The sequence below is a fragment of the Notolepis coatsorum genome (assembly GCF_963971535.1).
Source record: "Notolepis coatsorum genome assembly, chromosome: 1".
NCBI lineage: Eukaryota > Metazoa > Chordata > Actinopteri > Aulopiformes > Paralepididae > Notolepis > Notolepis coatsorum.
The window spans coordinates 244,949,771-245,075,449 of NC_140165.1; the positions used below are offsets into that span (position 1 = coordinate 244,949,771).

The following is a 125,679-nucleotide window of genomic DNA, read 5'->3' on the forward strand; positions in this document are numbered from 1 at the left end:
AATCTTATAGGTCGTTTTTCAATTAAGAGTGCATTGTTCCGGGGTTGTCACCAGCTTGGCTGGCCGTCTGCACTGGTACAATTGGCTGTATCAGAGGGTGGGAGAAGCTGGCGGGGTGGGTCCGGGTCGTTGTAAACAGCGACTCCTACAGTTCGGTCGGGGCGCCTGCTAAGCGCGGATTGGACGTGAGGGGGATAGTGTGGTCCTCCCACACGCTACGCCCTCTCAATGAGAATCCGCGCTGCCAGGTGAAAAGAAGCGGTGATTGGCTGGACGTGTGTCGGAGGAAGCACGTGGTAGCCTCCACTCTCCCAAATGATCTGACTGTGGGGGGTAAAGCGCAGCGACCAGGAAGGGACTGGGAATTGGCATACGACTAACATTGGGATGGGAGAAAATCGGAGGAAAATGGAGGGGGAAAAAGACCAATAATAATAAAAAAAAAAAAAAGAGTGCATTGTTATTGAATAAGGGAGTATGATTGTGCCATTTATGTGGGTTAGGATATTTTTTTTGTGATTCACGCCATATCCGGATCGCATGAGTAATTATGGGGCCAAATTTTCGTTCACAGTGCTTGATTGGTAGTTCAGTGTATGCTATGTCCTTCAGTCTATGTGGGGCTACTATGTTTTCTTCTAATTTTCTCCAGGATACTAATGCTTGGGGGTCAAACCATGTTGTCAATGGTCTTAATGTGTACGCCTTAAAATATTGGAAAAAATCTGGAAATGCCATGCCACCATCTGCTTTATTTCTCTGTGCGGTGGATCTTTTTATACGTGGTGGTTTGTTATTCCAAATAAATTTGTATGTGGAGGAGTGTAATCTTTTCCAGTAACCCTCTGGAGGGGGTAACGGTAGCATTGAACTGAAGAAGTTGATTCTAGGTAGTACATCCATCTTAACTATTGATATCCGTGCTTGTACTGTGTTTTTAAGTTTTGCCCATCTATCAAGGTCGTCTTTGATTTTGTTTTGGATTTTTGTGTAATTGTGCTTCACCGTTTGTCTTATGGTGGGGAATATTTCCACTCCCAAGCATCTGAAATGTGTTACCATCGGTATCTCTCCTGGGAGGGTTATATCTTTTTTTGCAGGGGTGTTAAGTGGAAGGAAAGCCGACTTCGGCCAATTTATCTTAAATCCCGATAAATCACCAAAGTCCTCAATCAACTTGAGCAGATGAGGCAATGTGGTGTTGGGGTTTTGCATGAACAATATTACGTTGTCCGCATATAAACTAATTTTTTGTTGTGTGCCCTTGATTACGATTGGTTCTATGGATTGGGATTGTCTTATATATTGTGCTAAAGGCTCTAATGATAGATTGAATAGTCCGGGACTAAGAGGACAACCCTGTCTGGCAGAGCGTGATACCGGAAAGATTTTGGAGATGATTGTGCCTGTTGTAATCATGGCCGATGGGTCTTTGTATAATACTTTAATCATATCAATGAATCCTTTTCCTAACCCCATCCTTTCTAGTACTGCCCATAGATACGACCATTCCAGCCTGTCAAAGGCTTTCATAGCATCCAGGGACAGCATCGCCTTAGGTATGGTGTCATCCTTGTCGGCATCTAGTACGTGCAGTATTCGTCTTATGTTATCAGTGATCAGGCGGCCTGTTATGAAGCCAGTTTGGTCCGGGTGAACTAAAGACGTCATATGCTTTTGTAATCTGATGGCTAATACCTTAGAGTACAGTTTGATATCGGTTCCGAGGAGGCTTAAAGGTCTATAACTACCGCACTTGTTGGGGTCTTTGTCTTTTTTAAGGAGAACTGTTATGAGTGCAATATTGTCATTCTTATGGAAGTTCCCCTCCTTGACTGAGTATAAGATCATATTTAGTAATAAGGGACCAATTATGTCCCAACAAGAAAGGTACATTTCTGATGGGAAACCGTCTCTTCCAGGAGCCTTACCACTTTGCATTGCGGTTATGGCCTTCTTGAGTTCCTCTAGTGTGATCGGTGTTTCTAACTGTTTAGCGTCATCCTCTGAAAGTTTAGGGAGAATAATTTGATTAAGAAATGTGTCCATTTTGTTTTGATCGAAGGTCGTTTCTGATTTATATAAGTCAGAGTAGAATTCTTTGAATGTATCGTTTATTTTTACAGGATCTGTTACAAGTACTTGTTGTGCTCTAATGGTAGTTATATCTGCAAATTTTGCATTAATTCTTAATCGCATGGCTAATAGATGACTAGGTTTGGAACCATGGGAGTACTGCTGTTGTCTTGTGCTGCGTATTTGTATTTCCGATTGTTGTCTGTATATGGCATTGATCTCTATTTTTAGTACGTTAACTTGATTCTCTAGTCGAGTTGAGTTGTTGTATTTTAGAGAATTAAATAACGTTGAGTAAAGCGTTTCCAGCTCAGCCAGTTTTGTGCATTTATTCTAGCGCATTTTGGAGGAAAAGCTATCCGTGAAATCTTTGATCATTCCCTTTACCGACATCCATATTATTCTGGGGTCTTGCACCGAGTTTGCATTCTCCCGTTGGAATACTATAAGAGCTTCTTTGAGTTGTGTAATGAATTCCTTGTTATTAAGCAGCAACGAGTTAAATCGCCATCTTGGGGCTCGGGAGGATAGTATACCAAATGTACCTTTAAGGAGTAAATAACAGTGATCTGATAGTGCGTTGGGTATCATTTCCACTTCATAATTATCAAATAGTCTCTGTGATGCAAAGACATAATCTATTCTGGATAGTGTATTATGTCTCGCAGATCGACAAGAGTACTTTCGGGTCGTGGGATTAAGTAACCGCCATAAGTCATTTACACCTGTAATCTTCGACCAATCCTTTAATGCCTTCGATTAATTCTTTTGTTCGCTGGAAAAGGCGAGGTAAGATTTGTCCATCCTTGGGTTCCAGATGGCATTAAAATCCGCACCTATTATAAATGAGTAATCGGGAATGTCTAACATTGCATTGGTTAGTGTAGTGAAGAAATCTTCTTCGTACAAATTTGGGGCGTATACCGCTACCAACGCTATTTTCCTGTTCTTATGTTCAATCTTAGCTATAGTTATCCGACCTTCTACATCAGACCATACTCCCTTTAGTACAATATTCAACTTACGTTTAACGACTATGGCTACACCCCGAGTTCTCGTACCAATAGAAGAGTGACTAATATTATGGTATGTGTTGTCCGCTAATTTATCTATGTCTTTCTCTAGAATGTGCGTTTCGCTTAGCAGAGCAATGTCCACATGTTCTTTTTTCATCAGTGTGAGCACGCTTTTGCGTTTGAGTTGGTTATTTATTACCCCGATGTTCCATATTCAAACTAGCCATAATCTATACATGTTGTATTGTAATTTTTGGTAATGCTTCTGGAGTGCGAGGCAATAATAGATATACATCCCACTAGTGAGGTCCCGTTGAGAGCCGAGCTTAAAAACATACATATATACAAATAAAAATCCCCTACCCTTCCCTCCCACCGAGAGTCGTACAGGATTGTGTTCCATGAACACAACCTTTGCGTATGACTCCCTCCCTTGCACCACCGGATATCCCAGAATGATCCAATTATCCTTAACATTCCTATGTATACCATAGGATCTAACACTCTAAATTCTACCATAAGTAGAATGTCGACTGTGGCTTGGCCACTTTCCCGTAAAATAAAAATTTAAATAAGATAAAAATAAAGACCAAAAATAAGCTTCAATTATCATGCCCTAATCACTTACATTTTATATGAACTTGTGTAATTTATAGTAACCCATGAATAATATGGAGGTATTGAACTGAAGAGAGAGCCTCAATAAATCAGAGAAAACGGATGAAAAAAACAAGTAAAAGGAAGAGAACATTAACTTAGATCTTAAAAGAGCTTTGCTATGCTTAAACATCTAAAGTATAAATTGGAGAAGTAGTGGAAATATTTCCAATTAATAAAAAACTGTTTTTAAATACGTATATGCAGCATTTCCCTGACCGGGGTGGGCGATGATCCGTTGTGTAGAATGATCTTTCAGCCGGCCGCTGCTATGATGGTTCTGTGGTTCTGCAGCTAGATGCTGTTGATTATTCCCCCGAGGGGCTTCTGGTAGAATGACTGACCACGTATTGCTGTTATTCCAGAATGTTCCCTATATCAAAGAATGCTTTAGATGTTCTAGATTATTCCAATATGTCGTTTTTACATTGTTCGAATGTTCCAGTATGTTCTGGAGTGTTCCAATCTTGAATCCAATATGTCCGCAATAATAGAATCCCGACGGGGAAAGCATTCAATAACTCTGAGCACGTATGTCTCTCTGTCCCAAATCCTCGGTTCATTAAAGATTATACTATATGGTGACCTTGCATAACAGAGATTAAAAGGCCATTTATACACTATCCTGCGTGTTGTGCAGACAAGTATTTGGCTGCATCTTCAGGCGAGTTGAGGAAAACCCTTGCTCCTTTTTTATCGACAATGCGAAGTATTGCAGGGTATGTTAATAGGGGTCTGTATTTCTCCAGATAGAGTTGAGACATCACCGTCTTGAACTTGGCACGCAGGTCCACTACATCACGACAATAATCTTCAAAGCAGTGTATTGGTACATCCATGTATTTCAGATTGCCTTTCATCCTGCGAGTTTCACGAATAATCATTTCTTTTATTCTGACTTGGCGCAGGATAACCAATATCACTCTGGGCTTAGCGTTATTGCCAATGGATCGAGGCCCCAATCTGTAGCACTGTTCCACCTCTGGTACTTTAGGAAGGATCTCTGTTCCCAAGATTTTCTGTAATTCTGTGGCAAACTCTTCAGGGTGAGCACATCTCACTGACTTGTCCAGACCGACTATACGAATATTCAGCTTGCGTTTTTGATATTCCATCTCGAATATTTTGGCTTTCTGTTCTTCATTGATTCGCTTAAGCTCCATCGTTATATCGCTGAGCTCCGTATTGATTTATTTGTAGTTTCCCTTCATCTCAGCAGTTAGGTTAACGTTGATAACCTCTACTTCTTTGTAGATTCGAGCTAAATTTTTTCCGTGGGCTTCCATTCCTGTTTCCAGAGCCTCGGTGCGTTTAATATGTGCGTCGGCGTCCGCTCTCAGCGCATCTAGGTACGAGGTACTTAAAGCTGTTGACTCTCTCAACCGGTGCCCCGTCGATGCTGAGGGGGCTGTAGTCCTTGACCCCCGACCTCCTGAAGTCCACAATCATCTCCTTTGTTTTGCTGACGTTCAGGGAGAGGCTGTTTTCCTGGCACCATCCCGCCAGGACCTTGACCTCTTCCAGGTAGGCCCTCTCGTCGTTGGCAGAGATCAGGCCCACCACCACTGTGTCGTCAGCAAATTTGATGATTGTATTGCTACTCCGCTGAGCCACACAGTCGTGTGTGTACAGGGAGTAGAGGAGGGGACTCAGAACACAGCCCTGGGGGGCCCCTATGTTGAGGGTGATGGATGAGGAGGTGCAGTTGCCTGCTCTCACCACCTGGGGTCTGCCCGTCAGGAAGTCCAAGACCCACTGGCAGAGGTCATAGTTCAAGCCCAGGTCCCTGAGCTTGGCTATGAGTATGGAGGGGACTATGGTATTGAATGCCGAGCTGTAGTCGATGAATAGCATTCTCACATAGTTCCCCTGCCTCTTGTCCAGGTGTGATGCTGCTGTGTGCAGCACATGGGCTATGGCGTCCTCCGTGGACCTGTTGGGGCGGTATGCAAATTGCAGGGGGTCCATGTTGATGGGGAGGGAGGAGCAGATGTAGCCCTTTACTAGCTTCTCAAAGCACTTCATGGCTATGGAGGTGAGAGCTACAGGGCGGTAGTCGTTGAGGCAAGCAGGCTTGGATTTTTTGGGTACAGGGATAATAGTGGACTTCTTCAGGCAGGTGGGGATGACAGCCTGTTCTAAGGTTAAATATGTCAGTGAATACCGGGGCCAGTTGGTCGGCACAGACTTTTAGGACGCGGCCGGGGATGCCGTCCGGACCTGCTGCCTTCCTGATATTCACTTTTTTAAAGGTCCGCCTCACCTCATGCTCTGTTACCCTGAACACTGAGTCTCCATCAGCAGCAGACCCCCCCCCCCCCCCCATTGCCGTGGCTTGTGGGCTGGTGTTGTTATTACCAGCATCAAACCTCGCATAGAAGGTATTGAGGTAATTTGCTAAGGAGATGTCACTGTTCAGTTTGAGGGAGGCGCCTTTGTAGTCTGTCATCGTTTTGAGCCCCTGCCACATAGCTCTAGAGTCAGCCTGTTCAAACTGGAGTTCAATTTTATCCTTGTAGCGCCGTTTGGCCTCTGTCACTGTCCTCCTTACGTTGTATCGCGCCACCTTGTGGTCATTCATGTTGCCTGCCACTAGGCCGTCGTTGTATGCTTTGGTGCGCGCTCTCAGAGCTTCACGGACGGATTTGTCTACCCAGGGTTTTTGATTTGGGTAAACTCTCATTGTGGTAGTGGGGATTGTTTCTTCCACCAAAGTACAAACATAGTCCAGCACTGTCTCCGTGTAGACATGAATGTTATCTGTGTCGCGGAACACGCTCCAGTCTGTGCAGTCAAACGCAGCCTGGAGCGTCTCCTCTGACGTCAAATCCCATTTCTGCACCTCTCGCGAGACTACAGGAGTGCTTTTGATTCTCTGTTTGTACTTTGGTGAAAGGAAAATGGACGCGTGATCTGACTTACCAAAGCCACTAGCAGAATGAGCCTTGTAGCCACCCTTGAATTGCGTGTAACAGTGGTCTAGGATGTTACCGCCTCTGGTGTTACAAGTCACATGCTGATAGAAGTCAGGTAAGACCTTTCTCAGATTGGCGCTATTGAAATCACCCACCACTATAATGGCGGCGTTAACGTTCGCCGATTGGATTCTATTTACCTCGTCGTGGAGTCTGGAGAGCGCGACATTATTGCTGGCTTGCGGTGGAATATACACTCCGACCAGGACGATCGCCGTTAACTCCCTCGGGAGGAAGAAAGGACGACACTTGATGGTTATATATTCCAGGTCTGGGCAGCAGTGGTTCGATAATTCCTTCACGTTAGCTGGATCGCTCCAATTGTTGTTAAACATGAAGGCAATACCTCCTCCACGCTGTTTGCCGGACAATGCTGATCTGTCCTTGCGATGGATGAAGAAGTGATCGGCCGGTTGTATGGCGTGGTCTGGGACGTCCGGCGTCAACCACGTCTCGGTGAAGCAGAGAACGTTACAGTCTCTAACGTCTCTTTGGTATTGAATCCTTGCTCGGATGTCGTCCAGTTTATTGTCAATTGATTGTACATTGGCTAGCAATATACTGGGTAGTGGCGTTCGGTGTCGTCTGGATCTCAGCCTGTTACGGATCCCAGCTCTCTTCCCACGCCGTCGGGTGGTTCCTTTGTTCCTGGGGTCAGGATCTGGTCCCATTGTTCTGAGAATTTCCACAGGCCATTGCTGCAGAGGATGACACGAACAGACGACTGGAACAAAGAATAACAAAACAAAAGGAGCTGACATGAATACACAGGGAAATCAGGGTAAAGGGGCAACAGCAGAGTAGGAAGGGGCAATAATGAACAGATGATGAACAGCTGGGGCAGACGAGACATGGGACTGCATGTGGGGAAACACTGGGGACATCTGCTGGATCTGTGAGAGAACACGGACAGACACAGACAGACAGAGACACGGACAGACACAGACAGACAGACACAGACAGACACGGACAGACACAGATAGACAGACACAGACAGACACGGACAGACACAGACAGACACGGACAGACGCAGACAGACGCAGACAGACACGGACAGACGCAGACAGACGCAGACAGACACGGACAGACGCAGACAGACACAGACGGACACGGACAGACACAGACACAGACAGACACAGACCGACACAGACAGACAGACAGACACGGACACAGACAGACACAGACAGACACAGACAGACACAGACAGACACGGACAGACAGACACAGACAGACACGGACAGACACGGACAGACAGACACAGACAGATACAGACACAGACACGGACAGACAGACACAGATAGATACAGACAGACACGGACAGACAGACAGACACGGACAGACAGACACAGACAGATACGGACACAGACACGGACAGACAGACAGACACAGACACCGACAGACACAGACACCGACAGACACAGACACCGACAGACACAGACAGACAGACAGGCACAGACAGACACAGACAGACAGACAGGCACAGACAGACACAGACAGACAGACAGACACGGACAGACACGGACACAGACAGACACAGACAGACAGACAGACACAGACAGACAGACAGACACAGACACCGACAGACACAGACAGACAGACAGGCACAGACAGACACAGACAGACAGACAGACACAGACACGGACAGACACAGACACAGACAGACACGGACACAGACAGACACAGACAGACAGACACAGACCGACACAGACACCGACAGACACAGACAGACAGACACAGACACCGACAGACACAGACAGACAGACACAGACAGACACAGACACGGACAGACACAGACACCGACAGACACAGACAGACAGACACAGACAGACACAGACACGGACAGACAGACACAGACAGACAGACACAGACAGACACAGACAGACACAGACAGACACAGACAGACACAGACAGACAGACACAGACAGACACAGACAGACACAGACAGACAGACACAGACCGACACAGACACGGACAGAACAGGAAACAGGCTGAAGTCACAACCGTGACAGAAATTGAACCAGTTTTGAATGATTCAGTGATGAATGTATTGAGATAGACATTGTAGTATACAAAAGACAAATGTATTTATAATCAAATGATGGACGAATCAAAGTAGCCTAACTATTAGTGAGTCATCAACATCATCAGACACAAGACATTCCTTTGAGATATTCAGTCCTAGATTCAGTCTCTTGCAGCTAAAAATAGGCCAAAAGCAAGTGAACCAGCCTCCCCTCCACAATTCCTCAAGTAAAATTCAGTAGTATAGAGTTCATTAAAAGACACTAACAAACTGAACAAGCTGGTGAGGAAGTGGGAGTCGAACTGGTCAAACTGGAGGTGGTGGTCGAGAGGAGCAGCACGTTCAGACATAGACATATCCTCCCACGACACCAGAAACGGCCTCGGCCAGTCCATTAGACTACACAACCGTGGTCACAGACTGCTGGAGAACTAACGGCTGGTGAACTTAAGAACTGTTAGGACTATCTGACTATTAATAATAAACACTGTTAGGACTATCTGACTCTTAATAATAAACACTGTACGGACTCTGGTGTTACTACGGTTTGGACCGTGTGTATACCATCATCACTATTACTACTGTGTGATTTAATCCTGCCACCCACTACTGTTCACTGCTACTACTGTTATCGCCATTTTCATTATTACTTGCACTTTGTTCTATTTTCTATTATTCTATTACCTATGTACCTACCCTACCTGTACCCCCCATGCGGCTATGACACCTGCATTTCCCCAAGGGGATTAGTAAAGGAACACTTGACTTGAATGCCAAAACAGCTGTAACCCAATTGACCTATATCAAGCGCTGCCCTCTTTTCTTGATCCTCCAATCACAACTGTTGCTTCCCTCGTCCAAGGAAAGCAACAGTTGTGATTGGAGGATTAAGAAAAGAGGGCAGGGTTTGAAATACTGTAGGTCAAGTTCACTAACTGGCAATAAAAAAAACATTTGGTGTACGTGTCACAGGTTGACAGGACAGTGCTCCCCAGACTGACATTTCTCCCTCCCTTCCTGCATAATAAAAACCTATGACCTGTGTGCCTTGCATATACCGTGTGGAATATAACCTGTGGAATTTATGCATATGGTTGGATATTAAACTGTGAACAACAAGCCACTGATTGGGTTTCCCTCCATCAGGTGGACTAACCGTTGTTTTCGACAGAGCACAGTTTTTATGACCCAGTGTGTTTTATCTGGGCCAGACTGTGTTGGCCGAGTTATTCACTCCAGGGCATTTTCCTAGTTTTTTGTTTATTTCCCCTCCCCGGCCATTAGACTGTCTCCCCGTGTTTGTATCTTTCCCACGCCTGATTCCCATTTGTTGTGTTTTTGTTCCCAGTGTGTTTCCCCGCTCCCCGTTACCGTGACAGCAGCACCCTGTACCTTGTTCTAATCAGTCACCAAGCAGAGCTCCATTTCTGCATGTCATTGTCATTATTTATGAGGGTGCACGTTTAGCCTCTTGCTCTAAGTCAGCGGTTCTCAAACTACGGGTCGTGACCCAAAGTGGGGTCGTGGATAGGTGACAGTGGGGTCGCGCATTTGCAAGTAAATTATATATATTTTTTGTTCTGGGTCATAGTTTCCTAGGAGTTAAATCACCATGGTTCATAGTGTCCTAGGAGTTAAATCACCACGGTTCATATTGTCCTAGGAGTTAAATCACCACGGTTCATATTGTCCTAGGAGTTAAATCACCACAGGTCATAGTGTCCTAGGAGTTAAATCACCCTCTTAGTGTCCTAGGAGTTAAATCACCACGGTTCATATTGTCCTAGGAGTTAAATCACCACAGGTCATAGTGTCCTAGGAGTTAAATCACCCTCTTAGTGTCCTAGGAGTTAAATCACCACGGTTCATATTGTCCTAGGAGTTAAATCACCACAGGTCATAGTGTCCTAGGAGTTAAATCACCCTCTTAGTGTCCTAGGAGTTAAATCACCACGGCTCTTAGTGTCCTAGGAGTTAAATCACCCTCATATTGTCCTAGGAGTTAAATCACCCTCTTAGTGTCCTAGGAGTTAAATCACCCTCTTAGTGTCCTAGGAGTTAAATCACCCTCTTAGTGTCCTAGGAGTTAAATCACCCTCTTAGTGTCCTAGGAGTTAAATCACCCTCTTAGTGTCCTAGGAGTTAAATCACCCTCTTAGTGTCCTAGGAGTTAAATCACCCTCTTAGTGTCCTAGGAGTTAAATCACCACAGGTCATAGTGTCCTTAATGACATCATCACCAGAGTCTGGTCTCTCTGGTGTTCAGCTTAAAAAGAGAGACTTGTTCATATTCACACATCAAAACTGAGCTGTACAGTATTAAATAAATAACATATATGAATTGTATTTTAGGGTGAATTTTCCCTATAAGATAAGATGACATAAGACCCTGGGGGGGGGGGGGGGGGGGGGGGGGGGGGGGAACTGGATTGTTGTCAGCAATGCAGAGATGCACCACAGGCACACAACTAACAGCACACCTTTATGTATACTGTATACAGCATAGTCTTCTATCTGCAAAATGACCGATAGTCATTCCATAATGCAACCACTCTCACCGGCGAGCCTGTACAGTATATCATCCTCTGCATAATTACATCGCTGGCTACTGCAGCCACCAAGTAGATACAAGACAGAGGACAAACCAAAGAGGTTAACCGATCAATACTTGATACTTTATGATCTTATCGTATAACACATGCTGTATACCGAATAGCGTCTGAAAACGGAGCTTGGAAATCCAATAGTTCTATGGGGGGGGGGGGGGGGGGGGGCGTTCCAGGAGGGAGCTGAACATTAGCAACAGTTGGCAGGAATTTAATTGAGAAGTGCAGAATAACAGGCTTGTTAGACGTCCAGGCTGGTGCCCTCCCGGCGTGGTGTGTTCCGCTTGAGACGGACTCCTTCCTCCAGGGAGGGAGAGGCCTGCGGGCCACGTTGTAATGACTCGTGCCGCATGCTGCCTGTTGATTAAAAGTGCTTTCCTATAATGTTTACCATAGAGTTTACTTTTAGAGAGTTTTCTTTCCGTTTGTCCTCTAGGAAATATACAACCTCTGCCAAGGAACCTCTGCCCCACCAGCTGCTCTGTTGCACACTGCTGGCAGTCAGACTGGACATGAATAACTCTCTAACACTGCTGTGGAGGAAGGGGGCGGGTGAGGAGTCAATGTTTCATATATCAGAGCATGTGACCTGGAGGCGCTATACACATTATGGTACATTATATATTTTATATACAGTATCAGAAGCTTGTGACTTGGGGGCGGCTGATTGGCGCAGTGGGCAAGGCGCTCGCCACTGACGCAGGAGATGCTGGGTTCGAGCCCAGCTCTCTGCGTTGCTACCGGCTTGGCCGGTCGTTCATACTAACACAATTGGCAAGTGTTAAGAGGGTGGGAAAGCCGGTGGGTGGGGGTTGGACGTTGTGGACAGCGACTCCTACAGGTCGGTTTGGTGACGCCGGTGCGGCGGAAGCAGGAAGTATCGGGGGCAGCGTGAGCCTCCCACGCGTTACTCCTCGCCACTGAGAGATTGCGCTGCTGCGGTGAAAAGATGCGACAGCTGCCTCCTCGTGTACCGGAGGGGACACGTGATGCAAGGCTTCTGTCCTCACTACAACCGACCAGTGGGGGGCATAGTCTAGCAACGTTCAAGACAGGGGAGGGAAGAATTGGATAATACGAAATTGGGATAGGAGAAAAATAGAAAATGGAGAGAAAAAGTGAAAAAAAAAAAAAAAAAGCTTGTGACTTGGAGGTGCTATACATTATGGTACATCATATGTTTCTTATACAGTATCAGAGGATGTGACTTGGAGGCGGTAAACATATGGTACATCATATACAGTATCAGAACGTGACTTGACACGCTACACATCATATATTTTATATACAGTATCATTTACATTACATTTACATTTAGTCATTTAGCTGACGCTTTTATCAAAATCAACTTACAAGTTCTGTACGACAAGTCATCAGGAAGGGCACAACTCTATCAGTAACAATGTTCATCAAAGTGTTGAGTGCTACAGTGTAGGTTAGTATATTAGGACAAACAAGTGCATGACAGTAAGGTTAGTTAGGGTTAGAATTTGTATTGCATTTTTTTTTCATTTCAGATAATGGTTGAAGAAGTGGGTCTTTAGTCGACGGCGAAAGATTGGACGTGATTCGGCTGTCCTAACTGTGGTGGGCAGTTCGTTCCACCATTGTGGGGCAAGGACTGAGAATAGGCGGCTTCTCCTTGATGACCCTCCCGGAGCTCGGATAGGAGTGGGTCTGAGACGGCCAGAAGATGCAGAGCGTAGGGGTCTTGAGGATGTGTAGTTAGAGACCATTGACCGGAGGTATCAGAGCATGTGACTTGGAGGTGCTACACATATGGTACATCATATATTTCATATACTGTACAGTACCAGAGCATGTGACTTTGATGTGCTACACATATGGTACATCATATGTTTCATACAGTATCAGAGGATGCGACTTGGATGCGCTACACATTATTTTTAAAGCAAACTACAAAAAAATGCTCATCCAAAAGTAGTAGATAGATAAATAGGTCATACATGTAGGTATGCATTTGGTTATGTGGGTGGGTATAGGTTTGTAGGCAGGTGCGTGGGTGGTTATTTATTATTATGTACACAGTATATGCATGTATGTACTGTGTATGTATGTTTGTGTTAACACATATCTTTTGAATGTATTACTGGTATTTTTTTAAATAATATACATATTTTTGTATGTTTTGATTTTACAAAACAGTGGAAGTTCTCGATAAACCTATAGGCTTCTAAACTTCTCCTACACAATATGGTTATTATGTATTTTTATATTATTTTTTTTACTTTTGTTTAAAATACAAAATACAATACATCATATACAGTATCTGAGCATGTGACTTGGACGCTCTATACATATGGTACATAATTTCTCACGTCGCCTCGTCTCTTACACTCTTCAGTGAGCATCGTTGAAAATTACATTTACAGTATGGAATCTTTCCATCTTACTCAATTATTATGTTCCAAGAGCAGGTTACTGTGTATGTCTGCGCGCCGCACGTGTGTAGGTATGTGGAAGTGTGTGTGTATGTACAGTACATGCGTGCGTGTGAGTGTGTATGTACAGTACACGCGTGCGTGCCTGTGAGTGTGTGTGCGTACGTTGCATGTGACTATGGGTTGTGTACATCCTGGCCGGCCTACAGCACAGTGACGAGGTGATTGGCCAGGAGCCGGTCCTGAGGAACCTGCTGGGTGGATCCAGCTGAGATGAGAGCGGATTCCGAGGAAACAGGAGGTTCCAGGCCTGGAGACAGGAGACAAGGCTGCTGGACAGTTTATTACTGGTCTGTGGTCTCACTCAGAAAGAACCGTTTGAAAACCACACATCGATCCATTATGATGAACAATTGGTATGACTACAGTAATGTTACTGTATTCATTTCAAAGTCCCGATTTTGTTAATGTAAACATCTGGTTATCCACTGTAGCTAACTTCTGGAATTTGGGGGAGAGGCAGCAGTCGAGACCGCAGTGGAATACTAGTATACTGCTCAATGTAGTATACTAGTAGTGTTCTATAGTACATTTTCATAGACCGTAAACAGAACAATAATGCAATATCACTCACGCTTTAGCTGCCAGTAGGAAGTGACCTCTTGTGACCTAGTTAATACGCAGTGATTATCTACAACACAGACCAGTTAATACACAGTGATTGTTGTGAAGGGCCAGATTAAACTGAGAATCTACCTTTATTGTTTGATATACTTTGTATATTATTTATATATATACACGGAATATCCCTTTACCTGCGTTCAAACCAGAGTAATATTCGCTCTCCTATTGGACGGCGCCCCCAGGCGCCAGCGCGCAAGCCCCCAACGGCAGGTTCAAAGACAAGTGCAGGCATGTCGGAACATGCCCGGAGTCAGCATAGTGATACCAGACAAGGACTGAGGTTGGGACTAGATATTCACTTAAGTATAAATACAGCGCAAGGTGCGCACACCGTGCTTAGCTTCGTGTCTTCGTTCAGTACCTTACCCACCTTCACCACGAGTCAACGTGCAGTGAAGTGAGCAACCTTGCGTCTAACAGAGCATTGAGAACCGCGTGCGAATATAATGGTAAAAGTGTCAGAGTTTAATGAAGTAACGTTGAGTTCGACTTAATCTAATGTGAAGTGAATAGTCGTTCATTTATTGTATATCGTGCGGCCACAGTTCGTTTGTGTGTAGCATTACCCAGCGGTTCGTCGTGTCTTTAGCTAGTGTACTTAGCCATTGTGTGTGGCCTAAATACGTCGCCCACACCCGAGGAGTCCTAGGCGGAGAACCGTTGGACATGTACACAGGAGAATCGGCGTCGGCGATTGCAGAACCATTACTGGTTGGATTATATTGATTTGGAACGTGGTACCCGGAGAAGAGCATCGTTGATTTCCACTATCGTTTGGGATTCAACCTCGTGAGGATTACAACTCGGGCCGGCCTCGTGGACGGAGGCTGGCTAGCTGTCATCAATGCTGTCGAGCATTTGGATTACATTTATTACTTTGCTACATGCTCCACAGAGCGTACACGCACCTGGAAAAGCCGCGCAGCTCAGTGAGGATCATGTTCTTTGATTTTTCCAGCGCCTTCAACACCATCCAGCCGTCACTGCTAGCGGAGAAGCTCTCTGCGATGCAGCTGGAGCACGGCTTGGTGGCCTGGATCAAGGACTACCTCACTGAGAGGCCACAGTACGTCAGACTAAAGGACAGTCAGTCTGACGTACTGGTGAGCAACACCGGCGCCCCCCAGGGAACTGTGCTGTCACCCTTCCTCTTCACCCTCTACACCTCAGACTTCTGCCGCAACTCCAGCGGGTGCCACCTGCAGAAGTTCTCAGACGACTCCTCCATCGTAAGCTACATCACCGACGATGATGAGGAGGAGTACAGAGCCCTGGTGGAGAGCTTCGTGGGGTGGAGCGACAGCAACCACCTCCAACTCAACACCAGTAAGACCAAGGAGCTGGTGGTGGACTTCCGGAGGGGCAAGAAGAGGCCCCCCCCGATTCCCATCTCCATCCGAGGGGTGGATGTGGAGATGGTGGACTCATACAAGTTCCTTGGGGTACACCTGAACAATAAACTGGACTGGTCGGACAACACAGAGGCCATCTACAGGAAGGGACAGAGCAGGCTGTTCTTCCTGAGGAGACTCAGGTCCTTCAATGTGTGCAACAAACTGCTGCAGTCTTTTTACCAGTCTGTTGTGGCCAGCATCCTCTTCTATGCTGTGGCATGCTGGGGAGGCTACATCAACTCAAGGGACACCAACAAGCTCAACAAGCTGGTGAGGAAGGCTAGCTCTGTGGTGGGAGTCGAGCTACCTAGACTTGAGGTGATGGTAGAGAGGGGGATGATAAGGAAGCTGGATGCCATCATGGAGAACCCCTACCACCCCCTCTACGACGAGCTAGTCAAGATGAGAAGCTCGTTCAGCCACAGACTCATCCCCCCCCGACACTCAACTAACCGCCTCGGACAGTCCTTCATACCAGCGGCCATCAGGCTCCACAACAGTGGGCAGCGACTAGCAGCCTCCAGGCCCCACAACAGGGGGCAGCGACAGCGACTGCTACCAGACATTGACCTGGGACTTATAGGAACCCAAGGGGGACAAAGTAGACTACCCTGGTACTTTGATTAATGTATACTCAGTAGATAGTAAATTATTATAACACTACCTCTTGCATACTGCACCTCATGTGACACTGTGAATAATGTGAATATTCCTCAGCTAGTCAGATAGTAAATTATATTGACCATATTGATCAAATTGTTTACACTGCCTGTGTTGTCTTTTACTACCTGTATACTGTGTTGTTTTACTACCTGTACCCCTCCCCCCCTCCCCCCCATGCTGCTATGATGCCTGAATTTCCCCAAGGGGATCAATAAAGGAATATCTTATCTTATCTTATCTTATCAAGGGATTTACAAGGACCGACTCCTGTACCTGGAGTCTCTTTATTCCTCATTGAATCAGACAGAGTACCCGAACATTCCTCTACCCTCCAGGCCTTACACCCCCGGAGGGAACCCATTGTCTCCAGGCGGTACCAGTGTTGCCCTATCTAGTTGCTACTATACGACAGGTGGTGTCAACTTAGACCAATCGTAGGATTCCTGCTATTCTTAGTGACTCATGCTATTGACTGACTTTACGTATATTCTTCGCCATACAAGCGCGACCCTAATTCTCATTCTGTAACCTAATGTTGCCTAATAATAATAAATTACCCTCAAATACTATTTCTTTGTCAATGCCGTGTTCTTGTGGGTGTTCACCATCTATATTTGATGTACTGTCTGGCCAGTAATTAAAGTACATAACTAGCAGTGGTTTAATCTATCACAATCTTTAATACAGTCAGGGTTTTGTAACCCCTCAGTTACAATTGGTCCTTCGAGCCGGATGGTATCAGTGTAATATTTAATATAATATTAATATTGACATGGCCAGCGGTGAACACTCCCCAAGCGGCTCCCCTAAGCTAGAACGCCCGCAGCGCAAACGTCAGCTACCTCCATATCTGGAGGAATTCGCTTTCGTTCTACCCCCTAGCTTATCTAAACAGACGTTAAATACGGATAAATCGGATAGTCTAAGCATGTCCAATCCTATCGACTTGGCGACCCTGCCAGTAGAGACCCCAGTGGGTTCAAACGAAACTGACTCAGCTCACGGGGGGGACCAGGTGGGACATGACGTGACTATACCTCCAGACAGCGTCACCGGGATAGACCCCGGAGCGCTCCAGGATAAAGAACGCGCTCCAGGGATAGAACCCGACACACAACCAAGAGAAGAGAACCGCGCCCAGGAGATAGACCTCGGAGCGCGCCAGGAGAACAGATCTCCAACAAGCCCTGTCAGCACCCGATCACCTCCGTCAGTGTCATCCCCCAGCGAGGCGGACCAGAGACTGGCGCAAGCCTTGATCGCCACGCTGACAGCCTCAACCGAAAGAGACCGACTCCAGGGTGAGCGCGACCGGCTTCAAGCAAAGACGCTTAGTGAGTGCGAACACTCTGCCACGGAAAGAGAGCGCCTCCACACGCAACTCCAAGCGCAAGCCCTTAGTGAGCGCGAACACTCTGCCGTGGAACGAGAGCGCCTCCGGGCGCAACAATTAAGTGAGCGCGAACACTCTGCCGTGGAACGAGAGCGCCTCCAGGCTCAACAGATGAGCGAGCGCGAACAACGAGAGCGCCTCCAGGCGCAACAATTAAGCGAGCGCGAACACTCTGCAGTGGAACGAGAGCGCCTTCACGCGCAACTCCAAGCGCAAGCCCTTAGTGAGCGTGAACACTCTGCAACTGAACGAGAGCGCCTCCAGGCGCAACAAAGGAGTGAGGACGACCGCATAAGACTGGAGGAGAGGCGCCTTCAGACGGAAGAGAACATCGAACGAGACCGCGCCAATGCACAGCGCGACACCGCCAATGCACAGCGCGAAGCAGAGCGCGACCGGCTGCAGGCGCAGATGATAGAACAATTGATCGCCAGGGCGACACCCCCTCTCTCCGCACGGAGCTCCCGGAGATCATCACGACAAGGGTCTAGGGCACCTTCCCCTACCCGACAAAGCGACCCGGGACCCGGCCAACAGGAGGAACCTGTCTACGTCTCCGAGCCCCCTCCCCGACCGGTCCATACGAGACCCAGCCAACGGGAAGAACCGGCCTACGTCGCCGAGAGACTGACTAGAAGACTCCAGGACCTAGAAGAGGAAGAGGAGGAATATCAAGCCCACCAGCACGAACGTACTCTGGACCAGGAGGCCCAGTACAGCCCCGACTTCAGCCCTGAGTCACTGCACTACAAACCCCCGACCCAACTCACGGGTGAGTTTGACGTACAGTCAGCACCGAGGAACAGCACCTGGGGACCCGGCCTCTGGTACCCACCAAGTACTAACCCACGACCACACGTACGGGGAGACTCGCCCAGGAGGCCTCTTCCCCTACGCTCACCAATGTACCAGCCATCCATGGCATCGTACCTTGGCACACCGACGTTCCCAGACTTTATGCGCGAGGACAGAGCACAGTACACGGAATTACGCATGTGTTTGGAGACTATGATGTCCGATGTCCCCGACGAGTCGTACAAATATGCCATCCTCCTCAAGCATCTCAAGGTGCCCAGAGCGCATAACATAGCGCTGGCATATTCCAACTCAAGCACCCCATACTCCGCGGCTCTGGTGGCCCTCGACCAGCGTTATGGACGCATATGGGATTACGTGATCCAAGAAATACGGGATATCGACCGCCTCCCCCCAGCCAAAGACAATAGAGCACTGGATGACCTCTCTATCAAGGTACAATCCCTCGTGGGGATGCTGGGGTCCCAAAAGGAGAAGGGGAGATATGAACTGTATGCAAATTCTAATGTGGAGCGAATACTGGAGAAGCTCCCTCCAGCCCGCCAAGAGCGTTTTCGGTGGCCGAGAGACCACCGTGATCCCAACGGCCCAGAGCCATCCCTCCTAGACCTGGCCGCTTTCCTCGCAAGGGAAGTTAGCAGCCTACGACTGGACACATTCGTGTGGAGTGGATCTAGCCCAAGAGATGGACCTCGGAGGTCCAACGATAACTGCCGGTCAGTGACAGTTATGCACCAGGCCGAGTCAGTGCCGCAGCACAAGAACCACAGCACCCCCCAGACCAAGGGGAAGTGGAAGATTGTATGCCAGTACTGTGAAAATGAACATTGGCTGTCTCAATGTGACACCTTCAAGAAGCTGACCGCTGACGAGGTGAGTCAGTGGATCAAAGCCAACAGCCGCTGCTTCCGCTGCGCGCGCAGCCATATGGCAGCTGAGTGCCGCCTAAAGAAAAGATGCAGCAAGTGCGACGGCGCCCACTTGGAGGTCCTACACGACAGCAACAAGAAGAAACCCGTACCCCCAAGCAGCTCGAGAGTGAACGTCATGTACATAGACCCTGCGAAGAGCGGGAGCTCCCGAGTGCTCTTGAAGGTGGTCCGAGTGATCTTAAGCTACGAGGACAAGGTCATGGACACTTACGCCGTCCTAGACGATGGGTCAGAAAAGACTCTCCTCCTCGCATCCGCCGCAGCCCGGCTGGGTCTGCGGGGGAGCGAAGAAACAATGACAATCCGTACCATTAGAAGAGACCTGAAGACCATAAAGGGTGAAAATGTCTCCTTCACGATAGCAGCGGTCGGGCAGCCCGAGAAGCAGTATAGCATCACTAACGCCTTCACCAGCCACGACATAGGCCTGTCACAGTACACCTACCCCATCCCAAAGCTGATGGAGAAATACGTGCACCTACGTCAACTACCTATACCGCTCATCGACGACGCCACCCCGACCCTGCTCATAGGATCCGACCACGCACACCTCATCGTCCCAACGGACCGGGTCCACATCGGGCCCAGAGGCTGTCCAGCAGCGGTCGAGACCCGCCTGGGTTGGACACTACAAGGCCCCCTCTCCGGGTCTTCCAACCGACCGACAGCCACTCGCTGTCTCTACACGAGGATAAACGAAGAAGACACCACCCTCTTACAGCACGTCGAGAGGCTATGGACACTAGACGCGATGCCCTTTAGGAATGAAAAGAAACTCGTTCGCTCAAAGGAAGACACTTATGCCATAGCCCTCCTCGAGCAGAGGACAAAGAGAGTCGAGGTCAATGGAGTGATGAGATACGCAACTCCACTCTTGAGGCGAGAGGGTATGCCCACCCTCCACGCCTCAAAAGAAGCGACAGAGCGATATCTACTGAACACCGAGCGGCGTCTAGCCAAAGACCCCACTCAAGCCACTGTGTACCGCGCTGAGATCGACAAGCTGATCACAGCGGGACACATAAAGAAAATTGACATTCAAGAGGCCGACCAGACGATCGAATCTTGGTACGTGCCCCACCACAACGGCAAGGATCGCATTGTATTCAACTGCAGCTACCAGATCGGACTACAGAATCTGAATAAAGAACTCTTGCCCGGCCCAACACTCGGCCCCTCTCTCCTCGGCGTACTACTACGTTTCCGCCAAGACAAGGTGGCCATCAGCGGCGACATCAAAGGGATGTTCCTGCAGGTGCGACTAGTGGAGGAGGACAAGCCCTTGCTGCGGTTCCTATGGAGAGAGAGGATCAAAGATGAGGATCAAAGATGAGCAACCATCCATCTACCAATGGGAGGTCCTCCCCTTCGGAACAACATGCAGCCCATGCTGTGCTACGTTCGCACTGCAAAAACATGTGACAGAAGACCCTGAAGCTGACGAGGAGGTCAGACAAAGTGTAGAGAGGAGTTTCTACGTGGACAACTGTCTGCAAAGCGTCTCGACGCCAGAAGAAGCCGAAGCCCTCCTGCTCAAGCTCCGCGCCTCACTGATCAAAGGCGGCTTTGATCTCCGGCAGTGGGCCAGCAGTGACCCTCAAGTACTTCGCAGCCTCTCCCCAGAGACAAAGGCAGCAAGCAGCGAGACCTGGATGGCGACCACCCCAGGTGAAGCACAGGAAATGACATTGGGCCTAGTCTGGCGCTTCAAAACAGACTCGCTCCATTACAAATACACACCCCTGACCACGGAGCAGGGAAGGTCGACCCCTCTACCGACCACCAGACGGAGCGTATACAGAACACTCGCAAGTCAATACGACCCGCTGGGGTGTATCCTACCTTACACCACTCGGGCGAAAATGATTGTACGAGAGCTGTGGGACAAGGAACAGGGCTGGGACGACCCCATACCCGACCACCTAGCTTCCACCTGGAGAGATTGGGAGAGAGAACTCAGCTCGCTCCAAAATGTGAACATACGCCGAAGCTACTTCCCACCCACAGTGCGGCTGGAGACGTGCCAGATGGACCTGCACGTCTTCAGCGACGCCTCGGAAGTGGCCTACGGTTCGGTGGCTTACTTGCGGGCCCGAGAGGAGGGAGGAGAAATACACACAGCCTTCATCCTGGCTCGCTCAAGGATAGCCCCCCGCAAGCAACAATCGATCCCGCGTCTAGAGCTCTGCGCAGCTCTGGTAGGCGCGCAACTCGCCACGTTAATCCAACGTGAACTCACCATCCCGGTGCAAAGAACAATCTTGTGGTCAGACTCCATGACCGTACTCACATGGATCCAGTCCGATTCTTGTAGATACAAGGTCTTCGTGGGAGTCAGAATCACAGAGATTCAAGACCTAGTAGGATCAGCGTGCTGGGGTACGTGGACACGAAACAGAACCCAGCCGATGTCATCACACGGGGGATGTCCCTAGATGACCTCACACGTCACAATATCTACAGTGACGGTCCTGAGTTCCTCAAGCTCCCGGAGGAAGAGTGGCCTACCCCCACCCCTCGGGAGGCTAGTCAAGAGGAGGCAGAGATCAAGAAATCTATGTTCTGTGGGTTGACGCACACCCCAGTCCCCACTGACCCTAACATAGACGACTGCCTCACCTTTGAGAGTGCGCAGCTAAAGACATTCCTGTGGCACCACCCTGAGGTTCCCCCCACTACCGACATTAACGCATCGAACTACGCAGAGGCAGAACTCCTTCTGCTACAGCGAGCCCAAAGAGACTCGTTCCCCGACGAGCTAGACTGCCTGCAGGGAACAAAGCCAATCCCGTCAGACAGCAGACTGCTCCACTTGGCCCCCGAGCGCGACACCCATGGCCTCATCAGGGTGGGTGGTCGTCTGAGACGGGCCCCGGACTTAACGGATGTCGTCAAGTTTCCTATAGTCCTCAACAGCCGACACAAGGTCACTGAGCTCATCATAAAGAAATACGACGAGGATGTGCACCACGCTGGGGCAGAGAGAGTCTTCGCTGAGATCCGACGTCGCTATTGGATACTGAACGGAAGAGAAGCAGTACGTCGCTTCCAGCGGACTCGTCTAGACTGTCGCAAGTGGCGAGCACAGCCCAGTATACCCAGGATGGCCGACCTGCCTCACTGTCACACCCGACCCGTGGCGAGGCTGATAGAGTTGCCGAGGCTCCCTGACTCCCCTGATGACGATCATGACCCACTGACTTTGTAGATTGCCCTACTCCCCACAACAGACATTGAGCAGTTGACTGGACTATTAATCTGTCTCCCTTTAACTAATTAGGTGCGGACTAATTAGGAGGCGGCTGTTGTGAAGGGCCAGATTAAACTGAGAATCTACCTTTATTGTTTGATATACTTTGTATATTATTTATATATATACACGGAATATCCCTTTACCTGCGTTCAAACCAGAGTAATATTCGCTCTCCTATTGGACAGCGCCCCCAGGCGCCAGCGCGCAAGCCCCCAACGGCAGGTTCAAAGACAAGTGCAGGCATGTCGGAACATGCCCGGAGTCAGCGTAGTGATACCAGACAAGGACTGAGGTTGGGACTAGATATTCACTTAAGTATAAATACAGCGCAAGGTGCGCACACCATGCTTAGCTTCGTGTCTTCGTTCAGTACCTTACCCACCTTCACCACGAGTCAACGTGCAGGGAAGTGAGCAACCTTGCGTCTAACAGAGCATTGAGAACCGTGTGCGAATAGAATGGTAAAAGTGTCAGAGTTTAATGAAGTAACGTTGAGTTCGACTTAATCTAATGTGAAGTGAATTGTATATCGTGCGGCCACAGTTCGTTCGTGTGTAGCATTACCCAGCGGTTCGTCGTGTCTTTAGCTAGTGTACTTAGCCAGTGTGTGTGGCCTAAATACGTCGCCCACACCCGAGGAGTCCTAGGCGGAGAACCGTTGGACATGTACACAGGAGAATCGACGTCGGCGATTGCAGAACCATTACTGGTTGGATTATATTGATTTGGAACGTGGTACCCGGAGAAGAGCATTGTTGATTTCCACTATCGTTTGGGATTCAACCTCGTGAGGATTACAACTCGGGCCGGCCTCGTGGACGGAGGCTGGCTAGCTGTCATCAATGCTGTCGAGCATTTGGATTACAATTATTACTTTGCTGCTGATCAAGGGATTTACAAGGACCGACTCCTGTACCTGGAGTCTCTTTATTCCTCATTGAATCAGACGGAGTACCCGAACATTCCTCTACCCTCCAGGCCTTACACCCCCGGAGGGAACCCATTGTCTCTAGGCGGTACCAGTGTTGCCCTATCTAGTTGCTACTATACGACAGGTGGTGTCAACTTAGACCCATCGTAGGATTCCTGCTATTCTTAGTGACTCATGCTATTGACTGACTTTACGTATATTATTCGCCATACAAGCGCAATCCTAATTCTCATTCTGTAACCTAATGTTGCCTAATAATAATAAATTACCCTCAAATACTATTTCTTTGTCAATGCCGTGTTCTTGTGGGTGTTCACCATCTATATTTGATGTACTGTCTGGCCAGTAATTAAAGTACATAACTAGCAGTGGTTTAATCTATCACAATCTTTAATACAGTCAGGGTTTTGTAACCCCTCAGTTACAGTGATTATCTACAACACAGACCAGTTAACACACAGTGATTATCTACAACACAGACCAGTTAATACACAGTGATTATCTACAACACAGACCAGTTAATACACAGTGATTATCTACAACACAGACCAGTTAATACACCGTGATTATCTACAACACAGACCAGTTAATACACAGTGATTATCTACAACACAGACCAGTTAATACACAGTGATTATCTACAACACAGACCAGTTAATACACAGTGATTATCTACAACACAGACCAGTTAATACACAGTGATTATCTACAACACAGACCAGTTAATACACAGTGATTATCTACAACACAGACCAGTTAATACACACTGATTATCTACAACACAGACCACCTCTTATAACAGCTGTGGCCCTGGCAGCTAACACCCAATTTAGCACAACAATGGCAGCAACCGAAACCAGCTTCAATCACCCAACTATTAGTTTCAGCCATTAGCACAACGGAACCTCCAGCCCGGTGGAGTGTCCTCTGCCAGGGAGGCTGCACGCTCGCTCTGAAAAGAGGAAAATAATAGCTAGTTTGGACGAGTCAGGAGAGCCCTGTTCTAATGGGAAGCAAGAAAAACACGTCCCCTGTGCCAATTTTGGATAGACTGGTGGAAAAATTCTCCCATGACCCCTCTGTTGAGGTGATCTCCTGAAATATAGTTCTTGGCTAGTAATTAAAGGTTCCTTTCAAGATCACAGGCAGATCTAGCAAAGAAACGCAATGGAAAATGATTATGAAGTTGCATGAATACGTGAGATAGTGGAGGAAGTGATGATTAATAGATGAAGAGATAAACTTATCTTCAGGGTTTCAGCTTTAGAAGAAATGACAAACAGGGGATGGACAGGGGGAGTATTTAAAGAGGAAAGCACCTGATGAATTGAAAATGGGGGACCCTGATGTAAACAAGACGAAAGTCTTTCTCTGGTCTGCAGCCCCTTAACAATTGTGTGTATTGAGCTGTACTGTATTGTACCCATTCTGCAATCTGTTAATAAAGTTTTCAATCAATTCAATCAATCAGATGAATGGAGAGCAGCTGGCAGCGCAGAGGATCGATCAGGACTATGGGTGGTGTTCTGTATGGGTGGTGTTCTGTATGGGTGGTGTTCTGTATGGGTGGTGAGAGAGTGAAAACACAGAAGACTGGAAACAGGGGGCGTGTCTATAATGACATCATCGACCATATTCACACATCGGCCATTTTGACGCCTTGTGAATATGGTGAGTTGGTGTAGACATGTAAATATATATATATTGAGTTTTTGTTTGTATTTCATGTGTTTCATGTCTATTAAAGGTTTGTTTACAGTACGTTGCTAATGTTTATGAAAAATAGATGTTTTTCTCATTCACAATGGGTTAACTGAATGGCCTTGACTTTCAAGGCTCCTGTGCCCCTGCTGACCCTGGGTCTGTTCTTGAAGAGTCCCACGCAGGGCGAGGCTGGACCTGCTGACCCTGGGTCTGTTCTTGAAGAGTCCCACGCAGGATGAGGCTGAAGCACCTGCTGACCCTGGGTCTGTCCTTGAAGAGCCCCTGGAGCGCTGACAGGGCGTGGAGGCCGCGCTCTGCTCACGCCGGGGCCTCCTCTCACCTCCCACCACGACACTGACTGACGGGTTTAAATTGCAGAAGTCGAAGCAATTTGATATGAACGCAGCCCAGACGGCACATTCAGCCCACACACTCCACGCTGTGGGGCTTGTTTGTGCAATTTATTCCAAGTATAAATTTACCACCTTCCGAGGCTGGAAGGCACTGCATTTCCGAATGTCATTTGTGGATAGAAGTGGTATTTTTGGATGCAAATCGCATCTATATGACTGGTGTTGTCACTAACTCGTTCGCTCACGGTGTGTCCTTGCTTGGTATGGAAAAATAGGGTTGTTGTTGTTGTTATTATCGGATGTATTTTACCTTCCAGCCAATCACTTGTGCCATCTGTGAGTGACAGCCAGACATGCACCATTTGGAAAAGGCAGCCTCCTGTTGCTATGGCAACTCACCCCCACCCTCAACCTTGGGATTTGGGGTCAGCTCAGTCCTCCCACACACACTAGCATCATGCAGAAATACACCAAGTAGACCGTCACATACACATGAATGATGTCATTGCAAGATGCCAATTTCTATTTTCAGAAAGAATTGTCACTTGGAATTCAATAGTAATTTCAAAATGCTGGTGATTCCGAAATATCCCTGCCTTGTAAGCAATGGCCCTTAGATAATATAACCTTCATAATGAGTTGCAAGGTTAGTGTGCACATTATGCCCAGAGAGAGAGAGAGAGAGAGAGAGAGAGAGGTGTAGTGTTTATGTATTATCTTGTGTATGATGTCATAATAACTTTCATTATTATTACAAGATGTGTCTTTCTTGCTTTCTTTATTTTTCTATGCTTTGGCAACACGGGTGTATTTATTTATTTGTCACGCCAATAAAGCAAGTTACATTAACACATTCCCTGCCACGCAATTTGAGCATCTTATACCATTCTCTGCCAGCACTGTAAGTCTATGGAGATGTTCACCTTCTTTGCAGGGCTATAACTTTTTTAATTGTATTGCTAAATTGACATTACTATGGCCCATTCAACATCGATTATCTATCGTTCAGGATGTAGGAACGTTTAACTTTTTCATGCATACATTCATACGAAAATACCGTCTAGAATATAAATATGTTTTTATCGTTTTCTGCAGTAATTCCTAGAACGTGAGATATAGGTATAAACGCATATATAGATTATCAAATGCTGTTTGTTGCCGATCCACGCTATATAAAAAATTTCAACTGTACATGATCCTAAACGTTATGACTGATCATGCGCGGATGAACGGAGGGGGGGGGGGGGTCGTTTATAATTCCGTGATCGTCATTAAATGCTTTATGTAGTATGGGTGATATATTGATCAGAGCAGTTTGCATGGATAATAATAAACAAACAGGCTGAAAGTAACGTCAGTGTCCTCTTACCGTTCCACGATGAGACTGGAGGAAAAAGATCCCACTTATTTGACGCAATCGCCTAAATCCATTTTCGGTTTGTATAATCATAATACACGGCCAAATCGTATCGATTATTGCGTTATGGCAGTGATCGCTACACAGGACGTGTGTCTACAGTCCTGCAACAATTTGCGAGTGGCTGGACGCATTTCGGAGACGCACCGAGATCGACTCGGCCATTTCCGGTTTTGCAACTCGCCGATCATCCACCAGGGGGCAGTATTGAAGCGTTGCAGAGTTGTGCCGGCTCACACTGCATCAGACCAGGCTCCGTGAGGGAAATATGAATAACAATGGCGAAAAAATGAAATATGATCTCAATAACGTTGTACGCCGTGGATTGGCAGAATTAGCATGAACTTGAAACACGTTGTACGACGTTTTTGGTGCAGGATGTGTTAAAGGAGAGATTGGGGAGAGTGAGAGAGGAGAGAGAGAGAGAGGAGAGAGAGAGTAGTACACAGTAAATTTCGCAGAGTACATTTTACTCAAACTGAGTACATTTTACTCAAACTGAGTAAAATTGTACTCAGTTTGAGTCAAATGTACTCAGTTTGAGTAAAATTTACTGTGTAGTAGTACAGTAGCACATTAGTACAATATAAGACATCATTTCAGCCTGGCTTACCAGCATGCTATTGCCAAAATTATTGTATCTCTCTCTCTCTCTCTCTCTCTCTCTCTCTCTCTCTCTCTCTCAAGCATGAATCTCTTATGATTGATGGTACACAGCCAGAATTAGCATGATTATGCATAGGAAATCGATTACTGTCTTTTAATATTCATGCTAGCTGAATTTGTTTGACATTCTCACTCTGTAAAAGTCATCAAGCGTTTGGCCCAGGGTTGATTTTAATTATATACCAAAACAGAATCCATAAGGGCTACATCTACATGCAGTCTAATTATCTGTCGACAGGACTAAGGTAATTTCTTCCCATTAATAATCCTAATAATCAACAACTCAGCCAGACTGCAGTGGGAGCCCTTATCTTAACCCTTAACCATTAACCTAACTGGAGACATCACGTTAACCTAAAATAGTGTGAACATTTTTATTTGTGTGATCATTTTTCTGAGTTATAATGCATTTCCACAAAATACGGATGCCTGTGTACAATTATTCAAGTATTTGGCAGATATTATTGATTTTACACTACAATACCCTCTTGTGTGCAGGCTCCAAATTCACTTTCATTATTGGTATTATATCAAGATTAGCAAGTGTGGGGAGAGAAGAATTCATTTTAGAAAGGAAGAACAGATTGTGGGGGGATTATTGGAATGCATATAATTAGATATAATTGTGTTAAATTGGTTATGGTATAATCAACTTAATGATTGTGTGCAGCTGGGCACACTGACAGGTCTGGGAGAGGATTGTACTAATTGGAAAAGGGGCGGAGCCTCTTCCTCTGCTTCAGTGGTCATTGCATAAAGAAAGTCTGTGTGGGAGAAAAAACACAGCATCTGTGACAATGGGGCCCAGGCAGCTTGTAGCAGTCGTGCTCCTGCTTGTATGTTCCAGGTTTAGTGACGCTGATGAACACCTCCAGTGGAGAAGGCCAATCCGTTTGGAAGGTGCTGCTGCTGTGCAGAAACCTGCTGAAAACAATGTGGTTGAAGAGCTGCTCTCCGGGGAGTCCTCTCGAGATGCTGCCCAGCTCCGCTCCCGGCGGCAGACCGCGAATGCAGCAACCTCTTTTTCCTGGAAGTTTCCAGACGATCCAGTGGACGTAGCCAAGCCTACTGAGGCCTTCCGGCTTCCTGAGCCCCCGCCGTCGGACCGATACGCCGTGCGGTGTGGGGAGAGTGATGTTCAAATAGAGCTCTACATGGACCAGCTAGGCCTCGGCATGCGGTTGAAGCCAGAAGATTTCACCCTGGGTGGTTGTCCAGCCACAGAGGTGGATGAGTCTTTTCGTGTGCTGATATTTAAAACCCAGTTGCACGGCTGTGGCAGCAATCTCACGGTATGGATTTCAACTATAGTGTCTGTAATTTTCAGATCTTGCACATTTTGTTAATGGTACTATTATCCCTAATAGATCACAAGGGATTCCCTAATCTATGCCTTCAGAGTCGTCTACAAACCCCAAGGTCTTGACTTTATAACGAGGTCTAGTAGTGGTGCTGTTATTGGAATCGACTGCCACTATCGGAGGTGAGTCACGATCTGTCCTCGCTGCCATTAGAATTGAAGTTGGGTGGAAAACGTCTTAACCTTGGGTGGGAAACCTCTTAACCCTGCCATTTCAGGACTCTGGTGAGCAGCAATGCCTTAAAGCCTTCCCAGAGGTCCGACTCCTCTGCCAAGGTTGCAGAAGGATGGCTTCACTTCTCTCTACAACTCATGACTGGTGCGTCCTTTGGGTGATTGGTGTTTCCCCCCCCCCCAGCCCTGTAGTTCTTGCGCACACATTCCTCATGTAGTACTGAGCCTAAATGAAAAGTACACTCTTAAAAGTATTGAAATGAGGCATTGTTTACATGTGTTTATGGTAATACAATGTTAAACCAGGTTGTCAGTAGGTTATTTTAACACATCTGTATGTGTTTAATTTGGAATAACACTGCCTGTTTTATATTTTATTTCAACACCTAACGTTAAGTGTACAAGAACTGGGGCCCTGCAACTCATTCTAATTCCTCCAATAAAAAGGGTGATTAAGTTGTACATTTATGAATCCTCTTGGGAAAATGTATTCTCGCATTTTGACCCATCGTAACTATTTAGCAGCAGTGGTTCAGCCACACAGTGCGGCGCCCGGTGACCAACTCCAGTTGCAATGCCAGTACCTTGGTCAAGGGCAATGGTGGGAGTATTATACCCAGCATGCATGTCGGAACATGCAAACTCTACACAGAAAGGCCTCCTGCTGGGATTTGAACCCAGGACCTTGTTGTTGTGAGGCAACCGTATTAACCACTGCACCACTATGACGACTATGTTTCAAGTTGTCACACCTTGTTGTGAGCACTGGAAGTTTGAGACTCTCTATTCCTTCAGTGAGATGTCCTCTGAACCTGCGCTGTGCTCATCCTAGATGACTGGGAGTCTGAGAGGCCGTCCAACCGGTACCTCCTGGGAGACCTTCTCAACATAGAAGCGTCTGTCCTGCAGCTCAGACACGCCCCCCTCCAGGTGTTCGTCGACAGCTGTGTGGCCTCCTTGGCGCCGGACGACGAGACGGCCCCCAGATACACTTTCATCATGAACCATGGGTGAGTCTGGTGTTTTCATCATGAACCATGGGTGAGTCTGGTGTTTTCGTCATGAACCATGGGTGAGTCTGGTGTTTTCATCATGAACCATGGGTGAGTCTGGTGTTTTCAGCATGAACCATGGGTGAGTCTGGTGTTTTCATCATGAACCATGGGTGAGTCTGGCGTTTTCATCATGAACCATGGGTGAGTCTGGCGTTTTCATCATGAACCATGGGTGAGTCTGGCCTTTTCATCATGAACCATGGGTGAGTCTTGTGTTTTCATCATGAACCATGGGTGAGTCTGGTGTTTTCATCATGAACCATGGGTGAGTCTGGTGTTTTCATCATGAACCATGGGTGAGTCTGGTGTTTTCATCATGAACCATGGGTGAGTCTGGTGTTTTCATCATGAACCATGGGTGAGTCTGGTGTTTTCATCATGAACCATGGGTGAGTCTGGTGTTTTCATCATGTTTCATCTCGTTTGGTTGCTCAGGTTCTTGATGGGTCAAATATTAACACATTTCTCCTCTCCAGTTGTCTGGTCGATGCCAAGCTCACAGGCTCCGGCTCCCAGTTCATGCCCAGATCCCAGGACAACAAGCTCCGATTTCAGCTTGAGGCCTTCAGGTTCCTCGAGCAGCCGAAGGATTCTATGGTAGGTGATGCTGTACATGTCGAGTTGTCCTTTTGCAATGTTTAATCCATTGACTGGATAAAATTAACGCGTCAATCTTGAATTCCAATAGATCTACATCACTTGCCAACTGAAGGCCAATGCAGCTTCATCACCAAGAGGCATTGAGCACAAGGCGTGCTCCTTCAAGAATGGGTGAGAACTTTATTTCTCTTGAAATTAGGTATTTGGCTTCAGGTAACAAAAATTTAAACAAGGACTCAACACTGTATCGGCTCTGAATGTTTTTTCTTTTATTGCATTTTACTCTTACTCATGGTATACATTCAAATACTTTATTGACATATTTATTGGTACTTATATTATGGCTGATGGGCCATACAGACACTAATCTGCACCTTTGCTTACATTGTTTATTTTTCTCATATTTCTATATTCAGAGTTAATTTGTTAAAAAAAAATTCCTATTTTTATAAACAAATTGTATTGCCTACATGTCTTTGCTACAATTACCCTGCCCATAGCTGTACTTTCCCCAATGCTGCTATGATGACCAAATCTCCCCCAAGGGGATCAATAAAGGAATATCTCAAGTCAGCGTTTCAAAGAAACTTAACCATCTTCATCAGTAGGTGGGAGATGGTTGGTGGGGATGACCGGTTCTGTCACTGCTGTGAATCAACGTGTGGAATGAGGAAGTCTAGAGATGTGGCTGCAGGTACTGATGAACTGATACCTCACCTGATTCAATCAGTTTTCAACTTGGCATGAATTCTAATATTTATTTTGCCTTATTTTCAGCAGAACGGAGGCAGGAGAGACTCACTGGAGTGGTCCTGGGCCCCATTGACATCCAGGATTTACTGGAAGAATAATGTACAGTTTAAAATAAAGGTTTTGTTTTTGTAAGACTCTCTCACTCTTTGACACACTGGAGGGAATAGAACAGCCGTTTAATCCCATGTTGGAACTGAATCGAGGTTTACCAATGATGCCTTTGCACTGCAACCAAATGTCTTTAACATGGGTGTCAAGAGGTTAACGGCAGGACTGGGATATATAGTGGGAATTCGGGTCTCTTAAGTGGGGGGTTTGGGCAACCCCCACCAGGAAAATGTTGGTTACAAAGAATTTTAGTGCATGTGAATCGCACACTAGGTACTATCTACTACAAAGCCAAATGTATCATTAAGGTAGGACATGACTAACATTGAACCAATATCTACATTATTGCACACACAATTTAAACATTACATTGTATGAAGCACAATCTCAGGAGGCTCTAACAGAATCAAGCATTTCACTATAATGTACAGTCATGTACCTTATGTGAGTGACTACGTATAGAATTATGTGTGGACTTCAGTTCATGTGTGGGGGGGGTTCAAGGTGTCAAACTACATTTAAGTGTGTGAAATGCAAAAGATGCGGAGAAACTGCTTAGCTTTAAGTACTGCAGGGGGAGGCGCATCTCATTGGAGCCAATTTACCTGTAGAGCCCAGCACTGCATCCTTTGGTCAGTCCATGCCTGGCTGGCTGCCTCGTTGCAGCCTTCTGTCACTCCATGCCTGCCTGGTTGCAACCTTCTGTCACTCTATGGCTACCTGCCTCGTTGCAGCCTTCGGTCAGTCACTCCATGCCTCGCTGGCTACCTGCCTCATTGCATCCTTCGGTCAGTCCATGCCTCACTGGCTACCTCGTTGCAGCCCAGGCCACCAGGAAAACTCCCGGTGCTCCTGACCTGTCCGGTCCTGGTTGATGTGTAAACGGAGCAGGGGAAATGGGTTGTTAACATTTACATTTAGTAATTTAGCTGAATGCCTTTAGCCAAAGAGACTTTTGTCAGCAGGAAGGCTACAACTCGGGTCAGCTAAAGGTAAGTAAGTGTTCGTCAAACAGTGTGAACTTGAGTGCTACAGTCTTGAATGCACAGTAGTATTTAGCATAGTAGGTGGTAATATAGGCAGGGTAGATTCCTTAGTAGTGGAGTGCATAGTAGTAAAAGACGGTACGAGGGTTAGTATACATTTTCTTTCCCCTCTTCTATTTGGATATACACTGTAAGCAGCAATCTGATAACCTTATCAAGAGGAAGTTGAGCAACGTACAATACTGTGTTCTTGATACTGTACCAAGAACATGTTTCCGGACGTCATGACAACCCATCAAGTCTCCAACTGTATGTTGGAGAACATTTGGTTTCTGATGTACCTTAAGTGCCAAAGTTGGCAGGTTCAGCCACACTCGTAACCAAAGTGGGCAAATACATGTGTGGTAGAAGGCATGGTGGACATCAACTCAGTGGTGGAAGAAGTACACAATTCCTTTACTTAAGTAAAAGTTGAAATACCCCGATAAATGAGTACTCTGTTAAAAGTCCTCCATTCAAAATTCTACTTAAGTAATAGAGAAGTATTTGCTGAATGTACTTAAGTATCTAAAGTAAATAATGCACATTCTACATGACGTTTGTGTATTCCAGTGCTTGAAAGCATTTGATCCATTGACCTCTACAGGTTATGCTAAAGTGGTATGTGGTCCAGTTATGCTGCTCTTGATTAAAGATTATGTTAGTGGTATGTGGTCCAGTTATGCTGCTCTGAATATGTCCTCTTGAAGTTGACGGGCTTTAAATGTGAAAGTATATAATACGTATATAAAAAAAGTTTTCTATGCAAAATATTTGTCTTCAAAGTAACTAGTAACTGATGGGTTCAGATAAATGTAGTGGAGTAAAAAGTACAATATTTCCTTTGAAATGTAGTGGAGTAAAAGTATAAAGTTCCCTAAAATTTTTATTGTCACGTAAATGTAGTTAAAATACTTAGTTACTTTCCACCTCTGAAAGCTATGTAGTATCTGTTGAATTATTTACTATGTTAGGCTTCTAAATCCTCTTGAACGTGAACGCTAGCGGGTGGGCTTTGCCAACTCGGAACGTCTGAGTTTCTGAGGAGCAAGTGGAACGCGGCACGACTCTGTGAGATTCTACCCATGGGTCTCGGGGGGGGTCAAGCAGGTTGGACTGCTTCTCATACCAGTCCTAGTGGAGCTAATGCTCTTCTGCAGACTTCTGCTGAACGTGTGGGGTGGACAGTCCCGCGGGGGCAGGCTTTGGCAGCAAACAGTGTAAATCCCAGTGAGTCCAGTAAATACTTCAAGATCCAGCAGGCAATGGGTTCTGACAATAGTGGCTTTTGTTCTAAACGGGTCAAGCTGTGATTCCTCCTGCTTTGGGCAGCGGGGCTCTCGTCTCTCCCCCCGGAGCTCCTGGTCTCTGCCGGACAGAACTGTGGGGGAGGCGGGACCTCGGATCAAACCGCTTGAAAATCCTTTGTCTTGATTGGTGGGGAATCCTGTTTCGCCTGGAAGGCCAAGTTGTCGGGAAACTCGCCTGCTGAGCCCCGAAAGATTCACATTTGTTGTATTTTTGTTTTTGTTTTCAACTGCTCAGTGAGCCACCTTTGTGAGAGAGATTAATATGGGCCTATTGATAATCGCTTACCAATTTCACCATTTCCTTTATACTTTTGTTTCAGCCTGAGACAGTTCAGTTTGGAGCAACTAATTCCAATCTCCAAGCAGTTTGGTTGTTAAGTCTGACGTATATATTCATGTCCGGGGCCAAACGCTCCGCTTCAGACTGCAGGAGATACTAGGAGCTCATACCTCTTCAGACAGTGGGAGATACTAGGAGCTCATACCTCTTCAGACAGTGGGAGATGCTAGGAGCTCATACCTCTTCAGACAGTGGGAGATACTAGGAGCTCATACCTCTTCAGACAGTGGGAGATACTAGGAGCTCATACCTCTTCAGACAGTGGGAGATACTAGGAGCTCATACCTCTTCAAACAGTGGGAGATACTAGTAGCTCATACCTCTTCAGACAGTGGGAGATACTAGGAGCTCATACCTCTTCAGACAGTGGGAGATACTAGTAGCTCATACCTCTTCAGACAGTGGGAGATACTAGGAGCTCATACCTCTTCAGACAGCAGGAGATACTAGGAGCTCATACCTCTTCAGACAGCAGGAGATACTAGGAGCTCATACCTCTTCAGACAGTGGGAGATACTAGGAGCTCATACCTCTTCGAATATATGAATTGAAAATGGGGGACCCTGATGGAAACAAGACAAACGTCTTTCTCAGGTCTGCATCCCCTTAACAATTGTATGTATTGAGCCGTACTGTATTGTACCCATTCTGCAATCTGTTAAATAAAGTTTTCATTCATTCATTCATTCATTCATTCAGACAGTGGGAGATACTAGGAGCTCATATCTCTTCAGACAGCAGGAGATACTAGGAGCTCATACCTCTTCAGACAGCAGGAGATACTAGGAGCTCATACCTCTTCAGACAGTGGGAGATACTAGGAGCACATACCTCTTCAGACAGTGGGAGATACTAGGAGCTCATACCTCTTCAGACAGTGGGAGATACTAGGAGCACATACCTCTTCAGACAGTGGGAGATACTAGGAGCTCATACCTCTTCAGACAGTGGGAGATACTAGGAGCTCATACCTCTTCAGACAGTGGGAGATACTAGGAGCACATACCTCTTCAGACAGTGGGAGATACTAGGAGCTCATACCTCTTCAGACAGTGGGAGATACTAGGAGCTCATACCTCTTCAGACAGTGGGAGATACTAGGAGCTCATACCTCTTCAGACAGTGGGAGATACTAGGAGCTCATACCTCTTCAGACAGTGGGAGATACTAGGAGCTCATACCTCTTCAGACAGTGGGAGATACTAGGAGCTCATACCTCTTCAGACAGTGGGAGATACTAGGAGCTCATACCTCTTCAGACAGTGGGAGATACTAGGAGCTCATACCTCCTCAGACAGTGGGAGATACTAGGAGCTCATACCTCTTCAGACAGTGGGAGATACTAGGAGCTCATACCTCTTCAGACAGTGGGAGATACTAGGAGCTCATACCTCTTCAGACAGTGGGAGATACTAGGAGCTCATACCTCTTCAGACAGTGGGAGATACTAGGAGCTCATACCTCTTCAGACAGTGGGAGATACTAGGAGCTCATACCCCAAACAGCTTTTTTATGACTCAGATCTATTAAAACAACAAGGGACACTGAGGCGTGTTGACCAGAGCCTCAGCCAAACTCAGGAAGCTTTGCCCCAGAAACTGTTTACTGGAAGGTCGATACGTCACGACTTAACAACCCCATTACATCATTATTCAGAGGTTATTTATATGGAATTGCAGCTGTGACAATGAAACTGTCTCCCCAGGAGGAAGGAAAGGGTACATTCATCTCTTTAGAATATATTCAACTGAACACAAGTACATGAGTTTCATGGGAATGTGTATTTTGCAACATGAGTACACACAGGTCCAGCTGAAAGAGCAATTTATATACCCTTTGTCCGGTTGCAGACTTGTCCTGACTCTGCAGTGGCGGAATGAACTTCCCACCACAGTCGAGACTGTTAAAACCCACTCCATCTTGCACTAAAGACTCACTTATTACCTGGGTTTGGACCTTTACAGTGGGCGGTGGCCAGTTTAGAATTGCAGCCTCCTGTAGGTGCTCTTTGAGAGCGGTTTTGAATGTGGGTAGGGATCCACATCTTTTTACGGCTGTGGGTAGGGCGTTCCACATTGTTGTGGCATAATTGCGAATTTTTTATTGTGTGTTGTTTTATAGGTGCAGTTGATGGGAAGCACGTGATAGTCCAAGCCCCACCTTGCAGCGGTTCCCTTTATTTCAACTATAAGGGAACCTTCTCCATTGTACTCCTCGCCATAGTGGATGCCCACTACCGCTTCCGCATGGTCGATGTGGGAGCATATGGGAGAAACAGCGATGGGGGAACGCTGTCTGCCTCCACATTCGGCAGGGCCCTACGCCAACGGACATTGGACCTGCCAGAAGACACCCCTCTCCCAGGCGCAGAGGACCTGGGCCCCGTACCCCATGTCTTTGTGGCAGATGAGGCCTTCCCTCTGCGAAGGCACATGATGAGGCCCTACGCAGGGCGAACAGAGGGAGAGAAGAGGGTCTTTAACTACAGGTACTATATACCTGTATGTCATGTATGTCCCTATGCCATAAATGTCATGATGTCATGTATGTCATAAATGTCACAATGAATTGAAAATGGGGGACCCTGATGTAAACAAGACAAACGTCTTTCTCTGGTCTGCATCCCCTTAACCCTTTCACTGCCACACTACAGAAGGTTAACCCTTTACTATCATAGTGTGATAGTAAAGGGTTAACCTTCTGTAGTGTGGCAGTGAAAGGGTTAACCTGCTGTCGTGTGGAAGTGAAAAGGGTTAACCTTCTGTATTGTCGCAGTGAAAGGGTTAACCGTTTGGTAGTGTGGCAGTGAAAGGGTTAACAATTGTGTGTATTGAGCCGTACTGTATTGTACCCATTCTGCAATCTGTTAAATAAAGTTTTCATTCATTCATTCAGGCTCTCCCACGCCAGAAGAATGGTGGAGTGCTCCTTCGGCCTCATGGCGGCTCAGTGGAGGCTGTATAGGAGGGTGCTGTGTGTCTCCAGAGGGTGCAGAGAAAGTTGTGAAAGCAACATGTATGCTCCACAACTTCATGAGGTATATATAAATATCTGTATGTCATAAATGTCCTGATGAATTGAAAATGGGGGACCCTGATGTAAACAAGACGAAAGTCTTTCTCTGGTCTGCATCCCCTTAACAGTTGTTTGTATTGAGCCGTACTGTATTGTACCCATTCTGCAATACATTTTTTCAATCAATCAATCAATCAATCAGGTGGGACGATGGATCTGTGCCGGTGCCAGCAGAGCCACTCCTTGGTGCCCAGGCCGCGTGTATATTTTCCCTAACGGAGTTGCACTTCCGCGTTCGGTTTGCGCGATCTGATTGGCCACTGACGTTTTTTATCCGCGCCAATCGCGTTACTCCTAACAATCGCGCCAGCAGGCTGTTACCCTAACCCTAACCTTAACCAACTAACCCTAACCTTAACCCTAACCATAACCAACTTCGAAAGAGAGCGACTTCGAAAGAATCGCCAAGCTTAACCAGTTTGTTAGGAGTAACGCGATTGGCGCTGAAAAAAACATCAGTGGCCAATCAGATCGCGCAAACCGAACGCGGAAGTGCAACTCCGTTAGGGAAAATATACACGCGCCCAGGCCCTAAGAAGGATGCGAAGCAACAACGCCACCAGAGAGGCCATTTCTGTGAGGGAGACCTTTACTGGGTACTCAGCAGCAGGACAGGTGGCAGAATGGGAACATCTGAGGACCTCCTGCTCCTACCTCCTGTATTCACCCAAAGGCTCTTTTCAGAGCCACCCACTTTGTTTTGAGAGAGTTGTTCCCATGCTCAACCAAGATTATCCTTGTATCCTAAATGCTTTGAGGGTGACTACAATAACTATTTATTACCAACAATTTTGTATAAATGTTATTCATAACTAGCATAATGTTTTGGCTATTACGATACAAATCAAGATTCAACTTTGACCAATGCATATATGTGACCCAGTCTGGTGATGATGCCTACAAGTCGCCACAGTGAAATGACACAATAAAAAAAGATTTTTTATTTTTTTTAATTTTTTGTGTGTGTGTGTGTTTTTTTTATATATATATATATAACTACAGTTCGAGAGTTGAAGAACATATTTAGTACAACAGCGAACAGATATAATAACTCTAATTGTAAGAATTCTGTGTTTAAAAAAGGCCGTTTTGAAACACAGTTTGTGCTCTCCACAGAGGAGAGGTGGGGGCTGGGTTTATTTTTGCATCTGAATAGAGCTGCGTGTTGGGATTCAGATTCACTGAGCCAGGTAAAGGCATTCACACAGAGAGAGTCATTAACGCTAACTATGGACGCATTCAGGTGAGGGTAGTTGTCCACGCCCCCCCCCCCCCCCCCCCCAAACTAGCTGAAGTGTGAACAATCTTTGAGAGGCGTTTTCTCCCCTTGAGTGTTTTAGACAACAGACTGAGTTACAAGATTTAAATGAATATATGATATTCAAAACATTCTCATATTTCAAAGTATGACACATCATTTGAAAGCTTACATTCTGTACTTTCACAATCTGGAAAATGAAAATGGAGACATGTAGGCACAAACCCTGGACTCGGTCACATATACAGATTACAATATGGGCACAGGTACATTTAGACATTGAACCGATTATTAAAACAGTGTGTTACATATTTATTTATTTATTTACAGATCATCAAATAATTAATTGAACTGATTACAATTAAATTAAATCATTAAAAACAAGCAAACCGGGGGAGCTCCAGTAGCTCACCGCGTACCTCGAACGCTATTTCGGCGTCGGGGACAACCGTGCGTGTCACGGATCTGGGGTAGCGAGTTCGACTCCCGGACAAGCCGTACTTTCTCAGAGTGTCTTTCCCCCCATCTATACCCCCATTCAACCTGTTTCTGTCGGTCGTACTTGACCAGAAAAAGCGATAAACGCAAGAAGAACCAGCTGACTGGTCAAAGTAAAAAAAAAAAAAACAAGCAAACCTAAAAACAATTTAACTGATTACAATTAAATTAAATCATTAAAAACAAGTAAACCTAAAAACCTTCAGTTTTTGAGGTTTAACCCATAAGGACCCACCGTGACACAGGTGTCACATGTACTTTACATGTTCTGGACATTTCCATATAAAGCTTTATCCTTGATTTTACCTCATGAAGTCCCACAGGCGTCTATACTTTCCATAGCCGCATTTCTGGCAAGACGCTCTCTGATTGGCCGACGCCTGTTTCTACACTGGTTAAGCTTAGGCACTCTTTCGAAGTTGATTAAGGTTAGAGTTTGTCTTAGAGCGTGACGGCAAGTTCTTTCGACGGTTAAGCTTAGGCACTCTTTCGAAGTTGGTTAAGGTTAGAGTTTGTCTTAGAGCATGGCGATAGAACGCCAGGTAGTTTACAGGCTGTTCGACGCGGAAATGGGCAAAGACACAGCTCGTCACGCGATTGGGCAACAGTGGCCAATCAGAGAGCGTCTGCCAGAAATGTGGCTACGGAAAGTATAGACGCGTCCCACAGGGACACCGGTGGAACATCCTGGTGGGGTCATGTGACAGATCATGTGATGTTGTGCTCCCATAACCACCTTTCCACAATGCTGATTGATGGTGGCACTGGTGACTAAGCTGACAGAAGTAGCTAGCATTCAAAAGCTAGATTCTTGTTGCTAAAAGGTAAGATTTTCCCATTTAAGAATTATAATGCTTACATAACATGTTCTTTATTATATATAACCTGTTGTGAACACATTTCTTGAATAAAATGATAAAGAAAACAATCGATAAAAATCGCTGTGACACATATGTGTCACACCGGGCATATAACCTTAAAATGTTCATGAAAATTGTATGTGACATATATGTCACAATAAGAACAATTATTATGATCTGCTCAGTTAATTTGTCTGATTCAATGATATTTAGTTAATATATTTTATATTGTTCAATTGTTCAAAGCATATTAAACCAAATATCAGTCATATTTCAATGTAGTGCCATGTAGTACCCTGTAGTACCCTGTATTGCTATGTAGTACGCTGTATTGCCATGTACTGTAGTACCCTGTAGTGCCATGTAGTATCATGTAGTACCATGTAGTATCCTGTAGTACCCTGTAGTGCCATGTAGTACCCTGTAGTACCATGTAGGAATAAGTTTAATGATTAACGCCCAATAGTCAAGTCAAGTCAAGAGTTTTATTTGTCACGGCATACAAGTATACAATGAAATGCGGGTGGTCTTGCCCGCAACGATGTGCAATACAGTAGTACAACATATAATGGAATCCAATAAACAACATTGTGCAATAAACAGGTAACATAGTGGGACATCACGGTATTTGTACATAGTTATTTACAGAGCATGAAGGACATGCTAGGTCCCTTGGTAGTGCAATACACTGTTACTATACTATTTTTAAAGTGACCTTTCCTTTGTGGCCATAAGTGTGGGCGTGTGCAGCATGAGTGAGTGCTTTCTCATATGACATATATGTAACATTTCAGATCTTTGCCATTAGGGGGCGCTATTTTGAAAATAAATTCAGAAATGTGTTCTTTGTAGTCTATTTAGTCAGTCTTATGCCCCTCATAATTTTCCTTGAAGGAGAAATGGTTGTGGGTTCTACTGGGTTAAGGGTCTGGAGGAGCTGGTTTGATTGATTGATTGAACATTTTATTAACAGGCAGATGCAGACCAGAGAAAGACTTTCGTCTTGTTTACATCAGGGTCCCCCATTTTCAATTCATCATAACATATATGACATACATGACATACAGATACAGTATTGCTACATCTATACATTTATGACATACCAGATTTACAAATACAGTACTGTTTGTGCTAAAAAAAGAGTAAAAAAAAAAAAGGTATATACATTTGACGAAGAAACTGTACATTGGAGGAGGTGGGGGGGTTGGGTAGGTGAGGTGGAGTGGGGGGGGGGGACTGTACATTGGAGGTGATTGGGTGGGGTGGGGGGGGTGGGTAGGGGTAACTGTACATTGGATTATCGATGAAACCTTACTTGGTCCAAGAAGAGGGTCTTGTGTATTACTGGGTTAGGACATTTACTGTACATTGGAGGGGGTTGGGTTAGGACATTTACAGGGCCCAGTTTCGAATTGCAGTCTCCCGTAGGTGCTCCTTGAGAGTGGTTTTAAAAGTGGGTAGTGATTCACATTCCTTTACAGCTGTGGGTAGGGTGTTCCACATTGATGTGGCATGTGATTAGACAGAACATGTCAATGGCTCTTGGCTCTTTCCTAGTTCTAAATATTACCCATGTGGCCATGTACCCATCTATGTTTAGATATAGAATGTGATACTGTATGTAATTATGTATATATACTGTATGTGATACTGTTTTCATGGCGTCGTATGACAAAGACTATGTTCACCTTTGGTTTTCATACTGTTGCCATTATCGGACGCAGATCTTATTCTACAAGGGATTAGATGTAAAAGGAGCTACTTGCTAGTTTGGCAGACAAATGTGATACTGATTTTCCCAGTTCTAGTTAGTCATACTTACAGTAACTGATATTATTATGATATATTTCTCAGCTGCACAACAAATATTGTGACGCTTTCTCAGTGTACGACAGTGTAATTTTTAACCCTTTCACTGCCACAGAAGGTTAACCCTTTGTCGTGTGGCAGTGAAAGGGTTAACCTTCTGTATTGTTGCAGTGAACGGGTTAACCATTTGGTAGTGCGGTAGTGAAAGGGTTAAGTGCCTCATAGTTGAACCCGCTTTATGACAAATGATGCTTTGTGGTCGTCGAGCTGACTCATAAAGCCATGAAGGAAATGCTGTTATATACCGCTGTACCTTGGCGTTAGCGGTTTGTAGTAAAGTAACCTGGAGCCCAATAAAACAACCACACATTGTGTGTGTGTTGTTGTGATTAGGTGTTTAAAAGTTTGTTGTTCGTACCCGGTGATAAAAACGCAACTGATTGAAGAAATGGATCCAGGTTTCATAAAGATAAATGTTCCGAGGTCAACAATTGGCACATTTTCTATGTTCTTTTTTGCAATAAATAATTTACCATTGAATTGAGCGAAATGTCTTCAGTTGTTTTCATCTGAATAAGTAGCACACACTAATATTATATGATAGTAATATTAACCATTTCACTACAAAGGGTTAATGCTTTCATGGTTAAGCTATAGTGTGGTAGTGAAATGGTTAACCTTCTATAGTGTGGTAGTGAAAGCGATAACCATAGTGTGGTAGTGAAAGTGTTAACCCTTTGTAGTGGTAGTGAAAGCGTTAACCCTTTGCAGTGTGGTAGTGAAAGCATTAACCCTTTGTACTATTTTCATCTGAATAAGTAGCACACACTAATATTATATAATAGTTGTTGACAGAATCCGGCTATAGGGCGACAATAATGTGGTCAAGAGGCATGGTTTCTATCTTGAGCCTTAACTGGCGTGGTTTATTTATTCACATGGCAGAGCAGCAGTTTTACAGTTCTCCTCTCACTGAGAGGCTGGGGGAAAGAGAAAGAATGGGAGGAGACATCTCTATTTATACTCGCCACCTGGTGGTGTTCCTGAGTGGCTCCGCCTAGAGCGCCCTCTAGTGGAAACAGTTATATATGCAATTAGACAGTTACTAGTGTAAACAGTTATATATGCAGTTAGACAGTTACTAACAATCCTACACAGAACCTCTGACTTCAACACTCCCACTTAGGGTTTGGATAACTACTGGATAACTTCTTTGAAAAACATTTTACAAAGGAAATAATATAATACAAAACATCAACAGGGTATGACAGTCAATATTTACACATTAAACATGACCCTTGCAAATCCCTTCAATTTTAATTTGGAACAGGTTTCCTCATAGTGTCTGCTACCCTGTCGTCCGTTGGACAGTAAACCAGTGTCATTCTTTCTTCTCTGATGGCAGATCTGATGAGATGATATTTTCTATATTGACATGTTTACATCTATGTTGACACACTGGGTTCCTAGCAATCACAATGGTTCCCTGGTTGCCCTCATAAACAACAGCCTTCATATATACACAGTGTCCATCATTTTTAAATGATGTTGACAAAATGCCCCTCATCTTCAAAAACCACCTTATCTGGTATAGAGGATACATTCCAATTACCTATTACATATTAAGCAATATACTCATAATCTTATCTCCATCACTTCTAGCAGTTGTTCTGGATAAATACACTCATGTATGGTCATAGCTAGAGCCGTATATTCGGCTTCACTAGTTGATAGTACCACTGTGGGCTGCTGCTTTGTTTTCCCACGAAACCAGTGAGCTGTCTGTATTTAAACTCACACAATATCCTGTACCTTTAAGATAATAAAAAAAAACATGTTTGGCTGTAATCCAAATGCTCCTCTGTGGGGTCAGCAAAATGCTGTGACAATCTACTCTCTACAAACCATTGGTCAGGGCGGGTACACATTGTTAAATAAATGAGGCTTCTGTGTAAATTTTTTACATTTGTCAGTTTCTGAGCATCCTCCTGATAGTCTAGTCTTTGATCACATGGTGTTTCCCTTGATCTACATTCTTACATGTCTAAACGTTTCAGGGTCTTTCCCACATAGTTACATCATTGAGAACATGGTAAGTCATCCACCTTTACATGGGATCCATTTTTGTATTTAAACATGGTAAATCATCCACCTCTGTACTTAAACATGGAATTAAACATAGGATCCATTTCAGTATTTTGACATGGACTCTAATCAGGTATTTAAACCTGGATTCTACTCCTCCCGTATTTAAACCTAGAGTATCCTCCTCCTGCCTTTAAGCAGTGTAGCCACCCTTCTTCAGTATTTAAACATGGAGTACCCTCCTTCAGCATTTAAGCAATTAGTCACCCTCCTTCAGTGTTTAAACATGGAGTACCCTCCTTCAGCATTTAAGCAATTTGCTACGAACCATACTTTGTATTTGTCGTGGCCTTCAATACCCTCCTGGATTGGATACACCCATTTTCCTCCCACTGTCTGTCTGCCCTCTGGTAACTTGGTTGAATACACCCATTTCCCTCCCACTGTCTGTCTGCCCTCTTTGGGGGACAATGTGACCTCTTTAAAGGTCGGGGTTACCCCACTGACTACCCTGTAGTAGTAATCAACAGGGGTAGGTGTACTGTCCTCCTCGTCACTCCCTTTCCGGGCATAGTCTGTAGATACCTCCCACTGCTTGGGGCACTTGACGTCACCCTTGGGTGCTCATCGTCATCGCCCTCTGGGGGTTGCTGACTGTCTGCCTGCACGACTGTACTAAGTACACTGGGCTGATGTGTCTCTGTTTCTACACACCTTACTCCGGAGTCCAGCTCTGGCTCCTCTGTCTGTGTCTCGCTCTCACATGTTGCCTTTGTGACAAACTTGACTAGCATGTGTTTCTGCACTCTCCCGTTACCGGGATGATAAACTAGGAATGCGGGGCTTCCCTTGTCGTGTCCTACGAAAAATCCTTTTACACCTCTGGACTCGGGCTTTCCCCTGTCCTGCAGGTACGCATAACACACTGATCCAAATCGGTGTATTCTGGCTAGATTACACTTCTTTCCTGTCAGTGCTGTATACGGGGTGGTGCCCGAGTGCTTATTAAAGCACCTGTTTCTGGTGTAAGCGGCTTCTTGCACCGCATAATGCCATAGGCTCTTAGGTAAGTTACTATCTACTAGCTTACACCTAGCCATTTCGAAAAAAAGGGTGTGCCATTCCCTCTCTGCCACCCCGTTCTGGTGTGGGGGATATGGACGTGACGTCTCGTGTCTTATCTTATACCTTCTCAACAGTGAACTCTCTGTTTGTGAACTCGGTTTCGTTGTCGGACCTCAAGCATCCTGAGTTACCATAAGGGGCTACGTCTGCCAGGAATTTCTCTGTGGCCTGGAGTGTGTCACTCTTTGCTTTGAGAAAGTAAACAAACACTGCCCCTGTGCACACATCTGTAAAAGACTGTACATATCTAAAGCCTCCATAGACTTGTTGCTTACTGGGCCGGCTAGGTCCGTGTCAACTAATGCTAGTGGTACCCTTACTCTTTCTGTGGGATTTCTGTATCTCGGTTGAGTAAACTTCCCCGTTTTGCACACTGCACAATTTTTGTCAGGTCTACATTTACATTTAGTCATTTAGCTGACGCTTTTATCCAAAGCGACTTACATGTTCTGTACGACAAGCCATCAGGAAGGGCACAACTCTATCAGCTGAGCAACAATGTTCATCAAAGTGTTGAGTGCTACAGTGTAGGTTAGTTTATTAGGACAAGTGCATGACAGTACGGTTAGTTAGGGTTAGATTTTTTCTTTCTTTTTTTAATTCAGATAATGGTTGAAGAAGTGCGTCTTTAGTCGACGGCGAAAGATTGGACGTGTTTCGGCTGTCCTAACTGGGGTGGGTAGTTCATTCCACCATTGTGGGGCAAGGACTGAGAATAGGCGACTTCTCTTTGATGACCCTCCCGGAGCTTGGATAGGAGTAGGTCTGAGGCGGCCAGAAGATGCAGAGCGTAGGGGTCTTGAGGGTGTGTAGTTAGAGACCATTGACCGGAGGTAGGCGGGAGCGGTTCCTTTTGCCGCACGGTATGCTAGGTCGAGGGCCTTGAAGCGGATTCGTGCAGCAATGGGGAGCCAGTGCAGGTCCCTAAGAAGTGGGGTGACGTGGGCCGACTTCGGTAGGTTTGAGATCAGGCGGGCCGCTGCGTTCTGAATGAGTTGAAGAGGCTTAGTGGCAGTGGCCGGGAGGCCAGCGAGCAGTGCGTTGCAGTAGTCGAGGCGGGAGATGACTGTTGATTGGACGAGGAGTTGGGTGGCTTCTTTTGTCAGGAAGGGGCGGATCCTTCTGACGTTGCTCAGGAGGAATCGGCAGGTTCTGGTTGTCGCTGCGATGTGAGCAGAGAAGTTCAACTGGTCGTCGAGGACAACACCAAGGTTCTTGGCAGTTGGGGACGCGGTCACAGCTGCATTCTCGACTGTGATGGAAAGGTCGGTCAGGGCGGAGGATTTGGCCGGCAGGTGAAGCAATTCTGTTTTGCTTAGGTTCAGTTTGAGGTGGTTGGTCGTCATCCAGGCGGAGATGTCGGACAGACAGGCCGAGATCCGCTCAGAGACGTGGATATCTGAGGGAGGGAAGGAGAGGAAGAGTTGACTATCGTCGGCATAACAATGGTAGGAGAAGCCATGAGACGTGATAATGTTACCCAGTGATTTAGTGTAGAGGGAGAAGAGAAGGGGTCCTAAAACCGAGCCCTGGGGGACACCCGTCCACAGGGGGCGGGTGGCCGACAGGGTCCCTCTCCATGACACTTGGTAGGAGCGGTCATTGAGGTATGATGACAGCCATGTCAGCGCAGAGCCAGCCACTCCCATTCCTGTGAGGGCCGCGAGGAGGATCTGGTGGTTGACTGTGTCGAAGGCTGCAGATAGATCTAGGAGAATCAGGACAGAGGAGAGGCCTTTCGCTTTTGCTAAGTGAAGTGCCTCTGTGACCGCAATGAGGGCTGTCTCTGTGGAGTGACCAGACCTGAAGCCTGACTGATTAGGGTCTAGGAGGTCATTCTGTAAGAGATAAGCAGTAAGTTGGTTGGATACAGCACGTTCAAGTGTTTTAGAAAGGAAGGAGAGAAGAGAGACAGGACGGTAGTTGCCTATGATGGTAGGGTTCAGGGATGGGTTTTTTATGAGGGGCGTGACTCTGGCTTGTTTTAGGGAGGTGGGGACCACCCCCGAGTTGAGTGAGGAGTTGATGGTTGCAGTTAGGAATGAGAGGATGTCTGGTGCTATGGTCTGGAGGAGTGGGAAGGGTAGCCGGTCCAGCTGGCATGTAGTCGGACGGTTCGACGTTACCAGTGTCAGGGTCTCGGCTTCTGTAATGGGAGAGAAAGATGACAGAGTGAAGGATGAGGTTCTCGATTCAGCATTTGGAATGGGTGGGGGTTGGGAGAAGGAGCTGCGGATGTTCTCCACTTTTTCCTCAATGGAATGGCCGCCATTTTGTCCGTGGCCGCCGTCTCGTCCATGGCCGTCATCTTGTCCATGCGCGTATCGCGCGCTCTGGTCGTGTTTCTTCATGTCTGTGTGCCCCGTGGATTTGCAGACAGTCTTTGTGCAGTCGCTTCTCCGATGACCTTTCTCTCTGCATCGCCAACACACCAGTTCCGCCATGGTCCTGGTCCTCTCCCTTGGCGTCTCTCGCGCCTTTAGCACCCTCTCTCCCGCCTCCGCGGCGGCTGGGTGGGTATCTTCTGAGGCCTCGAAGTTTCTTAACTTAGCCTTGAACTGTCCCAGCGTCATGTCCGTTGAACCGTGTGTTACCAGGAGTGTGAACGGTTTGTACAGCTCCGGTAGTCCTCTCATCATCATCGCCATCATTAGCCCATCGCTTGGTGCTTCTCCGGCACTCCTCAATGGCGTCGTGATTTGCTCCGCTCTGTTGACGTATTCGGTCACAGTCTCTGTGTGCCCCTTCCTCAGGGCCGTTAGTGCTATGTAGAGGGCCACGACTCGGGGTCTTCCTCGCCCGATGTAATGCTCTCTCAACACCTCCAGGCTTTCTCGACCTTGGTCTTTAGTGTCGCGGAATATCAGCCCCAGGCTGGTGTCGTCGAGCAGCGGCGCTAACTCACAGTACGCGTCTGCGTTACGCTGGTCGTCCAGGGCTTGCTCTTCCGCCGTCAGTTCTCCCGTGGGGGCTGCCAGGATCGTCTCCTTCAGTCCTGCACCGTGCATGCAGCATAGCATGCGCTCTTCCCAGAGCTCGTAGTCCTCTGCTTTTCCATTGAATGAGGGCCATTTGCCCGTTCCCTTGTTTTCCATCCTCTTCGTTGGTGGTAGGCGTAGCTTTAGCTCTTGTTGGCCTAGCGTCTAGCCACGCGGTGCTCCCGGCGCTAACCTGGCCTATACTTTAGCTAAGCTTGCTACCCTTATTATTTTGCCCCTGCGTTATCTGGGCCCATAGCCTGTTGACAGAATCCGGCTATAGGGCGACAATAATGTGGTCAAGAGGCATGGTTTCTATCTTGAGCCTTAACTGGCGTGGTTTATTTATTCACATGGCAGAGCAGCAGTTTTACAGTTCTCCTCTCACTGAGAGGCTGGGGGAAAGAGAAAGAATGGGAGGAGACATTGTAGTGGGCACTTACATGGGCACTTACCTGGACGGGACATAATCCACCTACACTGTCACTTTAAGGACACGGGGCATCCGGGGTATCTAGAGCGGCCATATTAACGCTTCACTTGGTTTGTTGTGGTATCCATGGTTATGCTATTAAATGATGCACACTGATGTGTGGTCAAAGAAACTTCACTCTCTTTGGTCGTGATTTCCCGTCTCCTACATTGGTGAACCTGACGTTCTTGGTCGCTTTCAAGGACGATTGAACAATGGAACAGGCAGTCGCGCTGAAGTTTGTGGAAGCAGCAGTCGCGCTGAAATTGCCAGAGTTCTGGGAAACGCAAGCTACTGCATGGTTTGTGCAGGCGGAGGCGCAGTTTGCAATAAAGAAAATAACGGAAAGTACTATCACGTTGTCGCTGTGCTGGGGACTAACACGGCAGCCAGAGTGGTGAGTCTACTCACAAACCCTCCGGCGCATGACAAATATGGCACGCTGAAGGCACACTTGTTGAAGTGTTTTGAACTGTCTGAGGTGGAACGAGCTAACCGGCTGTTTTCATTGCAAGGTCTGGGCGACAGTAAACCGTCTGAGCTTATGGATAGGATGCTGGCGTTGATGGGAGAGCATGAGCCCAACCATTTTCTCTTCCGACAGCTGTTCTTGCGCCAGTTACCGGCTCAGGTAAGGGCCGCCTTGGCAAACACAACAATAAATGACTGCCGTATGTTAGCCGCGGAGGCGGATAAGTTCTTTTTGGCCAGCCAGCAGCAACACTGTACGGCCGTGTTCTATCATGACCAACCCTCTACCTCTCACCATGGGGATTATACCGTCGCTGCTGCGGTGGCAGCCCCTCGCCAGCGAGGGAGAGACACTGGCTGGTGTTTCTTTCACACCAAGTATGGAGCCAGGGCTAACCAATGCCGTCCCCCATGTACTTACAAGGGGCCGGGAAACGCCCGGGCCGGCGCTCAACAGTGGCCATGAGCGTTGGTGGGGCCGGCAGGCTACTGTTTATTCGGGACAACATCTCAGGCAGGCGTTTCATGTGCGACACAGGGGCACAGAGAAGCGTGCTGCCTGCGTCAAGGGTGGACACCCTGGCCGACGGGCATGGACTCCCTATGGAAGCTGCCAATGGTACTACGATCCGCACGTATGGCAGTAGGCTAGTGGAGTTGTGTTTTGGTGAGCGGCGGTTTAGCTGGAACTTCATTACTGCTGATGTGTCTGTGCCCCTGCTGGGTGCTGATTTTCTGTGTGCCTATGGATTGTTGGTGGATGTCAGGAACAATCGATTGATCGACGCCACCACCTTTTGTTCATTTGAATGTACTGTCGGGGCAGCGCCTCCTGTGGGTTTGTCTAACATGTTGTCTGTTACAGATGAGTTTCACCAGCTGCTAGCCGAGTTCCCTGTCCTTACCCAGCCCACTTTCTCGTCCTCCACCAGTAAGCACGGTGTGGAGCATCACATCGCTACGGCAGGTGCGCCAGTCTACTCCCGGGCTCGGCGCCTAGATCCTGCCAAGCTGGCCGTGGCCAAGGCAGAGTTTTCCAACATGGAGAACCTGGGTATTATCCGTCGTTCTGACAGCCCATGGGCCTCACCCCTTCACATTGTCCCCAAGGCTGCCGGCGGGTGGCGCCCGTGTGGCGATTACCGCCGCCTTAACGAGGTAACCACACCGGACCGATACCCGGTTCCACATATTCAGGATTTTTCCACCCACCTGGCCCGGAAGCTCATATTTTCAAAAATAGATTTAGTTCGAGGTTACCACCAGGTGCCGGTCCACCCAGCGGACATCCCTAAGACGGCGGTGATTACTCCCTTTGGTTTGTTTGAGTTCTTGCGCATGCCATTTGGGCTTAAAAACGCAGCACAGACATTCCAGCGCTTGATGGACTCTGTGTTACGGGACCTGCCTTTTTTGTTTGTCTACCTAGATGACATCTTAGTCGCCAGTACCACCAAGGCAGAGCACTTGTCCCATCTCAGGACCCTTTTCCACCGACTCAGTCAGCATGGGCTCATAATTAACCCAGCTAAATGTCAGTTTGGGCTGTCTAGGATCGATTTCCTCGGGCACCACATCACCAAAGATGGGGCAGTTCCCCTCCCATCTAAGGTTGACGCCATAGCACATTTTCCACTGCCACCCACCATCAAGGCTCTGCAAGAGTTCCTTGGCATGGTAAATTTTTACCATCGGTTTGTCCCCCGGGCTGCTCAGCTAATGCGACCTCTTTACGAGGCTCTCAGGGGTAAAATCGCCAAACATGTGGTGGACTGGACGGACGAGAGACGCAAGGCGTTTGTCGATACTAAAACCGCCCTGGCCAATGCAACCAGGCTGGCACACCCACTTCCCAACGCCCCTGTTGCCATCACCACTGATGCTTCAGACTATGCTGTTGGAGCGGTATACGAGCAGTGGGTGAGTGGGGCTTGGCAGCCACTGGCGTTTTTTAGCCGACAGCTTCGTCCTAATGAGTGCAAATATAGCACTTTTGATAGGGAGCTCCTCGCCCTCTATCTGGCCGTGCGGCATTTCCGTTCCCTGCTGGAGGCTCGTTCGGTCACGGCATTTGTAGACCACAAGCCACTCACTTTTGCTATGGCTAAAGTAAGTGAGCCATGGTCTGCCCGTCAGCAGAGGCACCTGTCATATATCTCAGAGTTTACCACGGATATTCAGCATGTCGCAGGCAGGGACAATCTAGTGGCAGACTGTCTCTCTCGGGCCTTGATCGGGGCCGTCCATGTTGGTTTGGATTATGCACGCATGGCCTCAGACCAGGTTTCCGACCTGGACGTTCAGGCCTACAGGACGGCCATCACAGCACTCAGGCTGGAGGATGTGGCATTTAATGAGGCTAACAGCACACTCCTGTGCGACGTTTCCACGGGGCGGCCGCGACCGGTGGTGCCCAGCAGTTGGAGACGTCATGTTTTTGACATCATACATGGTCTCTCTCACCCCGGTAACAGGGCGTCTCAAAAGCAGGTGGCAGCCAAGTTCATTTGGCACGGGCTGAAAAAGGATGTGAGCGGGTGGGTTAAGACCTGTGTGATGTGCCAGCGCGCTAAGGTACACCGCCACATTAAAGCTCCTTTGGCCCAGTTCTCCGTGCCCGAAAGGAGGTTTGACCACGTGAATGTGGACCTGGTGGGTCCATTACCCCCATCGCATGGTTTCACATACCTCCTCACGATGGTGGACAGAACCACTCGGTGGCCAGAGGCCGTTCCGCTGTCATCCACAACGTCCACTGATGTGGCTCGGGCGTTTATATATACGTGGGTGGCCCGGTTTGGTGCTCCGTCTGACCTTTCGTCGGACCGCGGACCTCAGTTCACCTCTGAGCTTTGGTCCGAGATTGCCAGAAACTTAGGCGTGAGACTGCACCGCACTACCGCTTATCACCCGCAGGCTAACGGTTTGTGTGAGCGGTTTCACCGGTCCATGAAGGCTTCTCTCCGAGCTACCCTTAGCGATGGTAGTTGGGTCGACAGGCTCCCGTGGGTCATGTTGGGTCTCAGGACCGCCCCCAAGGCTGATCTCCAGTCGTCGTCGGCTGAGCTGGTCTATGGCCAACCGCTGCGGGTCCCCGGGGAGTTTTTACCTGACACCACAGACCCCTGGTCTGCGACCCAGCAGCGCGTTTCAAACTTGGAGAACGCTAGGGCATTTGTGCCGGTCCCCACCTCGCAGCATGGTTTGCCACAGACTCGTGTTCCACCCGGCCTCCAGGCGACGGAATACGTGTTCATACGGCACGATGCCCACCGCGGGTCCTTTCAACCCCCCTACGATGGCCCGTTTCGGGTCCTACAGACGGGAAGTAAGACCTTCGTGGTGGACATTGGCGGTAAACCGGAACATGTCTCGGTGGACAGGCTTAAGCCAGCTCACTTGGATGTGGATCACCCCGTGGCACTCGCTCAGCCCCCGCGGCGGGGGCGACCTCCCCGTGTTAAACCTCGTCACCATAGGTCGCTTTTTGAAAATATGAGTCCCTCACAGCCCATTAGGCACCTTGCCCCTTGCCCTCCCCGCCACTGCAAGGCCCCAGGGGGTCCCACGGTAGCTCATATGCCGGCTCCAGTTGTTCGGAGCCGTTATGGTCGGGAGGTCCGTCTACCGACCCGTTTTGTGAGTTAGTAGGGTGAATTCTGGGGGGACATATGTAGTGGGCACTTACATGGGCACTTACCTGGACGGGACATAATCCACCTACACTGTCACTTTAAGGACACGGGGCATCCGGGGTATCTAGAGCGGCCATATTAACGCTTCACTTGGTTTGTTGTGGTATCCATGGTTATGCTATTAAATGATGCACACTGATGTGTGGTCAAAGAAACTTCACTCTCTTTGGTCGTGATTTCCCGTCTCCTACAACATCTCTATTTATACTCGCCACCTGGTGGTGTTCCTGAGTGGCTCCGCCTAGAGCGCCTTCTAGTGGAAACAGTTATATATGCAATTAGACAGTTACTAGTGTAAACAGTTATATATGCAGTTAGACAGTTACTAACAATCCTACACAGAACCTCTGACTTCAACAATAGTAATATTAACACTTTCACTACCACACTACAAAGGGTTAATGCTTTCTCTGTAGTGTGGTAGTGAAAGTGTTAACCTTCTGTGGTGTGGTAGTGAAATGGTTAATATAATATTGCCTTTCTAAAAATAAAAAGGCCAGCTAACATTATTCCAGGTTCACAGAGTGAAAGGCATGATCCAAAACGTATAAAATATAATCCTGTTTTCCTTGCTACTTTTGGATAACCCATCGCTAAGCGCACTCTTTTCTCTCTCTTGTGATTCCAGGTAAGCCATCATGATCCCCATCACAGAGCTCCGGTACTTTGCCGACACCCAGCCGGCATACCGTATCTTGAAGCCATGGTGGGACGTCTTCAGAGACTACATCACCATCGTCAACGTCATGCTAATGATCGCCGTGTTCGGTGGCACCCTTCAGGTTTCACAGCACAAGATGATCTGCTTGCCTTGCAAGTGGGTGGTCAATGGGAACTGTGAGACCATCCCCGTCTCCAACGTGACGGTCCCCTACGCCGCGGAGCCGAGAGGCATCCAGTACGACCTGGACCGTCACCAGTATAACTATGTTGATGCGGTCTGCTATGAGAACAAACTCCACTGGTTCGCCAAGTACTTCCCATACCTGGTGCTGCCCCACACCCTCATCTTCCTGGCCTGCAGCAACTTTTGGTTCAAGTTTCCTCGAACAAGCTCCAAACTGGAGCACTTTGTCTCTATTCTTCTCAAGTGCTTCGACTCGCCGTGGACGACCAGGGCTCTGTCGGAGACTGTGGTCGAGGAGAGCGACTCCAAGCCCCTGGGGAAGATGAACGGCTCCACGGACAAAAAGGCGTCGTTCGTGAGTGAGGACGTGGCCCATGCTCCAGCGGACTAAGTCCAGAATTGAACAAGGGATTGTAGACTGCTTAGAAACTGGGGTTCTGGATAAGAAGGAGGGAGAGCAGGCCAAGGCCCTCTTTGAGGTGAAGAAGTTCAGGATCCACGTAGAGGAAGGCGACATCGTTTATTGCCTCTACATACGTCAGACCATCATCAAAGTGATCAAGTTCATATTGATCATCTGCTACACAGGCTACTATGTACGGTACATTAAATTCAGTGTGGTGGGCGGCTAGGTGGTGTAGTGGGCAAGGCACTCGCCACCAGTGTGGAGACGCTAGGATTCGCGTGTTCGAATCCAGCTCTCCACATTGTTTTCAGTTTAGCTGGTCGTCCGCAGTAATACACATTGGCCGTATTATGGGGAGGGAAACTGAAGGGTGGGGATCGGGCGTTGTGAACAAGCGACTCCTACAAGTCGGTTGGTGCGCCTGCGCAGTAGAATCAGGAAGTGTCGGGGGCAGCGTGAGCCTCCCACGCGTTACTCCTCGACACTGAGAGATCGAGCTGCGCAGGTGAAAAGATGCGACTGCTGTTACCTCAAGTACCGGAGGGGACTTGTGCTATGTATGACTTAGTCCACATTGCAGCCGGCTTGTGGGAGGCAAGAAACAGCGTTCGTGACAGGGGAGGGTTGAATTGGATGATACGAAATTGGGATGGGAGAAAAATATAGAAAAATGGGAGAAAAAGTGTGGTGTGCACGGTGGACATCGAGAAGTTAACGGGCTACAGTATGTACCACTGTGCTCACCCTTTAGCCACTCTTTTCAAGATCCTGGCCTGCTTCTACATCAGCTTGGTGGGGGTTTACGGCCTGATCTGCATGTACACACTTTGCTGGATGCTCAGTCGCTCCCTCAAACGATACTCCTTTGAATCAATCCGCGAGGAGAGCAGCTATAGTGACATAGCTTAATCACCACTAGACCCCTGGCCCTTCTATCCTCTTTGTTTTACTGTGTCCTACCTGTTTTTATTACTTTCATTGCTTTACTGTGTTTTAATCTTATATCTTGCATCATATTATTTTGTTTTTATCAACCTGCTTGTGAAGCACTTTGGTGCCAGCTACCGCTGCCTGGAAATGTGCTATACAAATAAAATTGACTTGACTTGACATGACATCCCTGATGTGAAGAATGACTTTGCCTTCATGCTGCACATGATAGACCAGTACGACCCTCTGTACTCCAAACGATTCGCTGTGTTCCTCTCTGAGGTGAGCGAGAACAAGCTGAGGCAGCTGAACCTGAACAATGAGTGGATCTGTTCTCTCCCCTCCAGGTAGGATTGCATCCAGCTCACTGATAGACTATCAAAACCAATTGCTTTTAGCTTGTCAATCAGAATGGAGTGATTGACAGTGTCGAAGGCCTTTTGTAGGTCCAGCATGACCATGCCGCAGTATTTGCCCATGTCCACCTCTTGTTTGATGTGGTCGTTCAAATAGAGAAGACATGTGTCAGTGGAGTGGGATGTTCTGAAGCAAGATTGGAATTAGAAGATTCGATTTTTTTCCGCTAGGTACTTTTCGACCTGTTCGTATACAGGGCTCCAGACTAACTTTCTTACAGTGGTTGCACCAGTACACCTAACATTTTCATTTTGGTGCACCAGCACATAATTTAGGTGCACCCAACATTTTTCACCGCGCCTTTTGTTCCTGCAATAATACATTTTAAGCATTACCTTTACCGTTACCTTTTTTGTCAGTTCCCATACACATTAGTAATTTCTTAAGATGTTATGTAAATGATTGTAAAACTAGTGCCTGTACAGCTTAATTTGTGGAATGTCACACTGCATGATCAATATACACCATTTCCAGTGAAGTGTGATATGGAGGAGCTGCAGAGAGCCAGCCATGGACATCATAGACCGCATCCTGGTATATTGTTAATGTAGAGGTCCTTCCCCCTGTGGTGATGCTCAATGGGCTTGCAGAGGGGAAAGTAGGCCATCAGTAGCAATAGCTCTATTACACATATCTGGCACTGGGTTCCTCTAAGAATAGGCCCAATGGCCCCATTCCAAATTTCATCCAAAAACACACAAAAGGTCACTTCACCAAAAAAACGATTCTGATTTTCATTGCACGTAATCTCACACAAATCCAAAAACTCAATACCGTTTTGCACACTTTCATGTAGTTTGACAGTTATTGAGAGTAAATTAGTTTGAATATGGCCACCGATGATGTCACTGATGACATTGAATCCTTGTGTTGTGTTAATTGCAGCTCAGTGAAATTATATGGTAGCAGGTATTGCTATTTTTTCATTTACATCAGCGGTTCTCAAACTACGGGTCGTGACCCAAAGTGGGGTCACGGGTAGGTGACAGTGGGGTCGCGCATTGGCAACTAAAAAAATACTTAGATAGAGTTTTCCACCCGGCAGCTGTGTGTATTTGCCATGTCTCAGGACTCTCGCCCCTTCATCAATGGAGGCCGACAAACGTATTCCAATACACAGCTCACTACACCCTGCACATTTATAATCGCGGGAGGGGGGTCTGGTCTTTTGTGTGTAAATGTCCTAACCCAATAATACACAAGACCCTCTTCTTGGGACCAAGTAAGGTTTCGTCGATAATCCAATGTACAGTCCCCCCCCCCCCACCTCATATGTACAGTTCCCCCCCACCTACCCAACCCCCCCCCCCACCTCATCCAATGTACAGTTTCTTCGTCAAATGTATATACTCTCTTTTTTAAACTCTTTTTGTATCACAAACAGTACTGTATTTGTAAATCTGGTACGTCATAAATGTATAGATGTAGCAGTACTGTCTATCTGTATGTCATGTATGTCATATTATGTTATGATGAATTGAAAATGGGGGACCCCGAGGTAAACAAGATGAAAGTCTTTCTCTGGTCTGTATCCCCTTAACAATTGTGTGTATTGAGCTGTACTGTATTGTACCCATTCTGCAATCTGTTAATAACATTTTCAATCAATCAATCAACAATTGAACTGATTACAATAAAACAAAGTAAACCTAAAAGTAAACTAATCTGAAAACTCTACCTCATGCAAAAACTGCTGGAACTTCATTCTAACAAGGGAATTTTTGCGGTTATCTAGACTACTGAAAGCTGGTAGCAGGCTCAATAAAAAAAATGCATCCCCATTAACTGGGACTTTCCCGATTATCCCCAGTAGTTCCTGCTGGTAGGTAGTCATGGGGGCCGTGGGTGGTGGTGGAGGTGGAGCCCTGCGGTTCTGTCCCCGACGGACGATGGAGGGGCCAGGGACCTCCCTCTGTGCAGCAGGTGCAGCAGCTATCTCCATCTCCGCTGGTGGTGCAGAGCGGGGCAGGGTTGTGGCAGGACCAGGAGCACAGCGGCTCAGCTGTGTTCCCTCCTCCTCCTCCTCACTGCTCCAGCCTTGGGTCGTCTGGGTGACAGAATATTTCAGTTTGGCGATAAATTACTAGAATAATTAAATTAAGTTTCCACTTTTTCACGAAATGCCAAAGCTATTGTTATATATATCAGGGTTCGAAATTAACGGGGGCTCGGGGCAAAATGCCCTCAAAAATGGACCAAATGCCCTCGAAAATCAGTTAAGGGGGGCAAAAAATGCCCCAGACAGTTTACCAATTATATATATATATATAATATATATATACAGGGAACAAAATAAGCACCCGCAAAGCGTCAATGGCGGGCAGATTTGAACAAAATAGTCATGTAAAATAAAGGACAGTCGCCTTTTTTGCAGCCCTCAATCTCTCCTCGTGCGTCAATCTCTCCTTGTTTACACTGCTTGCACTGTAACGTTACGCCCAATTAGCTAACATTAGCTTAATAACGTTAATGGGTTATAAATATGTGGAACCATATGGAAGGAGTAAGCCGGCCGCTAAAAAGAAAACCCACGCGGCTTTCTCAGACGAAAAGGATGAGTGGGACCACCTGACAAAAGAATGTTTCCAGAGCAGTGGAAGTTTGAAGATAGTTTCAAGAGACTGGCTAGGCTACAGTATGATGCGGGGGCTGTAGACAGTGGTGAGTTGTTAACTTGTTCCGTGTGCCACAAGTATGTCAAAAAGAAAAACAGAAACAACACGTTTGTCATTGTCGTGTTACTTCACAGTACAAATACGTGAGTCCTCTGCTGTGGTTGGGACGAGTATCCTTTATTAGCTTAACTCCGTAGCAACATCATACAGGTGTATCTCTATCGCCCCTCCCGTACCTGCCCCTTGACCCAGAGTACGGTGGCCTGTACACTCTGTCGTATAACGCACACACGTTAACATAACACCACAGTCATCGGTAGTAAATCAATGAGATTGTGGACTCTGATGAGGACATGATTGAGGAGGTTTAAGTTAGGTTTACAAAACCTTCACATTTTTATTATGTTCTGTTAAATCCTGCAAAGGTTAGGTTACAATTTAAGCTTAAGATAGACTTGTATTGATTAATCAATCATCAATCAATATAGTAAAATAATTTGCTTAAAATGTTACTCTGGCCTCTTATTTAAGTGTGTATTCTTTATCTACTTGAACGTAATACCTTATCTACCTGAAATGTACTGAAATCTTTTATATATATGCGACACAAATTTGTTTTAGAATTTTTGGCTGGTAAAAAATCTGCCTGGCTGGTAGTGTGCAAGGAGCAGTTTGCATGGATGTTTTTGTCGGCGGGACGAAGACTGTAAAGAAATACAGCGCTTTGCACCACCAGGACAGCCGCAGCCACAAAATGAGGTCATTAATTGAGTTGTATTTTTTAAATGATAAGGATGTTTAACTTAATAACCTTTTTCATCATAAAAGTTCAGTGCCCCCGAAGATCAATTAAGGGGGGCAAAAAAAATTCTAACCCTGAATATATATATATCAGATAGTTTGCCATTATGTAAACAAACCTGATTACATCAGTGGTATCTCACACACATTTTGAGAATGTTTAACAATAAAAACCTTGTGACTGGAAATGTTCTTATAAACAGCCAAGGTTGAGGAGATATGACATTTGGCCTGGACTCCAGTTTGTGTGTGAAGACATAAAAGCCATAGACTCATTCTTTGTTATGATTCTTCTCATATTTATCATAATCTGGTATCTTATGTACGTGAATATGGCACCTGGTAGCAGATATATATTACCTATAAAACAGGTTAATGTTTTACAGTCTGATCCAACATACATTCCAAAGAAACACATTGTACCTCTGTGTCACTCCTTTGTATTTAACTCAAATACATCCCAAAGAAACACCTTGTACCTCTGTGTCACTCCTTTGTATTTAACTCAAATAGATAGAATAGAAACTTTATTGCCATTTCAACACGGTTGATTGGGATTTGTCTTGGTGCCACATACAGTACAGACATTGTTAAAAACATACAATATAAAAACACAAGAATACAATCCCCACAATAAAAGTTTTACACAAACAATAAAAAATAAAAAAATGCTACAGTATCTAAAATAAATTGCTCAGTGTTCCAGTTTAAAGTGCATATTGCCTTAAAGTGCATGTTGGCTGGTGCTAGCCCTTGTTGTGCAAAGTGCCTGTACATTTGTACTTGAGTTCAGGTGACGGACAGCCTCGGGATATGTACTGTTTTTAAAATGGGATGTCCTGCACCTGAGACTTTGGAGTCTTCTGCCAGAGGGAAGGGGGTTAAAGAGGTCGTAAGCAGGGTGAGAAGGGTCCCTGATCACCTTTTCCCCTTTCCGCCTGATTTGTGTGGCATAAATGGAGGCCACAGAGGGGAGCTCACAGCCGATGATTTTTGCGTACAGTTCTTTCTAAATGTCCCCTATCATGGACGGTGGTGTTTCCGTACCACACAGTCATTGAGAAGGTAAGGACACTCTCCACAGTGGCTCTATAAAAGCTGAGCATCGCCTCCCTGGACACACCAAACTTTTTAAGCTGGCGCAGGGAGTGGAGCCTCTGGTGGGCTTTGCTAATTATACATCCTAAAGAAACACCTTGTAACCTCTGTGTCACTCATTTGTATTTAACTCGAATACATCCTAAAGAAACACCTTGTAACCTCTGTATCACTCCTTTGTATTTAACTCAAATACATCCTAAAGAAACACCTTGTAACCTCTGTGTCACTCTCATTTGCATTCAACTCCCAAGTTTGTTTGGGTCATTTATTAACTTGCATCGAAGTGCATTTGTTATGTATCTATGATCTAAGCATAACTAGGACTTGCATACCATATAACAGTAACCGTGACAATACAACGTAACTATTAATATATCTACATCTACATGAAGGAGAGAGAGAGAGAGCGGGAGAAAGAGAGAGCGGGAGAAAGAGCGAGAAGGAACACGAGGTACAGGCTAAAGTGTCCAAATATATACATGTACTAAACAGCAATTTAACCCAAACAGTATGTATTTCAAAACATAAACCTCGTCACCAAATGGAGATGTAATACCCCAACACTTAACGACCAACGTGTTACACAAGGATCGACGCCATTTCATGACGGTCAACTTCTTCAAGCTATTCTTTACTCGTCGTCTTAAACTGTAAACTCAGTGGGCTCTAGACATTTAGTCTACAATTATCAACATTTGTGTGTGCTTTGTGTAGCCACCTGAATATGTCTGACTATTATTCAGGGTGTCTAACGCTAATCTTTTGCATTCCCTGTGTTCACGAGGACGTTGTAACCGGCTGACCGCTCTTGATCATCCCTACCCGGACATGGACACTTAACGTGCGGTTCTCTTTGATCATCCCTACCCCGACATTGACTATTAACTTGCTGCTCTCTGATTCTCCCTATCTTAAACATTGACGCTTCATAGTGAGACAGGATACAGGTGCCGGCAGGGGCGCTGGTGGCCACGCCGGGCAGGGAGGACATCAGGTGAAGAAGAATGGGCTGGAGGCGGGGCTCGAACAGCGGAGAGACCTCTTCGTCAGTTTCCTCAGAGGGAGGAAGACGTACTGGATGAGAGCTCCAGCAATCCAACACGCGAGGAATAAACTCAGTTACAAAACGGGTTATCCTAGAAGTATATGCGGTAGCTTAGCATTTGATTAAAGCGCCAGATAAACTCAGTTACACAACGGGTTATCCTAGAAGTATATGCGGTAGCTTAGCGTTTGGTTAATGTGCCAGAGACACTGTGAATGAACCAACAGGCGAGCATCGCCGAAGACCAATCAATCAATCAATCAATCAATCAAATTGATTTATAAAGCACATTTCACATGACGCCTGTCAACCAAAGTGCTGTACAGAGGGTAAATACACAAGATACATATAGACAACAATCACACTCCGTTTTATGGGAGGGCACACAGGCAAACACATAGAAAAACAGGGCATGAGTCAGTGAACGGGAAAGGCTAGTAGGTAGAAGTGGGTTTTGAGCCACCTTGCGTTAGCTGTGTATAGGTGTCATAGCAGGAGGGTCCACCACGACCCACAGTTTAGCTGTGTTTAGGTTAGCACCACAGTTTAGCCCGCGTGTCGGCCCACCTCTTCAGCCCAGCAGAGGACGCCACTACACTGCACGCGTCTCCAGCCCCTCCAAGCCGTTGCCCCAGCAGCTCACCCACCCCAGCATCTACCCCGCCCCGCTAGCTGTTATTGCGGGATCTCCCAATGGCCATCTTAACACCCGGACTAGTGGTGCTGAGAGTAGGCCCGCCATCTTGGATAAGTACATCGGCGCTCTCAGTGCTGAAACGTTATCGGTAGACAATTCACTGTGTGGCGCAGGCTCTGTAAGGGCGAAGATAAACGGTGCTTTGAACGAACGCTGGCAGCAGTGCATAGGGGCGCCCCAACCATTTCAAGCCGGCTTTAGCTAGGACTTTATTTGCTAATGTGGGCCCACTGTTAATTTCTTTTGAATGTAATAATAACATGTGGTTCTTTATGGGGCGGCTACATGGCGTAGTGGGCAAGGCGCTCGCCACGAATGCGGAGACGCTGGGCTCGCCTGTTCGAGCCCAGCGCTCCACATTGCTTTGAGTTTAGCTGGTCGTTCATACTAATACACATTGGCCGTATTAGGGGGTGGGAAACTGATGGGTGGGGATCGGGCGTTGTGGACAGCGACTCCTACAGGTCGGTTGGTGCGCCTGCGCAGTAGAATCAGGAAGTGTCTGGGGCAGCGTGAGCCTCCCACGCGTTACTCCTCGCCACTGAGAGATCGAGCTGCGCAGGTGAAAAGATGCGACTGCTGTTACCTCAAGTACCGGAGGGGACTTGTGCTATGTATGACTTAGTCCACATTGTAGCCGGCTTGTGGGAGGCAAGAAACAGCGTTCGTGACAGGGGAGGGTTGAATTGGATGATACGAAATTGGGATGAGAGAAAATATAGAAAATGGGAGAAAAAGTGGATCAAAAAAAACATGTGGTTCTTTATAAAATTCCCATTGAACTCCTTTACTATTTACCTTGTGCTCACCTACCGCGAAGCGGAGCAGTAGATAACTCTTAAAGGGAAGAGGTTCTTACTGTGTCTGTAATATAGAGTGAGAGCACTAGGTGCCCAGTGTGGGAATAACTTTCATCCATGTCAGAATAACTTTCATCCATGTGGGAATAACTTTCATCCATGTGGGAATAACTTTCATCCATGTGTATTGTAGAGCGAGAGCACTAGGTGCCCAGTGTGGGAATAGCTTTTCCAATTGAGTAATACACTTGTAAATTGAATCAGACTTTATATAAAAGGAGACGTAAATGGGAACACTGTGTGAGTCTTTAATGTGCATTTTGCCTAACCCTTTTCCCTCCGGGTAATGCTCATTATTGTTTAACCCTTTCCCCACCCCCTGCATATAGTTTATGGTGAAAGGTCTCCACTCATCGTTAAGGAAGAGTACTGCTTTGGGGAGCGCATATAGCATCCATCTTACTGCCATCAGGTGTGGGAGGGCTCAGGAAGTATTGGGGGAAGTGTGGGTGTGTGGGGAGCTACTGCTGATCGCCCTGGAGGGTAAGAAGGACCAGAGTACCATCCCTAGGTCAGTGAATCCTAGGCCCCATCCACTCCTGCTGCTCGACCTCCACTTCAACATTCCTGGCATACAGTCGGGGATCCAGCTGACTCAGCTCTGCTGCGTTCCCGCTACCAGGTGGCCGTGTACAACCACTCCCATAAAGCAGGGATAATCCACCCTGCTACATTTGTAAAGTATTACCCACCTATAAAACAGGTTAATGTTAGAAAAAAGGGAGAAGTCAGACGTGATGTTCTTTCAACGAGGCATCTCTCAATTATGAGAGACAGCGAAGCTACGCTTCAAAAGGCGAAGTAGTTTAACACCAGTCCTATACTGCCACCTATTGACCAAAGTTATATTGTTGTTTTTAGGTGACAACCAATATAATGACACTACCTGGGGTTAACAGGGAAAATACAATATATAAGCACTCTCAAAACGTTGTGACACATCACTAATCAATTACACTAACGTGATACCACTTTAGTGGCCTTCACATATGTATGATACGTCATATAAAATATGTATTTAATCAATGTATGTCTGACCAAGACCTCTTTGTCACTTTCTGGTCAGACGCTGGTGTGTCTCTGATGATGAACTGATCACTTTTTCTGTGGCCATGGAAACAGAAATAAACTATGTTCCATATTTTTATACAAATTGACTCGATCTGAATTCCTACAGCTTCACTGTTTGGCTCATTTGAATATTCCACAACAACCTTCATCTCCTACTCCCTGCTTGCACTGAAGTGATCAGGCCATTACCTCTGGCATATATGATGGAGACATGGAGCCAAGCAAGGAGTCCAGAGTCTGCTGTCTCTCCATCTCCTCCCTCAAATTTGTGCTGGTCTCCCTGTCCTGGATGTATGGTTATAAAAAACTCAGGATGCTCAAAAACGTCCACCTCTTTCTTTCTCAGCCTTTCTATCTTTTCTATATTTGTCCCTCAGGTATTTCCATTTTGATTGGCAACGATCACCTATAATCAGATAGCAGTGACAATTTCCACCACGAGACCTGCTCTCTGTGAGAGCTAGAGAGAGAGACAGAGGGGGAGGGAACAATCCCTTATAGACCACTACACTTCCGCGTTACATTGAAATCGGGGAGGAGATTGCGGGGGGAGCAAATGAATGAATGTGGATGAGAGCCGTGATGTAAGTGGTTGCAGATACGGCTGTGGGGGTGCTAGAGACATAATCGAATAGACGTTTATGCGCCTCAATCTCCTGAACACGGCGCGACCCATTCCTAATCGATCAGAACTAAATCGGCAGAGAAAAAGCCCATTTTAAAGCACCTATTCCGCATGCACATGCGCAGATTGCCCATGGAGTCTGGACGACGCGAGATGACGCACGAATGAATGTGGACTGTTCCATCAGAGGGGGGAGCTTTGGTGGCCGGTGTCCTTTCAGCAGAACAGGATAATGAAAAAATTATCCCACTAAATGGCCAGACGCGTCTTATGGCGACATCTACAATTACCTTATTGAGTCTCCAGGTAGACTAATGTTTATATTTAAGTGCAGCGGTCTGTAGCCACTCACATTACCACCGAAGCTCCGCCCTCTGATGGAACAGTCCACATTCATTCGTGCGTCATCTCGCGTCGTCCAGACTCCATGGGCACTCTGCGCATGTGCATGCGGAATACAGTAGGTGCTTTAAAATGGGCTTTTTCTCTGCCGATTTGGTTCTGATCGCATACGCTCCCTCCTCATTGGGAACAATTGAAAAAAGACGCTTGCGCCCAGAAAATGCGGTAAATGGACGCAAGCCCTTAACCACCATCACTGCTAGTCTCTTAACCCTTTAACCACCATCACTGCTCGTCTCTTAAACCTTTAACCACTATCGCTGCTCGTCTCTTAACCCTTTAACCACCATCACTGCTCATCTCTTAACCCTTTAACCACCATTACTGCTCTCTTAACCCTTTAACCACCATCACTGCTCGTCTCTTAACCCTTTAACCACCATCACTGCTCGTCTCTTAACCCTTTAACCATGCACCATCACTGCTAGTCTCTTAACCCTTTAACCCTTTAACCACCATCACTGCTCGTCTCTTAACCCTTTAACCACCATCACCCCTCTAGTGAACAGCATTCTATACGTCAGTATTCTGGACAAGATGAAGGATATGGAAATCATATATATATACATATAAAACATAAAACAAAGACGCTGAGGTCACAGCAGGCTAGTTGTACATACTGTACACCGTAAGGACTTCGACAGCATGCTGACGTGGTGTTGTGATGTAATGGGAAGGAGATGTAGAGGGTAAGTGATGGTATTGTTAGAGTGCTTGATTTGCCAATTGACATTTAGCAGCGTTTGCACAAAGATAATCTGTGGACTTATATTGACACAGTGCCATTTCAGTGAGAGACAGGCTCGCTGTCTGGCATTAACACGCACCAACTCACAGGCAGAATATTGGATGTAAATGTACTAGTTGATGTTGTCGACTGGACCGGTTCATTCACAGAAATCCTCTTCCCAGGGATGTGTGGATACCTCCAGGGGTCTTTGAGGTGGTCTCAGGGGGTCTCCAGGACCATTAGGATGGTTGATTTCACTATTATCCTATTCAGTTGAAGTTAGCAATAATCAGATCATGTTTAAGAATTGATATTCTGATCTACCAACACTGTTATCTCATCAACAGTTATGTAAAAATATAGATTATATTAGATTAAATTGTCATCATACAGTACATGATGTACAGTACAAAGAAAATAAGTTTGGCATCCAACCAGAGTGCAAATGTAACAGTAAAATGCAATAGTAATATACAATGTACAGGTGATTAAACTGGGTATAAAATATGTGAATGAGTAATAGTGCTAATCAGATGTATATACAGAGTTGTAGTATTAATATGTACAATGATACAGGTAAAGACACTATGGTAGTAAGTTATATTGGCCAGCAGCGTAACTAGTAAGAGTAGGTAAGGGATATGTACATATATATATATATATAGTATCTAGTAAAGGATTATAATATGCAGGTATGTACAGACAGATGTGGATATATATTTTATATATATTATATATATACATATATATATATATATATATATATATATATATATATATATATATATATATATATATATATATATATATATATATATATATACGGTAAGAATAAATATATACAGTATTGTTGAAGTCAGAGGTTCTATGTAGGATTGTTAGTAACTGTCTAACTGCATATATAACTGTTTCCACTAGAGGGCGCTCTAGGCGGAGCCACTCAAGAACACCACCAGGTGGCGAGTATAAATAGAGATGTCTCCTCCTACTCTACCTCTTCCCCCCCAGCCTCTCAGTGAGAGGAGAACTCTAGAACTGCTGCTCATACCATGTGAATAAATAAACCACGCCAGTTAAAGGCTAAAGATAGAAACCATGCCTCTTGACCACATTATTGTCGCCCTATAGCCGGATTCTGTCAACAAGTATATACAGCATTATTGTACAAACGATCATGCAGAGTTGTATGGGTTATGCAGGTGTATAAGTAGGTATATAGAAGGATTATATGAAGGTATATTCAGACAGATATTGATATATATATATATATGTGCGATAAATATAAATATATAAATGTATATATACGGTACGGTATATATATGAGGGGCCGTTTATATGAGCGGCCGTTTAGGCCATATACCGTCACTTAAATCATAAAACGTCTGCGTATACCATTGAAATCTGTCACGTATGCTAGTGAAAAGCTTGTATAAGGCACTATTGTACATGCTATCATCATACAGTTATATGGGTAGACTATAGTATGAGGTAGGCAGTTATGATTACTATGATTGTACCAAATCATGTAACATCTTCACAGAGATGGGTCCCCTGGGACACACTGTGGTCTATATGGTGTTTGGTGTCCCAGTGACGTCAGCGTGTTGTATAAACCTGTGTCTGCACATGTGTATTGGTTGATTGATTGATTGGGTGGTTGATTCGCAGGGTTTCTGACGTGTGCAAACATTAATTGGCCCCGCCAGGCGCCTATTTGAAAGTGCCATGTCTATTTAAAGGTGCCTTGTGTGCGTTCCGTGTCTTGTTCCGTGTAAAAGGTTCTATGTTCGTTTCATCCTTGGGTTGACTTATCAGTTGGTCAATGTTTACCCCTGTGTCCAAACCATTTGCCCTTCAGACAGATGGTGCCATTCATAGTCCTCTGTAGTCATTAGAGGATTGATACCGTGACCTTACACTTGTTAGGTAAACACTCTTAACATCCTGCAGATCCTCCATAATTCATTTCCAGTTGTCTCTTTGGCTGCGTTCACACTGTGCTCAATTCTGATTTATTGCTCAGATCAGATTTTTTTAGTTTGGCTGTTCGCATTATTTTTTAAATGTAGCCCAATATCAGATTCCAGTGTGAACTGGTCACTGCTCCTGAACTGACCTGTGTGGCCGGTGTGATCTTGTCTGCGTTGTGTTTAAAGTCGATTCGACCCCTGTTAAGGGATCGCCCTGAGTGGGAGTCGAACCCCGGACGCCGGCGTCGCGGGCGGCATCACAGACCACTAAGCAAGAAGTGAATTCACTTCTTGCTTCCGGGTCTGGATGCCTCTGGGGAGTGAGTTTACTTGCAGTACCGCTTACCATCCACAGCCACGTCACTACTTGTACCCGTGACTGTGGATATACTGCGGTACCTCCGTTACACTCACCCCCCTAAACTCACTCCACCCAGGGCATCCGGGTCACGGCACCACATGTGGCCGGTGTGATCTTGTCTGCGTTGTGTTTAAAGTCGATTCGACCCCTGTTAAGGGATCGCCCTGAGTGGGAGTCGAACCCCGGACGCCGGCGTCGCGGGCGGCATCACAGACCACTAAGCAAGAAGTGAATTCACTTCTTGCTTCCGGGTCTGGATGCCTCTGGGGAGTGAGTTTACTTGCAGTACCGCTTACCATCCACAGCCACATCACTACTTGTACCCGTGACTGTGGATATACTGCGGTACCTCCGTTACACTTGCATGTGCAAATGAACTACAAACGAAGATGGACATAAAATAAATTGTGACCAATGTCAATCTAGAGAGTGACGTAAAAGTCACATGAGAGTCGCGTGACTGTTCAGATTGAGGTCGCATTGCAAAATAATCAAACCTGTATCTCAGTGGCTCGGGAGGTGGAGCAGTCATCTAGTAATCCGGAGGTTCCCGGTTCGATTCCCACTCCTCCCGGGCAGCGTGTCGAAGTATCCTTGAGCAAGACACTTAACCCCTAACTGGTTCAGATGAGCGTCGGTGTGTGAATGTGTGAGTGAATGGGTAAAAATGTGAGGAAGAAAATTGTAAAGCGCTTTGGATAAAATATGTTATGTAAATGCAGCATTTTTATCTGGTTCAGGACCACATATGAAAGATCAGAATTGAAAAGATCAGATTCCGCATGATTTGTGCTGTTCACACATCTCAGTCACAAGATAAGCAAAGGAATCAGATTTGGACCACTTTCTTCTGCAATCTGAACGCTGCATCATAGATCCTCCATAATTCATTTCCCGTTGTCTCTTTGTGATACCGTGTCATTGTACACACATAGTACATTTGTCACACTGTGCGTGTTCTAGTTCTATTCCTCAGATGTAGGTATAGAGTATTTGCCCAGCTCAGAGGTGTTTGTTTTCATTTTGATGGAGCTCCGCTCATCAGTAGTCAAGACAGGAAGCTTCTATCACCATGGCGACACACACACACACACACACACACACACACACACACACATACACACACTCACTCACACACACACACACACACACACACACACACACTCACACACACACACACACACACACACACACACACACACACACACACACACACACACACACACACAGTACGGTAATGGTAAGAACTCGGAGGCCTTCGGCTAATTATCAAGGCAAGCAGCGGCGCTGATTGAGATCAAAGCCTCAGCAGGAAGTCACGGGGAGTCACGGCTGTCTCTCCGCTGCTGTCTCTCCGCTGCTGGAGGAGGCGGAGCGGGTCTCAAAATACCAGCGTTTTGAAATCTGGTTGAAGTTGTGCACCAAGGCCGTGCAGAGACCTTTCGAGGGGCAGGGGCTCAAATTTTTAAAAGGGCACATGTTATCAAAATGTTAGAGGGAGGGTGACGCATCGCGCAACATAACAGATAACCATGATGCACCTCAGACAGACAGGCATTCAAATATTTATTTTTATTTATAATATTATTAACTGTTAAAGTTATTCTTGATGAGGACCATGGGCATTGCCCTTTACACAAAATAAATAATAAAATAAATAAAATAAATAAAATAAATAAAATAAATAAAATAAATAAAATAAATAAAATAAATAAAATAAATAAAATAAATAAAATAAATAAAATAAATAAAATAAATAAATAAATAAAATAAAATAAATAAAATAAATAAAATAAATAAAATAAATAAAATAAATAAAATAAATAAAATAAATAAATAAATAAAATAAATAAAATAAATAAAATAAATAAAATAAATAAAATAAATAAAATAAATAAAATAAATAAAATAAATAAAATAAATAAAATAAATAAAATAAATAAAATAAATAAAATAAATAAAATAAATAAAATAAATAAAATAAATAAAATAAATAAAATAAATAAAACATTTTAAAAGGGCACTTTGGTCATCAAGGGGCACATGGGCAAGTGCTTGGGCACCCAAAGCCCCCCCCCCTCTGCACATGCCTGTTGTGCACCAATACTGAGAACCGGCGTTTGCACACATTTACTAACGTTATTTCCAACCCTCATTTAAGATAAGATAAGATATTCCTTTATTGATCCCCTTGGGGAAATTCAGGCATCATAGCAGCATGGGGGGGAGGGGGGGAGGGGTACAGGTAGTAAAACAACACAGTATACAGGTAGTAAAAGACAACACAGGCAGTGTAAACAATTTGATCAATATGGTCAATATAATTTACTATCTGACTAGCTGAGGAATATTCACATTATTCACAGTGTCACATGAGGTGCAGTATGCAAGAGGTAGTGTTATAATAATTTACTATCTACTGAGTATACATTAATCAAAGTACCAGGGTAGTCTACTTTGTCCCCCTTGGGTTCCTATAAGTCCCAGGTCAATGTCTGGTAGCAGTCGCTGTCGCTGCCCCCTGTTGTGGGGCCTGGAGGCTGCTAGTCGCTGCCCACTGTTGTGGAGCCTGATGGCCGCTGGTATGAAGGACTGTCCGAGGCGGTTAGTTGAGTGTCGGGGGGGGATGAGTCTGTGGCTGAACGAGCTTCTCATCTTGACTAGCTCGTCGTAGAGGGGGTGGTAGGGGTTCTCCATGATGGCATCCAGCTTCCTTATCATCCCCCTCTCTACCATCACCTCAAGTCTAGGTAGCTCGACTCCCACCACGGAGCTAGCCTTCCTTTAAAAGCGTAGGAATGTTGAATGTGTTGTCGGTTTAAATTAGACAATTTGATATTATATATATATTTCTATATTGCAATATTGCTCTAAAATGTCACGTGTACCTACACAGAAGGTCCTACATACATTCGAATGTATACATTAGTATATAGTATACTAGTATACATTAAAATGTGCATCACTGAACCTTTGCAATGCCCTTGTTGTGGTTTTGTTTATTTACTTAATTTAATCTTCATCATAGACACGGTTATGTTTTATACCTATTCCAGTGGCACAAAATATGTCAATGGTGATCATTTTTCAGAAAGAGATCTAAAAGTAGCCTAGAGAGTCATACATTCCTAGAGCACACTGTATCCAAGAATATCTATCAATATTAGCCTACATGTTTATGTAACCAGGTGGATCTGAACCTGGGACCATAGGATCCTCAGGCAGCCGCACTAACCAGCTGAGCTAAATGGTCCGACCTGTTAGCAGGTGCTGGTTGACGGCGACCGACTCCTCGGTACTTTACATTATAATATGCAAGATGTTTGAGCCTAAGCCATTTACCCACTTGTCCACGTTGGTCAGTAAGTAAGTAAAACTTTATTTATATAGCACCCTTCTCAGCACGAGTGCACAGAGTGCTTTACAGAATTTTTATAAAACATCAGTACAAATACAATAAGAAGAAGAAAAGAAGAAAACATTAAAATGAGCCAAAACAACTGAATAGACAACAAAAAAACAAAAAGACATAAACAGAAAGAAATGGCTATAGGCGTTTAAAAGCCTGCCTGAGGATGTACGTTTTTTTTGCCTTTTTGAAAATGAGCTCTGAGGGAACGGTTTTCAGGTTCAGGGGGAGAGCCGTCCAGAGCCGTGTGGCTGTCACCGTGAAAGCTCGGTCCCCTTTAATTTTGAGTCTGGTCCTGGGCACAAACAGGGGCTCCTGACTGGGTGACCTGGTCCTGGGCACAAACAGGGGCTCCTGACTGGGTGACCTGGTCCTGGGCACAAACAGGGGCTCCTGACTGGGTGACCTGGTCCTGGGCACAAACAGGGGCTCGTGACTGGGTGACCTGGTCCTGGGCACAAACAGGGGCTCGACTGGGTGACCTGGTCCTGGGCACAAACAGGGGCTCCTGACTGGGTGACCTGGTCCTGGGCACAAACAGGGGCTCCTGACTGGGTGACCTGGTCCTGGGCACACACAGGGGCTCCTGACTGGGTGACCTGGTCCTGGGCACAAACAGGGGCTCGACTGGGTGACCTGGTCAAGTCAAGTCAAGAGTTTTAATTGTCACGGCATACAGGTATACAATGAAATGCGGCTGGTCTTGCCCGCGACGATGTGCAATACAGTGGTACAACATATAAAAGAATCCAATAAAAAATACAGTGGTACAACATATTAATAGAATACAGTAAAAACAACAGTGCAATAAACAGGTACATGGTGTGCCATCTCGGTATCTGTACATAGTATTTACAGAGCATATAGGACATGCTAGGTAGCTTTAGTAGTGCAATACACTGTTCCTGATGTTATACTAATTTAAAGTGGCCTTTCCTCTGGCCATAAGTGTGCGTATGTGCGGCATGAGTGTTAAAGTGGCTGCTAGTGTGTGAGCGTGCTCAGCGTGCGTGTCGTGTATGTGCTTGTGTGTGCTTGTGTGTGGATAGTTCAGTTTCTGTGTCTCTCAATGTTCATTGTTCAAGGCTCTGATGGCCTGGGGGAAGAAGCTTAGCCTAAGCCTCTCCGTCCTAGTAGCTGGGGTTCGCAGGCGTCTGCCTGACCTCAGCAGCTGGAACAGGCTGTTATTGGGGTGGTGGGGGTCTTTCATTATCCTGCAGGCTCTGGATTTGCACCTCTTGTTGTATAGAGCCTGCAGGGGAGGTAGCGCAATACCCGTGGTACGCTCGGCTGAGCGCACCACTCTCTGTAGGGTGGTACTATGTGTACTACTTGTCCTGTGCCGTGCTGTTCCCATACCAGGCAGTGATGTTTCCGGTCAAGATGCTCTCTACAGCTCCTGAGTAGAAGGACTGGAGTATCTTCCCCGATACTCTGAACTTCCTTAACTGTCTCAGGTGGTAGAGGCGCTGCTTCGCTTTCTTTACTACTGTGTCTATGTGTGTTGACCATGTCAGATCCTCTGAGATGTGGACCCCCAGGTACTTGAAGCTGCTCACCCTGTCCACGGTAGCCCCGTTAATCATCAGTGGTGTGTGTGTCTCCTGCTGTCCTCTCCTATAATCCACGATCAGCTCCTTGGTTTTACCAATGTTCAAAAGCAGGCTGTTGTCCTGGCACCAACGTTCCAGTACCTCAACCTCCTGACTGGGTGACCTGGTCCTGGGCACAAACAGGGGCTTGACTGGGTGACCTGGTCCTGGGCACAAACAGGGGCTCAACTGGGTGACCTGGTCCTGGGCACAAACAGGGGCTCGACTGGGTGACCTGGTCCTGGGCACAAACAGGGGCTCCTGACTGGGTGACCTGGTCCTGGGCACAAACAGGGGCTCGACTGGGTGACCTGGTTCTGGGCACAAACAGGGGCTCGACTGGGTGACCTGGTCCTGGGCACAAACAGGAGCTCCTGATGACCGCTGTGACCTTGTTATCACAGACCCTCTGGCGCTCCGTGAGGAATAGGCTTTTCTTCATGTCCAAGTGGATACAGTAGGCTAGTCTACCCTTTAACACACCCATTCAAGCTCTGTGGAACACACAAACAGGCTTGGTGAATCTAAGGTATAGGCTACATTTAACAAGCAGTGTGTGGATGATGTAGTATTCAAGAGGGTGTGTTGACCTGGCTTACTGGAAGGATTCAATGAAGTCACTGTTGTTGTTGTTGTTGTTGTTGTTGTTGTTGTTGTTGTTGTTGTTGTTGTTGTTGTTGTTGTTGTTGTTGTTGTTGTTGTTGTTGTTGTTGTTGTTAACACTTTAAGTGCCGAAAACGTGTTTAGGCGTCCTTCCCCGCCATGCTCAAGTTGCAGAGGACGCCGTAACTCGTCTTTAATATCAATATTTCAAAAATCTGTGATCGGAATCATATTTTCCATCCGCAGCCTTCACACACAGTTCTGAGCTCCTCTCAATCCTCTAGCGGTTCAAGAGCGCCATCTGGTGGCCGATCGGCAGAAGTGCCAAACAGGAAGTTATGTGGATGAAGTGCTGATCACCCATATTACTTCCGGGCACTCGCTATAGGTCCCGGGACTCCATCTTGATACACTGGACATCGATCGGTTGCAAATAACTCGATAAACAACATGATTTGGACGTATATAGTATTATACAACCTGGAAATGGACCGGGTATTTCGACATCCCATAATGGAAAACTGTCTACCCCACGCTGATCGCCCAATGGCCCGCGGAGACTGGGGTGAGTTTTAGCGTGTAATATTACCGTGTTCGACACGCTATGATGAACATTTGACCCACATTAGATGAATGGTATAACGCTGCCCACGGAATTATAAACGCCCCCTCGCCCATCCGGTCAACATCAGATGACGTGTAGTAACTTCCAGAAGTCCGTCCAGTTGGATTTTTTTATATCGCGGCGATTGCTATCAAACTGTATTTGATCATCAATATAATGCATTTGGGGCTATAAATCACGTTCTGGAGAAAGCTGCAGAAAGAGATGAAAACATACTTATACTTTAGATCATATTTTAGTATGAATATGTGAATGAAAAAGTTTAACGTTCATACACCCTGAACAATACATATAGGACATTGAATGGGCCCTAATAATGGCAATTTAGCAATAGAATTTAAAAAGTTATAGCCCTGCAAAGAAGGGGAACTTCTCCATAGACAAATAGAGCTGGCAAGGGATGGTATATCATGAATTTAGCCTTAGGCAATCAAAGTGTTAACCTTTATTTACCAGGGTAGGTTCTCTGATGCTCTTTCTCAGCAACGCCCTGCTTCACATTCACACAGTTACACACATTCACACCTGGGAGCTGCCCAGTACAACCACAGCCTGACACTGTTGACCACTAGGAGCTGCCCAGTACAACCACAGCCTGACACTGTTGACCACTAGGAGCTGCCCAGTACAACCACAGTCTGACACTGTTGACCACTAGGAGCTGCCCAGTACAACCACAGTCTGACACTGTTGACCACTAGGAGCTGCCCAGTACAACCAGTCTTACACTGTTGACCACTAGGAGCTGCCCAGTACAACCAGTCTTACACTGTTGACCACTAGAAGCTTCCCAGTACAACCAGTCTTTAAGCTGCCCAGTACAACCAGTCTTACACTGTTGACCACTAGGAGCTGCCCAGTACAACCACAGTCTGACACTGTTGACCACTAGGAGCTGCCCAGTACAACCACAGTCTGACACTGTTGACCCCTAGGAGCTGCCCAGTACAACCAGTCTTACACTGTTGACCACTAGAAGCTGCCCAGTACAACCACAGTCTGACACTGTTGACCACTATGAGCTGCCCAGTACAACCAGTCTTACACTGTTGACCACTAGGAGCTGCCCAGTACAACCAGTCTTACACTGTTGACCACTAGGAGCTGCCCAGTACAACCAGTATTATACTGTTGACCACTAGAAGCTTCCCAGTACAACCAGTCTTACACTATTGACCACTAGGAGCTACTCAGTACAACCACAGTCTGACACTGTTGACCACTAGGAGCTGCCCAGTACAACCAGTCTTACACTGTTGACCACTAGGAGCTGCCCAGTACAACCACAGTATGACACTCATTTTTGCGCATTCCTCCAGTTCAGATGAGACCAGATCCTCCCCCACTGAACCAAGCCACCTCTGACGTGTAAGAATTCTGATCTGCCACCGCCCACCCACAATCAACTGTGATACGTTTATATGAGCAGCGAGTGGAAATAATGCGGAAGCGGTCAGCACCTGGTGGTCCCCAGGTCCAGGCTGAAAACAAGGGGTGATCGAGCCTTCGAGGTGACAGCACCAAGGCTCTGGAACGCTCTCCCCCTGGACCTGCGGACTGCCCCCTCTGAAAACTCTTTTAAAAAACAACTAAAACCACATTTGTTCAGACAGGCCTTTGGTCATACATAGGCACTTTTTCTTGTCCTCACTGTTCCTATAGTTTTGTTTTTTAATTAGTGACTCATGATTTTATCCAAATTCTTTTATTCTACTTTTTTATCTGGTTTCACTGGTTTCACTGTTTTTTTTAACTGCTGTCTGTTGTTGTTGTTGTTGTCATTTATTTCTGATTTTGTTTTGTTGTGTTTTTTATATAAGCTGTAGTGTAAATAGAATAGAATAGAATAGAATAGAAAACTTTATTGCCATTTCAACACATGGTTGATTGGGATTTGTCTTGGTGCCACATACAGTAGGCCTACAGACATTATAAAAACATACGATATAAAAACACAATATAAAAGTTTTACACAAACAATTAAAAAGAAAAAATGCTACAGTACCTAAAATAAATTGCTCAGTGTTCCAGTTTAAAGTGCATATTACCTTAAAGTGCATGTCGGCTGGTGCTAGCCCTTGTGGTGCAAAGTGCCTGTACATTTGTAATTGAGTTCAGGTGACGGACAGACTCGGGGTATGTACTATTTTTAAAATGGGATGTCCTGCACCTGAGACTTTGGAGTCTTCTGCCAGAGGGAAGGGGGTTAAAGAGGTCGTAAGCAGGGTGAGAAGGGTCCCCGATCACCTTCTCCCCTTTCCGCCTGATTTGTGTGGCATAAATGGAGGCCACAGAGGGGAGCTCACAGCCGATGATTTTTGACGCTGTGCGTACAGTTCTTTCTAGATGTCCCCTATCATGGACGGTGGTGTTTCCGTACCACACAGTCATTGAGAAGGTAAGGACACTCTCCACAGTGGCTCTGTAAAAGCTGAGCATCGCCTCCCTGGACACACCAAACTTTTTAAGCTGGCGCAGGGAGTGGAGCCTCTGGTGGGCTTTGCTAATTATGAGGCTGGTGTTAACTTCCCATTTTAAATTATCACATATGGTGATGCCGAGGAATTTAAAACTGTCTACCCTCTCCACCTGCTGGCCGTTTATGTACAGAGGAGGGTGGACTGCCTCCCCGCACCGGATGTCAACTATAATTTCCTTTGTCTTAGAGATGTTTAAAAGCAGGTCGTTCTCCTTGCACCATACAGCAAAGCTATCGACTTCAGCTCTATAGGCCGATTCATCCCCGTTCTTAATTAATCCCACTACTGTTGTGTCATCCGCGTATTTAAAAAAACTGACAGAATCCGTTGCATTCGTGCTGTGAAGGGTGCTATATAAATAAAAGTCATTCATTCATTCATTATTTAGCAGAGACCTTCAGCTGTTCACACACACACACATCGTGAATCAACCAGAGAACTATATAAAACGGATGGGACTCGGAGGTAATGGGACTGTGAGGAGGCTCTCTCTCTCTCGCTCTCTCTGTCTCTCTCTCGCTCGCTCGTTCTCTCTCTCGCTCGCTCGTTCTCTCTCTCGCTCCCTCTCGTATCAGCACCGCTATATCACCGTCAACCTGTTGCAAAATATCATAGCGCACGCTCCCACGTGTATTCAGATCCATGCAATAATATTCACGGGGGTATATATTGTCATTTGAAACAAGTTACCAATGCATTGTCCTGTGGGATTATGCCCCTGCGGCAAAATGTATTAATCCCTCTCCAATCTCTCTCTCTCTCTCTCCCCCAAAGAAGCCTGCCAGTGCAGGTGGGTGACTGTCACTCAAAGCGCATTGCGAGTATGGGCGGAGCTTGGTTTTTGTAAGGGGAGAAAGTGCTGCTCTACACAGTACTTGATTAGAAATACAAAACAATGCATTTTTTTTTATTTACAGATGTGTTCCATAGACTCACAGGAATTGTGTAAAATTTTCCAAATAGTGAAAGAAATAGTAAGATAGTTCCCCTCTAAGGTAACAGTGTGGTTAGGGTTAAGGTTAAGGTTCGGGTTAGGGTTATGGTTAGTTTAAGGCAAGAGTGTGTTTAAGGTTAGGGTTATGGTTAGTTTAAGGCAGTGCTTCTCAAACTTTTTCTGTCAGGCCCCCCTTTGGCGGACCAAAATATCTTGGGCCCCCCCCCCCTCGCCCCAACAAAATAATCATGAAATGGGCCATGTTTAAATTTATTGAAATAACACCAATATCGTGACCTTTCAAATTGACAACACCTTCCCTCGCGAGAGCCACCTTGCCTCGCTGTGAAACAGCACTGCAGAATGGTCAGCTCCCATCTCCTCACACAGCGCAGAGAACAGGCGCGCTTTCAGGGCTCGGGTTTTGATGAAATTTACCACGTTTATAACTTCTGTCAAAACCTCATTCAGCTCAGGGCTAAGCTGTCTTGACGCTGGCGCCTCTCTGTGAATTTACAGTGCGTCCATTGCGCGTTTGGCGAGACCCCCTTGATGAGCGCCTGTAGCCCCCTCCTTTTCCCTGCCATGGCCTGCGCACCGTCAGAGCAAAAGCCCACACAGTTCTCCCATTTCAGTCCATGTTCTGTCAGGTAACTGTCAATAATTTTGAAGAGCTCATCAGCTGTCGCTCTGTTTTTGACATATTTGCAAAACAGCAGATCTTCACTCAGTGACTGGGAATTTACAAAGCGAACATAGGAAATAAGCAAACAGTCTTTATTGCTGTCAGTCTTTGACAAGGCAACACGCATGTCATCCTCAAGGCTCAACTTGGCCCTATATTTTGTTTTCAGATCTGTCATGGATGAAAAGCCAGCTTCACACAGATATGTGGTGCTGAATGGTATCAACACCTTAACTGCTGCATCATGAGATACTTGGTACTCAGCACCACACTCTGAAACTAGCTCTCCAGGTGGTATCAGATGAGATTTCAATGAGTTCTTCCAAGAGTTTGGATGGAGATGTGTCAGGAAGCTTTGTCTCAATGTTGTCTGTAAAGTTTTTTTTTATCGAGAGTAACTTGGTGATCCTTTTCTGTGTTTTATTAAATAATGATTTTCAGATTTTGAGAAATGGTCAAACTTATCCAAATATGGTATTTTCATGGAGAACACTGCAGCTGCAACAGATAGCACTTTAGTGATAATTTTCTGTAATCCAAATTTTTTATTTTTATTTTTTTAAACTCAAGGCCCCCCCTGTCATGCCTCTGCGCCGCCTGGGGGGCGCGCCCCCCACTTTGAGAAACACTGGTTTAAGGTAACAGTGTGGTTAAGGTTAGGGTTATGGTTAGTTTAAGGTAACAGTGTGGTTAAGGTTAGGGTTATGGTTAGTTTAAGGTAACAGTGTGGTTAGGGTTGGGGTTTGGGTGAGGCTATCAGAAAAGTGTGTCTTGTTAGTCTTGAGCAGTGATGCCACAGATTACTTGTAAAAAGAATCTGATTACTGATTACTGATTACTCCTTTAAAAAGTAATCTAGTTACTTTACTGATTACTTGATTATCAAAGTAACTTATTTACTTTGAAAGTAACTAGGTTACGAAGTTGTCGTCGTCCCCCCTGCTGCTGCCACAACATAAGAATGACAATTTTTTTTCTCTCTCTCTCTCTCTACCAAATCCATTCTGAGACAACGGACTCAGTGCGTACTCCGCAAGTCGCGCGTTACATGAATCTCTCTCTCTCACTCTCACTCTCTCACTCTCTCTCAAGTAGCCAAATTACACTATAAAACAAACTGGATAGTTTATTTAACTTCATGCTGAAGCCATTCTAAAATCAGCTATAAACGTAAACATGCGTGTGTGGCTGTGTGCGTGCGTGCACGAGCGCACATCCCATCTCCAGTCTAGCTGACTGTACCCCTGGCTCTCTTATCATCAGCATTATGAGATAGTAACTAAATAGTAACACACAGCCACTTGGAAAAGTAACTGTAATCAGATTACTGGCTTGTAAAAAGTAAGTAAGTTAGATTACTATTTACTGAAAAAGTAATCAGATTAGAGTAACTAGTTACTTAGTAACTAGTTACTGGCATCACTGGTCTTGAGGTCCAGTCTGTAGTGTGGTAATGAAAGGGTTAAAGGCGCACAGCTGGTTTGAAAATCAAAGAGTGACAGAACCTGTGCACCGTGAGGGGGATATTCTGCTCCCTCAGGCTGACCGTATCGCATGCTCGGTCATGACTCACCCGCCCCCAACTCACGTCGTACACTAGAGCGGAAGTTATTTACGCACTTCATTCATTCATTTGTTTACTGTGTCTCCAGCCGGTTGTGAATCTTCAGAGGGCAGACCTCAGGTCAGTTCATTCAACCCGCCGATGTCTCAACGCCACTCGTCTCCACGGCGATGTCGTGTGATGTCATGCCGCCGTTCTTGTTGCCTCTCTGCTTGTTGCTTTGGCTCTCTTGCTTCCTGTTAGGTAACCGTGACGATGGTGAACAAACTTCCCCTGGATGACAATTAGGCACAAAAAAAATACCTCTCTCTCTCTCTCTCTCTCTAGCTAGTGTGACAGAGAGGAACATCCTGGAGCCGAGTTGTTGATTTATCTCTCTCATTGAGTTTTGAAAGAATGTTTGTCTCAATAGGAGTTCAGTCAAAGTGCAGATGACTAGAGGGCCAAACGCCTCTTGGAATCACAGATCACACATACTCAGTCATTCCCCCTCTGCTGTCTCTCTCCTCCTCACGTGTTACCTACTGTAGCTCCTCTGAGAAAGCAACCATCTGGCTGGCTTCCTGAGCCAGAGTGCGAGTGTGAGTGCGCGTGCGAGTGCGAGTGTGTGTGTGTGTGTGTGTGTGTGTGTGTGTGTGTGTGTGTGTGTGTGTGTGTGTGTGTGTGTGTGTGTGCGTGTGCGTGCACATGCTTATGTGTATGTGTGTGTTAATGTTTGTCTGTAAAAAGGGAGGATGCTTACATGAATGGTGTTGTAATACGTAGATGGTAACCATTGTCCATAGTGATACAGCTTGTTTTATTTTGATATCCACAGCAAAATAGCAATTGTTGTTTTTAAGTATACAATCCTACAATCCTGCATCTTAGATACTCTTACGTATACAGTAGGTACAATCCTGTATCTTGAATACTGTTAGTATACTACAATCCTGTATCTTGAATACTGTTAAGTATACAGTAGGTACAATCTTGTATCTTAAATACTGTTAAGTATATAGTAGGTACAATCCTGAATCTTAAATATTGTTAATAACTTAGACATGCTAGCTATTGAACTTAGGCATCCTAGCTCCTGAACTTAGACATGATAGCTCCTGAACAAACTGTAGACATGCTAGCTCCTGAACTTAGATATGCTAACTCCTGGACATAGACATGCTAGCTACTGAACTTAGACATGCTAGCTCCTGAACAAACTGTAGACATGCTAGCTCCTGAACTTAGATATGCTAGCTCCTGGACATAGACATGCTAGCTACTGAACTTAGACATGCTAGCTACTGAACTTAGACATGCTAGCTACTGAACTTAGACATGCTAGCTCCTGAACATAGACATGCTAGCTCCTGAACTTAGACCACCATGTACAGTATGCTACTGGAGGGCAATGAATGGAGCTGGAAAGGAACGTATTTAATGAGTAGGATGAGTCATCTTCATTAAATTCCCAGTTCACTACACACATGCTTCATGTACAGTACAGTCTCAGCTTTTCCCAAAGGTTTTCAGGGACGTGTTTATGGAAGCAGATATGTCAGCATGCTTGTGTTCTGTATGGGATTAGTCATAGACAAGGGGGGGGGGGGGGGTGACTTGTATCATGCTGAGCTGCAGGTTTACAGGAGATGTGATGGTTGGTAGCAGGAGCCTGGTGACAACTCCTGGCATCATACCATAGCTGGGCCTGGGCCCAAGTCCCTGGACCAAGGCTGTTTGCACAGCCGTGCCCAGCACAGAGACCCCTACCCTGGACCAAGGCTGTTTGCTCAGCCGGGCCCAGCACAGAGACCCCTACCCTGGACCAAGGCTGTTTGCTCAGCCGGGCCCAGCACAGAGACCCCTACCCTGGACCAAGGCTGTTTGCTCAGCCGTGCCCAGCACAGAGACCCCTACCCTGGACCAAGGCTGTTAGCTTAGCCATGCCCAGCACAGAGACCCCCACCCTGGACCAAGGCTGTTTGCTCAGCCGTGCCCAGCACAGAGACCCCTACCCTGGACCAAGGCTGTTTGCTCAGCCGTGCCCAGCACAGAGACCCCTACTCTGGCAGCATCACTGGATCACGAGTGGTTTGCCCATTGAATGAGCTTTTATACAAATCGCTTTACAACTTATGCCCCACATTCACCCATTCACTCACACATTCACACACCGACGGCGGAGGCGACCATGCAAGGTGCCAATCTGCTCATCAGGCACGGTTAGACGTTAAGTGTTACGATTAGGCATGACAGAAGAACCCAATATGCAGAATGACAGGAGGAAGGAGACGGTGGTTGCTCTTCTCAACGAGGTGTTCTTTTAATATCAGAACTCAGGAGCAAGGCAGGAATATATACAATACAAAACAAACGGCTCAGCAGCGCTGGCGCTAAGTACAAACTCGGACTGAGACACGAAAACAAAGATGAACAAAACAGAATACTAATAAACTTACTAGGACTTAACAAACAGCAGGGCAAGGCAGACGACAGCAATGTACAAACAGGAACGGGAACACAGAGGTATGACGCCACACAGGAAGTGGGAACAGGACACACTAATATACCCAGACTAATTACAATGATTACTAATGATAAACAGCTGGGGGAAGAAGAAACTAGAACTAATACAATACAACAATACTGGAACAAGGACTAGGCTAAATACAAAAACACAGAATAAGAATGCCAACACAGAAAACACCTAAACAGACAACACTTGTAACATAGACACTAATTGCCACAGTAGAATGTTATTAATGTGACCAAGCAAGATCAGTGTTGACTGCATCGTCTGCAGGTGACCGCTAGATGGCGGTATGACACAACTGTCAACTCCTTGCCTGGGGCATTCTCTCTCCCAGACATGAGCTGGTCTGGGAGCGTGACAGTTAAGTGTCTTGCTCAAGGACACTTTGACACGCTGGAGCCGGAATTGAACCAGGAACCTTACGATTACCCGACGACCGCGAATGTCCAATTATTATATTTCTTGCTAAAGCACTATTTGGAACTGGACAGCTATAGCACAGTACATCAATATCCTCTGGAGCTAACATACCAGTATCTAGTAATATCATCTGACAGTATAGCATGTCATTATCCACAGCATATCAGTATCAAACGGCACCATGGCCGGCTCCTTATTCAGAGAACACTGGGCCTGAAGCGATATAAGAACAGATTTCGTTCTTAACTAGCATTTCCTCTTATTTTGTTCTTACCTGATTGAATGAAGTTTATTTTTCGGTCTTTTTTACAGCCAAATCAAACACACCCGTGTGGACTTACAAAAGAAAAAGAAAAAAAGGAAAAAAAATCACAAACACATTCAAGGCAAGCTCACACAAAATCCAAAATCAACGACCAAAAAAAAGGAATATGCTGAAGGAATTGGATTCAGCAATGTTTTCTTATTGTTGCTTTTCTCTCAGGCAAGACCAAATTCTAACACTGGTTGAGAGCACTCTTACCCAGATAAGAAACTCTCTTACCCAGATGAGAAACATTTAAAAAAGCCTATACAATTCATAATAATAATACATCAGATTTATATAGCGCTTTTCCTAATGCTCAAAGACACTTTACAAAACAAACAATATAATACAATACAGTTTTAGTAGATAAAATAAAAAAATATATATAAAAAGATGAGAGAGGAAGGAGTTCATGGGTTGAAAGCAAACCATTGGTCAATTGCCCCCAAATACGACTTTATAAACGAAGAACTTTTCAATAATTATTATTATTATTATAACTTATTGCGTGCGTTCTGCTTCTGAAATAGATTATATATTGCTGTTAGAACAGTTAGATGCTGGGGATGCTGGGTGTAACTGAGGGGTACAATTCCCTGACTGTATTAAAGAGTATGATATATTAAACCACTACTAGTTATGTACTTTAATTACTGGCCATACAGTACATGAATATATATGGTGAACACCCACACAAGAATACGGCATTGACACATAAAGTTCTATTTGGAGGGTATTTATTATTATTAAGCAACGTTAGGTTACAGATTGAGAATTAGGCTTGCGCTTGTATGGCGAAGAACACACGTAAAGTCAGTCAAGAGCGTAAGTCAATGAGAATAGTATGAATACTAGGATGGGTCTAAACTGACACCACCTGTGGTATAGCAATTACATAGGGCACACTAGTACCAGCTGGAGACACTGGGGGGTTCCCTCCGGGTGTAAGGCCGGCAGGGGTAGAAGAATGTTCGGGTACAAAGTCTGGGTCAACGAGGAATAACGAGGCTCCAGATACAGGAGCCAGTGCATGTACTCCCTTGAGCAGCAGACAAAGCAACAGCTATAATCCAGTATGCTCGACAGCATGGAAGACAGCTAGCCAGCCTCTTCCTAGAGGCGGGCTCGAGTGATGATCCTCACGGGGGGTAGATCCCAAACGACAGTGGGATCGACGGTTCTCTGCTCCAGCGGTCACGGTCCCAAAGCAATATAATCCAACCAGAAATGGTTCTGCAGTCGCCGGTGTAGGTTCTCCGGTGTACATATCCAACGGTTCTCGTCTAGGACTCCTCGGGTGGGGCACGAGTTTAGGCCGCCCAGCCTGGATAAGTGCACTAGCTATATACACGACGAACCGGTGGTAATGCTGGTCACTGAAGAACGGTAGCCGCACGATACACTATAAATGATAGACTATTACTTCACATTAGATTAAGTCGCACTCAACGTTACTACGTTAAACTCTGACACTTTAGCAATCTATTCGCACACGGTTCTCAAGGCTCTATTTAGAGGCAAAGTGGCTCACTTCACTGCACGTTGTCTCGTGGTGAAGGCATCAAGGTTTGGTAAGACAAGTGACTAAGTGCTGCTGTTTCCACCTGCGCCGTATTTATACGTAAGGTGAATTATCTAGTGCCAACCTCAGTTCTGTCTCGTATTACTGCGCAGACTCTGGACATGTTGAGACATGCCCGGAGTTGCCTTTGAACTTGCCGTTGGGGGCTTGGTCGTTGGCGCCTAGGGGTCGCTGTCCAATAGGAGAGCGAATATTACTCTGGTTTGTACCCAGGTAAAGGGATATTCCGTGTATATATACAAATAATATACAAGGGATATCAAACGATATACAAATATTATACAAGGGATCTCAAGCAATAAATATATATATTCGGTTTAATCTGACCCTTTGTAACAGCCGCCTCCTAATTAGTCCGCACCTAATTAGATAAAGCAAAGACAGATTAATAGTCCTGTCAACTACTCAATGTCTGTTGTGGGGAGTAGGGCAATCTACAAAGTCAGTGGGTCATGATCGTCATCAAGGGAGTCAGGGAGCCTTGGCAACTCTATCAGCCTCGCCAGGGGTCGGGTGTGGCGGTGAGGCAGGTCGGCCCTCCTGGGTATACTGGGCTGTGCTCGCCACTGGTGGTCTGGTCGAGTCCGCTGGAAGCGTCGTACTGCTTCTCTTCCATTCAGTATCCAATAGCGACGTCGGATCTCAGCGAAGACTCTCTCTGCCCCAGCGTGGTGCACATCCTCGTCGTATTTCTTTATGATGAGCTCGGTGACCTTGTGTCGGCTGTTGAGGACTATAGGAAACTTGACGTCATCCGTTAAGTCCGGGGCTCGTCTCAGGCGACCACCCACTCTGATGAGGTCATGGGCGTCGCGCTCAGGGGCCAAGTGGAGCAGTCTGCTGTCTGACGGGACTGGCTTTGATCCCTGCAGACAGTCTAGCTCCTCGGGGAACGAGTCTCTTTGGGCCCGCTGTAGCAGAAGGAATTCTGCTTCTTCGTAGTTAGCTGCATTAATGTCGGTAGTGGGGGGAACCTCAGGGTGGTGCCACAGGAATGTCTTTAACTGCGCACTCTCAAGGGTGGGGCAGTCGTCTATGTTAGGGTCGGTGGGGACTGGTGTGTGCGTCAACCCACAGAACATAGATTTCTTGATCTCTGCCTCCTCTTGACTAGCCTCCCGTGGGGTGGGGTTAGGCCACTCTTCTTCCGGGAGCTTGAGGAACTCAGGACCGTCACTGTAGATATTGTGACGTGTGAGGTCATCTAGGGACATCCCCCGTGTGATGACATCTGCTGGGTTCTGTTTCGTGTCCACGTACCTCCAGCATGCTGATTCTGTTAAATCTTGGATCTCTGTGATTCTGACTCCCACGAAGACCTTGTATCTACACGAATCGGACTGGATCCATGTGAGTACGGTCATGGAGTCTGACCACAGGATTGTTCTTTGCACCGGGATGGTGAGTTCACGTTGGATTAACGTGGCGAGTTGCGCGCCTACCAGGGCTGCGCAGAGCTCTAGACGCGGGATTGATTGTTGCTTGCGGGGGGCTATCCTTGAGCGAGCCAGGATGAAGGCTGTGTGTATTTCTCCTCCCTCCTCTCGGGCCCGCAAGTAAGCCACCGAGCCGTAGGCCACTTCTGAGGCGTCTCTGAAGACGTGCAGGTCCATCTGGCACGTCTCCAGCCGTACTGTGGGTGGGAAGTAGCTTCGGCGTATGTTCACATTTTGGAGCGAGTTGAGTTCTTTCTCCCACTCTCTCCAGGTGGAAGCGAGGTGGTCGGGTATGGGGTCGTCCCAGCCCTGTTCCTTGTCCCACAGCTCTCGTACAATCATTTTCGCCCGAGTGGTGTAAGGTAGGATACACCCCAGCGGGTCATATTGCCTTGCGAGTGTTCTGTATACGCTCCGTCTGGTGGTCGGTAGAGGGGTCGACCTTCCCTGCTCCGTGGTCAGGGGTGTGTATCTGTAATGGAGCGAGTCTGTTTTGAAGCGCCAGACTAGTCCTAATGTCATTTCTTGGGCTTCACCTGGGATGGTCGCCATCCAGGTCTCGCTGCTTGCTGCCTTTGTCTCTGGGGAGAGGCTGCGAAGTACTTGAGGGTCGCTGCTGGCCCACTGCCGGAGATCAAAGCCGCCTTTGATCAGTGAGGCGCGGAGCTTGAGTAGGAGGGCTTCGGCTTCTTCTGGCGTCGAGACGCTTTGCAGACAGTTGTCCACGTAGAAACTCCTCTCTACACTTTGTCTGACCTCCTCGTCAGCTGCTGGGTCCTCTGCGACATGTTTTTGCAGTGCGAACGTAGCACAGCATGGGCTGCATGTGGTTCCGAAAGGGAGGACCTCCCATTGGTAGATGGATGGTTGCTCATCCCCGATCCTCTCTCTCCATAAGAACCGCAGCAAGGGCTTGTCCTCTTCCACTAGTCGCACCTGCAGGAACATCCCTTTGATGTCGCCGCTGATGGCCACCTTGTCTTGGCGGAAACGTAGCAACACGCCTAGTAGAGAGGGGCCGAGTGTTGGGCCGGGCAAGAGTTCTTTATTCAGATTCTGTAGTCCGATCTGGTAGCTGCAGTTAAACACAATACGATCCTTGCCGTTGTGGTGGACCTTGTGGTGGGGCACGTACCATGATTCGGTCGTCTGGTCGGCCTCTTGAATGTCAATTTTCTTTATGTGTCCCGCTGTGATTAGCTTGTCAATCTCAGCGCGGTACACAGTGGCTTGAGTGGGGTCTTTGGCTAGACGCCGCTCGGTGTTCAGTAGATATCGCTCCGTCGCTTCTTTTGAGGCGTGGAGGGTGGGCATACCCTCTCGCCTCAAGAGTGGAGTTGCGTATCTCATCACTCCATTGACCTCGACTCTCTTTGTCCTCTGCTCGAGGAGGGTTATGGCATAAGTGTCTTCCTTTGATCGAACGAGTTTCTTTTCATTCTTAAAGGGCATTGCGTCTAATGTCCATAGCCTCTCGACGTGCTGTAAGAGGGTGGTGTCTTCTTCTTTTATTCTTGAGTGGAGGCAGCGAGTGGCTGCTGGTCGGTTGGAAGACCTGGAGAGGGGGCCTTGTAGTGTCCACCCTAGGCGGGTCTCGACCGCTGCTGGACAGCCTCTGGGCCCGATGTGGACCCGGTCCGTTGGGACGATGAGGTGTGCGTGGTCGGATCCTATGAGCAGGGTCGGGGTGGTGCCGTCGATGAGCGGTATAGGTAGTTGACGTAGGTGCATGTATTTTTCCATCAGCTTGGGGATGGGGTAGGTGTACTGTGACAGGCCTATGTCTTGGCTGGTGAAGGCGTTAGTAATCCTATACTGCTTCTCGGGCTGCCCGACTGCTGCTATCGCGAAGGAGACATTTTCACCCTTTATGGTCTTCAGGTCTCTTCTTATAGTACGGATTGTCATTGTTTCTTCGCTCCCCCGCAGACCCAGCCGGGCTGCGGCGGATGCGAGGAGGAGAGTCTTTTCTGACCCATCGTCCAGGACGGCGTAAGTGTCCATGACCTTGTCCTCGTAGCTTAATATCACTCGGACCACTTTCAAGAGCACTCGGGAGCTCCCGCTGCTGGCGGGGTCGATATACATGACGTTCACTCTCGAGCTGCTTGGGGGTACGAGTTTCTTCTTGTTGCTGTCATGTAAGACATCCAAGTGGGCGCCGTCGCACTTGCTGCGCGCGCAGCGGAAGCAGCGGCGGTTGGCTTTGATCCACTGACTCACCTCGTCAGCGGTCATCTTCTTGAAAGTGTCACATTGAGACAGCCAATGTTCCCTTTCACAGTACTGGCATACAATCTTCCACTTCTCTTTCGTCGGGGGGGTGCTGTGGTTCTTGTGCTGCGGTACTGACTCGGCTTGGTGCATAACGGTCACCGACCGGCGGTTATCATTAGATCTCCGAGGTCCATCTCTTGGGCTTGGTCCACTCCACACGAACGTATCCAGTCGTAGGCTGCTGACTTCCCTCGCGAGGAAGGCGGCCAGGTCTAGGAGGGATGGCTCGGGACCGTCGGGATCACGGTGGTCTCTCTGCCGCCGAAAGCGCTCTTGGCGGGCTGGAGGGAGCTTCTCTAGTATACGTTCCACATTAGAGTTAGCATATAGTTCATATCTCCCTTTCTCCTTTTGGGACCCCAGCATCCCTACCAGGGATTGTACCTTGATAGAGAGGTCATCCAATGCTCTATTGTCTTTGGCGGGGGGGAGGCGGTCGATATCTCTTATTTCCTGTATCACGTAGTCCCATATGCGTCCATAACGCTGGTCGAGGGCCACTAGAGCCGTGGAGTATGGGGTGCTTGAGTTGGAATATGCCAGCGCTATATTATGCGCTCTGGGCACCTTGAGATGCTTGAGGAGGATGGCATATTTGTACGACTCGTCAGGGACATCGGACATCATAGTCTCCAAGCACATCCGTAATTCCGTGTACTGTGCTCTGTCCTCGTGCGTAAAGTCTGGGAACGTCGGTGTGCCAAGGTACGATGCCATGGATGGCTGGCACATTGGTGAGTGTAGGGGAAGAGGCCTCCTGGGCGAGTCTCCCTGTACGTGTTGTCGTGGGCTGGTACTTGGTGGGTACCAGAGGCCGGGTACCCAGGTGCTGTTCCTCGGTGCTGACTGCACGGTGATTGATTGAATGAAAATTTTATTAACAGATTGCAGAATGGGTACAATACACTATGGCTCAATACACACAATTGTTAAGGGGATGCAGACCAGAGAAAGACTTTCGTCATGTTTACATCAGGGTCCCCCATTTTCAATTCATAATGAATTGTAAGTAAGGGTGCAACTTGCTCCGTGCAATCCATTCTTTGTGGATCTAGCCCTATATTGTTACAGAAACGCCAACAAGAGATAAACAAGACATCAACACCTTGGCCCAGGGAAGAGAAGAAGGTCTTCGATAAGAAGGTCTATGACACCATGTGGTGAAAGCCAGAAGTCTCTGGAAGCCACACGGCCGACCACCCTTCTTTTGTCCAGGGCTGCCCATATCGGTAAGTGGAACGTGAGAACCATGTATGAGACGGGTAAGACATTTCAAGTAGCAGCAGCGATGAGGAATTATAATCTTATGCTGCTCGGAATAAGCAAGACAAGATGGACAGAGTCCGGACAGAAACTACTGGCCTCAGGAGAGTTACTCCGGACACGAAGAGGACAATGCCTCCCACACCCAAGGAGTAGCACTGATGCTATCTAAAACAGCACAGACAGCGCTCATAGGATGGGAAGCCCATGGTCCAAGGATCATCACCGCATCCTTTCAAACCAAGAAGAAGAGGATCAATATGAACATCATACAGTGCTACGCTCCTACCAATGACAGCGAGGAAGCAGACAAAGACCAGTTCTACAACAGACTGCAGTCCATTATAGAAAAGCACCCAGAGAGAGACATCACAATCTTGATGGGAGACCTTAATGCCAAGATCGGAAATGACAACAGGGGGTACGAAGATATAATGGGAAGACACGGATTGGGGGCCATGAATGAAAATGGGGAGAGGCTGGCGGACCTGTGCGCTATGAACAACTTGGTCATTGGCGGCAGTGTTTTTCCCCATAAGAACATCCACAAGGCCACTTGGGTATCGCCAGACCACATAACCGAGAACCAGATTGACCACGTCTGTATCAGCAAGAAATTCAGGAGGTCCATGCAGGATATAAGAGTAAAGAGAGGAGCAGATGTGGCTTCAGACCACCACCTCGTCGTAGCCAGCCTGAAACTGAAGCTGAGAAAGAACTGGATGTCGGCACATACAACACGACACAGGTACAAAACAGCTTTCTTGAGAGACGCCAGTAAGCTGGAAGAGTTCAGAGTAATACTCAGCAACAAGTTCCAAGTTTTACAGGAGCTGTTGGAAGAGGACGAGTGCACCCTGGAGAACAGTTGGAAGGAGATAAAAGAGGCAGTAACGTCTACCTGCCAGGAAGTTCTTGGCCCCAAGAAGCACCAGCACAAGGAGTGGATCTCAGGGGACAGTCTGCGAAAGATCCAAGAGAGGAGGGAGAAAAAGGCGGCAGTGAACAACAGCCGGACAAGAGCAGAGAAGGCCAAGGCACAAGAAAGGTATGCAGAAGGAAACAAGCTAGTAAAGAAGATAAGAGATAAGATAAGATAAGATATTCCTTTATTGATCCCCTTAGGGAAATTCAGGCATCATAGCAGCATGGGGGGAGGGGGGAGGGGTACAGGTAGTAAAACAACACAGTATACAGGTAGTAAAAGACAACACAGGCAGTGTAAACAATTTGATCAATATGGTCAATATAATTTACTATCTGACTAGCTGAGGAATATTCACATTATTCACAGTGTCACATGAGGTGCAGTATGCATGAGGTAGTGTTATAATTTACTATCTACTGAGTATACATTAATCAAAGTACCAGGGTAGTCTACTTTGTCCCCCTTGGGTTCCTATAAGTCCCAGGTCAATGTCTGGTAGCAGTCGCTGTCGCTGCCCCCTGTTGTGGGGCCTGGAGGCTGCTAGTCGCTGCCCACTGTTGTGGAGCCTGATGGCCGCTGGTATGAAGGACTGTCCGAGGCGGTTAGTTGAGTGTCGGGGGGGGATGAGTCTGTGGCTGAACGAGCTTCTCATCTTGACTAGCTCGTCGTAGAGGGGGTGGTAGGGGTTCTCCATGATGGCATCCAGCTTCCTTATCATCCCCCTCTCTACCATCACCTCAAGTCTAGGTAGCTCGACTCCCACCACGGAGCTAGCCTTCCTCACCAGCTTGTTGAGCTTGTTGGTGTCCCTTGAGTTGATGTAGCCTCCCCAGCATGCCACAGCATAGAAGAGGATGCTGGCCACAACAGACTGGTAAAAAGACTGCAGCAGTTTGTTGCACACATTGAAGGACCTGAGTCTCCTCAGGAAGAACAGCCTGCTCTGTCCCTTCCTGTAGAGGGCCTCTGTGTTGTCCGACCAGTCCAGTTTATTGTTCAGGTGTACCCCAAGGAACTTGTATGAGTCCACCATCTCCACATCCACCCCTCGGATGGAGATGGGAATCGGGGGGGGCCTCTTCTTGCCCCTCCGGAAGTCCACCACCAGCTCCTTGGTCTTACTGGTGTTGAGTTGGAGGTGGTTGCTGTCGCTCCACCCCACGAAGCTCTCCACCAGGGCTCTGTACTCCTCCTCATCATCGTCGGTGATGTAGCTTACGATGGAGGAGTCGTCTGAGAACTTCTGCAGGTGGCACCCGCTGGAGTTGCGGCAGAAGTCTGAGGTGTAGAGGGTGAAGAGGAAGGGTGACAGCACAGTTCCCTGGGGGGCGCCGGTGTTGCTCACCAGCAGTGTTGTGCTAGTTACTGAAAAATAGTAACTCAGTTACTTTACTAGTTACTTCATTTCAAAGTAACTTCGTTACTGTACTAGTTACTTACACCCAAAAGTAATGCGTTACTGTGAAAAGTAACTATTTAGTTATTAAAAAAAATAATAAAAATTGCTCAAGTCCCATGCCCCATATACTCAAAATCGGTTGATCAACTTGACAGTTTCCATTCACATCACCGAACTCTGCTAAGCAATGTGGTCTAGAGCGTTTCATTATATATTCCCTCCCCGCTGTATGTATATTTCTCTCCCACCCACCCACCCCCTCCTAATGTACAGTCCCCTCCCCATCATATGTATATACTCTGTCAGGATCTAGGGGTAACAGTACTGTATATTTGAATACCGCTTATGTCACAAATGTATCAGTACTAAATACCTATATGTCCCTATGCCATAAATGTCATGTATGTTGTGTATGTCATAAATGTCTATATGAATTGAAAATGGGGGACCCTGATGGAAACAAGACAAACGTCTTTCTCAGGTCTGCATCCCCTTAACAATTGTATGTATTGAGCCGTACTGTATTGTACCCATTCTGCAATCTGTTAAATAAAGTTTTCATTCATTCATTCATTCATCCATTCATTAATTCATTCATAACCATCTTGCAGCGTTGTTTAAGATATCAATCAAAGCATTGCAACGTTAGAATAGTTAGGATATCAATTGTGCATGAAAGGACTATATTTATATTGTTTGATTAGTATTATGAGATTCCCTGGCAGATTTCGTACAGTCAAAATCCGTTGATCTTGAGTTTCAGTGAACACATTGCACTCACCGTCACCAGTCTGCGGTGGTCGAGATGTAACGTTAGTCCAGTTGACTCCAGCAGCCCTTCAAACATGTTCTTTATCTCGTTTCCATGTTGTATATTAATTATCTCTCCAAGTAGTTGCTAAATGGTTTGTTAGTTCGTTATTATTACTGCGTTCTTATTATGTAGATTCATAGCGAGCGTCCTCTTGTTGTTTACTAGAGCGTCTATTTCTTTCAGAACGTCAGTGGCCAATCAGAAGTGCGAAAACCAGAATGAGGCTACGGAAAGAAATAATAATAATAATAATACTTCGTTTTATATAGCGCCTTTCAGTCTACAGTAAACAAAACAAACGCAGGCGAAATAAGGACGCTCGCTATGAATCTACATAAAAAGAACGCAGTAACGAACTAACAAACCATTCAGTAACGTAAGTAGCGTTACTGAATTTCAAAAGTAATGCGTTAGAGTACTAGTTGCGGCAAAAAGTAACTTCGTTTCTGTAACGCGTTACTTTGTAACGCGTTAGTCCCAACACTGCTCACCAGTACGTCAGACTGACTGTCCTTTAGTCTGACGTACTGTGGCCTCTCAGTGAGGTAGTCCTTGATCCAGGCCACCAAGCCGTGCTCCAGCTGCATCGCAGAGAGCTTCTCCGCTAGCAGTGACGGCTGGATGGTGTTGAAGGCGCTGGAGAAATCAAAGAACATAATCCTCACTGAGCTGCGCGGCTTCTCCAGGTGCGTGTACGCTCTGTGGAGCATGTAGATGATGGCATCCTCCACCCCGATGTTTGCCTGGTATGCAAACTGCAGGGGGTCGAGGGAGTCACGCACCAGGGGCTTGAGGTGTTGCAGGACCAGTCTCTCAAACGTCTTCATGACGTGTGACGTCAGAGCGACTGGCCTGTAGTCGTTGGGGGTGCTGGGACGTCCCTTCTTGGGCACCGGGACAATGCAGGAGGTCTTCCAGAGCTGGGGCACCCTCTCCAGCCTCAGGGAGAGGTTGAAAAGATGCTGGAGCGGTGCTGCCAGCTGCTCTGCACATACCTTGAGCACCCTGGGATTGGTGTTGTCCGGTCCTCTGGCCTTGTTTACGTTAATTTTGGAGAGCTGCCTACTGACCTGACTGGTTGTGATCGTCAGGGTTGGGGGTGGTGGGCAGTCTGCTGGTGTTGGGGGTGGGGTGCCGTTGCTGATGGGTGTGGGTGGGTGGGGGGTGGGGGGGCTGCTTTGTAGGTGTGATCTGGTGCTGGTGTCGATGGGTGGGGGGAGGGGTGTGGGGAGGCCACTCTGGTCAAAGCGGTTGAAAAACAAGTTGAACTCGTTTGCACGCTCTGGAGGGCCCTCCACAGCTGTGCCCTGCTGTTTGAAACCAGTGATCTTCCTGACCCCCGCCCACACCTCCCTGGTGTTGTTGGCCTGTAGTCTGCCCTCCAGCCTGTCCTTGTAGCTGACCTTGGCTGCCCTTAGCTCTTTTTTGAGCTCCCTTTGGACAGCCCTGGCCTGCTCAGTGTCCCCTGCCATGAAGGCCCTCTTTTTCCTGTTTAGCAGGTGTTTAATGTCCTTGCTAATCCAGGGTTTATGCACAGACCAGATTGCAGTGCTGCGCATCATCGTGGAGCAGTCGATAGAGTGGAACTCGCCCATGTACATAAACTTTGTGGACTATGAGAAAGCCTTTGACAGCCTAGACAGAGAGACCCTCTGGAAGCTTCTCCGACATTACGGGGTGCCGACCAAGATTGTTTCCATCATCAGGAACTCCTATGAGGGACTGACATGCAAGGTGGTCCACGGAGGTCAGCTCACAGAGGCATTCCAAATGAGGACCGGGGTCAGACAAGGTTGTCTGCTCTCGCCCTTCCTCTTCCTGCTGGCCATTGACTGGATAATGAAGACCTCCACAGCACAGAGAAGGTACAGGATTCAGTGGACACCTTGGACGCAACTGGACGACTTGGACTATGCTGGCGATTTGGCACTACTGTTGCACACCCAACAACAGATGCAGGAGAAGACCAACAACGTGGCATCCACTTCCGCGCAAGTGGGACTCAACATCCACAAAGGCAAGACTAAGATCCTCAAGACCAATGCAGCAAACAACACCAACGCAATCATGCTGGATGGCGAGGCTTTGGAGGAAGTTGAAGCCTTTACCTACCTTGGCAGTGTTATTGACAAGCAGGTGCACAGATGCTGACGTTAGAGCACGAATAAGGAAAGCACGTACAGCATTCGTGCAATTACGGAACATCTGGAGCTCAAAAGAACTGACTTCCAACACCAAAGTCAGATTCTTTAACACCAACGTCAAGGCAGTCCTACTATACAGTGCAGAGATGTGGAGAACTACAGCTGCAACCATCAGGAAAGTGCAGGTCTTCATTAACAGCTGCCTGCGGAAGATCATCCACATCCGATGGCCAGACACCAGAACAAACCAGCTGCCTGCAGAAGAAGAAATTAAGAAACGCAGATGGCGCTGGATAGGCCACACCCTGCGAAAGCCCGCAAGTACCATCACCAGACAAGCCCTAACATGGAACCCACAGGGCAAGCGGAAAAGGGGCCGCCCGAGAAACACCTGGCGCAGAGACCTGGAGGCAGACACCAAGACCATGAAGATGACCTGGAACCAACTGGAGAGAACAGCTCAAGACAGAGATGCTTGGAGATCACTTGTTGATGGCCTATGCCCCAGAAGGGGTAGCAGGCGTAAGTAAGTAAGTAAGTAATAGGATCAGCGGCATATACATATCATATACTGCGCGATTGGTTCTTGACAAGCGTGCAGTCGTTCAATATTGACAAAGTCTACTTATAAAGTCCAACGCACACGGCGGGCGATTTTTGCCAGGCGACCGACTTTTTAAGTGAGGCGACCGACAGAATTGTATCGCTTCCATTGTTATGAATGAGACAACCCACATGGTAGGAGATTTTCGAGCGACGATCGTGCAGCAACTTCTGTCGCCTGGCTAAATACCGTCTCAATCCAATTTTTTTTAGGCAACGGCAGGCGACACAGCAAGGACAATGAGGAAATAATATGACTTCTACTGGTGTATCATTTGTACACCATTAATTTATAAATACATTCATTGATCAATAACCTACGTATTATTACCATGCTACGTATGTTAATTATTATTAACAGGAACAATTTAAATAAATAACGTTAATTGGAGAAGGTATAGTGGCCTATTGTCATTAACTAATAAATTGACAATGCGCCATGATGCACCTACTAGATGTTTTTATACTCGGGTAACAAAAGAAGTTGACAGAGTTGAATGTCCAGGCTGCAGCTGATGTAGTTTGTAAGGTTTATTGTCCAAAGAAAATTATGGTTGAGAACAGAACAGTTAGCGTCTTCCATGAAAAAAACTTTACCTCTCAGCAGGTGCGTAACAAATAACAATACGTGTCCAATCGATGGTAGTGAACGTATTGTAGTGATCAGTCATGCAGTAATGTCAGGAAGAATGAGGAGAGGTTGTATTCGTATATGGTGGTTTAATTCCAGCTCAATATGGGTTTTACAGGTTAATACTTCCCACAACACAGATAACTGCTAATACGCTCGCTTCACGACAACCTAACATCCGGTCCGTCCTCTCATATCTCCCGGGGGGAAACAACACCCCCAGCTAAACAGAGCGACACATATAGCTTATTATATTACCTGAACGGTCGTGTCTGGTGAAAAATTTTAGGAAGCACAGGAAGGATGCTAGTGTAACCGAGGTACCGCAGTTAGTAAGCGGTACTGCAAGTTAAACTCACTCCCCAGAGGCATACAAACTGAGCGCTTAGGAGGGATATCCTTTCTTGGCGCAGCGGTTTGTGATGTCGGCCCCGGTGCAGAGAGACCGGGGTTCAACTCCCACTCAGGGCGATCCCTTAATAGGGGTCGAATCGAAATACACAACGCAGTAAGATCACACCGGCTACACTAGGAAGCATAGGAAGGATGTTAGGAAGCATATGAAGGGTAATAGGAAGAATGTTATAAACAGGTTCCAAGAGGGCGGTCAGGTGGCGTAGCGGAGATTGCGTTCGTCACCAACCCCGGAGACGCTGGATTCGCCTGTTCGAATCCAGCTCACAGCTCCGGGGTTGTCACCAGCTTGGCTGGCCGTTCACACTAATACAATTGGCAGTATTAGAGGGTGGGAGAAGCTGGCGGGGTGTCCGGGTCGTTGTAAACAGCGACTCCTACAGTTCGGTCGGGGCGCCTGCTAAGCGCGGATAGGATCTAAGGGCGGTAGTGTGATCCTTCCACACATTACACGCTCTCAGTGAGAGTCCACGCTGCCAGGTGAAAAGAAGCGGTTGATTTGCTAGAAGTGTGTCGGAGGAAGCACGTGATAGCCTCCACTCTCCCAGACCGACTGTGGGGGGTAAGTGCGCAGCGACCAGGAAGGGGATTGGGAATTGGCATAACGACTAACATTGGGATGAGAGAAAATCTGAGGAAAAAGGAGGGAGAAAAAGATCAAAAAAAAAAAAAAAAAAAAAAAAAAACAGGGTCCAAGCACACTTATTTGAATGGACAATGATGGGAATTAATTCATGCATAAATGTATATCCACGACAATATGTTCACTATAGCATTTCCATGTTGTCAACTGGGGCCAGAGAGCTGATTCCCTGAGGCTCTGAGCAGTGAACCTTTGTAGTATCGCCATCTTGTGTTCAAAAGGCTAATGATGAAAATGAATTAAAATAAAATACTTGTCGTTGACCGATTACAAAAATATCCCAGGACTCACTTCCCTGGCCTGCACGCCTAGTTTCATCCACCACAGCCTTGTAATTGGCAAGATTATCTCCGGATAGACACACACACACACACACACACACACACACACACACGTCTGGTGGAGATAAGCATAAAAGCGCTGACAGAAAAAGGCTGCAGTATCTGTGAAATTACCACCTTTTCAGCTTTCTCTCTCTCTCTCTCTCTCTATCCCTCCCTCTCTCTCCCCCTCTCCCTCTCTCTCTCTCTCTCTCTCTCTCTCTCTCTCTTTCTCTCTCTCCCCCTCTCTCCCCCTCTCTCTCTCTCTTTCTCTTTCTCTCATTGTAGTGGCTATCGGTTACTGCAGCATCAACTGAAGACATGATTAGCGGTGGGCAGCTGTCAGGTTTAATGAGGGAGTTCCGTGCGACAGGTTCAACTCTCTAAAGCCGTCTCTTCCTCTCTGAGAGTGGACTCTGGGTTCCAGAACCTCTGACACGGCACAATCAGGGGTTCTTTATTGGAGGAGTCCATCGTCTTGATTGAGCTCGAGTTTCGCCAATGAGGCACCGGCTCAGCCCAGCGCTCCCCCGGGCCTCTGCAGAGTGGGGAGGAAATACAATAAAGTGTCAGGGCCAATTAAAGCGCGGATGTATTAGGTCCAATTGAGACGACCCTCCTCGTCTGATTCAAATGGATTCCAGCTAAATTGCCCACATTCACTTTGCATTATGTACACACACAAAAACGCTGTACACTGTAAAAAAACAAACAAAAAAACAACAACAACCATAAATTATTTTTTCATGTAACTTTTTTGTATCCACTTTTTCTCCCATTTTCTATATTTTCTCCCATCCCAATTTCATATCATCCAATTCAACCCTCCCCTGTCACGGACGCTGTTTCTTGCCTCCCACAAGCCGGTTGCAATGTGGACTAAGTCATACATAGCACAAGTCCCCTCCGGTACTTGAGGTAACAGCAGTCGCATCTTTTCACCTGCGCAGCTCGATCTCTCAGTGGCGAGGAGTAACGCGTGGGAGGCTCACGCTGCCCCCGACACTTCCTGATTCTACTGCGCAGGCGCACCAACCGACCTGTAGGAGTCGCTGTCCACAACGCCCGATCCCCACCCATCAGTTTCCCACCCCCTAATACGGCCAATGTGTATTAGTACGGACGACCAGCTAAACTGAAAGCAAATGTGGAGCGCTGGGCTTGAACTGACGTAGCCGCCCCTTTTTCATGTAACATCTTTTACAATTTTGCAAGAGAATGAATATAGCATTTCAAGTTGACATTGTTTGCTAGTTGATTGAACACACAAGAAAGGTAGCTGAGGCCCTGGTTACACTTTCAACGTTTCATTTTCGAATTTATTTCGTTTGCATGTCCAAGTTAAAAGGCAACGCCGTTTTGGCAGGCATTTTCATTTTCCTAGCGGCAACGCTCAAAGGGGGTTTTCATTTTCAAAACTCCCCTGCAACGGTGCCATGTAAACTGCGGGAGCCGGATACGTAGCCGTTCACGCCCAACGCCCATGCGCAATAGACACCGACGCATGGTGATCGAGTGTTCGTTCGGACGTCTGCAAGGCGCGCTTTGCGATGCTCCGGAGAGATATGGACTTTACACACACTCGCGACCAAGGCGCACACACATGCTCACACACGTGCTGTGCTCTCTCTATCTGTCTGAAGTGGAGCGGGGCTCTGCTGTGCTTTACACACACTCCCGACCGAGGCGCACACACAAATACCTCCCGCGCATACAGGAGACAAACGACGTCTAACTTGCCACAACGTTCTGAAAAGTGAAATGAAACGTTATTGTTTTTCCTTTCATGTAACCGCAGCCTGAGAGTTGACGCCCTTGTTCAGTTGACAGGGCCACCACCAGGGGGCGTAGGTTTGGTTTCAACATCGAAGATGACACTTTAAGCTTGAGCGTCAAACACTTAATTTTCTGCATTCTGCTGTTACTTTATGCACCAATTTGTGCCTTTTCTGCATCAATTTATGGTGGAAATGTCTATTTATGCAAAAGAAAAGACAACATTCAGATACCTGCTGACGGAATATAACATGTCCCCTGCAACCCCCCTAAATCTAGGCCTATGGTCACCACTAATCATATACAGCCACGACTACAATGAGAGAAAAAGGTCACGTAAACACTTTGCATCATTGGCTCTTTTACTGTAGTTGAATCAGATAAGTAGGAGTTGAATCAAATAAATAAGAATGATGTCAACTTGATATTTAATATTCACTCTCCAACTGACCTATCTAAAACCCTGCCCTCTATCTTGATCCTCCAATCACAACTGTTGTTTCCCTGGGGGATCCTCCAGGGTTCAAGAAAAGAGGGCGTGGTTAGAGATAGGTCAATTGGTTGATTCAACAACGACAATGACAAACGCAACAGCCAATGCAAAAGGCGAGTTAAAAATATGAATTTAGACAACTGGTGAATTTTTTACAATACCAGGGCGTGTTGCCTGGATCAACATGCTGTACATAAACGACCATTAAAACCCATTAACTTTCTTACAGTGGGAGGTCCATAAACTAGTAAAAACAGAGACACTTTAATGGAGTGCAGTAATGGAAATATTTATGACTTACACGCATTAAATTGAACCAATTTCATCCAACATCCATAACAGCCACTATATTGCATTTGTTTTTGTTTTTGTTTATCACTGATCGTGCAGATATGTAACAAAGAACACAAAAGGTGGTGAACCTAAGGTGGTTAACAACCCACTCGCTTGTTAAAATACTAGGGATGTGTTGGTGTTTTGTGTTCTGCCTGTTGGTGTCCTGGCGTAGTGTAGAAATGTTAACTTACAGTAGCAGAAGACAACATGGGTTTCTTTAATAAGAAACGCCCAACAAACACTGGTATTTGTTCATTTTTAAGGCCATTATTGTTAAGCTACCTCCTTAACCCTGTCACTACCACACGACCAAAATTTGGTTAACCCTTTCACTGCGACAATACAGAAGGTTAACCCTTTCACTGCCACACAGCAAATGGTTAACCCTTTCACTACCACACTACAGAAGGTTAACCCTTTCACTACCGTTAAACGTCTGTAGTGTGGTAGTGAAAGGGTTAACCTTCTGTAGTGTGGTAGTGAAAGGGTTAAACTACACCATTATTGGTAAGCTACCCCCTTATACTACATCATTATTGGTAAGCTACCTCCTTATACTACATCATTATTGGTAAGCTACCTCTTTATACTACATCATTATTGGTAAGCTACCTCCTTATGCTACATCATTATTGGTAAGCTACCTCCTTATACTACATCATTATTGGTAAGCTACCTCTTTATACTACATCATTATTGGTAAGCTACCTCCTTATACTACATCATTATTGGTAAGCTACCTCTTTATACATCATTATTGGAATGGAATTTTGGAACCTATGAAACCCGTTCTAGTGACTGGCTGGTCCTTAAGGTCCAGTTTGCTCTGAACAGGGTAAATCTGCATTTTGCTATGATGCCCCTCTAGCTCATGGAATGATCTCCAACCGTCCTTAAAGCTTGAGATTCTCCCCTCTGTTGCAGAGTTGAAAACCTTGATCTCGAACCTTTGTCAATAAAAATGTATTTGTTATCCTTACCTTTGTCTCACCTTGTTATGCTTTTATAAGCTGTGTGATTTTATAAGCTTTTTTCCTGCTTATTTCTGTATGTACACTCCACGTGACTGTAAATGAGGGAATCCTCAGTTGCCTTTCGAGTTTAAACAAAGGTTTGAAATGAAATGAACTAACGTTTAGTCAGAGAGCTCCTGAACAGAGACTGATGTAAGAATAGTTTGGGGGAAAAGTGGGTCATGAACTTCCAATGTTATTGTGACCAATTTTATAATTGACTTATTATCAAGACTCCAGCTTCACAGGCCATCCTTCTAATTACCAACTATTCTCATCACGTCACCGTGTGCTCTCTCTCTCTCTCTCGCGTTGTAGCTGCGCAGCACAACTAAGAATAGCACCGGCCTCGGGTTGGCTTCGGCAAAACGCTTTGTTTCGGTGAGTTGGGCGGAGAGAGAGCGGTGGGGGGGGGGGGGGTGGGGCGGGGGGGGGGGGAGACGAGCTCTTCTGACTGATGATCTCCAACTCTTTTGCTCATCAGAGCTCCTCAGTTTGAATCAGACCACGGGATGTCATGTGTAACTAATGCCAAACTGATACCAGATCAGCTGATTCCAGAGCAGGGTTTGTCATTAGCTCATATTAACGATGATTCTTCCATGTGATTAATGATAGGATATGGCATTAATTAACTGAATGATCAGACAGTCGTTTTAATTATGTAACCTGTTTTTTGCCCTGTGTTCTGCTGCTACAGCAATTGAAATTACCACTGCTAGAGCTAATTACATCGGTTCTTTACCAATACGTCTAAAGGTATAATAATATAATAATAATATAATAATTGGCCTAAAATACGCTAGAAGATAGACTTAAAGGTGCTATAGAATGATAGATAACATTCAGCCACTAGATGTCGCACTAGAGCACCAGCGTGTAATTTATCCAATCAGGTGCACTCAACGTGGGGAAATGGGAAGTAGGGAAGTGATACATGTAAACAACATGTAAACAACAACATTAATGTTGGACCCGCCAACATTTCTTAAATGATAAATTCATGAATCAATAATTCTTTGGGGGGAAAAGCAATACTTTTATTGTGCACCTTTATAAAAGCTCTGTGGATGTATTATTATTATAATATATAAAAAAAGATTACTCTACATAAACATTTGACATAAAAATTTCTATTGGCAATGTAAGCTGTGTAAATTGTAAAACTTGCTGTTATAATCTGTGACTAATGCTTGTTTCAAGTGGTGATGCTGGATGTGGGAGCAAAAAGATTCTCATCTGCTATTTGCTTATAAAATCAATGCTACCAAGGCAGTGGGGAAGTTAGCTCACTAAGGACAAGCTGATAAGGATTTCTGGCGTCACTGCTGACCTTTTGAACCATCTATTACCATTTCCAGTCAGTAACCTCCTGGCACGGTGACCTTTGCTCTGAAATGCTGCTGGATTGTATACCTTTATTAGCCGTAGTTAACCTACACACTGTCAACACCAGGCCTATGAACCCAAACACACTCCATCAGACTGGCTTCCCTTTCTTCTCCAACCTCAATTAACACATACCTTCAGTGGAGATGGTGCAAGAGACCCGCAACCTCTTTCTTTATACAAAACTTTGTTTTAAAAGGCTTTCATAAACTGTCCAGTGACTAAACACATTTATAAGGTGTGAAAAACATAGAACATGCATCATCAGAATGGTCACCATGTTGCCATCGTCGAGATGAAACATTAGAGGTGACATGCTGTTAAGAATGACTCTGTGATGGGACCATGTGATCCATTAGAGGTGACATGTTTCACTACCACGCTACCAAAGGGTTAACCCTTTCACTGTGTCAATACAGAAGGTTAATCCTTTCATTACCACACGACAACGGGTTAACCCTTTCACAACCACACTACAGAAGGTTAACCCTTTCACTACCACACTACAGACAGTTAACCGTCTGTAGTGTGGTAGTGAAAGGTTAACCTTCTGTAGTGTCATAGTGAAATGGTTAAGAATTACTCTGTATTTGTATTTAGTATATTGTATTTATTTATTAACACAGTTAAACAAAAGTAAAAAAAATACATAATACTTTTTTTTTATCCACTTTTTCTCCTTATTTTCTATTTTTCTCCCATCCCAATTTCGTGTATCCAATTCTCCCCTCCCCTGTCTTGAACGTTGCTCGACTATGCCCCCCACTGGTCGGTTGTAGAGAGGATAGAAGCCTTGCATCACGTGTTCCCTCCGGCACACGAGGAGGCAGCCTGTCACATCTTTTCACCTGCCAGCGCGGACTCTCATTGGCGAGGTGTAATGCATGGGAGGCTCACACTACCCTCGCCACTTCCTGTCTCTGCTGTGCAGGCATCTCCCAACCGACCTGTAGGGGTCGCTGTCCACAACGTCCAATCCCCACCCATCGACTTCCACCCGCTGACTCTGCCAAATGAGCCAGTACGACGGCCGGCCCAAGCCGGAGGCAATGCTGAGACTGGGATTCGATACCGGAGTCTCTTGCATTGGTGACGAGCGCAATCTCCGCTACGCCACCCAGCCGCCCCCAAAATTATATATATTATATTGTGAAGGAGAAGTTAGAAGCCTATAGGCTTATCGAGAACTTCCCCTGCTTTGTAAAATCAAACATACAAAAATACAAAAATATACATGTTATAAAACAATATAAAACATTCAAAAGATACGTGTTAATACAAACATACACACATGCATATACTGTATACTGCATACATAATAATACATAACCACCCACCTACCTGCCTACAAACCTACCCACCCACATAACCAAATGCATACCTACATGTATGACCTGTTATCTATCTACTACTTTTGGATATGAGCATTTCTTTGTAAAAAAAATAAAAATAAGCAGAGATGGAGATTTCCTCAGAATAGGATCAGCTGCATTCCAAAGATTGGTCTCCCTGTTATAGTATCTATAAATAAACCCATTCCTACCTTAACCTTAACCTGCAGCGAACACACACATGTGAGATGAGCGACACATAAGAACACACACATGTGAGATGGGCGACACATAGGAAACACACACATGTGAGATGGGCGACACATAGGAAACACACACATGTGAGATGGGCGACACATAGGAAACACACACATGTGAGATGAGCGACACATAAGAACACACACATGTGAGATGGGCGACACATAGGAAACACACACATGTGAGATGGGCGACACATAGGAAACACACACATGTGAGATGGGCGACACATAGGAAACACATGTGAGATGGTTGACACATAGGAACACACACATGTGAGATGGGCGACACATAGGAACACACACATGTGAGATGGTTGACACATAGGAAACATACACACATGTGAGATGGGCGACACATAGGAAACACACACATGTGAGATGGGCGACACATAGGAAACACACACATGTGAGATGGGCGACACATAGGAAACACACACACACATGTGAGATGGGCGACACATAGGAAACACACACATGTGAGATGGGCGACACATAGGAAACACACACATGTGATATGGGCGACACATAGGAAACACACACACATGTGAGATGGGCGACACATAGGAAACACACACATGTGAGATGGGCGACACATAGGAAACACACACATGTGAGATGGGCGACACATAGGAAACACACACATGTGAGATGGGCGACACATAGGAAACACACACATGTGAGATGGGTGACACATAGGAAACACACATGCATGCATTTATCTTTTTGGGTCGCCAACCAAATGTTCTCTCTGCGCTTCATCCTCTCCCGCCGTCCTCCCCCCCCCCCCCCCCCCCCCCCCAAGGGCAGCTGGGAGGGGGCAGACATGGGGTGCGGCGTGAGGAAGCGCCCGGGGACCGATCCAAGTGCTCCTGTCCGTCTTCTGTCCGATCTGTTCTGCATGTTTTTCCATTGGATTTATCTCTCTACCCTTTGCGAGCACGGAGAGAACATGCAAACTCCACACAGAAAGGCCTGGGGGATACCCCCCCACCTGGGTGCCTGGGAACCCGGCAACCTGGTCCCCAAGGGGGAATCAAACCCAGGACCTTCTTTCTGTTAACCGTGATTTGATATTTAATACTGGGCTACACAGTATCCATGGTAACAATGCAGCTATAAAGCTTGTATCCCCAGGTGCGTGTGTGACTGTTAAATGAAAACCTGTAAATATAGCTGTAGAGCTGAGAGAGACAGTAACTATATTGATACCCAGAGTGATCATCTATCTGTACTGATCTATCTGAGAGAGACAGTAACTATATTGATACCCAGAGTGATTATCTATCTGTACTGATCTATCTGAGAGAGACAGTAACTATATTGATACCCAGAGTGATTATCTATCTGTACTGATCTATCTGAGAGAGACAGTAACTATATTGATATCCAGAGTGATTATCTATCTGTACTGATCTATCTGAGAGAGACAGTAACTATATTGATACCCAGAGTGATTATCTATCTGTACTGATCTATCTGAGAGAGACAGTAACTATATTGATACCCAGAGTGATTATCTATCTGTACTGATCTATCTGAGAGAGACAGTAACTATATTGATACCCAGAGTGATTGTCTATCTGTACTGATCTATCTGAGAGAGACAGTAACTATATTGATACCCAGAGTGATTATCTGATCTATCTGAGAGAGACAGTAACTATATTGATACCCAGAGTGATTATCTATCTGTACTGATCTATCTGAGAGAGACAGTAACTATATTGATATCCAGAGTGATTATCTATCTGTACTGATCTATCTGAGAGAGACAGTAACTATATTGATACCCAGAGTGATTATCTGATCTATCTGAGAGAGACAGTAACTATATTGATACCCAGAGTGATTATCTATCTGTACTGATCTATCTGAGAGAGACAGTAACTATATTGATACCCAGAGTGATTATCTATCTGTACTGATCTATCTGAGAGAGACAGTAACTATATTGATATCCAGAGTGATTATGTATCTGTACTGATCTATCTGAGAGAGACAGTAACTATATTGATACCCAGAGTGATTATCTATCTGTACTGATCTATCTGAGAGAGACAGTAACTATATTGATACCCAGAGTGATTATCTATCTGTACTGATCTATCTGAGAGAGACAGTAACTATATTGATACCCAGAGTGATTATCTATCTGTACTGATCTATCTGAGAGAGACAGTAACTATATTGATATCCAGAGTGATTGTCTATCTGTACTGATCTATCTGAGAGAGACAGTAACTATATTGATACCCAGAGTGATTATCTATCTGTACTGATCTATCTGAGAGAGACAGTAACTATATTGATACCCAGAGTGATTATCTGATCTATCTGAGAGAGACAGTAACTATATTGATACCCAGAGTGATTATCTATCTGTACTGATCTATCTGAGAGAGACAGTAACTATATTGATATCCAGAGTGATTATCTATCTGTACTGATCTATCTGAGAGAGACAGTAACTATATTGATATCCAGAGTGATTGTCTATCTGTACTGATCTATCTGAGAGAGACAGTAACTATATTGATACCCAGAGTGATTATCTATCTGTACTGATCTATCTGAGAGAGACAGTAACTATATTGATATCCAGAGTGATTGTCTATATGTACTGATCTATCAGTAGTGTTTTTGTGACTCATTTGTAATAGAAGTCTTTGATCCTGATCAACGTTAGATGGTTGGCCCTATAATTATTCCTATAAATAATGGTTATAGTCTTAAATATAAATAATCTTTTGAAGCTGGAGAATAAGAAAAAGTTCAAATTATTTCAACTTTGACCTCCATTGCCGCTGACCTTGCAAAGCGCTACGAATGAGAGTACAGCTTTGTGTGTGTGCAAGAAGCAACATCCGAACTGGAGTGAATCAGGTTGAGAGACGGTGGAGGAATGAATCCTCTCTTTGTTCTGGAGTGGAACACCACATAAAGGCTAACCACCATCCTCGCAGCAACTCTGTTGTTGTTTGTACTCGTAAAACAGACGTCCTCCGTGACGACCTCCCAACCTCGGGGCGTGCGAGGAGCAGATTTCTTATCATCTGACAAGGCCGCTTTAGTCGTTTCTTTTTCTCCCATTCATATGGTGTGAGTTTGTGTGGCTTCTTGACTCAGGATCCAGGCTCTGAGGTCAGATGGTGTGAGTTTGTGTGGCTTCTTGACTCAGGATCCAGCCTCTGAGTTCAGATGGTGAGTTTGTGTGGCTTCTTGACTCAGGATCCAGCCTCTGAGTTCAGATGGTGAGTTTGTGTGGCTTCTTGACTCAGGATCCAGCCTCTGAGTTCAGATGGTGAGTTTGTGTGGCTTCTTGATTCAGGATCCAGCCTCTGAGTTCAGATGGTGAGTTTGTGTGGCTTCTTGATTCAGGATCCAGGCTCTGAGTTCAGATGGTGTGAGTTTGTGTGGCTTCTTGACTCAGGATCCAGGCTCTGAGGTCAGATGGTGTGAGTTTGTGTGGCTTCTTGACTCAGGATCCAGCCTCTGAGTTCAGATGGTGAGTTTGTGTGGCTTCTTGACTCAGGATCCAGGCTCTGAGTTCAGATGGTGTGAGTTTGTGTGGCTTCTTGACTCAGGATCCAGGCTCTGAGTTCAGATGGGGTGAGTTTGTGTGGCTTCTTGACTCAGGATCCAGGCTCTGAGTTCAGATGGTGTGAGTTTGTGTGGCTTCTTGACTCAGGATCCAGCCTCTGAGTTCAGATGGTGTGAGTTTGTGTGGCTTCTTGACTCAGGATCCAGCCTCTGAGTTCAGATGGTGTGAGTTTGTGTGGCTTCTTGACTCAGGATCCAGGCTCTGAGGTCACACGGCTGGCTGACCTGACCCTCCAGGCCACAGAGGCCTCCTCCTGGTTTACAAATGAGCAGCTGAGATCTCTGGTGCTGCCCAAGGGCCCTGACACAGTGTCAAGGTACTGATACATGACTCCACTTTAAACCCACTCCGCCCTGGGCATAGATAGGATTGTCATGTCCTAGTCTGGCTGCAAAGTAAAAATCTATTTAAAAAAATCAATACATCTAAGAAAACTGATGTTTAATATTGTTTTTATTTATTTTGTATTTCAAGTTATGTCTCCAATGATGTTAAAGTGGAAAACTGACCTGGAGGATTTCAGGGTTGTCCGTTTCAGCTGCTCTGCGTCTGGGTCGTTTCTCAGCGCAGCCAGTTCAACATGTCAGCAGTTTGTGCTTTTTGCGTATCCATCAAGCATCTCAATTGTCAGTACACCTTGTGTGGCCTTCCAACAGGCTAGTTAAAATGAGAGTCTGACTGACTTGTGTGGCCTTCCAACAGGCTGGTTAAAATGAGAGTCTGACTGACTTGTGTGGCCTTCCAACAGGCTGGTTAAAATGAGAGTCTGAATGACTTGTGTGGCCTTCCAACAGGCTGGTTAAAACAAGAGTCTGACTGACTTGTGTGGCCTTCCAACAGGCTGGTTAAAATGAGAGTCTGACTGACTTGTGTGGCCTTCCAACAGGCTGGTTAAAATGAGAGTCTGAATCACTTGTGTGGCCTTCCAACAGGCTGGTTAAAATGAGAGTCTGAATCACTTGTGTGGCCTTCCAACAGGCTAGTTAAAAGGATAGTCTGACTGACTTGTGTGGCCTTCCAACAGGCTGGTTAAAATGAGAGTCTGAAGGATTTGTGTGGCCTTCCAACAGGCTGGTTAAAATGAGAGTCTGACTGACTTGTGTGGCCTTCCAACAGGCTGGTTAAAATGAGAGTCTGAATGATTGTGTGGCCTTCCAACAGGAAAGTTAAAACAAGAGTCTGAATTATTTGGATTTGAGTGGATTAGAGCCTGACGTGAGGTCGCTGTTTGACAGCATTACAGATTCTACCTTTAAAGTTATAGGGATAAGCTTAATACCTTTCAGGTATATATGTTTTCTTTTCTTTTTCCCTCAGAATTCTATCTCATCATTCTACCAGAAATTAAACAAACAAACCATTCTAAATGGACTACTTTTGATTTCCTGTCAGCTATTTGTACTAGAAAATGCTGCAATGGGAAATACACGTGGGTGGAAGTCTGTTCGGTGGACAGTAGCCATCATCAAGTTAGACTTTCTTTTAGATTAGGAGACGCGGTCATGTGAGAAAATGCTAAGCTGTGGGAATCATCTTTCAAATCAACGTCACCCACCACCGCGGAGACATTCTGTCATGGGATCCACCGGTTTCCGTTTGATTTAACCGGAGGAGACGTTTGTTCAAACCATAGCTGCTCCCTCTGGCTTCTCCAGCAGCCCACATGCTTGCATAGTGGAACTTAACTGGCCCTTTTGTTGGTGTCTGACATGCTCTTAACTACAGGGCTCCCAGGGGGTTTATGGGATTGGTATGTGCTAAGCATTCATTTGACATCTGGTCAAGTACAACGTTCCAGTTTCACCTCAGTGTCACTCAAACCAACGCTGGCTGGAAATATACAATTATGCCGTACGCATGGCTTAATCCTTGCGAGGGTTTAAGTACGGCTGAGATGCGCCGAATCAAAACAAAGGCAGACTTTCTGTGTTTTTTGTAGAACAGGTGGTCCTACCTCAGTCAGGCTCAGCGCTGCTTCATTTGAGTCCTGAAATCAATATGTATTGTGTTCATTACTTTAATGCATATATTAAAAATAAAACAGAACCAACTGCCTTATTCCTCAGAGCAGATGGCGTTGTTTATCCAATTCCATTTCCTCGTTTCACACAAGTAAACTATAAAAGAAGGAACGGTCATGCCGTCAGAAGACCAGCGTTATATGCTTTGGTGACAGTTCTATTGAAGCCTGTATTAAAATTCTAAATATACCAGCTATCTGAGGAAATATATCCAATATGTCAAATGTTAGCTATATAACAATGCAAGAAATTGCAGATGATTCTGACACCCGAGGTAATAACCTGTTTAAATAACATGGTCATAAACTAGGAGACGGCTGATCCCATTCAACTCAATGTCGGCCGAACGGAAAGTTTCCACACTTTCAGTGACATGACGACCCTTCCTTGTTTTATAGTTTCCTTGGTTTCACATTTTCTGACCTCATAAGATGTCTTCTGCAGAATCCCAACCGGTGAAGACGTCGGTATATATAGTTCTGTATCGTTAGGGCTCAGCTTGGCTTCGCCTTCTGCACTATCTCGCGTACGTGCACGCGTACTGAATAAACCACAAATGTACCTCTAATACCAGTATTAGTCTGACCACACCCCTCATCAGCTTACCTTCATAAGCAGGTGTGTGGTCACCTGCTCTCCTCCTTCTCGCTTTCACCACAAGGAAGAAGTGCCTCGGTAGATCCCCACACTTGACACCATGATGGAAGAAATTGGATTAGGAACAGCTTGGGAAACAAGGATACGTTGACATCATATCTTTATTTTCTCTCTCACTATTTTCGGGAAAATACGGCGATATTGTCTTCGTACTGGAGTGTCTAGAAGATGATGATCATTCTACAAACCCTCCACCGGTTTTCGTATTGGGAGCACGCCGCTGCATGCTTCTCAACTGCAGTTCCTTGCTGTGTTTGTTGGGGTGAAACCTGTCAAGCCACAGCTGAACTGTCGGACATGCCGCTGTTGTGAGGAGCGGTGCGTTCCAGGTTGGGTGAGTAGTGTTTGCTGGCGGGCTCCACTTGTCTGTTAGTGCTATGGGGGCTACTAGACGAAGTTTATGGAAACCGGCCCCAGGCTAGGGTCCTTTGTTTAGCCGTCTAGGCGACAGAAGGCCTTGGTCTGGCGACCATTATAGTTTTAACTAGTGGGCCGCGACCATTGACACTGGTGATCCCTGTGTGTTCTGGACGAGTGGATTCTCTCTGTCACCGTGTTAAGACCCCATCTTTCATATCCAAATGAGAGTATTCCTTCACGAGGGGATATGTGCATGTAATGTGCGATAGCGGCAGATTCATGTTCAAAGTCAGCTATACAGGCCAGTTGGTACTGTGCTGATTCCGCCGGACGTGTTATTATCACCGTTGTGAAGCGGTGTTGACGTCTTGTTTTTCCTTTTCTCTTAAAAAGTGAGGAGAGGTTCAGAACGGCGGCCTGTCTGGGTGAGTGTTATGTCATTGTTTACATGTTCATAGCTTACGGTTAGCCGGTCGGTGGCCTGGCGCGGGGTGGCTTGGCTTCTCGCGCGCCGCCGGGAGCTCGCTCCTGATCGCGTGCGTCGTAGATCGGCGTCTCGCGAGCGGAAGCGATAGCACCCGAACGGCTGGAGCAGCCGTTAGCTTGATGCTATTCTGTTGAACGTGCTTTGATTTTTAACATGTTTTACACTTTTGACCACGACGTCATCCTTGACAGGGGATGTTCGTCAACCCTGCCCGAGCCTAGACGGGGATTGCGTCAACAAAGAGGACTGTAGCGACTGGTGGAGCGGCGACGCTGCCCGGATCGAACAACACGGGACGCTTGTGACTGCACTTCGTTGATCTGCGTTCCGGGCAGGTACGGGGTTGGCCAGACCCTCATAACACGTCTTCTGGTTTTACCTTGCTAAATGTATTGTGAATGACGGTGTTTTTTCCCAAAACGTGTGTTGTTGCAATGCATTTGAGATACGTTGCGGGTTGTGTGTGAGCTGTTTTTGTCACTGGCAGTAGCTTCTCCGTGCAGGTCGTGATGTATTGATCTGGTTGTTGTGTGAGAAACATCATGGTGTTTATGTGTACCGTGTACTCACTACTAAGGCAACTAACCTATGAAGCTATGCTTGGTGACGAGTGAGTAAAAGAATGTTCTTTCTCAGACTGTAATGACAATGAACAGTGAGTTCACACATTAACAGGTTTTCCTGTTTTAACTGGCCGTATTGGGGGTAAAATAGGAGGATTGTGTTTCCCCCCCCGGTTCCCTGGGGACTTTATCACCTCCTATCAGACATGTTGTGCATTAATTGTGTCGTTTGTGTGGTAGGGATACGATGTAACTCTCAGCTTGATTGCTGAGGTTGTGCTAAATCTGCTGGAGAAACTTATTTCCTAAAGGGAAATTGGTTTGGTTGCTGTCGTGTGCTTAGCAAGGCCTGTGGTCGATACTAATCAAGAATGATGTATTCTCTCATTGTGATGATGATGGGTTGTGTGTGTCATGTGACCTACAACTGGGTTGTACTGGCCACAGAAGCACATGTGTATGTTGGACCGGGGTTCTTAGAGCCCTCTCTATTCTGTGTTTTTCCTTAGTAAAAATCAGATAGCAGGTTAGCTCGTGCGCTGTGTGGAGCTGTGAAACGCTTCATAGAGCTGACTATGACTGTGTCATATTCTCTTTTTGTCGTTACGTCGTATCATGGGTGTGGGGTCGTAAAGGGGTGAATTGGTAACCTTTCCTCTCCCCATTGTTCTGTCGGTCAGGGGTACACCCCCTGTCCTTCAAGGTTCCCGTCACGTGGCGGTTCGGCACGTTACGGGGGGGGGGGGAGGGAGTTCCTGGTCCCACGGCCTGGTATATTGGGCGTGTGCACCGCAGGAATTCCCCCGCCATAGAGTACGTCACCGTGCGCGTCTCTGTTGGTAGGACTTCCGTGTGCTGTTCAGGTCCATGTGATGGATCTGTTTTCAGGGGGGGTGGTCAGGGCTCCTCCTCACCAAGCGCCTACTCAGGCCTTCTGTGAGTTCGGACTCCTTCTTCCATGTGATCCATGTGAGGAAGCCTCCATCAGAGTACAGAGCCTTCCTCCTCAGATTGTCAAAGTGAGTGGACCCTCTAGAAGGGTCCTTTTCTATTGTATGTATATTCGATTCAATTCGTTTATTGAGTGTGTATGGGTTCGGTGCCTCTTCCCCGGAGGCCCTAAAACCAGTTTTTTACATGGCTCAAGGTGCAATATATTCTTTTCAATCTGTACAGCTCGCGTGGGAAGTCTCTCTGGGGATCCCCGTCTCTTTCCTATGGGAGGGTGGTGGGATGTAAAAATGTGTACATTTTTTACCCCGGCTGTGTAGACTGGGATACATACTGTTGATGCTTCCTTCTTTCTATTCCAGAAGTGTTGGAGTTAGGGAGTGTCACACCCCTCTTGTCGTTCCCCTGGGCGCCTTGGGGATTCAATGGCAGGTCTAAATAGCCTGTTCATTGATGGGGGTGTGTCCCGACGCACGTATAGTGCTAGCTCGCTGTAAACAGGCGATTGACTGGCACGCCTTAGTTGCTTGTGGTTGAAACAGCGTTTTTATAAAGCAACTGAGATGGGGGTTTTTCCTCTTCCGGCGACCACATCCCATGACCTGGGTGGGTTGTCGACGGATCCTCGTTCATGTCTGGGGGATGATGACGGGATGGATCTGAACATATGTAGTGGGGTCTCACGCCCTTGGGGTGGGCCACCAGGCGCGGTTCGTCCCGACGTCTGGGTGGCGCCTTCTTTTCATGTTAAGATCAACACGCATATCTGCCCTTTTCCTGGGGCATGTCGGCGTGGTTAGGGCACGGGACTGGTTCTGGTCACGCTGGTCCAGATCAGTTGAACCCGTTGTCCGCCGGGGATGCAGATCTGCTGTTCTGGTACCCTGAGGGACTTGGGCTTTTTTCAGGGGAAAAAATGCCAGGTCGGTCTGGGTGTCACAGGGTTAAGCGCTATGGAGACCCTGGTTGGGTATGTTTTTACTCAGCACTGTCGTCATGGCTTACAGCCATGCCATTCTGTACGCGCTCGATCTCGTCGGATCTCGGCCGCTACACAGGTTGGTCCTGGTTAGTACTTGGTTGGGAGACCGCCGGGGAATACCAGGTACGGTGTGCTTAGGGGCTGGTTCTCCATTGTTTTTCGCTCCTCTCTCACGCATGGCGAAGAGGGGCCTGTGGGGGTGGTTTTTTGACCTCCTCTGGTGACCCTGTGCTTCCCGTACCGCCAGGCCCGGTCCGAAGTGATGTTTGCGACCCGTAGGCCTGGGTTAACCCTTTTTGGAAACTGAAACACTTGTACTGCGGTATAGCCGGTGTATACCCGCAGGTGTGTTTTGGAGTTTTTTTCTTGAGGGGTTATAGGAACAACCGCCGCATTGGGTAACACCGAGGTGGTTGATTCCCTGGTGTGTTGGAGCAGTGTCAACTCCCGGGTTCACCGGTTGAGGGTGCCCCTGCACGTTCATGACGTCTGCCAATCGTGTCAGCCTTCTCTGCCTCGACCCCTCTGGGTGGGGGTTGTTAAATGGAGGCTTGGTCATGCAACACCGCCAGCTTACGCTCCTTCCGCCGGGGCGGCTGTGTTCAGCTGTCCCCTCTGGCGCCTGTCTCGTCCGCAGTCTCCAGGCTAGGGTTAACAGCCTGTTGCCTGGTTTTTCCCCGGTGCGCTGCCTGCTTCCGTTGGTTAACCTTTTTTGTGTGCTTACGGCCATGCTGACTGCCTATTCTGCAGGGTCAGTGTGCCAGGCGGTGTACTATTGGGGGGACGGGGCCCGCTCGGCTTACTGGCCTGGTTGGTTCCGCCTGGGAATACCAGGTGCAGTAACTGAGGGGCCTTTGTCCGAATACGCTGGCGATGTGGGGGGCGGGGCACTACGTGCCCACCTGGTGGGGTCTTGATGCTGGCATCATGGACTTCTCCGGGCCCCCATTCCAGGGAGTCCAGTCCTTTTGGTGGGTCTGGGTCTTCCTTCGTGCTCCGCTGCTACGGCCTTGCCACGGGGTTGGGTTTGCCCTTGACCCCGTGATTCTGGGGGCAGTAACGAGGTTGTTCCTCCGTTCGTTCCCGGGTGGCATGCGGGTTGTGCGTGTGTGTAGTCGTGGGTCAAGCCACGGTCTGCTCACCCTGTGCGTTAAGTTGCTTGAGAGCTCTTCGCACGGTCGGGTCCGTCGCCTTCCCGTGAAGCCTCTAATAGGGGGGATACCCTCCATTAGGGGGGGTCGGGGGGGCTCGGCCCTCCCTGTTCTGATGGTTTTGGGGGGCTGTCAGCGGGGTGTATTTGTCAGCCAAGTGGCTCCGCTTGGCCTCCCTTGTGCAGAAGGCGAAGCCAAGCTGAGCCCTAACGATACAGAACGTTAGGTTATGACTATAACCAAGTTCTGTTAGTTAGGGCGATGCTTGGCTTCGGACGGCCGCTGCAGCCCTTGACCTCACCTTGTGGTGAAAGCTTGGGAAGGAGGAGAGCAGGTGACCACACACCTGCTTATGAAGGTAAGCTGATGAGGGGTGTGGTCAGACTAATACTGGTATTAGAGGTACATTTGTGGTTTATTCAGTACGCGTGCACGTACGCGAGATAGTGCAGAAGGCGAAGCCAAGCATCGCCCTAACTAACAGAACTTGGTTATAGTCATAACCTAACGATGTGTGTGACTCACTTATCAACAGACTCTGCTGCTGCTCCACATGAAAGACCGGTTGGTTCTCGAGGCGGTCAGGTTGGAGAGGGTCACTTATCCTCACTCGCTAATTTTTTAAAGGATATCTTCCCTCAAGTTGTTTCACCTCCCACCTCTGAGCATTTAACTTGCTCTTGTACGGAGGAGAGATTAGTTAAGAAGGTCACACGGAACTATACGGTAAATACTCCCACAACCACCACAGATAGAAGAAGCTGCAAGTTTCACGTTTCAAGTTTCAAGTTTCTTTATTAGTTGTCATACAGAACAGAAGTACAGAATACTTTTATATAAAATGCTTCTTTCTGTTTTGCTCCAGAGATTGTGCTAGATAAAAATAGATAAGTATAAAACAAGTATAGTAAGTATAAAATAGAAGTCAAGTACGTAGACAAAAGTGTTCAATATATACATATATACAATGTACAATGCAGAGTAGAAAAGTAACTGAGTTACAATACAATATACTATATACTATACAGTACAATGCAGAAATGTGATGAGGTACAATTTAGGTACAATTTACAGTAAGGTGTAATGAGGTATGGGTTGTAGTGCAAATTTTTTACCAATAAATATAAAGTGTGTTTAGGTGTTCTAAAGTGGGTAAAGTGGGTGCTGCAGTGAGTTGTTTGTTTAAAGTGTGTGTGTGTGTGTGTGTGTGTGTGTGTGTGTGTGTGTGTGTGTGTGTGTGTGTGTGTGTGTGTGTGTGTGTGTGTGTGTGTGTGTGTGTGTGTGTGTGTGTGTGTGTGTGTGTGTGTGTGTGTGTGTGTGTGTGTGTGTGTGTGTGTGTGTGTGTGTGTGTGTGTGTGTGTGTGTGTGTGTGTGTGTGTGTGTGTGTGGATGTGTGTGCTGTGAGTGCATTTGATGGTTGTTACATAGTGTTATTGTTCGTTGAGCATCCTGATGGCCTGGGGATAGAAGCTTCTTCTGAGTCTCTCTGTGCTTGCCATAAGACTCCGGTAGCGCTTGCCTGACCGCAGCAGTTCAAAGAGGCAGTTGTTTGGGTGGCTGGAGTCTTTGATTATTCTCTTAGCCTTACCCATGCACTGCTTGTTGTAAATGTCTTGGAGAGTGGGAAGCCCCCCTCCAATTGTGCAGTACGTAGAAGTCTAAATGCTACTAAGCGCTGAAAAACGTCTTCACAGAGAATGTGTACTCTTACCGGGATGACAGTGGCTCAGGAGGTAGAGCAGTCGTCTGGTAAACCGGAGGTTCCCGGTTTGATTCTTGCTCCTCCCAGGCCTCTTGTCGAAGTGTCCTTGAGAAAGACAATTAACCCATAATTGCTCCCGATGTGCAGGTTGGCACTTTGCATGGTTGCCTCCACCATTGGTGTGTGAATGTGTGAGTGAATGGGTTAAAATGTGAGGAGGAAATTGTAAAGCACTATAAATAAAAGCGCTTTATAAATGCAGCCATTTACCATTTACCTTTGACACTTAAAGGTGCTATAGTTAACATTCAGCCACTAGATGTCACACTAGAGCACCAGCGTATCATTTATCCAATCAGGTGCATTCCACGTGGGAAAATGGGAAGTAGGGAGGCGATACATGTAAACAACAACATTAATTTTCGACCAAGCAAATTTCTTTTAATGATAAATTCATTAATCAATCATTTTTGTGGGGGAAAAGCAATATTTAATTAATTAATACAAATCTTTATTTAGATCTGGGTAAATCATTGGGGGTGGCCCTCAACTTACATGTTGAGATTCAACATATTAAAACAGATTAAATAAAAAACATAAAAGAAAGATAAGGAAAAGAAAATTAGTTTAAGTAATTAGACTTTGAGTAAATAGAACAAAAACAAAGTTGAAAAATGTTAAATGAAAAACAGTCACAAACTGAAGCAGAGATTTGTAATCATATTTTTTTAATTGTCCATAGGATAGTGGGGTATTGATTTATGACACGCACAATGTGAAAATAGCAAACCATGTGAAAATAGCTAAATGAAATAGAAAACTCTTGTACTCTCTGTCCTTTCTCTCTCCGCTCGCCCCTTCATTACATGTCCTGTGATCATCCTTCCTCATCATCCTAATTATTTGCCATCAAAGACGATGGCCAGACATGGTCTTTATCAGCTTAATGACTTCCCCTCCTCTGGGATAATTATGAAACAGTGGCCTGTATGTCGAAACAATTACATTTAGTTCACAATCATTGCATCATCTTTCAATAACTTTTATAGTACAGGAGGACAGTTATATAAGGGACAAAAATACCAACTATCCTTTTCTATTCCTATTGGTAAAGTATGATCAAGGCCGTTTTTCATTTCAAACCGTTATTTAAACTTGAAAGGCAACTGAGGTTTCCCTCATTCACAGTCACGTCGAGTGTACAGACAGAGATAAGCACAAAAAAGGCATATGACGTCACACAGCATATAAAATCATAACAATAAGACAACAAGACGAGACAAAAGTGGATAACAAATCAATAAAAAATATAGCCGCAAGCAGCGATTAACGGATTTCAAGGCAATATTGATTGCAAAATAAGTTCACACACACGGTTCAGCAGTGTTATGAAACATGTCCTGCGAGTGTTGTAATGTTTAGATAAAATAAAGTTTTTATCTTAAAACAACACACATTGCAATGCACACACACACACACACACACGCACACACGCACACACACACACACACACACACACACACACACACACACACACACACACACACACACACACACACACACACACACACACACACACACACATACACACAGAAAAACACAAAGAAATAAACAAACATAGGAAAGTAATGTTCTGGTCAGTAGGGCTGCAACAACTAATCGACTAATCTACAATGAATCGATCATAAGAAATAGTTAGTTATTTTTACAATTGATTAGTTGGTTCTATGTTATGATGCACCTCCATGGCCTGTTGTGTGAAGGTTAGGGTTAGCAGTGTCTCAGGAGGTAGAGCTGTCGTCTGGTAATCTGAAGGTTAGGGTTAGCAGTGTCTCAGGAGGTAGAGTGGTCGTCTGGTAATTTGAAGATTAGGGTTAGAAGTGTCTCAGGAGGGAGAGTGGTCGTCTGGTAATCTGAAGGTTAGGGTTAGCAGTGTCTCAGGAGGTAGAGCTGTCGTCTGCTAATCAGAAGGTTAGGGTTAGCAGTGTCTCAGGAGGTAGAGCTGTCGTCTGCTAATCAGAAGGTTAGGGTTAGCAGTGTCTCAGGAGGTAGAGCGGTCGTCTGGTAATTTGAAGGTTAGTGTAACTGAGGGGTTACAAAACCCTGACTGTATTAAAGATTGTGATAGATTAAACCACTGCTAGTTATGTACTTTAATTACTGGCCAGACAGTACATCAAATATAGATGGTGAACACCCACAAGAACACGGCATTGACACAGAAATAGTATTTGAGGGTAATTTATTATTATTAGGCAACGTTAGGTTACAGAATGAGAATTAGGGTCGCGCTTGTATGGCGAAGAATATACGTAAAGTCAGTCAAGAGCATGAGTCACTAAGAATAGCAGGAATCCTACGATGGGTCTAAGCTGACACCACCTGTCGTATAGTAGCAACTATATAGGGCAACACTGGTACCGACTGGAGACAATGGGTTCCCTCCGGGGGTGTAAGGCCTGGAGGGTAGAGGAATGTTCGGGTACTCCGTCTGATTCAATGAGGAATAAAGAGACTCCAGGTACAAGAGTCGGTCCTTGTAAACTCCCTTGATCAGCAGCAAAGTAATAATTGTAATCCAGATGCTCGACAGCATTGATGACAGCTAGCCAGCCCCGTCCACGAGGCCGACCCGAGTTGTAATCCTCACGAGGTTGAATCCCAAACGATAGTGGAAATCAACGATGCTCTTCTCCGGGTACCACGTTCCAAATCAATATAATCCAACCAGGAATGATTCTGCAATCGCCGACGCCGATTCTCCTGTGTACATGTCCAACGGTTCTCCGCCTAGGACTCCTCGGGTGTGGGCGACGTATTTAGGCCACACAGCCTGGTTAAGTACACTAGCTAAAGACACGACGAACCGCTGGGTAATGTTACACACGAAATAACTGTGGCCGCACGATATACAATAAATGAACGACTATTTACTTCACATTAGATTAGGTCGAACTCAACGTTACTTCATTAAACTCTGACACTTTTACCATTCTATTCGCACGCGGTTCTCAATGTTCTGTTAGACGCAAGGTTGCTCACTTCACTGCACGTTGACTCGTGGTGAAGGTGGGTAAGGTACTGAACGTAACTGAATTGAACTAAGCTGAATTACTGGTGTGCGCACCTTGCGCTGTATTTATACTTAAGTGAATATCTAGTCCCAACCTCAGTCCTTGTCTGGTATCACTACGCTGACTCCGGGCATGTTCCGACATGCCTGCAGTTGTCTTTGAACTTGCCGTTGGGGGCTTGCGCGCTGGCGCCTGGGGGCGCTGTCCAATAGGAGAGCGAATATTACTCTGGTCTGAACGCAGGTAAAGGGATATTCCGTGTATATATATAAATAATATACAAAGTATATCAAACAATAAAGGTAGATTCTCAGTTTAATCTGGCCCTTCACAACAGCTGCCTCCTAATTAGTCTGCACCTAATTAGTTAAAGGGAGACAGATTAATAGTCCAGTCAACTGCTCAATGTCTGTTGTGGGGAGTAGGGCAATCTACAAAGTCAGTGGGTCATGATCGTCATCAGGGGGGTCAGGGAGCCTCGGCAACTCTATCAGCCTCGCCATGGGTCAGGTGTGACAGTGAGGCAGGTCGGCCATCCTGGGTATACTGGGCTGTGCTCGCCACTTGCGACAGTCTAGACGAGTCCGCTGGAAGCGACGTACTGCTTCTCTTCCGTTCAGTATCCAATAGCGACGTCGGATCTCAGCGAAGACTCTCTCTGCCCCAGCGTGGTGCACATCCTCGTCGTATTTCTTTATGATGAGCTCAGTGACCTTGTGTCGGCTGTTGAGGACTATAGGAAACTTGACGTCATCCGTTAAGTCCGGGGCCCGTCTCAGACGACCACCCACCCTGATGAGGCCATGGGTGTCGCGCACGGGGGCCAAGTGGAGCAGTCTGCTGTCTGACGGGATTGGCTTTGTTCCCTGCAGGCAGTCTAGCTCGTCGGGGAACGAGTCTCTTTGGGCTCGCAGTAGCAGAAGGAGTTCTGCCTCTTCGTAGTTCGATGCGTTAATGTCGGTAGTGGGGGGAACCTCAGGGTGGTGCCACAGGAATGTCTTTAGCTGCGCACTCTCAAAGGTGAGGCAGTCGTCTATGTTAGGGTCAGTGGGGACTGGGGTGTGCGTCAACCCACAGAACATAGATTTCTTGATCTCTGCCTCCTCTTGACTAGCCTCCCGAGGGGTGGGGGTAGGCCACTCTTCCTCCGGGAGCTTGAGGAACTCAGGACCATCACTGTAGATATTGTGACGTGTGAGGTCATCTAGGGACATCCCCCGTGTGATGACATCGGCTGGGTTCTGTTTCGTGTCCACGTACCTCCAGCACGCTGATCCTACTAGGTCTTGAATCTCTGTGATTCTGACTCCCACGAAGACCTTGTATCTACAAGAATCGGACTGGATCCATGTGAGTACGGTCATGGAGTCTGACCACAAGATTGTTCTTTGCACCGGGATGGTGAGTTCACGTTGGATTAACGTGGCGAGTTGCGCGCCTACCAGAGCTGCGCAGAGCTCTAGACGCGGGATCGATTGTTGCTTGCGGGGGGCTATCCTTGAGCGAGCCAGGATGAAGGCTGTGTGTATTTCTCCTCCCTCCTCTCGGGCCCGCAAGTAAGCCACCGAACCGTAGGCTACTTCTGAGGCGTCGCTGAAGACGTGCAGGTCCATCTGGCACGTCTCCAGCCGCACTGTGGGTGGGACGTAGCTTCGGCGTATGTTCACATTTTGGAGCGAGCTGAGTTCTTTCTCCCACTCTCTCCAGGTGGAAGCTAGATGGTCGGGTATGGGGTCGTCCCAGCCCTGTTCCTTGTCCCACAGCTCTCGTACAATCATTTTCGCCCGAGTGGTGTAAGGTAGGATACACCCCAGCGGGTCGTATTGACTTGCGAGTGTTCTGTATACGCTCCGTCTGGTGGTCGGTAGAGGGGTCGACCTTCCCTGCTCCGTGGTCAGGGGTGTGTATTTGTAATGGAGCGAGTCTGTTTTGAAGCACCAGACTAGGCCCAATGTCATTTCCTGTGCTTCACCTGGGGTGGTCGCCATCCAGGTCTCGCTGCTTGCTGCCTTTGTCTCTGGGGAGAGGCTGCGAAGTACTTGAGGGTCACTGCTGGCCCACTGCCGGAGATCAAAGCCGCCTTTGATCAGTGAGGCGCGGAGCTTGAGTAGGAGGGCTTCGGCTTCTTCTGGCGTCGAGACGCTTTGCAGACAGTTGTCCACGTAGAAACTCCTCTCTACACTTTGTCTGACCTCCTCGTCAGCTTCAGGGTCTTCTGTCACATGTTTTTGCAGTGCGAATGTAGCACAGCATGGGCTGCATGTGGTTCCGAAGGGGAGGACCTCCCATTGGTAGATGGATGGTTGCTCATCTTTGATCCTCTCTCTCCATAGGAACCGCAGCAAAGGCTTGTCCTCCTCCACTAGTCGCACCTGCAGGAACATCCCTTTGATGTCGCCGCTGATGGCCACCTTGTCTTGGCGGAAACGTAGTAGTACGCCGAGGAGAGAGGGGCCGAGTGTTGGGCCGGGCAAGAGTTCTTTATTCAGATTCTGTAGTCCGATCTGGTAGCTGCAGTTGAATACAATGCGATCCTTGCCGTTGTGGTGGACCTTGTGGTGGGGCACGTACCAAGATTCGATCGTCTGGTCGGCCTCTTGAATGTCAATTTTCTTTATGTGTCCCGCTGTGATCAGCTTGTCGATCTCAGCGCGGTACACAGTGGCTTGAGTGGGGTTATTGGCTAGATGCCGCTCGGTGTTCAGTAGATATCGCTCTGTCGCTTCTTTTGAGGCGTGGAGGGTGGGCATACCCTCTCGCCTCAAGAGTGGAGTTGCGTATCTCATCACTCCATTGACCTCGACTCTCTTTGTCCTCTGCTCGAGGAGGGCTATGGCATAAGTGTCTTCCTTTGAGCGAACGAGTTTCTTTTCATTCTTAAAGGGCATCGCGTCTAGTGTCCATAGCCTCTCGACGTGCTGTAAGAGGGTGGTGTCTTCTTCGTTTATCCTCGTGTAGAGTCAGCGAGTGGCTGTCGGTCGGTTGGAAGACCCGGAGAGGGGGCCTTGTAGTGTCCAACCCAGGCGGGTCTCGACCGCTGCTGGACAGCCTCTGGGCCCGATGTGGACCCGGTCCGTTGGGACGATGAGGTGTGCGTGGTCGGATCCTATGAGCAGGGTCGGGGTGGCGTCGTCGATGAGCGGTATAGGTAGTTGACGTAGGTGCACGTATTTCTCCATCAGCTTTGGGATGGGGTAGGTGTACTGTGACAGGCCTATGTCGTGGCTGGTGAAGGCGTTAGTGATGCTATACTGCTTCTCGGGCTGCCCGACCGCTGCTATCGTGAAGGAGACATTTTCACCCTTTATGGTCTTCAGGTCTCTTCTAATGGTACGGATTGTCATTGTTTCTTCGCTCCCCCGCAGACCCAGCCGGGCTGCGGCGGATGCGAGAAGGAGAGTCTTTTCTGACCCATCGTCTAGGACGGCATAAGTGTCCATGACCTTGTCCTCGTAGCTTAAGATCACTCGGACCACCTTCAAGAGCACTCGGGAGCTCCCGCTCTTCGCAGGGTCTATGTACATGACGTTCACTCTCGAGCTGCTTGGGGGTACGGGTTTCTTCTTGTTGCTGTCGTGTAGGACCTCCAAGTGGGCGCCGTCGCACTTGCTGCATCTTTTCTTTAGGCGGCACTCAGCTGCCATATGGCTGCGCGCGCAGCGGAAGCAGCGGCGGTTGGCTTTGATCCACTGACTCACCTCGTCAGCGGTCAGCTTCTTGAAGGTGTCACATTGAGACAGCCAATGTTCCTTTTCACAATACTGGCATACAATCTTCCACTTCCCCTTGGTCTGGGGGGTGCTGTGGTTCTTGTGCTGCGGCACTGACTCGGCCTGGTGCATAACGGTCACTGACCGGCGGTTATCGTTGGACCTCCGAGGTCCGTCTCTTGGGCTAGATCCACTCCACACGAATGTGTCCAGTCGTAGGCTGCTAACTTCCCTTGCGAGGAAAGCGGCCAGGTCTAGGAGGGATGGCTCGGGGCCGTTGGGATCACGGTGGTCTCTCTGCCGCCGAAAACGCTCTTGGCGGGCTGGAGGGAGCTTCTCCAGTATTCGCTCCACATTAGAATTTGCATACAGTTCATATCTCCCCTTCTCCTTTTGGGACCCCAGCATCCCCACGAGGGATTGTACCTTGATAGAGAGGTCATCCAGTGCTCTATTGTCTTTGGCTGGGGGGAGGCGGTCGATATCCCGTATTTCTTGGATCACGTAATCCCATATGCGTCCATAACGCTGGTCGAGGGCCACCAGAGCCGCGGAGTATGGGGTGCTTGAGTTGGAATATGCCAGCGCTATGTTATGCGCTCTGGGCACCTTGAGATGCTTGAGGAGGATGGCATATTTGTACGACTCGTTGGGGACATCGGACATCATAGTCTCCAAACACATGCGTAATTCCGTGTACTGTGCTCTGTCCTCGCGCGTAAAGTCTGGGAACGTCGGTGTGCCAAGGTACGATGCCATGGATGGCTGGTACATTGGTGAGCGTAGGGGAAGAGGCCTCCTGGGCGAGTCTCCCCGTACGTGTGGTCGTGGGTTAGTACTTGGTGGGTACCAGAGGCCGGGTCCCCAGGTGCTGTTCCTCGGTGCTGATTGTACGTCAAACTCGCCCGTGAGTTGGGTCGGGGGTTTGTAGTGCAGTGACTCGGGGCTGAAGTCGGGGCTGTACTGGGCCTCCTGGTCCAGAGTACGTTCTTGCTGGTGGGCTTGATATTCCTCCTCTTCCTCTTCCTCTTCTAGGTCCTGGAGTCTTCTAGTTAGTCTCTCGGCGACGTAGGCCGGTTCTCCCCGTTGGCTGGGTCTCGTATGGACCGGTCGGGGAGGGGGCTCGGAGACGTAGACAGGTTCCTCCTGTTGGCCGGGTCCCGGGTCGCTTTGTCGGGTAGGGGAAGGTGCCCTAGACCCTTGTCGTGATGATCTCCGGGAGCTCCGTGCGGAGAGAGGGGGTGTCGCCCTGGCGATCAATTGTTCTATCATCTGCGCCTGCAGCCTGTCGCGCTCTGCTTCGCGCTGGGCATTGGCGGCGTCGCGCTGTGCATTGGCGCGGTCTCGTTCGATGTTCTCTTCCGTCTGAAGGCGCCTCTCCTCCAGTCTTATGCGGTCGTCCTCACTCCTTTGTTGCGCCTGGAGGCGCTCTCGTTCGGTTGCAGAGTGTTCGCGCTCACTAAGGGCTTGCGCTTGGAGTTGCGCGTGAAGGCGCTCTCGTTCCGCTGCAGAGTGTTCGCGCTCGCTTAATTGTTGCGCCTGGAGGCGCTCTCGTTGTTCGCGCTCGCTCATCTGTTGAGCCTGGAGGCGCTCTCGTTCCACGGCAGAGTGTTCGCGCTCGCTTAATTGTTGCGCCTGGAGGCGCTCTCGTTCCACGGCAGAGTGTTCGCGCTCACTAAGGGCTTGCGCTTGGAGTTGCGCGTGCAGGCGCTCTCTTTCCGTGGCAGAGTGTTCGCGCTCACTAAGCGTCTTTGCTTGAAGCCGGTCGCGCTCACCCTGGAGTCTGTCTCTTTCGGTAGAGGCTGTCAGTGTGGCGATCAAGGCTTGCGCCAGTCTCTGGTCCGCCTCGCTGGGGGATGACACTGACGGAGGTGATCGGGTGCTGACAGGGCTTGTTGGAGATCTGTTCTTCTGGCGCGCTCCGAGGTCTATCTCCTGGGCGCGGTACTCTTCTCTTGGTTGTGTGTCGGGTTCTATCCCTGGAGCGCTTTCTTTATCCTGGAGCGCTCCGGGGTCTATCCCGGTGACGCTGTCCGGAGGTATAGTCACGTCATGTCCCACCTGGTCCCCCCCGTGAGCTGAGTCAGTTTCGTTTGAACCCACTGGGGTCTCTACTGGCAGGGTCGCCAAGTCGATAGGATTGGACATGCTTAGACTATCCGATTTATCCGTATTTAACGTCTGTTTAGATAAGCTAGGGGGTAGAACGAAAGCGAATTCCTCCAGATATGGAGGTAGCTGACGTTTGCGCTGCGGGCGTTCTAGCTTAGGGGAGCCGCTTGGGGAGTGTTCACCGTTGGCCATGTCAATATTAATATTATATTAAATATTACACTGATCAAGGACC

At 46.7% G+C, this 125,679-nt stretch overlaps 1 protein-coding gene across 1 annotated transcript; it reads left to right on the forward strand.

The window, feature by feature from the left end:
* Positions 1-53,650: 53,650 nt before the first annotated feature.
* Positions 53,651-108,628, forward strand: LOC311224533 (volume-regulated anion channel subunit LRRC8A-like; the record flags this gene model as incomplete). The annotated part of the gene is given in 8 exon segments (XM_084309565.1): positions 53,651-54,228; positions 54,230-54,476; positions 54,950-55,160; positions 55,377-55,542; positions 107,200-107,274; positions 107,504-107,578; positions 107,814-107,990; positions 108,607-108,628. Coding segments are annotated over 8 exon segments (1,551 nt in total).
* Between the last annotated feature and the right edge of the window lie 17,051 nt (positions 108,629-125,679).